At 44.0% G+C, this 143,312-nt stretch overlaps 4 protein-coding genes and 1 pseudogene across 5 annotated transcripts; 3 read left to right on the top strand and 2 right to left on the bottom strand.

The window, feature by feature from the left end:
* Positions 1-20,897: 20,897 nt before the first annotated feature.
* On the bottom strand, positions 20,898-24,850 carry AARD (alanine and arginine rich domain containing protein). Its single transcript, XM_035124420.3, has 2 exons — positions 23,203-24,850; positions 20,898-21,758 (listed from the first exon to the last, which is right to left on the bottom strand). Exons 1-2 carry the CDS (start codon positions 23,665-23,667, stop codon positions 21,618-21,620), a joined length of 606 nt encoding a protein of 201 aa, XP_034980311.2. The 5' UTR covers positions 23,668-24,850; the 3' UTR covers positions 20,898-21,617.
* Positions 24,851-29,870: 5,020 nt separating this feature from the next.
* Positions 29,871-51,878, top strand: RAD21 (RAD21 cohesin complex component). Its single transcript, XM_035125645.3, has 14 exons — positions 29,871-30,211; positions 35,426-35,593; positions 36,696-36,825; positions 38,062-38,161; positions 38,730-38,836; positions 40,880-41,083; positions 42,819-42,944; positions 43,598-43,720; positions 44,303-44,526; positions 45,186-45,330; positions 45,634-45,785; positions 46,997-47,146; positions 49,140-49,223; positions 50,115-51,878. Exons 2-14 carry the CDS (start codon positions 35,450-35,452, stop codon positions 50,304-50,306), a joined length of 1,881 nt encoding a protein of 626 aa, XP_034981536.1. The 5' UTR covers positions 29,871-30,211; positions 35,426-35,449; the 3' UTR covers positions 50,307-51,878.
* A 5,912-nt stretch (positions 51,879-57,790) lies between these two features.
* On the bottom strand, positions 57,791-62,539 carry UTP23 (UTP23 small subunit processome component). 2 transcript variants are annotated; one of them, XM_088675850.1, is made up of 4 exons: positions 62,430-62,539; positions 61,658-62,089; positions 59,357-59,531; positions 57,791-58,300 (listed from the first exon to the last, which is right to left on the bottom strand). In XM_088675850.1, the coding sequence occupies exons 2-4, from the start codon at positions 61,966-61,968 to the stop codon at positions 57,908-57,910; spliced, it is 879 nt and encodes a 292-aa protein (XP_088531976.1). In that variant the 5' UTR covers positions 61,969-62,089; positions 62,430-62,539; the 3' UTR covers positions 57,791-57,907. The 2 variants fall into 2 exon arrangements, with proteins under 2 accessions (XP_088531976.1, XP_034982242.2); XM_035126351.3 differs by lacking the exon at positions 62,430-62,539 and having other exon boundaries at positions 61,658-61,897.
* Positions 62,540-62,705: 166 nt separating this feature from the next.
* On the top strand, positions 62,706-132,340 carry EIF3H (eukaryotic translation initiation factor 3 subunit H). The gene is made up of 8 exons (XM_035125028.3): positions 62,706-62,837; positions 77,578-77,734; positions 116,492-116,659; positions 119,257-119,356; positions 123,343-123,492; positions 126,107-126,227; positions 128,231-128,363; positions 132,055-132,340. The coding sequence occupies exons 1-8, from the start codon at positions 62,715-62,717 to the stop codon at positions 132,150-132,152; spliced, it is 1,050 nt and encodes a 349-aa protein (XP_034980919.1). The 5' UTR covers positions 62,706-62,714; the 3' UTR covers positions 132,153-132,340.
* Positions 124,722-124,781, top strand: LOC148684897 (U6 spliceosomal RNA; annotated as a pseudogene).
* Positions 132,341-143,312: the final 10,972 nt, after the last annotated feature.

Genomic DNA, 143,312 nt, shown 5'->3' with positions numbered 1-143,312 from the left:
CAGGTGTCCTCCATCTTATATTTGTACATCTGGTTATTTCTGCCTAAGTGCAGAACCTGACATTTGTCGCTATTGAAATTCATTTTCTTAGCTTGGGCTCTGTTCTCCAATCTGTTCGGGTCATCTTGAAGCCCAATTCTGTCTTCTGAGAGCCAGTGCGGTGTAGTGGTTAAGAGCGGTAGACTCGTAATCTGGGGAACCGGGTTCGCGTCTCCACTCCTCCACATGCAGCTGCTAGGTGACCTTGGGCTAGTCACACTTCTCTGAAGTCTCTCAGCCTCACTCACCTCACAGAGTGTTTGTTGTGGGGGAGGAAGGGAGAGGAGGATGTTAGTTGCTTTGAGACTCCTTCTGGTAGTGATAAAGCGGGATATCGAATCTAAACTCCTCCTCCTCCTCTTCTTCTTCTTCTTCTTCTTCTTCTTCTTCTTCTTCTTCTTCTTCTTCTTCTTCTTCTTCGGCATTAGCTATCCCTCCCAGTTTGGTGTCACCTGCAATGCAGTAGTACAGTTGTAGTGGATCTAATATTCTCACTGGCGTCATCTCTTCTGACAGTAATGTGTATCACCATATTTTTCGCTCCATAAGATGCACCTGACCATAAGACCATAAGTTTTTTAGAGGAGGAAAGGGTGAAAGCCCCGTTTTTGGGGGGATCAGCTCACAATTGTGCAGCTTCTTTTGCAAATGGGATCCTTTTTGAGGATCAGCTCAAAGTTGTTGAGCTTACTTTGCAAAGGGGGAAAAACCCTGTTTTATGGGGTTCAACTCACAGTTCTGCAGCTTCTTTAGGAAAGGAAAGGGAGCCGTTTCTACAGTTTCCAGACAGATAATCTAATCAGCCCGTCACAGGTCACTGGGGAAACAAATAGTCTCCATCTGCAGAACATTCAACAATGGAGGCCTGGGTAAGGGCGTGGGGCCAGAAAGGGAGCCAGCGATCAACCACACACTCGCTCCATAAGCCAAACAGACATTTCCCCTTACTTTTTAGGAGGAAAAAAGAGTGTCTTATGGAACGAAAAATACGGTGATTTGTAAAAATGTGGTGCGCTAGCCCTGCTGTGTTTAGGGCGCCTCCTGCTTGTTCTGAATGGGGCGCTGGACTTCCATCTCAAAGTCCTGCATTGAATTCACCACTACAGCAATGACTCTCATGGCGGAACAAGGGGGGGAACCTGTGGCTCTCCAGCTGTTTCTAGATCTCTCATTCTCCAGACCAGTGACCGTGCTGGCTCAGACAGATGTTCACAGTCCAAAAACCATCCACAGGACTTCATCCCTGCTATAAAGCTGATATCTTCTAAAAGAGTGGGAAGCCGAATGAAAGATATAGTTCAGATATTTATTGGCATTAGTACATTGGCTTTTATTGTCAGGTCCAAGCAGACATCCTTCATCATAAAGACAGCATAATTGTCTTTGAATGTTATAAAAGGTGAAATTCAGTCTCCTGGAAATTAAAGAGACTGCTGCAAAGCCCCACTTTGAAAGAAGGCAGGGAGGGGGTGGGCTGGTTGATACAGATTATACAAAGCAGGGGCTTTAAATTTCTGCCTTTAAACCCGGAGTAAAGCTACTGGGAATTAGTCGGCAATGAGGACTGTAATAACCTGAAATTAGTTTAGATATCCTTCCAATCTCATTTTTCATGTTGTACGACTATTCATCATGAAATGTGTTTTCCTCCACTGGCAGTATTTCAGCAGCCTACTCTCTGAATGAAAGCAATAAAGGGACAATGAAGGCACTAAATGAAATATACATTATATCTTCCCAAAGAAGTGGCCCAGCAAAAGACAGAGAGCCGAGAGTTCATCTCTGCTTCTAATTATGCAGAGCTCTTAAGAGCAGAGTTGCAGACTCAGCAAAATTATGAGGGAGAGAGAACCATTTGCAGACTATAGGACATAGGTCACCAACACGGTGCCCACAGGTACCCACAGAGGCCTTTCCTGGTGTCCAGAGGGCCCCTTCCCCCATTAGGCTTAAAAGAAAAGAAGCGTTCTGTGGTCAACATCAGTAGAAACTAAAGAGGGAAGCACTTCTGGCTCAACACATTTTGGAATTCAAACAGCTCTCTACCCTGGCTTTTAAACAACATGGTTTCCTCCAGATACTGTTGGACTACAACTCCCATTATCCCTGACCATTGGCATGTTGGTTGGGGCTGATGGGAACTGGAATCCAAGAAGATCTGGAGAGCATCACATGGTCTACTCCTGCTATATAAAACATCTTGTTGTACTATTCAGACATCAGTTATTGTCTTTATCTATTCCGTGTCCTCACCAATCTCACCCCTTTGTGCCAGCTGAAGCAGGTCACTTCACCAGCCCTGCTTACAGGTGAGAAAACATCTATGTCTTGGTATCATGATAAACCATGGTTTATTGCGATGGGAATGAGCCTAGCTGCCTGGGCTCATGCGTGCCTTCCTTTGGCATAGTCACAAGGCAGAGTTTGGAATAATCACTCTATTAGATTAAGCACAGCTTGCCATGGTGTCTGAACCCAACAAACCAACTGGTTATCTTTAGATCCAAATCCTGAATTGTGATTAATCTTAAATATGGTTTGTTTGAAACCAGTAAACTTCAAGCCCTTATCTATGAAGACGGCCAGTGTCAACAAACCATTGTTAAGATTAAGCACAATTTAGTATATCGGTCTGACGCTAAACTGTTAGCTGAAATCAGAAAAGAAAGCTGCAGAAAAGGAAAGGGGCATTGACGTGCGGGTGGCTTCATTCCCATCATAACAAACCTTGTTTACAAAGCTATTGTACTACCAACCTTACTGTATGCTTGTGAAACATGGACCACTTATAAACGCCATCTCCAACGCCTCGAAAGATTTCATCAACAGTGTCTCCAAAAAATTTTACACATCACTTGGGAAGACAGGGAAACTAATACCAGTGTACTGGAAGAAGCAAAGATCACCAATGTTGAAGCAATGTTTCTTCGATGTCAGCTTCGTTGGACTGGTCATGTTGTGCAGATGTCTGATTATTGTCTTCCAAGCAGCTACTCTATTCCGAACTTAAAAATGGAAAGCTTAATGCTGGTGGTCAACAAAAGAGGTTTAAAGACTGTTTCAAGGCAAATCTAAAACGATGTAGTATAAACACTAACAATTGGGAAACACTTGCCTGCGAGCGCTCCAATTGGAGAACAGCCTTTACCAAAGGTGGCATGGGCTTTGAAGACACTTGAACTCAGGACGCAAGGGAGAAATGTGCTAAGAGGAAGGCACGCTTGGCAAATCCACACCGTGATCAACTCCCACCCGGAAACTAATGTCCCCACTGTGGAAGGACGTGTGAATCCAGAATTGGCCTCCACAATCACTTATGGACCCATTGTTAAAACTGTGTTTATGAAAGACAATCTTACTCGGATACGAGTGATCGCCAAAGACGAAGAAAGATAACAAACCATGGTTTATTGTGACGGCCAAATGCTTTCCCTACTTTCCTTGGGGAATGGGGGCAAACTGCATGTTATATTAAACAAGCCTTTTTAAATAGTGTGCTTCAGCTGGACACCTTGGCTTTGAAGGAAAAGAAACTGCAGGGCAGCAGTGTGGATGGGGGGGCGGGGCTGCATGCTAGTTAATCACTACACATCCCCCTGCTTTATGCCCCCAAAGGTACTATTTAGTTGGAAAGTGGTGTTTGAAATGCAAGCTGCTTCAAAGCAGTGGCATTTGGCCCAGGTGCAAAATTGTTAGGGGCGCAATATTTCAACAGTTGGTACTGCCTCAATACAGTTGCGTGGTTCCATCGCTGGGTTCCATTGACAACTGCTTCTCCATGTGAACTAGGAAGTGACCTCTCCAGACAACGGAACAGACTCTTCTTTTCTGATCCCTGCGGCTACTATCTCCTGGGTGATGCAGACACCACTAGGCAGTTGAATGTGCATATGTGCTCCATCTGTTTCCCTCCCTCCCCTCTCCATGTGGCCCCCAGGCACTGGCAACCCACGCCATGCCAATGTTTCAAGGTTTTCTTGCAGGAAAAGCAGAAAACAAACACTTTTAAAAATGGGGTGCGTGTGATGTGTTTCATGATTTAGCTCAGGTGGTACCATGTCTGCAAAAGCGGAGATGGGTGAAGTCTGTGCCAGCTGATTCACACACCTTGCTTTAGAAGTATATACACACTGCTTCAATATTGCTTAAGTGCTACTACATTTTAAACCTTGGAGTTCCATGGAAGCTACGGAAGCATGACGCAAGAAATGAAACAGCAAGGCTATGAATAATGGTGCCGTTTCCTATTGGACCTTCTGTCCCTGCACCTTTAGTTCCTCCTCCCCTGGTTTCCAGGGTACCCAGAATCATTTTGCAAAGCTCAGTTAGCCTTGACGAAAGCTTTATCCTTCACAGCTGACTTGAAAGTTAGACAGATGAAGCTGATTCTGACACACAACTAAAAGGTCCCCTGATCTGCCACATTTAACCGGAAATGTATGGAAGCATTCTATCTTTACACCTTTTACAGAGAGACTGTTGGGGAGGGTTTTGGCTGCACAACCACAGTACAGTACCAGATAAAGCTGTTTAGGAAGCAGAAGTGACCTTGCTTATGGATGTTTCAGTCTGAGACCGCATTTCATATTTAATTTCCCTACCTTCTGTTAGTAGAAGCAGATTAACAAAACAGACTGAATCCAGGAAGCAGAGGGCCTGGCAAACTTTACTGAGGTCACGTCCAGATGAGCTGTTTATTCAGCATTCGTCCTGATTGGTTTGCACAAAGTTTGCAAAGTTATATGACGTCCACCATTTACTGATCATTCATTCTGGTTTGTTTGCCCCTTGCAAAGCATATTGGCTGCATGACATCGCACCTAGGAATTGCTACCCCAAATTTTCCCGTTTGTTTTCCTTACCACCCAAAGTTAGGAGGGCTGGGGTAGGGAAAGCAGGTTTGTTGCACAAGAGTGCCCAGTTCACTTTGATTGTGGATTAAAGAGGTGTGGCTAAACCCAGGCTATGGGTTTGAATGTAGCAAACCATAAGCAGGTAACAAAGTCTTGGTTTGGACATAACACTAAGTCAAACCATGGCTTGTTTGCTGGCAATGCAGCAGCAGCAGCAGAACCAATGAAGGAGTGAGCTGCCCACAATTTCACCAGTGTTGACCAACACTATACACCTTCACATTAAACCATAGTTACTTTTAACTATGGTTTAATGTTGCATGCAAATCAGGCTTACCGTATGATAGGTCAGGTTAAGATTTTACATCACAGCATCATAATTCTTTGGTGAGCTATCTCTGTATTGTCTATTTTGGAAAGAAAGAGGCTATCGATTTGTAAAATATATTTTGGCAAATGTCATTATACAGTACAGAGCTTATGGTAGGAAGAGGGTGAAAAGTTCTTCATTTCTATTCCATATTGGCCTGAAAGCAATAAATAACGCTTTCTGCATGCCTTAATATTTGGAAGCTTTCCACGAAAATGCGATTGCTCTTAGGACTCTTTTTAAGAAATGAAGGTACATGGAAACCATTTGCAAATCCTGATTCGTTTTTATCAGCCAAAATGAAGCATACCCAAGCAGACAGAGAAGATAAATGCTGTTATTAGTTTGAATCTCTAGCAGAACACCCAAAAATGCTGACAAGCCACTAATCTCAATAAAATATATATAAGTTAATTATAAGTGAGGCATACGAGAGGCAGCAAGCAGATTGTGATCAACATGATTCAGTGAAGGAACACTTTGTTCTTTTCTGTTACAAAGACAAAGTTGTTCTCTCTTCCATTCTCTCTCACTTAATTATGGGCGCACAGGCCCAAAAAAGGTGGAACTCAGAAAGAAATGAACCATTTTTCAAAACTCCATGTGTTGACAGAGTGTACTTTATACATTTATACATTCATTACATTCATCATTGCAAGCTTCAGTTGGTAGATTAATGAACAAAAGTTTCGCAAACCCACTTTCTACCATGGCTAAAAACTGTGGTTTAGTGCTAAATGTGATATGGTATGAATGTGGTATTAACCATTGTTAGCTCCGAAACACTGGTGGAAGAGAGGAGGAGAGCAGGGGAGAAATGTGCAAGTTTTGTGTATGTGGTGGTCTCAATGACAACCTAACCATGTTTAGGAGATCAGACCACACAAACTATGGCTTAGCAATGGGCAGGTTGAAGAATTCTGCTGGGTGTCAAAGAATTCTGCTGCAAACAAACACGGAAAGGGAAATCTCAGACGTCTGTGTGTTTGTCAGGAATAGAAATCCATCAAAGCCAACGACATGGTTTATTAAATTGTTTCCTTTACATTGCCACGAATGCTTTCTGCAGGATGGAGCAGAGGAACACAAGTGCAGCCAACCGAGCAGGATTTAATCCTTCGTCCATCAGCTGATGGGTGGTGGGTTGAATCCTGATTTCTTAAAGGCTGAGCTGTGCAAAGGAGTTCCATGCAGGGACGTTCCCTCCTCTCCTTCCCATATACATCCCCTAAATCTGTTCTGGGTTCTCCTCCAACCCTCCAGAGAAGAATTAGGGAAGGTGCAGGCAGCGGTGGAGGAAGTGGGGTGGCGTGCCCAGGGGTGAGGTGAGCCACCCATAGGGGTTGGGGTCATACCTGCCAAGTCTCCCGCTGAAAAATGTGGGATCAGCAGCGGCGCGGCACCGGAAATTGCATAGAAGCAACTTCTGGGGCCACTCTTCCCATGTGTGGGCACCGGAAATCGAGCAGAGAGGCACCGGAGGTTGCTTCTACGCATGCCAGGCGGCCATCTTGGTGGTGGCCGCATGGCGGCGGCCATCTTGGTGACAGCCACCGCTGTGCGGCCATCACCAAGATGGCCGCCGGGGATGCGTAGAAGCGACTTCCGGTGCTGCTCTGCCCGATTTCCGGTGCCCACACATGGGAAAAGCGGCACCCAAAATGGAGGCTCCCTGGCAGGTAGGAAATCTCCCCGCCCCAGTCCATTCCACCACTAATGGACTTCCGGTCTGGTGCCATTGGAAGCCGGAGGGGAATTTTCGGGCTCCGAGGTTCCCGGCGCCTCAGAGGGGGGATAGAGCCGCTCGAGCGAAGCGGCCACCCTGAGAACCCCTGAATTTGGCTTTTCGGGGATGTGGGTACCCAGCTGAGCTCCTTTGAGCCCCGTTCGCCGCCCGACAACCCCCTTTTTGGGGGATGACGTGCGCAGGCAGAGCGGGACGGAGCCTTGGGTCTTTTCGCTACCTCTGAGGCGGTAAGCTCCGTGCCAGCGACAACGTGCGCTAGATACCTCCAAAGAAAGAAAATTGGACTTGTAAGTAAAGAAATTTCATAATTTGGAAGGAATTGGGACACAGGAGGGGAATTTAAAAGAAAACGGAGGTCGTTCCCCCCCTACCGAGATACCATCAAGCAATTGCAGAGCCTGCAGCCATAACGCTGGAACGGGACTCTGGACTTTGCTAAAAAGCAATTTGAACCCCTCCCCGGTGGTAGCGGAGCCAAGGGGAGGTGAGTGATTCTTAGTTTGGATTTCCGCAAATTTTGGATATAAATAAGAACAAGCTCTCCGGTAGCGGAGTGACAGAAGCCTGGATGTACCGGCCAGCCAAAGAAGGATTCTCTCCCGGGCACAACAGCCTATGCGCCATATTGTAATTTGAGAAGACAAAGGACGGAGATAGTCAAAATAAGCAGACATGTTGTGTGAGAAAGGGATGCAAAGTGTGTGGGAAAAAGTGCAAGAGGTGATGCGGGGAGTTAAAGAATATACGAGACTTACAAAGTTATGCATTGAAAACCTACGCCAACCCCTCTCCGCTGACAGCACTGAAACACAGACTGAAATTTTAGAAAACAAGAACTTCAATTTTTCAAGACAAGAAGATCGAGAGGAGTTACAGACTTCGAACGAAGTGCAGCCGGTGGGAGAGGCTGCACGGGACATGAGTTACAATAATAGAACTGTATCGGATAGAGACTCCCAGGAACTGCGTCTCCCAGTGAGAGAGGGAGAGCAGGTTCCTGGAAAAAATAATCAAGCTGTGCCAAAGACCGAAGAGGAGGCCTGGGTTCGAACCTCCTTAGTGAGAGAGGGGAGGCAAGAACCGGGTGAAGAACACGTTAACTGGGTGGCTAAGAAAAAGGAACAACTGGACTGGGGATGGCAGAGGGGTTGGTGGAGCAAAGAAGCTGGGCTGAAGTGGGTGAGAGATGGAGTGGGTTGAGAGGGATTGTAAACAAAGGGACAGATTAAATGGTTTGGATTTGGACTGAACACACGAGCTGATTGGGATATCCAGGGGAAAGTCATCCGGTGGAGGAGGGGGGACATTAGGTTTTTAAAATCGTAATTGGAGTGAAAGAATATTTGTTTTTATAAGTTAGAATAATTTTAGTGAAAATTAAGAGGCTAAAGGGTGTAATTAGAGGCTTAATTAAATCTGTTATGTGGTTTAAAGAATTGTATATGCTAGAATGTTAAATTGTATAAGTTAGAATATTTTTTTGACGAATAATTGGAGATGTTTGATTTTGTTTAATTAGAAAATTGCTAAATAGGGGTTAAAATTAGGCTCGGGAAGGGAGGAGCGGGGAAGTCAATGTTATGATAATGTTATGAAATAATAGATTGGTATGGTTTTTTTTTTGCTTTTTGTCAGTTTTTTCTTTATTTTTGATTTTTCTTTTTCTCTGTCTTTTTTTGGACTTTTTTCTTTCCTTGATGATTGGTTATATGGAGATAATGATATGAATGGAAATCTTAAGTTGAAAATGACAATAAATATAATTTTTTAAAAAAAAGGAACTCTGGGGGATTTCCGGGATTTTTCTCCATTCGGGAGAACAGCGGGAAACGGATTAAAATCCGGGGGTTTCCCGCGAAAAACGGGATACTTGGCAGCCAAGGTTGGGGTGCGCCACAGGGCCTCTGGAGTCTGCCTGTCTCCTCCCACTCAGTCACCCTACAGCTGGGGGGGGAGTTCGGGGCAGCACAGAGCCTGCGGGTGCCCAAGCCACTGCGTCACTCCTAGGAGAGATGCATGGCTTGGGCGCACTGCAGGCCCCACGGTGCCACCTGGCATTTTGTCACCCCCTCAGTGGTGACACCTGGGGTGACCCACACCACACCCATTGCACCCCCATTCTCCACCCTTGGGTGCAGGGTATGCATGGGAGTGGAAGAGAAGGATGTTCCATTGCAAAGTGTAAATCGGGCATCCCCAAACTGCGGCCCTCCAGATGTTTTGGCCTACAACTCCCATGATCCCTAGCTAACTGGACCAGTGGTCAGGGAAGATGGGAATTGTAGTCCAAAACATCTGGAGGGCCGAAGTTTGGGGATGCCTGGTGTAAATCCTTCTGCTCACAGAATGAGTGTATTTGATACCACCCTGAGTTCTTTTCCGACTGTCAGTTTGCATTTCTTAGTACCAAAATGTGCAGAGACCTTTCCTATTCTACTTAATTCAAGAGGGTTCAAGAAGCTTCTCTGCGTGAAAGAAACTTCATGATGTTCGGGTTATTCCTTCAGAGAAGCTGAGTACCAGCTGCTTTACACTGGTTCTGTTATCTCTTCTATCGAGGTCATGCTGACATTAATAGGAGGGCCAGAAGGAGCCTGGCCTTTACACTTTCTATCTCTTTTCTGTCTAGTGTGGTGTTCTGTATGCTTAGTGTTAAGGTTTAGTCTTATTACACATTATTTTAAGTTTTACTATAAGTGCTGCAACTGGATTTCTTATGGACAGTGCCAATTCTGAATGTATTGGATTTGTGACCATTCTGCTCATTTGCCTTCAGTACAGTGGGACCTCGGTTTATGAACACCTCGGTTTACGAATTTTCGGTTCACGAACGCCGCGGACCCATCTGGAATGGATTAATTCACTTTCCATTACTTTCTATGGGAAAGTTCACTTCAGTTTATGAACGCTTCAGTTTATGAACAGACTTCCGGAACCAATTACACCCATGCTTCGGGCTAAGTACGCTTCAGGTTGAGTACTCCACAGACCCGTCTGGAACGGATTAATCCACTTTCCATTACTTTCAATGGGAACGTTCGCTTCAGTTTATGAACGCTTCAGTTTAAGTACTCCGCAGACTGTCTGGAACAGATTAATCCACTTTCCATTATTTTCAATGGGAAAGTTCGCTTCAGTTTATGAACGCTTCAGTTTATGAACAGACTTCCGGAACCAATTGTGTTCATAAACCGAGGTACCGCTGTAGCAGTAAAGCTCTGCTGGATGAAATATTAATTGCCTCTGGTCTATTTTGGGGGGAATCCTGCAACGTGTTTAAGTTTTTACTCTGCTAACTATACATTGGAATCTACTCCGGATCAATATTGAGTAGATTTTAAATGACACCGACAGGCGGAAATAGCCCTCCTATCTGGACAGAGGAGCTTAAAAGAGGATGTGTGAACTACTCTTTCCCCACTGTCATACCAGAATCTTTTCAGCTTTGGGAGATTCCACAGTCAGCCAAAGATCTATTCCCAGAGCTGAGAAGGAGTGCTGCTGGTTCCTTTCATAGGATGTTCAATACATGAAATAACTGCAAAATCTCCCTTGCAAGCAATGCCTTTAATTCTGAGAGCTGAGCAAAAGGTGCTGTTATCTATGCAAACACATATGGCGAGGGGAATAATGGCACACATTCTTCTTTTTTCACAAATGAAAAACAATTCTGTATATCTCTAGAGAACCCCAAATGCTTTTTTTAAATAAATAAAAATCATTTCAATGATTACCTTCCAGCGAATCTTGCAAAAGAAAAAAAGAAAAAAAGGCCTCTTTCTGTAATATGACAGTGTGCCATATTTGGATAGAGGACAGGAACAGAAGTGAAGCAAATGTAGCAATTTGTATAACACATGTGCCTATTTAATTGAATTTCTTCAGAAAGATAAATATGGCAGGTTGCTAAATATGCAGCTGCGTAAAACATTCGGGCAAGTGCCCATCATACACCTCATAGGCTCTTCTCTCCTTCTCTCCTGAGAGCCAGTGTGTTGTAGTGGTTAAGAGCGGTAGACTTGTAATCTGGGGGACCGGGTTCGCGTCTCTGCTCCTCCACATGCAGCTGCTGGGTGACCTTGGGCTAGTCACACTTCTCTGAAGTCTCTCAGCCCCACTCACCTCACAGAGTGTTTGTTGTGGGGGAGGAAGTGAAAGGAGATTGTTAGCCGCTTTGAGACTCCTTCGGGTAGTGATAAAGCGGGATATCAAATCCAAACTCTTCTTCTTCTTCCTGTGACTGCTGTTTCACTTCCGGCTACCAGCTGCACATTCCAGGCAAGGCGTTTTCGACTATAACTCCCATTAGCCACAAGCGTGAAGCTGATGAGACTTGGGTTACAACTACTGTACACTAAAGCACTCTTATGCCACTCTAGCAGTCATGGCTTTCCTCAAAGAATCTAGGAAAACATCGTTCGTTAAGGGTGATGAGAATTGTGGCTCTTCAAGGGAATCTCCTAAGAACTCTCAATGAGAACAGTTTTTTCATTGAACTGCTGATAGACTAGTCGTCAGTCTGAACCAGACTCCAGGATTGGGGAATTGAGTAGTGAGAGATAAAGCGATCCCCACAACTTTTTTTGAATCAGCCCTTTTAGGTATGCAGGAAGAAACCTATCATCCTTTTTATCAAGTATATATATATGTATATGTGTGTGTGTGTGTGTGTGTGTGTGTGTGTGTGTGTGTGTGTGTGTGTGTATATATATATATATATATATATATATATATATATATATATATACCGGTATATATAAAATCATTTTTTACACCACTTAACACCACAGTTTTTAGGTGGCGAACAATAAGGTAGGATATTTATTATTATTATTATTATTATTATTATTATTATTATTATTATTACCCCACCCATCTGGCTGGGTTTCCCCAACCAATGCCAGTTAAGCGTGTCATTGTGTCATTGCAATTGGTTCAGGCTTCTTCTGAAAGCATGCAAACTGACAATCAACTGATCGTGGGCTGCAGTTGTCCAAATTGGTGCAGTTTAAGCTACTGTACTGCTGGTAGTCACCCTTACGTTGGGGGAATTGGAAAAGTAAAGCAGAGTTGGGAACCTTCCAAGGCCAAGAGACAGGGATGATGGGATTTGTAGTCCTGAAATGCCTCAGCTTCCTCATCCATGATATAGAGCAGGCACCCCCAAACCGTGGCCCTCCAGATGTTTTGGACTACAATTCTCATCATCCCTGACCACTGGTCCTGTTAGCTAGGGATCATGGGAGTTGTAGGCCAAAACATCTGGAGGGCCGCAGTTTGGGGATGCCTGATATAGAGAGTATAAGCTCTGCAATGTCCTGTAACATAAAACAAGAAAATTCTCAAGCAAAGACTTGATAAATTTCGGCTGGGAGTAAAAGTTTATGGCTGATCTCTAAACTTTTTTTTAATTATTATTTTTTAGGGGTGTATAATGGGAAAGCTGACACAATCTGAATTCCTGTACAGAGAGCCATATTGTCAAGCAAGATTTAGAAACAAACAATTAAATGTATTTTTATGGCTTTGTTTTTAATAGCGGCAGTATTTACAATCCTTCACCACCCGAACAACGAAGTAAACATAATCTAGCATCTACACATTTCGCTGATGAAGCAATACGAGAGGAGAGGGAAAACATTTTTAAAATAATGAGCCAGCCTTGTAAAAATTAATGTTTTTGTACCTTATCATCCAAATATACTAAATTAAAGATTTGATTAGCAGAAGTGAAGTGCCTATATCCTTACCTAATAAAGAAAGGCATACAGTGAAAATACCCTCAGGATCATCAAGTTTTGACATTCCTAATTAATAGCTTTGACTGTTTTGTTGTTGTTGTTGTTGTTTTGTTTACTTATTACATTCCTTAGGGCCTGGGCCTAGATATGCAGCCGCTGGAAGCAAAGGACAAGATGGTGGTTGCCTCCATTCCACATACAGTGGTCTACTGAACTGGAAGTTGAATCTTATCGCAACTCTGGTGTTGGACAATGAAAACAACGAAGGCAGTCCCTTCCTTCTTCCATCAATAATGGGCAAGAGGGACAATTGGGAGATTTGCTGGCCGTGAGTGTCAGCCCCTTAATGGGCACCGAGGAGCTGGAAGGTGATCATGAATAGTTGCCACGGCAATGTGGCCACACACAAGGAGAAGTGCCTGTCAGGGCCCTGGGTGGCCCCACATGAGGCCATGAGACCTGTAGGAGCATGCACAGTTTGCAGCACCTACTTTAAAAGGCAAGGAGTCAGCTTCGCCTGTTGAATAGCAGCCTGAAGGGGGAGAAAGAGTGACTCCACCTGCAGCTGATCAGCCGTCACAGAGGAGAAGGAACGGATGAGAAGCAGCTGGCTCTGGCCTTCTTAAACAGAGCTCTCAGCAGCAGTCAGATACTGGAAACAATGCCTGTGTTTCCTGGCCCCACCTTACTCTTTCCTGCTCTCCATCCAGATTCTCTGACCTCTGGGCTGTCTGACTTTGTATGTGGATTCTGCTCTCAGGCAAGAGTTCCTCAGAGACTCCTGGCCCCTACTTGCTCAGCAACAAAACTTGGATGGGGCAATGACCCGGTGGTTGGACTGGCGACTGGTGGCTGGTCTTGTGGCTCTGCCTTTGGTGGTGGTAGCAGAGTATGAGACAGAGGCGGAGAATTGCAATGCTGTCAGCCCCTTGATATCTGAGGCCTGAGGAGAAACAGGACTGATATAGGGGGGTAGCAAGATCCTGTCAAGGCACATAGTGTGGATCTCAGACAGCTAGCCTTTGCACCATACATCCTGTGCCCTCTGCCGCCTTCAGCAACCCAGTCAGAGTACCCTTTGGACTGCAGTTCTGCCTGTGCCTGAAGATAGTTGGCTCAGCTGACCCTACAGGTCAAGAAAGACACACCAGGGCCTTATGAAAACTTCTACATCCAAGTAGGTTTCTCTGACCATGCAAGTCACCTCACTGAGTAGCCACACAGACTCCTCTGCTGTATATCCATTAGTTGGAGCAATTAAAGCTGCAATCCTGCTCAGATGCAAGGCCCTCTGAATTCTTTTGAGACTTGCTCTTGAAAATGGACAGGTATAGCATTGAGCTGAAAGGGACCTGCTCTGGTTGTGTGCAACGTTGCCTTTGCCTCTTTCCCCCCTGCCTTTAAGGGGCTTCAGGCAACCCTCCTTCGCATTAAAGGCATGAGTGAGGGGACCCAAGGCTGAACAGGCTAGCCCCACCCCCTGATGGAAGCGTGTTTAAGGCGCTGGTGTCCATGCATCGAGCTCCTCCGTGCTGTGGAGGATTCTGATTGGCCCATGAGCCCTCCTTGCATGGTACATGATAAGGATTGCAGCTTAGTGGTAGAGCATCTGCTTTGCATGCAGAAGGTATTGGGTTCAATCCCTGGCATTTCCATGTAGATCTGGGAGAGTCCCTGGTCTGAATATCAGGAGAGCCACTAGCAGTCAGTGTGGACAGTACTGAGCAATCTGGATCCATGGTCCAGCTTTCCGTAAGGTAGATTCCTAAGCTCCTGTGCTAAGAGTTGCTAGAAGACTCCTAGTCCTCTCTCCCAGCTTCAATACCCTGAGTGGTTTAGCAGGCAATCACTCTTCCCAGGAGACACTAGGGACTGTAAATCTTGGAGGGGAATAGGGCTCTCCCAACAACTCTCTGCACCCATAACAAACTGCAGCTCCCATAATGATTTGGGGGAAGCTTTAAAAATATGGTGTGAATGTGGTGGTGGTTTGCTATTGGAGTGTCCGCACTTCATTCCGTTTCATTAGTTTCCCCAGTGTTGTTGCATTATGGCGTCTCTGACGGGGCCCTCTTGCGCTATAGTGCAATGAAAGCAGAAGGAAGGAAACAAGCGGGAACATTTGTGGGGCTGTGTTTAACCAGCTCAATATCATCATGAACACAAATCATCATGTCTAAATGATGATTCATCATGTAAAAATGTCAACAAGGGCCTTAGGAAGCAAGGCCATGAGAATGACACTTGTGAATAGTATTTATTTATTGCAGGAGTTTGAAAAAAAGTTACAGTGGTACCTCGGTTTACAAACACAATTGGTTCCGGAAGTCTGTACTTAACCTGAAGCAAACTTTCCCATTGAAAGTAATGGAAAGTGGATTAATCCATTCCAGACAGGTCCACGGAGTACTTAAACTGAAAGTGCTCAAACCGAGGCGTTCTTAAACCGAGGTATGACTGAATATATATTTCTGAATTAAGACAATATAATGGGAAATTATAGTTTGCTTCTTTGCAAAGTGGTATGTTGGGTTAATTGGCATTTGTGTGCGAGAGAGAAAGAGAATGTTAAAATCACATGGCTGAGCTGTGCTACTGTGTTCAAAATCAAGGTGTGTGTGTGGAGAATGTGTGTGTGTGCTTCTATAAGATTTAAATTCTGTTTCTGGGTGAAAAGCAATATATTAAGAAAGAGAAGCATTTCATCTAGCTAGTTGGCTGTCTCAGTTTTGAATTCCCTCCTGTAGTATTTATGCCGAACTTTACCGACATTGCAGTTCATTGATGCAAATAATTTCAGCGCGTTTTTAGCCAAATAAATCTCCAGTGAGGGATTGTTTTTAGTTAATAACCTCCACAGCAGCAGACAGAAATATTTCAGTGGTGCCATAAATTCTGGCTTGGTTTTTACAGCTCTGCTGAAGTAGAGAGATCGTTATAGCTTTCTGGTCCCTCTCCTGCCAATGCTGTCCTGCCAATCAAATTGATGGGCAGCATGCCTGCTGTTCAGAAGGATGAACCTTGGAAATGTTGGCTACTTCAGAAGATTCCGAGCTGGAGCCAACTAAGTCCTATGCAGAGCAGACCCACTGAAATCAATAAACCTAAGTTAGTTGTGCCTATTAATTTCAGTGGCTCTACTAGACTGCCCTTTCTTTTTCAATTTTCCCAAATCACCATCCTCACAACATTTTATTAATCCATTTCTTTATTTCATTTATTCCATTTATATGGGGAAAGTCTCCGAGGAACTCGAATGCAACACACATACCCCACCCAAATATTAACAATTATCCAGGCATTTGGGTGATGTTTTATACTGCAGGTATTAACCGTTGTTTTTTTATCCTGTTTTGAGTTGATGCATTAAGTGTTCTCTGTATAGGGTGGGATTATAATAGTTAGCTGCCTCAGGTTCCCTTTTGGGAGGGCATAATTTGGGGAGGGGGGAAAAAGATAGAGAGTAAATATGTTATGCTGGTGCGGTTCTGCATATAAGTCTGCACAAACTGTACCTGTTTTTGCAGACAAGCAAACAAAGAATGCCTGGGGGGTGAGCTTGCTGAGGGCCAACCCGGGACATTTTGGCCCCTGAGGTGAACCCCAAAATGGCACCTGCTGAGAGGGAAGAATTAGTAGTAATAATAGTACCGTGCCCAGTGCTTTTTTTCTGGGGAGACACAGGGGTATGCATACCCCTAAACATTTTGTGAATCTAATGGGAGAAGAAATATATATATATATATATATATATATATATATATATATATATATATATATATAGTTTAATCTGTAGCACAGTGAATCGTCAATTCCGTTGCTACCCACGATGGCGGCCTCATTTCCTGTCACGGTTTTCCTGAGTCTCAGGTGGAAGTGAGCGTTTAATGTGTGAAGCAGTGTGGAATGTAGATGTATGGTGTTTTGCTGATGAAAGTTTGGCCTCATTGAGGGGCAGTATTTCAATATGAGTAATGCATGTTCTTTGCACTTTTGTCCATTTGTTGTACACTGGTACCTCGGTTTACGGACACAATTGGTTCTGGGGAGCTGGTTGCTCCCCAAGCAGTCCATAAACGGAGTGTCTCTTCTGCGCGTACGCGAAGCGCCTATAGAGCGCTTCTGCGCATGCATGCGCTGTGCAGATCACTTCTGCGCATCTGCACGCCGCAGATCCCGGGTGTAAGCACTTCCGGGTCCGCGGCGTTCGCAAACCGATTGATTGCAAACTGCAGCGATCGTAAACTGAGGTACCACTGTATTTCTTTTTCCCGATTTGAACTATAAAATGGTGATTTTCTTGAGTCTAAATGAGAGTACTGCGAAACATTTTTATTTTTTTTATAGGAAAAAAGCACTGACCGCACCCATCTGACTGGGTGCCCCAGCCACTCTGGATGGCTTCCAACATATAAAAAAACATAATAAAATATTTTGTGAGTGACTATCTACATCAAGAACAAGGAGAGAATAAAGATCTACATTGGGATCTGCCACCTAAGGCATTTGCTTCACCTTGCCTCATGTGTGGGCCGCCCCTGGACTTCCTGCCACAGTTCTGCCCCTTGCATGCACATTTAAATGCACAGAAGGTGTTTTAACAATACAGTGCAGTCCTATACATGGGGTGCAGGTGGCGCTGTGGTACAAACCACAGAGCCTAGGGCTTGCCGATCAGAAGGTCGGCAGTTCGAGTCCCCGTGACGGGGTGAGCTCCCGTTGTTCAGTCCCAGCTCCTGCCCACCTAGCAGTTTGAAAGCATGGCAAAGTGCAAGTAGATAAATAGGTACCGCTCTGGCAGGAAGGTAAACGGCATTTCCGTGCGCTGTTCTGGTTCGGCAGAAGTGGCTTTGTCATGCTGGCCACATGACCCAAAAGCTGTCTGTGGACAAACGCCAGCTCCCTCGGCCAGTAAAGCGAGATGAGCACACAACCCGAGTCATCCACGACTGGACCTAATGGTCAGGGGTACCTTTACCTTTACCTTACATTAATATCAGTGTACTGGAAGAAGCAAAGGTCACCAGTGTTGAAGTGATGATTCTTCAACATCAACTTCGTTGGACTGGTCATGTTGTGCGGATGCCTGATGATCGTCTTCCAAAGCAACTACTCTATTCCGAACTTAAAAATGGAAAGCGTAATGCTGGTGGTCAACAAAAGAGGTTTAAAGACTGTCTCAATGCAAATCTTTAAAAATGTAGTATAAACACTGACAACTGGGAAACACTGGCCTGCGAGCGCTCCAATTGGAGAACAGCCTTTACCAAAGGTATAATGGGCTTTGAAGACACTCGAACTCAGGACGCAAGGGAGAAACGTGCTAAGAGGAAGGCATGCTTGGCAATTCCACACCGTGATCAACTCCCACCTGGAAACCGATGTCCCCACTGTGGAAGGACGTGTGGATCCAGAATTGGTCTCCACGGTCACTTACGGACTCATTGTTAAAACCGTGTTTATGGAAGACAATCTTACTCGGCTACGAGTGATCGCCAAAGAAGAAGGACTCTTGGTTTTCTTTCTTATTCTTTTTTAAAAAGAAATAACACCTGAAGTAGGGTGTCCCATTTCTGCCTAATGTGTCTATGCATGTTAATAAGCGGTATTCCAGTGACTGATGCTACAGCTATTATCCCCTCGGCTCAGTCAGCAGAGCTTGAGACTTTTAATCTCAGAGTCATGGGTTCAAGCCCCACTTTGGGTTAAAAGATTCCTTCATTTCAGACAATATGGCCCTCATGGTTCCTTCCAACTCTACAATTCCTATTGAAAGGTTTGGGGAACCAATACTGGCCCTCCTCAGAGTAGACCCATCAAAAGTAATGCTCACGACTAGCTTAGCTCCATTAATTTTTAGTGGGCCAACTCTGAGTAGGATGTAGTTGGATCTGACCCTTTGGATCGCCAGCACATTGCTGAGCTACAACTCCCATCATCCCTGACTATTCCATGCTTGCTGGGGCAGATGGGAGATGTAGTTCTGCAACATCTGGATGGAGAAAGTTTCGCTACACCTGCCCTGTGTGGAGCTGGTCCTTTCACTTGCTGGAAGCATCACACAGCTCAGAATACCTTAAATACTGGTATGCAAAGCAGCCTCGTCTCCTGTGAACTTTGCACATTGTACGAAATCTGGATATAATGGGCTAGCTAGTAAAGCTTATTTCTGGATTACTGGCTGCATTATTTATAAGCAGTATTATTTCAAGCTCCCAGCATGTATAAGTGTATGGGTAACTGCAAGGCTTGCTGGCCTCATAATCACGGCATTTTTGAGCTTGGTGGCAGCATTTTATTTTATTTTTTAAGTATCATTTATGTATAATCCCTGCGTAGGCGACTGTAAACTCGTTTTTGTCAAGATTTAACGCTGCTTTGTAATCTGCGGTGTTTAGGACCCTAACAGCTTGTTGTTGCAAATGTCGTCATTTGTCACCCTACCTTCTGCCACCAGCTGTAGGGCAAGAGAACTATTTTAATTAAAAAATTTGTCTGAGCACATATTTCACTGTTTATGCACGGCAAACAGCACCAATCGCCCTGTGGGTTTTGTGCGCTGCCGTCTCTGAACAGAAAAAGCATTTTCTTCAGGGGTTTGTGCCTTTAAGGTAAAGAGGGCACAGTCATTGTATATATCCACTTATTGTTTTTTTTATTTAAAAAAAAAGGGAAAGGAAGGAAGATATCTATTTTTACCTGCTGTTTTTCATATTTTCTTCATTAAGGGCTCCATCTGCATTAGCTTTTCAACGCACGCCAGTCGTGAATTGAGACATATGAATCAGCCTTTCATCTTACTGGTGGCGTTTGCAGGATGAGGCTGCCACCAGGTGTGAGGGTATCAAGGTACCCTCTAGCTCAGTGCCTGGGGAGTGGTGGAGCGACAGTGGTCACAGAGAGGAGAGAGAGGAGACTGAGGGGAGGAGGTGTTGGAAGCTGAAGAGGTAACAGGGTCTGGTGAGCAGGGAGAGTCTGTGGCAGAGAGAAGTTCAGAATCAGAATCAGGAGAGGCTGGTGAAGAAGCCAGGGTGTCTCCTCCTGCGACAATCTCCCCTTCCCCCTGTCTCCCAGAACCAGGAGAGGCATGAAAAGGGCAGAGGAGATATTGGCTGCAAGCAGGCACAGTTTCTGATTGCTTGGAAAATGCCCTGGAGAGGATGGGACTTAGATGGCTGTAAAGGAGGCGGGGACTTTCAATCTTGGCAACTGATTTTCATGGGGTTAGGACCACTGGGAATGAGCTGCTCTGCTCATCAGGCCTGACACTCAACCGGTTCTGTGGAGATCATAAACTGCGATAGCTTAGTTGGCAGAGCATAAGACTCTTCTTAATCTCAGGTTCATAGATTCGAGTCCCATACTGAGCAAAGGATTCCTGCATTGCAGGGGGTTGGACCTGATGACTCTTGGGGGTACCTTCCAACTCTCTGGTTTTGTGATTTAAACCACTCACATCAACCCCTGCAATTTTCTAACTGGGCCATAAGTGTTATACCAGCCACGCCCACCTAGCTCAGTACTGTAGACACAGACTGGCAGTCATTCTGCACGGATTCAGGCAGTCCTACCTAGAGACACCAGGGATTGAACCTGGGACCTTCTGCATGCAGGACAGGTGCTCCACCACTAAGCTACGGCCCTCGCCAGTTCGGCTGCTGTCAGATATCAGCTAATGGGGACAGTGATGTCAGGAGCAGGCTGTGGGGAGGCCAATGGGAGTAGGAGTTTTACACGGGCACACCACATGCATGTCCCCCTTTGCTCGTCAATCAGGACCCCACTTTCATGTGCGCTTTTGCCAGACATGGGGCCAAAGACACACATTTGTGTTTACTGAGAAGACATCTGAAGGCAGCCCTGTGTAGGGAAGTGTTTAATGTTTTATTGCGTTTTTAATATTTTTCTGGGAGCCACCCAAAGTGGGAATAGTGTACTGAAATTGAATTAAATTTGTTGAATTGTTTGAAAACTAATAAAAAAATATTGGGAGGGGGGAAAGCTTCGTTAGTTTCATAGTAGATTCCCCCCGGCTACATTTTGCCTTTTGGGGGGGGGGGGACTGAGACACTCAATCATAGTTGTGCCCTGCTTTCACAGTGAGATCACTCCAGATAACACTTTTTTTAAAAAAAAACCAGTTTGACTTGATTTGCTTGCATAAAGTTTGCAGGCATGTTGGACAATGTCAGCTATTTATTGAACATTTGCTTTCAGGGGGCTTAGACGGCACTGCATCAAGACAATGTGACCCAACACTTCCCTGTGTATTCCCCCCCCCCCATCACTTTCCTCATTGCAAGGGATTCAGTCTTTTGCAGGAGAAGTGGACTCGTTGCACAAGAGTGCTAAACCGTCTTGGATTGCACAACCTGAATTTGTCGGCATGTACCTGAATCCCACTAAAGTTACTAGTGGCAATCTGGAACTGCCCTGAATGTTTGGTCTGGAACAGACACCGTTCATTCACTCTTTCGTAATGGAGGATCCAGATAACTGCCAAACCACTGCATTTCAGAGGGGTGGGGTGTGTGGGTTGCCCTCCCATCTTTTCAGTGACCTGACTGGTGGTGATTGTTCTGAACTAAGCAGATTAAACAGGCAGCAATCATTTGAAAAGTAAAGCAGACATTCCATTCTTTGGAGGTGTCCCATTCTTTCCTCTACTCCAAAGGAGGCTCTGAATTCTAATATAATAACTAAGATTCCTTCTCCAGCCAAGTTAATGGAAATTCTCATTAATATTCAAGCCATACTCCCCGACCAATTCAGACCTAACTGTGCAACATAATCTTCCAATTTTTGCCAGGCTCGCCGGTGGGATTGTGTGTTGCGTCTTCTGGCTTTCTCCCTGAAACGCAGCTCCGTTATTCTGAGCTTGCAGCAAAGCTCGGGGCCTTTGATTCTAGAGCAGTTGGCATGTCAGCTTCGTTTCTCAACCTCTGTATTTCCATGCTTAAATCCAGCAAGGTTTTGGCAAGCTTGTGGTTCTGCGACTTCATCTCCAACTGCAAAGAACAAAAAGACGATAATTACTTTTTAGCAGGTGATCGCCACCCAGAAGGGCTTAATTAGTGCCAGCGCTTAGCCCTGGCATTGTGTCAGTGTCCAAATCCATTCCTGGACTTCGTGTAGACGGAGTAGGTTACAAAAAGGGGGGCTCCTGATCAGGGGCAGGGCGGATTTTCCTCATTACTGAGCAACAGAAGCCCCATGCTAACCTTTGCCAAACTGATGCCCTTCAAATATTTTGGACTACAACTCCCATCAGCGCCACCCAGCTGTTGTCTGCAGATGTTCGGATGATCATCTATCTGCATGGCTTCTACATATGGACAATGGCAAGTTCTGGCTGATTTTTTTAAAAAAAATTAAGCAGAGGTTGGGCAGCTATCTGTCATGGATGCTTCAGCTGAGATACCTGGGGGGCTGGACTAGATGACTCTCGGGGTCCCTTCCAACTCCACAATTCTAGGATTCTGTTCTATGATTGGTAACCTCACCGTTTTCGAGCTCCTGCTCACATGGAGAGAACGAGTGTCGGGAGCTGGAGCCAGGAGTAGGTCAGCAATAAAAACACCTGTGTCAGTGAAGTTAACTATTCGAAAAAAACTTGCAAGTAGGATTCAAACACGAGAGCATCCTCCCCTCCTGCCATTTCCAGCATTAATGTGAACATACACAGTGCCTGATCCTCATCAAGGCATGTCCCTCTACGGGTGAGATGCAGCTCTAATCCTTCTATGATCTGCAGACTTCGCTCCTCCTCTCCCTAAACTGGTTATCATTTATTGCCTTTCTATCCCTCCTTTCTCTCCAAAGAGCTCAAGGCGGCGTACAGTATATGGTTCTCCTCCTCTTCATTTAATCCCCACCACAACCCTGCGAGGTAGATTAGGCCATAGCTGCCAAGTTATCCCTTTTTTAAAGGGATTTTCCCTTATGCTGAATAGGCTTCCTCGCGAGAAAAGGGAAAACTTGGCAGCTATGTTAGGCTGAGAGGCAGCGACCAACCCCTGGCCACTCAGTGAGCTTCATGGCCAAGCGTGGATTTGAACCCTGGCCCCATGGGAGACGGAGCGAACTTGTTTTCTCCTGCTCCGAACTGATTGCTTCCGAGCCACACAGAAGGAGATTCCGACTGAACATCAGGAAGAACGTTCTGACAGTAAGAGTTGTTTGACTGCGGAACAGACTCCCACTAGAGGTGGTGGACTCTCCTTCCTTGGAGAGGTTGGGTGGCCATCTGCCAGATATGATCTAGTTGAGATTTCTGCATGGCAGGGGGCTTGGATTAGTTGGACGCCCCCCTTCCAAATCTCCAGTTCTATGCTTTTAGCAATTCTTGTTTTCATCTGTAAACCGCCTGGGGGTGGGGTAAGGCGGAGTATAAATAAGTATCTAATAACGTATCTCTAGAATAAGCCCCCCCCCCCGCCCCAAATCACTCACCAATTCCACACGGAGCCAGGCAATGGCGCCCTCGACGTGCGCCCTGCGCGCTTCCTCCCGGGCCACCTCGACCCCTCTGCCTTTGCAAGGCGCCGCGGGCCTGGACAGCATCAGCAGCTGCTGGGGCGCGGCGTCTCCCCCCGGTCCCCGGAAGGCGTGCAGCAGCCTCTGCTTGATGTCGTCCAGCAGCGAGCTGCAAAAAGCTTCCTCGCAGGGAGCCTGCTCGGCGCCCACCCTGATGGGCTCCATCAGGCGGGACCGGTCGTCGGGCAAGGATGCGGGGAATTGGAGAGATGGAGCGCAGATCTCTGCTCCAAACCTCACCACAACAACAAGCGCTCTCCTCTCCTCTTCCTCTCCTCCTCCCAGGCCAGGCCTTTTGTTTCCTAGCCCCTGGCTGGCCAGCGCGGCTCCTTTTCTGCAGGGAAAAAAAAACACATCTCCACCTCCCACCCCCGATGTCATTCCAAAGAAAGTGGGAGAGGAGAGGGAAGAGGAGAGGCGTTTCTCACGCTTGGGAACCGACCCCGCCTGGCCCGGTCTGGGTTCTGCTTGAAGGAGATGCGCAGCTTAGGAAAGGTAGTAGCCCCTGCATACCGGTAGAAATAATACCAGCTTCGAAACGGTTTTTAGTTTCATTATTAAATAATGCAATAACAACTGTTGCGGTGGTTGTTATATATTTATTAATAATCTGCTTTAGGAGACTTAAGGCAGCTTACAGATAAAAATTAAGAGCCGCTCAAAACTGAGAGGGAGAAAAGAAATCATTGAAAAACAATTGAACAGTAACAGAATTAAAACTATATAATCAAAATTACAATAAAAGGTATTAGTGATCGTGTTTTTGTTGCTGTAAAATAATAGCTTTTATTCATAGTTTTATTATTAAATAATGCAACTTATTAGAGTAAAAACCCATTCTACAAGCACTGCTTAAGTTTTCATTTCCCACCCACCCCCCTTCCCTCCTTGTCCCTTTTTCCCTTTATGCTGTAAACCTGCAGGTAGGAACTCCCTTTAATTGGATGTAAGCTGCTTCTGTGTGATAACCCCTTCAGAGAGAACCACAGGCTGCTGTTTGGTCGTGCGACTTGGTATACCACTCCTCAAAAGAGGGGGGGACTAGGGAGTGCAAATAATTGTGGGGCTTATGCAAATAGGTCCCCCATTAAGCAGAAATGGAGAACAGAGTAGGGTTCTCCCCTTATTTGCCATCATTTAAGGTAGGTAAACTGGGTCAGCCCCCCCCCTTTTCTCCCAAGCCTTGCAATCTTGCAAATTGCAAGGCTACAAAAGAGAGTAACTTGTTGCACATTTGTCCTTTCCATGTGGCACCCCACATAGTCAAATGCAATTATGATGCAAAACACTTAAGGACAGCATGAAACAGATGAAGAATTTAGCCTTTTTGTTGTGGAAATGAAGTTCCCAGACTATAAGCTGGAAGTAAGGAATGGCACAAGCAAGTTCCCAGGCTATAAAGGAGAGGAAAGGAATGGCACAAGCTACAAGAGCTCTTCTCAATTTCTTTAACAATGTCAGCAGATTTTTCACCACAAAAAAACAAAAACCCTCCTTGCAGTAAGAAGGTGGGTGGGAGGGAAGGGGTGCTACAATGTGGATGGATGGATTGTTTCTGCCAAATGGATCTTAGCAACAAGTCAAGGCCAAATACTGGTTTGGCCCTTCTGCAACAAACCTCAACTCCTTGTTGTTGAGGGAGCTACCTGCACATGAGGGAACCTTCAGAAGATACATGCAGTAATGGTTTTTATTTATTTTTGCAGAAGGTTCTGCTGAACACCACAGTCAAATGTACCTATAAAACAATTGCCAAAAGAAACAAAAATGAAAAGCGGTTGATGTTTTACATTCGGTGGTTTGCATAAATATTCATTATTTAAGCGGTGTTCAAAACACGTCTAAAGCACATGGCTTCCCCCCAAAATCATTCTAGGAACTGAAGTTCAGGACATACAGAGTTTTCATTCCCAGCATCTTTAACAAACTACAGTTCACAGGATTTTTTGGGGGGGAGGGGGTGTCATGTGTTTTATGTTTATGGTGCATGCACAGCCTTTGAGTCAGGGCTAGCGTAAGATATTTTGGTGCAAAGGATAAGATCATGCCTGAAAAAGCCAACTGGACTGGCAGCCGTTCTGAAAATGCTTTTTTTTATATAAAAAAGCGTTTTTTAAAATACATTGAATTTTCCATAAGGCTCACCATTGCCATCTAGTGTCATATTGTATATTGCACTTAAAACAGGCACCCCCAAACTTGGCCCTCTAGATGTAAAGCTATCAAGAAAGTTCCCTATTTTCTGGTAACTGTCATTTTTAAATTAGTCCTTGTTTTCTTCCTATTTGTTGCTCTTTAAAAACATTGTTCTTCATTTCCTTCCCCAATTAGAAATACATAGAAATATATTTCACTATAGTGTCTGCTGTTAGGTGCTAGCTGTTGATGGGCAACTTACTGTTGTTTTGGAGTAAAGTATCTACTTTTACATACCCTCCAACATTTCTCTGATGAAAATAGGGACATCCTATTCTACTACTACTACTACTACTACTACTACTATTACATCCCACCCATCTGACTGGGTTGCCCCAGCCACTCTGGGTGGCTTCTAACATATATAAAAACATAATAAAACATCATTAAAACAACTTCCCTATACAGGGCTGCCTTCAGATGCCTTCTAAAGGTTGTATAGTTAGTTATCCCCTTGGCTTGCGGGTCACATACGGTAACTCCATACCCTCCAACATTTCTCTGATGAAAATAGGGACGTCCTAAGGAAAAGCAGGACATTCTAGGATCAAATCAGAAACTGGGACAACTTCTGTAAATCTGGGACTGTCCCTGGAAAAAAGGAAAATTAGAGGGTCTGCCTTTACAGTACAGTATTTGTATATTATTTAAATATAAAATCCCGTGACCTCCAGATGGCACAAATGGCTCTCCCCCACACCTCTGTTTTATTCTCACAACAACTCTGTAAAGCAGGTCAGGATGAAAACTCTGGCAGGCCCAAGGCCACCCAGCAAGTTTCATGGTTGAGTGGGGATTTGAACCCTGCTCTCCCAGGGTCCAGCACTCTAACCACTACACCACACTTGCTCTCAATACTCTTGTGGTTCTTTATCTTTAAACCAACAGAGTGGTTTCCTTTGGCTAGAGACCATCTTAACTGTGGTCACTTAGCTGGCTGCTTGTCATTTTTCTACAGCGGATTTCACAGTCTATCACACTATCTTTAAATTCAGTCAAAGCTTCAAATTCCACACAAAGTCCCCAAGGTCTTTTGTAGCCCTGATTAATCTTATCTGCAGCAACTTGGAACACCCACAGCAAGGTCTCTTCAACAGTTACTGAAAGGCTCTATATCTGATGCAACCTCTGACTCAGACGGAACAACGAAAGAATGTTTGTCAGAAAATGCCAAAATCCTGTAAGTCTTTCAGCAAACTAGAACTGTTTGTGTCCATCAGATCATTGGGGTCCCAAGCATTTTCAATAAAATATCCTGATCAATTTCCTACAATCCCCTTTTCTCTTTCTGTTGCTCACCCTACAGAATGTGCAAATGCAACTGATGTGCAGCTTTCAAGCGTAAGTATCAGGTTTAGGGGTCCCAAGAGGCATTTGGGAAACATGAAGCAAGGAGGAAGAGTTTAGCTCTTTCCCGCTGCCATGATGTGCCAGTGTGGTGTAACAACCATTGCAGCCTTTCTCAGCCTTGAGTCCCTAAATGTTGTTGCACTACAACTCCCATCCTCCTTAGCCAGCATGGCCAGTGGTCAGGAATGATGGGAGTTGGAGTTCAGTAATATCTGGGGACCCAAGGTTGAGAAAAGCTGGTGATGGTCGGCTGTGGGGCTGGGAGACCCAGGTTCAAATCCCTGCTCAGCCATAAAACTTGCTGGGTGACCTCGGTCCAGTTACAGTCCCCCAGCCTAAGCTATCTCACAGAGGTTTCTGCACACATAGCATCCTCCATCCAGGCAAGAAAGATGCATAATTAATTCAAGAGGAGGATTGTGGCCCGGGGTGGGTCCTGGGGGCCAGATAAAGAGACCTGGAAGGCCACATAGCACCCTGGCTGCCATGTTTTGGTCCAGAGTTCTACAGACAGATGGGAGTGGAGTCCCTGAATCAGTAGACATGGGCTTATTTCAGATTAATGTTCACTGCAGGAATTACTCTGACATATTTCCAACCAAAGACTGTTGCATGCATTACCAGCCTGAAATGCAGGTAAATTCAGGTCAATGTTGGTTGTTGGGGAAAATGCATACAAATGCAGCATTTCATAAGAACCGAAAGGCTGGATGCAGGAGAGATACAGATTGTGGTTGCCAAGGTTTGTAGCCCCGTTTCCCAAACCAGCAGTGGAAGCGCAATGGATACAGAGTAAACAGGAGTGTGTACTCAGCCATATACCCCACGATGCATTACCTAATTAACTGAGGAGGAAGACCTATTTAATCAATGGGACCCCACTTCTGATAATATACTGTATAGGACTGGAGTGTAAGACAGAATGTTTGTGGCACATGCTTAATAGCATTTCCCCATTTATTAGGGTAGACAGAATAATGGAGCTCTCAACTCCAAGTCCATCCATTTTAGGGATTTGTGGTCCCTAAGCAATTCATAATGTAAGGCAACCAGACTGGGTAGCCTAATGGTATTTATAGCTGGTGGTATACCTAAGGCTAGACCTGTTTGAGGGCAGAGTTTGGGATGGGACACAGCCTTCAGCAGCCTGAAAATAATGAGCTTTCATATTTTCAAAAGGGAACTTTTAGATCTTAACACTGTGAAAATAGCTTCAAAATATATGGACAATGCATTGAGCAATCTCAAGTCAGATGGGGTAGAGCAAGTTCTCTAACGATCCTGGGTTCTCCATAACTAATGGAAACAGAATACACAATGCAGAATAAGCAAACATATCAAATAAACTCATTTTACATGACTGTTCTGTTTCAGATGTTTTATTCGAGGCAGGTGGGGGGCCTAGGCAAAATGCATGCCTACTCTCTATGGAAGAATGCTCCATATTCACTGCAGAATTGCTTTGTGACCTGCTTGTAGTGGACTGCTTGGATAATCTCGGTGAATATGGTGTACTTTGTTTCTTATTATCTAGCGACCTTGATATGTTTTGTTTCTCTTTGTTTGTTCTCATAATATGCTATTTGGTTCCTGTGAGTTTGTCTTTTGGTTGCTTATACTGGGAACTCCTTTTGCTGCGTATTTTGAAAGGACAGCATCTTCCACTGCATCTGAGGGCAAGAGACTAGCAAGATGCAGTGCCACACACAGATCTGTTCTTTGACTTCTATCTGCTTCACTCTGCGTAAAGGAAAAGCCAGCCCTGGCACTGGGTCATCAAATTGTCCAGATCTCCATCTTTCCATTTTCCTATAGATTGCTCAAACATAAAACCACAGGTAGTGGCTTTAAACAGCAAAAATCCTTCTGGCACCATTGTCACATTTATTTCTTAATTTATTTATTGACAGCTTTGTTTGACATTAGTGTGTCGTTTTTTTATTAAAGGTAGCTGAGCAGCAGCAATTTCAGCAGGTGTGCTGCAGGAGGCCAAGTCCTCTTTGTCACCTGTCGACTCCTTGTAAAGCTGCCACTGGGTTTTACTTATCACAGAAGCCCATTTCAACATACTGTATTTGAGGAGTGCCCCTCAAGCTGCAGGTAAGGCATGGACAGGAGTTAACACGTGAGCCAGTCGCTTTTTGTAGGGCAGCAGAAAGACAAGCAAATGAGGCAGCCTACTGGAGAACACAGGAACTGACGGCTCAGCGTGGAAAGTGAATGTTGGTCACCAGGATGAAAGGCAGACTAAAAAGAAAGCAGAATTATGACCTGCTGTTGTTCAGGCCCTGGAAGGCTGCATATGCCTGTAAGTCACACAGAAGGAAGAATTCCCCTAGGTATCGCTGCAGCACCGTAGCTGGAAAAGGCTTTGCATTTTCCTTTGCAACTTTTACACCCCAAGTCAACAGTGTGATGTAGCAGCAGCAGCAGCAGCAGCAAAAAAAAAAAAAAGGCTAATGCTGTTTTGGTAAGAGCTGTAAAGACAGTGGAATGGACTCCCTAGGGAGGTTGTGGACTCCTCCTTTGGTGGTTTTTAAGCAGAGGTTGGATGGCCATCTGTCATGGATGCTCATCTGAGTTTCCTGCATTGCAGGGGGTTGGACTAGATGACCCTCGGGATCCCTTCTAATTCTACAATTCCCTAATTTCCGTCATTACTTAATAAAGATGTGCTTGGAGACTTTCTGAGTAAAATACCAAACAGGACTCCTGCGCATCTCAAAAAACTTGCACATGCTCAACACACACATATCAAATCCTCCAATATGCAATAATGTTTTGCAAAGTGCATTTCTCTTTCTTTCTTTCTTTTTCGGGGAACAGTAACCAACCCATGAAATACCATATACTGTAGCCTACTAGAAACTCACACAAACTAGAGCTCCTCCTCCCAGGTGAACATGTGCGCATGCGCCACACTCAAGCCGCTCGCATTCCCCACTTCCCTCACACGCTGGCCTCTACGACGGCCCCGCCCCACTATCGGTCTCTCTACAAGCTTCCGCACCTCATTGGTCAACGTCAACCCTGCGACTGGCGACTGCGCAAGCCTTGGCCTGTTAGCGCCGCGAGGCTCGTGCGCGCAGGCGCACTGGGGCCCGCTCTCACTCCCCCGCCCTCCAATCTCTCTCCTCTCTCTCCCCTCCCTCCATTTTTTTTAACGGTAAACATCCTGCCGATTTTTAAACGCCTGGTTTGGGCGGCAGGAAGGGGAGCGGCCGCCATCTTGTTTGTTTGAGTGTCTCGCGGAGGGGGGGTGAGGGGGAGACGCGAGGAAAGGGGCAGCGGCGGCGGCGGCGGCGGCGGCGGGTGGCCACCCTCACCCCAGCGCTCATCCGTGGGGCCCGCTGCCCTCGGCGGCCGCGCAGGAATCGAGGTAAGGGGCTGGAGGCGGGCGGGAAGGGCCGCCAACCCTGCTGGGAACGGGGAAGAGGCCTAGGCTCGGGCCCAGGTAGGTGCCCGTGTGAGGAGAAACCGCTGCCGCTGAGGGAACCGCCTGGCTTAGCCGGGAAAGAGCCGCTGAAGGCCGAGAGGAGGGAGGAAGGCGGCCTTGGCTGCCTTTCGCCCTCCGCCTGACGGGGGAACAAACCCGCCTTCGCCTCCGACGTCGCCGCAGCGTGTTCGGAGAGGCTCGGCAGGGAAGGAGGAGGAAGCCTTTCCCCGCCTCTGAGTCTCTCTCGTCCCTGGCTCGGCGCGCGCCTCGTTTCCCCGCTTCCTCGAAGGCGGCGGGCGCCGTTGATTCGAAGAAGCAGCCCCTTGCGCGGCGCAAACGGTTGCAAAAGGAGGTCTCGATCCGCAGAAAATTGGGCTGTGTTTTGGTTTTCCCCCCCCTATGGTCTACTTAAAAGAAAAAGGAAAAAAAGACCACGATCCAGTCGCCCCCCCCCCCAAAAAATGAAGATAGGACAAAACTCGCAACTTATGGACGGATTGCTTGCAGATTTTGCCTGGACAAGTGTAAAGATATTTTGAACGCGTTTATTAAATATATATACAGTACATATCTATATAACTATATCTATCCATATCTATCAATCTTTATATCTCATCTTATAAATAGCCATACTGTATATGTATTTAGGTAATAACTAAGTAACAGTTGCTTAGACTGGCATATATGCAATTGTTGCTTGCATACGTAGTGATACAATATATCCTCTCCCCTTCATGCGTTTTTGTTTGTTTGCTTTATTTTGTTCATTTAAGTGAAAAATCGAAATGCTGCAATCCAGTCCACGGTAAAAGCGAGCTCCATGCAACTCAGTTGAATACGTCTGAGTAAATAGGTATAGGGCTGTGCTGAAAACTTTTTGTTCATAATGGCATTAACTGGTGTATGTTTTTAATTCCCCTCCTGCGCTTTGCCCAGCATTGTAATATTATGATTCCTTTCATTGTAAAAAAAGGGGGGGGGAGATGGCCTCATGTAGTACAGGTCCACAGGTTGAATTTACTGTTGGTGCTTAAGGGGGTGAGATATTAATTGATGCCTAGGAAAAGAAGGACTGTGACAGCTGGAGGTTCTGCTATCAGGCGGCTCAGCTTCCTAAAATGTTTGGATTGTGGGAGCGATTGGGAGACAGACCAAGGCCATGAGAGTCTCATGCATGTTTCCAGGGTTGAGTGATTTCCCCGGCTGGTATCTCATGGCAAGGCACAGTCATCTGTGAAACTTGTAATTTCAGGATGAGGAGGATTCTTGCATATGTGAATTTGCATAAGTTAGAATGTCCAGGCAGTGTGGTGCATTGGCAAGTGTGTTAGATTGTGACCTGAGAGACCAGGGTTTGGATCCCCACTTGGCCATGAAGCTTGCTGGGTGATCTTGGGCCAGTCACCATCTCTTAGCCTAACCTACCTCACAGGGTTGCTGTGGGGAGGAGAACCAACAGTGTAAGAAACTGAGATATGAAAGCTAGGAGCTAAATCGCACCTTAAACCTAGGTTACGGGCACAACAACAGAATGTCTAGGTACGCTTTTTTTCTAACAAGAATACAAAGCTGAAAATGAATGAACTGCAGCTAAAATATTCTGTTCATTTTTCACATGGTCTAGTCCAGGGGTTCCCAACAAAATTTTCTCGAGGACCCCTCATCGAGCCGCTATTGTGACAAGGACCCCCATTAATTCCTAATCCTAAATCTAATTCCTAATTCCTAATCTAATTTTTCCAGTAAGCTTAACACTGATCTTGGAAGGGTTAGGTTCAAGGGACGCCGACGATTTAGGTTCAATGGACACTGACAAGATCGGTTCGAGAGTCACTGACTTACTTGCTTGAACATCAAATGCATTATCTTCCTCTTCATCTGTAGGCCTTTGTCGTTTTAACGAAAGACTTTTTAACCAACAGTCCATTTTTAACTACGCGAACTGTAGCTTCCGCGAAAAACAACGCTTTGTTTACAAACACTACTGTTTTGCAAAGAGGCAGCGCGTGCCAGGGAGGAGGGAGGGGAATGGAGAAGACAGGGTACCTGCACAGTAGCGCACAAATGAAGCCGACATGCGCAAAGCATCTTGGGGAGGTGAGCGTTAGTAGAATGTTCGTGCTGCCTCTTTGCAAAACAGTAGTGTTTGTAAAGCGCCGCCTAACGGCATACAGCAGAACTACTGCCTCTATCTAATTCTAGTTTTGAGCTAGACTCTGCTCATGCAGGAAGCGGCCAAAACAAAAAATCTGTTATCATACAAAATATATTTAATATATTTTTTATTCTAATAGCATCTTGCGGACCCCTCTGGCATAGCTCGCGGACCCCTGGGGGTCCCCGGACCACCTGTTGGGAACCACTGGTCTAGTCCTTTCTTTGCTCACCTGCTAATATTCTTAAGAGGGTCTCTTTTCCAATCTTCAGAGAGTAGGTGGAAGTGGGGAGGCAGAAAAACTTCCTCCTTTCCTTCCACTCTGCAGTTTTAATCTGAAATCTTAATGCCCTCCCAGCTCAGAAACTGCTCACACTAATGAAATTCGCTTTTTGCAAAATACTCCTGGAACAATGGGTGTTTCAAACACTGAGAACCATGTAACCACCTTGAGCTTCTTGCAAGATTAAGGTGGTATATAAATTAAACAAACTAACACACAAACATTTCCTAATAAATGAGCAGTGTTGACAAACATTCTTGGTCACTGGAGAGAACTTTCATCTGGAAGGACAAGTAATGTCAAAGGTCATTTAAGTCACATTCCTGTGGTGCCAGAATTTCAGCCTTGTATTATGTCTGTTGGATGCTTTGTTATTAGGATTACAGCAGGCACGATAGTTTTCATCCCACTATTGCAGTGCCAGAGATCCTCTTCCCATCTTGAAGACATGAAAGTAGGAGTTTATGGATAGCATTCACTGAAGCAGCAAAGCATGCTCAGCTGTGGATTTAGTAATCTTTTTCTGAAAAGTACCTAACATGATAGTAATTCTTATTGGGTCACAGAGGTGCAATAACTGTAAATCAGTGGCTAGCAGCTATTATTTGAATGGAGTTCTTAATTGCATGAAGTTTTTCCTAAGGGGAACATTTGATTTTTCTCAGCCAGAGGATATGTACTAGAGCAGGGGTCCCCAATCTTACCTGGCTTCGGGCCGGATGCCTGCCGCGCCGATCGCACGGAGGGCGAGGGAGCGCGTGCGCACTCCCGACCTGGAATGCGCTGGAAATAGCTTGTGTGCATGTGCAGAAGCCTCCTCCCACCCAGAAGTACACCGGAAATGATGCTTACGTGTGCGCACAAGCTATTTCCGTCGCTTTTCCGGGTCGGAAGTGGGCAGCCGCGCCGGTAAGAGCGGGCGATGGGGTTGCCGGGGGCCGCATAAAAGATCCTCGCAGGCCGTATGTGGCCCTCGGGCCATAGTTTGGGGTCCCCTGTACTAGAGAGAAGATTGTGGTTGCTTTACTCCTAGTTGTTTTATTGCTGTCTTGCACAATGCTGGCTTATGTCATTTGAACCCAAACTTTTGGTTTAGCTCTCTAGTCAAACACAAGTTATAATAAAGTTTGAGAGTTCACAGGATGCAGTTGGTTGCAGAGAGCTAAACCATGAGCCTAGATTGAAATGACACACTAAACCAAACCATGGCTTCGTTCAGTGTAGTAGCAAAATGATAAGGAAAAACCAAAATGACTCCGATCTCTCTTGGAGTTTGTTTGTTTGTTTGTATGTTCATGATTTGGCTTAGTGTGATGTGTGAATGAGGCATAATAATTTCAGTATTCCTAAAGAGTAGTGTTTGTGTGTAGTTCATATAAACATATTTTTGTTTTCTGGGTATAAAGTCTCTTGTGTTCCATTCTCACTTCAGTCAGCGTGTGGAGGGAGACAGAATCACACCCACCGATTTCCATCTATGTTTAGTAGATTAGGATGGGCTTCATATATAGGCACAGCTGTACATGCAGTTGGAAACTACTAGTTTTCCTGATCCCAAGTACAAACCGTACATAAAACATGTTCTCACCATGTGCTCAATATAGCAAATTGAGAGCAGAGTCAGCTGATGAAGTGAGGGAGGATCAGTAGCTAAAATCTCACTCCCACACTTTGGTAGAATGTGTACAGAATATGAGAAGAGGGCTACAGTTATTGAAGGGAACGTTTATACCTGGTTGTTGAAAATTCTCTCTGCTGCTCCCAGTTGCTGGAAGGGAACAAGTCTGGTGTTGATATTGTTGCTATTGCTGACACTGTCACAGTAATGGGAGTTTGTCTATAATATGCAGTTAAGAGAAGTGGAGCTAGCAAGTGAAATCATAGCAATATTGGTATTTGGGGGGCTAGCAGATGCAGTTGCAGACTAGTTGCTGTAAATTGTTTGACTTCATGAAATGTGCATTGTATTTCAAGGCTTGCAGTTAAGTACATAGTTTGCAGAAGACTTTTGCAAAAGGGAGAATAATATGGACACATACTGAAGCTTGCAAGTGTATTTCTTCATACTGGGTTAGGGAAACAGTTCTGGAGGTTTAAACTAATTAAGATTCTTGCTGTACTTGTTGCCTGCTGGTTGTTGTGCTACTGGAATGAAAGTAATATAATAATTGAAGCAGAAAAAGCTCAATTCTGCTTTTTGTCTCTACAACTGAGACGTTCCACACATCTGGTATTTTAGCATCGTGCCTTGAAGTATATTTGTGGGGCATCACATGGCTTGTTTCATGAGGAAACAAGCTTAAGGAACTACTTGATGTGATGCAACCTGCTACCTGACAATCCTGTGCACAGTAATGCTCCAAACTCCTGATTGGTGTATGGCAGTGTTGGCCAAACTTGGGTCTCCAGCTGTTTGAGGACTATAATTCCCATCATCCCTGACCACTGGTCCTGTTAGCTAGGGATGATGGGAGTTGTAGTCCAAAAACAGCTGGAGACCAAAGTTTGGCCAACAGTGGTGTATGGTGTTTCTAGATGGCATGTTCCCAGGTGTCATGTCTGATAACCCTACTGTACAAAGTGGCCCTTATATAGGTAAATCCATGGCTTCTTTTTCTGCTAAACAGAAAACATCTATACCTCTACAAAATAACTTGCAAGAATTAATCTGTTTCCTTTTTGTTGCATAATAATTTAGTTTACTTGTATTTCTTTACAGGTTGTGGCATAGACAGTTGGCACAATGTTCTACGCTCACTTTGTTCTGAGCAAGCGAGGGCCGCTAGCCAAAATCTGGCTGGCGGCCCATTGGGATAAGAAGCTAACCAAAGCCCATGTGTTTGAATGCAATTTGGAGAGCAGTGTGGAAAGCATCATCTCGCCTAAGGTATTACAAAAGTAATAGCATTTGTTTAGAGATAATAGGATTCTGTGTTTTTCATGTGCTATCAGAAGTGTTGATATAAAAATATGCATTCATTCAGTTGCTGCTTCATTGAACTTGGCATTAACTGCTTTGCTATATCAGACCAACATACGCTTAGTCCAGTGTCGTGTTTCCACTTGTAACCAGGCAGGTGCTTCTGGGCACTCAGTTTAGGGCATGAATGACATGTGTCATTCTCTTTTCATTTGCCCACAGCATCTGGCATTCAGAGGTATATTTGCTTCAACAAAGAGATATCATTTATCTATCATGACTAGGAATTGTTGTAGACTTCCTATATGCAGAATGAGAAACTGATCCTACATGCAGGATGAAGTTTAGTTCATACCTGCTTTTTGAATCTCATCTGTGCTTGTGTTGTTTACTTTACTGTTGGTGTTCTGTGTTCACAACCCACATTGCTTTAATTAACTCCCTATTGTCTTCAATAAAATATACCAGGTACTATATTATCCAGGTAAGATGGCATCATGTAAAATGACCTAGAACAATGGAAACTAAAACTGGCTATTTTAGTTAATTATTCTCATAATTCATTGTTCAAGTACTGATCCTCTTCTGGATGCTTCTGCAATAAGTTTTTTGTCAGTCTTTCTGAAATATATATTTTTCATGATTGCTAAAAATAGTAATAGAACATCTTTGATATTAAAGCCACATAAATTTACAAGCCCAAGCTTGTGGATATCAGTTTAAGTAATTTGTGGTACATCAATAGTTGAATTGGTGAATGGGTAGAATTCATGCTCAGCCAGATTACAGAAAGTAATCCCTACCTGCATGCTGGAAAATGATCATTAGTCATCATTGACGCAGAGTGTGTGACTATTTGCATGTACAAACAAACAAAAATATTGGTGAAACAGTGGTTTTAGCGATCCAGGAAGGATAGTCTTAGAAAGTACTTCTCAAAGTTATAAATATTTTTGACAGTGAAAAGAAGTTCCAACTTGTTTGCTTGAGGAATTATCTTTCGCCAAAAAAAATGTTTCTCCATCAGATATGATTGACTGCTGCATACTAACTATAAGTAAATTTTCAGGTGAAGATGGCTCTTCGGACTTCAGGACATCTTTTACTGGGAGTTGTTAGAATTTATCACAGGAAAGCTAAATATCTCCTTGCAGATTGTAATGAGGCATTCATTAAGATCAAGATGGCTTTCCGTCCAGGTATTTGCTGCATAATTGCTATTCACTAAGTTACTGCTCTTACATAAAGAGCAAATTGCTCTGGAATTTAGTACAGTGGTACTAGGCATGAGCATATACAGTACAGTGGTACCTCGGTTTACAAACACAATTGGTTCCGGAAGTCTGTACTTAACCTGAAGCAAACTTTCCCACTGAAAGTAATGGAAAGTGGATTAATCTGTTCCAGACGGTCCGTGGAGTACTTAAACTGAAGCGTACTTAACCTGAAGCGAACTTTCCCATTGAAAGTAATGGAAAGTGGATTAATCCGTTCCAGACGGGTCCGCGGAGTACTTAAACTGAAAATACTCAAACCGAGGCGTACTTAAACCGACGTATGACTGTACAGGCAATGACCGATTTTATGTGTGTTTCATATGTGCGCGGCTGTGCATTGTGGCGACTTTGAAGTGGCCAAAAAAGGGGATGGATCGGGCTTATGTGTGCTCTGCTGTCATGCATGATGACCCGGAATGAAACCCCCATGCAAATTGGGGGTTGCCTGTATTATATCAACATTTACTTGTTTTACACATTTTTCATTCTCTTTTCATAGCATGTTTAAATTTCCCTTCCTGTGCATGCTTAAGTAGGTGTAAGGCCTATTGAATATTGGAATATTTTATAAGTAGGAATGTTTCCTAAGTTATTACCCACTGAAATTCTCCAGAGGCATATTTGTTTAGGGGCGCTTTTTGTAGCTACAAATACATTGCCACACAAATAACTCAGTGGGCTCATGGAGTTACAGGAAGAAGAAAAATAAGAAGAGTTTAGATTTGATATCCCGCTTTATCACTACCCTAAGGAATCTCAAAGCGGATAACAATCTCTTTTCCCTTCCTCCCCCGCAACAAACACTCTGTGAGGTGAGTGGGGCTGAGAGACTTCAGAGAAGTGTGACTAGCCCAGGGTCACCCAGCAGCTGCATGTGGAGGAGTAGGGACGCAAACCTGGTTCACCAGATTACAAATCTACCACTCTTAACCACTATACCACACTGGCTTCATGTGGAACCTTTAAAGACCCAATAGTCTGTGAGCACATGATGCCTCACCGTAACAGAAAATGCTACTTAAAGAATAGGTTTTATTTCAGTGGATGGAATAGTTCATTGGCTAAAAAGACTCCTGCCGCAATAAGTGCCATGTGCCAAGATGGTTGTTTCTTGTTTAAAAGTATCACCTTACGAATTTTATAGCACTTGTTTTTCAGGTGTGGTTGATTTGCCGGAGGAAAATAGAGAAGCTGCATATAATGCTATCACCTTACCTGAAGAATTCCATGATTTTGACCAACCCTTGCCAGATTTAGAGTAAGCTGCTTTGTCTTCTGCTGTTTCTAGAACTGCTATCCTGGAGAATGTATGGTTGTTGACATTTTCTCATATTCCTCTAATTGTGTTATGTGTAAGCACTTGAACCCTGTAAGACACACAGATGCCTCAGCTAAGACTGCTTTGGGGAAGGCTGACCACATGCCAAATTCTGAATGATTGTACTACAGTGCATGTGGTTTATTTGTCTTTAAATTGTATAGTTGGATAGCTACCACTTTTCTAAACCTGCTGTAATGATAGAAACTATTGAATGGATAGTGCTTTTTGTACCCAGGCTACTTTCAGAATGTATCCTTGTAGCATTCTTGTATATTCCTTACTTTATGGAGCCAATATTTTAACTAAATTCTTTCAAACATTTAAATAATTGTGTCTAAGGATACTTGTAACTACTTTTACAAACGTAAGTTGATCAGAAAAGTAAGTCTCTGTAGTATTAGTTTGATAAACCTGATCTTCTGTGATTAAGCTTTATTAGTTATTATTTGTGTTTTGAGATGGTTTCCAACTAAAGATATTTCTCATTTTTTTTGTTCTTTCAAAGTGATATTGATGTGGCTCAGCAATTCAGTTTAAATCAAAGCAGAGTGGAAGAAATTACAATGAGAGAAGAAGTGGGAAACATCAGTATCCTTCAGGATAATGACTTCGGTAAAGTATAACTTCTGTTCTTAAATGTATTTGTGGCAACTGCACTACAGTTTTACGTAAAGTTACCACAGAAGCAGTTAGTATAGTGTTGTGGTAGTTTGCTTGGCTCTGTCTTTCCTTAGTTAGAAAAAAGAAAGAAAACTTATTGACTATTTTAGAACAGTAGAGAAAGCTGACCAGGATTAGGACTCTTTGGAGTAAGTAGACAAAAGTCACCCAGAACAAAATGGCACCAAGAATGCAATGATCTGTCCAACAAACACGAATCCAGACTGATTGTGATCATGGTAACTTAAGAAAGACTTTTTAAAGCACATTTTGCAATGGCTTTAGCAACAAGCTGGAATATGATAATTAAGCCTCTGGAAACAAAAATGATTCAGTTTGGAATACACCTTGATGACATGGCTACCTGTGCCTCAGAGGTGCTTCACATTGGCTTGCAAAAAACTGAAGAACTAGTGTTTCTCAGAAAAGAGAACAAGATTATAAAAGAAAATCTTGAAGAAATGGAAAACAGAAGTAAGCTGGAAATAACCGCTTTTGCTTGATTCTGGAGTGAGCAGAGGATCATTCCCCTTCCATGGCTACTTTTATTGCTGTTTGGTTGATTTCCATCATTTCTGATTTTGAAAGCTTGGCCATGAACGTTGAGTCTCTCAGCACTTACTGCCAAACCGAAAGGTGCTGCTCCTTCCAGGGAGCACCCCCAGGGATTTAGCAAAAAGGAAGAATTAACATCAAAGCTTAGAAAAATTTAAAACCTGACAGATGACCATCCAATCTCTGCTTAAAAACCTCCAAGGAAGGAGAGTCCACAACCTCCTGAAGAGGGAGTCCATGCACTGTCAAATGACACTTACTTTCTGAAAGTTCTTCCTGATGTTTAGGAGTGTCAGCGCAAGGTGCCTGCATTATGCTGATGATACTCGGCTTTGTTTCTCTATAACATCTGAATCAGGAAAGGCCCTGCAGTCCCTCAGCCACCTGGACACAGTGCTGAAATGGATGAGGAAAAACAAGCTAAGCTTGAATCCTGGTGATATGGAGGCACTGAGCCTCCAGTGACAGCTGGTTCCAGGAGCACCCCCAAACTGCTAACCTTCTCTTCAGTGGCTAGAAGAAGTGCCTTTTACCAGCTGCAAGTGATTTGACGGTTACTGCCATTGCTGGACCACGAAAGCCTTGCCACAGTAGTTAATGTCTTCTTATGTTGGTTACTTCAAGACTGGATTATTGCAATGTACTCTATGTGGGGCTTCCATCCCACTTGATCCAGAAGCTGCAGTTGGTGCAGAATGCTGCAGCACAATTGTTGACAGGAATGAGGCCTTGTCAGCATATAACACCTGTGCTGAAGGAACTGCACTGCTGGGTCCAGTTTATCTATGAGATTGCCTTTCGCCACATGTGCCCACTTGACTGCTTCGATCAGTGGAATCGTCACTACTAAAAGTGCCACATAATACCCATTCCACATTTGTAAGAATGCAGCCATTTACTGTGGCAGGAACTATACTTTGAAACTCCCTGCCTGTTGAGATCAAGCAGGATGTCTGCTTAAAGCATTGTTGGTTAGACAAGTTCACCAAGATGTTTAGAAAGTTGAGGTGGTTTTTATCAGTTTCAGTATTTTAACTTGTATATATGTATGGCTTTTTGTAAACTGCTTTTAGGGTTTTTCCTACAATCAAGTGGTATATAAATTTTATAAAATAAAACCACTAGCTTAAAAGTAGTATCCTTAAATGCAAAAGCCATGGGAGGCATTTTTAAAACTAAAAGAATTACCGTCTGTGTTAAGGATATGAGTCTGCAAACAGTAATGTTGCAAAAAAATCATAAATATTAAAAGCTAATTTCTGTTGCCATAAAGAATCCACTGACCAATTTTGACACCGTATTAAGAGTATGCCATTCAGTAGCAGTAGGATTAAAATTAGAAGTAGAGGATTTCATAAATTGTAGCGTAATAATATTGTATTACCAGTTGAGGTTCTTTTTCAATGTCACTTGCATTTATGATGACTGCTCTTATAACAGGTGATTTTGGAATGGATGATCGTGAAATGATGAGAGAAGATAGTGCATTTGCAGATGACATGTTGGATAGTACTAGTGCTTCCAACCTTCTGCTGGAGCCTGAGCAGAGCACCAGTCACCTTAATGAGAAATCTAATCACTTGGAATATGAAGATCAGTACAAAGATGACAATTTTGGAGAGGGAAATGATGGTGGCATCCTGGGTATGTTGGTAATTCATATTTCACCCTACATAATTTAAGGGGTCCAACCTTGTGTGGATTTTGTTTTAAAGAGAATATAGTGTATAAATCTTAAAGCCTGTTTGAACGTCTTGCCAGCATCACTTACTTATCTAGTCCCTGAGGTTCTGATTCACTGTTTTAAAAACATAAAACTCGTGTTTATGAGAAAGGACCCTACTTATAGTTGAAGAAATACTACTGTAGAAGACAGGCTAGCTACTGAGTGGGGTTATTGGACAGTGGCACCAGTAACTAATAGGAGCATGTTTTCTGGGTTGTATGGTAAGGTTACCAGATTTTTTTCAAAGAATCTGGGGACACGGGTTTTTTTGGGGGGGGGAGTTATTTTTTTTAAAAAATTAAGAAAGTTATCTTTTCTGTGATCTCCTCTGTTGCACGGCCTTCCTCTGGGCCCCAGCCTGATCTCTTGGAGCGCTATCCGCCATGGAGTAGGCTTGGGTCGGGCTTGGGCTCAGCCATGTGTCTTTGCCCTCCCGGTGCTCTCCTACCTCTCTTCCTCAGCGGTGGCAGCGGCAGCAGTGCGGCAAGGTTGGGGTTCCCCTCTTTTTTCTCCTTCCTCTTTCTCTTCCTTCTCTTTCTCCTTTCCTCCTTCTCCCTGCATTGGCTCCAGGGTTTTTACTAGCCCTGGAGCGCCGCTGGACAGTCGGCCAGGTGGCTGGGCACTCTTGCTGCCGGCTAGATTTTGATCATGGGGCTGTGTGTCAGCGGTTCCCCCAGTTGATGTGCCGGGCGTCCCGGGTTCCCCCTCAGCAGCAGCAGCGGTAGCTGCAGTCTCAGCCACCTGGAGCCAGCCAGGTAGTGCAGTTGGTTCTGGCTGGCTTCAGGAGCTGCTCGCTGCCATGGCACCCGTCATTTTGCCTCACCAGAAGTCCCCATATGTGTCTTGTGCCGTTGAACCAATCATGCAACATTAATTCCCTACTAATAAATCTACAGCACTTAAAATATAAATCCGGGGACTGTCCTGGGAAACGGGGACATCTGGTAACCATATTGTATGGGGATCAACTGTCCTCATGTATCCTTCTATGTATTCTGTCTGTCTTAAAATGCAGGGACATCTTCCCCCTTGCATACAAGCCATTCTTTCCTAGGCAATATTAAAAATGGATGGCTGTGGTGAACAGAGGATTTGGTTTAAAATCCTGAAGATAAAGGATTTGGGCTATGTGTGTCATCTTGGAATGGAATTCTACAGGTGGATTCTTCATTCCTTGCAAGCTGCTCTTGTATCATAGGCTAGCTCATGGTATTTGCTGCCTTTAAAAAAGTGTCTTTGCCATCCCACCCCCCACCCCCCGTATTATGATTTTTAAAAAGTTTTTCATAATACAGTTAGATATAGAAAACTACTGTAAATTTAAAAAGACAAACAGCTGCCAAAGGGAAAAGGAAAGAAAGAGAAGGAAGGAAGGAAGGAAGGAAGGAAGGAAGGAAGGAAGGAAGGAAGGAAGGAAGGAAGGAAGGGGAAAAACAAGAATGTCTGATTTTTCCTCCTGCCAGTTACATTTATAAAGTTGTTTAGGTCCAAGTGTCATTCATTTCCTTTTTCCACGAAAAGCCCAAATTTTATTACTGATAACAGCTGTGTTTTTTCTTTAATGTCAACTTTACCGTAGTAATTCCCACCACTATGCCACATTTTGGTACATGGCATGCGCCTTCAATCTTAACTCTTGTGTTGCCCTTTCAGATGACAAACTTCTCAGCAACAATGAGGGAGGCATATTTGATGACCCACCTGCTCTTTCAGAAAGTGGAGTAATGATGCCTGAGCAACCTCCGCATGATGATATAGATGATGATGATAATGTCTCAAGTGAGTGTTTAAATTAATGTTTTAAACAGAAAAAAATGCCGTGAATGATGGGCAGCGCTTCATAGACCTTTTGTTGAACTCATGTAGTCTGTATATCTTGTATGCTAATAAGCATCTTGACAGTAACTGAGAAAGTACTTTTTGCTAATGAGGCTGGAAACTAAAAGGAAGGCATATTTTAAGGGAAGGAATAATATTTCCTCTCCTCTCTCCCCTCACCCCCAGCAAACTATGTCTGGTATTTCAAACCACTTGCTGGGGAACAATAATGCAAGATGTCTATGGTCTATTGCCTTGTGTTCTACTTACAGGCTTCCAAGCCTTTGGCCTGATCCAGCATGCCTTATATTTCTTCTTGTTTAGTATTGCACTAAGGAAATAAAGGGCAAGGGTGACGGTTTGAGTTCACAAAAGCTGCAAGTCAACTCTGTTGCTTGGCTTACTTGCCTTCCTGAATTTTAGGCCTCCTTCACCCACCCACCCCCGCCAATTATCCTATTCTAAGCACACTGTCTGAGTGTGGGAATGTGTTGAGTGGTGTGTAATTATAAATGGATTAGCAGTGTGTGAAAATTGGAAATGGGCTGAATTGTGTAAACTTCCATGCTTTTAACCATTTATTAGGAAACTCAGTTTATATCTTTGATTCGCAGTGGGTGGACCTGATAGTCCAGACTCAGTTGATCCGGTTGAACCATTGCCAACGATGACTGATCAGACAACACTGGTTCCAAATGAAGAAGAAGCTTTTGCTTTAGAGCCTATTGATATAACTGGTAAATACTGGATTCTTATTTTCACTTTTGTACTAGAAAAGTCTTGACTGAAGAATTTCCATGTTAGCCTTTTGTGTCAAAAACAGGAGCCTTGTGGCATTTTAAAAAAACTAATTTATTTTGATATAAACATGGTGGAAGCCTGGTTAACTTTACTGAGTGAAAAAGAGTATTTTTATTTATTATTTTTAATTTCAAGTAACAAAACATACCATACAGAAAGAGTGCTTTAAACCAACCTGTGTGCCCTGTGTATGTACATACATACAATTCACACATGCAAACAACCAATAGCAGCAGCTTGTGCTTGTTGACCTTGATAAAATATGTCCTTTTTAGTCAGTGGTCACAATTATGCTGTTACTCAGTCCCTGGTGCATATGGTATTAACTGCGAGTGATACCTTAATACGATTTAGCGCTGACAAGTCTTAAGAGAAATCTTTTTATAAAAAAATGTTTTCTACCTGAGCAGCACAGTACTTGTAAAGAATTCTAAAGTTGTTAATGGTGTGACCTGATTCTAAATATGACTATTTTTGCTGATTGAGAAGTGTTAACACATTACTTTTTTCTTGACCAGTTAAAGAAACAAAGGCAAAAAGGAAGAGAAAACTGATTGTGGACAGCGTAAAAGAACTGGACAGCAAAACTATAAGAGCCCAACTCAGTGACTACTCTGATATTGTCACTACACTGGATTTGGCACCTCCTACTAAGAAGTTAATGATGTGGAAAGAGACTGGGGGTGTTGAAAAACTTTTCTCTCTCCCTGCTCAGCCTCTGTGGAATAACAGACTGTTGAAGGTAAACCAAACTTAGGGAAATTTATTTTAAAATAACAGGTAAAGGTAAAGGGACTCCTGACATTTAAGTTCAGTCACAAATGACTCTGGGGTTGCGGTGCTCATATCGCTTTACAGGCTGAGGGAGCCAGCGTTTGTCCACTTCCACAGACAGTTTTTCTGGGTCATGTGGCCACCATGACTAAGCCGCTTCTGGCGAAGCCAGAGCAGCGCACAGAAACGCCGTTTACCTTCCTGCCGGAGCGATACCTATTTATCTACTTGCACTGGTGTGCTTTCAAACTGCTAGGTTGGCAGGAGCTGGGACCGAACAACGGGAGCTCACCCCGTCGCAGGGATTCGAACCTCCGACCTTCTGATTGGCAAGCCCAAGAGGCACAGTGATTTAAACCACAGCACCACCCACGTCCCTAAAAATAACAGTTATCCTAAGCTAAATACACCATAGCATATCACAGATTGCAAATGGCAAGTTCATAAGAATTGTATATGTGCGTGCTTGCCATTTTGCTTAAAATCATTTTCATAAAATTTGGTATCTTTCTGGTCTTGGTCTTAATACTAAATCACTTAATACTAAATCAGTGGTTTGGCTGCAAAAGCAATTCAAAGTGCTGCTGTTCCACATGTAAGACTTACCTTGCTTTGTTTTGCTTGTAGCTTTTCACTCGCTGTCTTACACCTCTTGTACCAGAAGATCTTAGAAAGAGGAGGAAAGGTGGGGAAGCTGATAACTTGGATGAGTTCCTGAAAGACTTTGAGAATCCAGAAGTGCCCAGAGAGGAACCACAGCGCAGTGTTATTGGTTTGTGCTTCTTTAATGGCATCTTTCCTAACCTGTAGAGACTTTTTAACTACATCTAAAAACTTACATAATCTTAGTGCTCAATGCTTGTAGCTGCTTTAGTGTACTGGGATCATCTAAGTTTAGAGCAAAGCAATGTTCTAGTCATAAAAAGGAAAATGTTGAGTTTTAGTATCTCCCCCCCCCCAATAGAGTACATTAATTTGCAACACTCTCATGCTTAAAAAGCAAAATAGAAAGGGCTACAAACTCCTAAATGACTTTTGAGTAAGGTTGTCATTTATGATTACTTCTATGCAATAGATGAACCCATCTTGGAAGAGCCAAGTCGTCTTCAGGAGTCCATCGTGGAAGGCAGCAGGACCAACTTGGATGAATCGGTCATGCCGCCACCGCCACCTCAGACAGGTGTAAAGCGAAAGGTTGCACAAGTGGAACCAGAGCCTGTGCTACCCGTGAGTGACAATGTCCTATTCTGCTTGCTGTTGACTCCCCAATGTTGTGCATAATTGCGAGTCTCTCTGTTCACTTTTAGGTTTTACTAGAACATAGGGAAGAAAATGACCTGTAAGCTGTGCAAGGCTCGATGTGTTGAGGGCATTCAGAAGCAGCACTATGACTCATATGTGGAATATTAATATAGGAAATGAGTGTAAATTCAAAGTCTATGCTATGCTTGGCAGTATTTCAAACTATCCTCACTGAATAATGCAGCAACTTGGGAGTAGCACTATCCTAATTCCTGGGTTTTATCACAGGCCTCTGGAGCCGTTTTTGAAGATGAGCAGTGGGGAGGGCTACAGGAGAGAAGAGAGGAGGAAGGTAGTTGTGTTGTAGAAGCAGAAGCCCACTGCATTAGTGGAACAATAGTGTGGGATACTCCCCTCTCATAACTTGTTCTGCATTTGTAAGAACATTTATTGTGGCAGCATCTACTTTGGAACTTGCTCCCTATTTAGATCAAGCAGGTGCCTTCACTGCCCTCTTTTTGGCACTTGCTGAAAATATTTATGTTCTAGATGTGTAGTAAGTTGGTTGTATCTTAGTATTTTAATCTTAGTATTTTAACTTGTATATGTTTTAAAATATGGTCGTAAATTTGTCTTGATTTTCTTGTTTTACAGTCTTGTAAACCACTCTGAGGTGTGTTTTTTTTTAAAAAAAAAAAAGCCCCCCAATCCAGCGGTGTATAAATTTTATGAAATAATAAATAAAATGGCTAGCTTAAAAGTAGTAACCTTAAATGTAAAAGGCATGGGAGCATTACTAAACTTAAAAGAATTACCTCCTTTGTTAAGGACATGAGTCCATAAGCTGTAATGTTGCAAGAAATACATAAATATTAAAAGTTTACTCCTTTTGCTGTAAAGAAGGAAGCTTTCTCCACTGACTGATTTCAACACCATATTAAGAGTATTTATGTCATTCAGTAGCAATTGGGAGTATTTCGTATGAAATAAGTAAATAAATGATAACAAATTTGGCTATTGAGGAAAGATGTGAGTGAGAGTCATTGAAGAGACTTTAACAGAATGTGGATACATTTATGCTTAATGCAGTAAGACTATACAAAGCTTTTGAAAGTTTTAAATTATAATAATATGTACTCAATAGTTAAACAGTTATCTAGTTTCAGTTGTTATAACTTGAATGCTTCTCTCCTTAGTCTCAACCATTGCAACCGATAGAAATGCCCCCAGTGGAACTGCCTCCAGAAGAGCCTCAAAACATCTGCCAGCTAATTCCAGAGCTAGAGCTCTTGCCTGAAAAGGAAAAAGAAAAGGAAAAGGAAAAGGAGGAGGAGGAAGAGGAAGAGGTAGGTACTGAGTTGTTATAACAGGGGTGCAACACTGTAGTTTCTATTGGCCGAGTTAATTCAATGGCATTTAGAATTTGAACACATTTGTATGCTTGGATTTTTCCTACCTTGCCCTTGAAAAGGATTACATTTACTACTTTATATATCTTCATTGCAGAATTAAGCAGGCAGAAACAGGATTGTGCATATTTCTTTACCTGTATCTCTTATTACTTGTTGCTTCTACAGATATAGAAAAATGCTGAAGCTTTACAATCATGTGTTTGGTTGCATTTGTATGCATGAGTTGATGATCTCTGAGCTGGGTTTGAGTAACTTGTTTCTTGTTCTAAATGGTATATTTGAACCCATTTAAATCCCTTGTCAACCACTAATTTTGCTGGAAGGCCAGGATCTTCCTTGTGTCTCTTCTATCTCTCCCCTCTCCCCCTCATGTAAATTTGCATCTAGTGATACGTTTGAGGAACATGAAAGAGGAAGAGTTATAGAATCATAGAATTGTACTTGAAAGGGACCCCGAGAGTCATCTATTCCAACCTCCTGTAATGTTTCTCATACTTCTGGGCTTGCAGTTGCCAGGCCAATTAATAAGTTAACTGGCCTGGGCAGTTATTTAAACAATTTGTTCTATAGGAAGCTTGTGAAAATAATAATAATTTATTATTTAAACCCTAGCCACTCTGGGCGGCTTCCAACAAAAGATTAAAAATGCATTAAAACATCAATCATTAAAAACTTCCCTAAACAGGGCTAAACAGTAGTAGTCTGCAGTCCCACAATCACTGAGAATAAGTTCTATTGAGCTCAGTGGATTTACTTCTCAGTAGAGTAGATTGTGCTGCTAATAGAACACTTGAAAAACTCATCAAGTAGACACACCAAGGAAATTTCTTGTTTAAAAAGAATAGAGAAGTAGAAATTAGAAACTATGTAAATAGTTTTACATAGAAAAGTTGAAAGAGTAAGCATGACCACTATTCAGAAACATTACAAACCCTATCATTTTTTTTTCTGTAAAAGTTAAATTCCTTTGAGCAGTTCTTTATTTAATTTTAGCAGTGGTACAAACAAATTATTAACAAACCATTCTGAAACAGAAGGTACAAAAAAACTGGTATATGAACATTTTGCAGTTTTGAATGAATTCAAATAAGTTTCTTAATCATTTTCTTTAACAATATTTATATGATAGCATGATAAAAATACTTTGAAATCTTAGGATGTATAGTTGTGTGTACTTCATCATTGCCTAAAATAAAAAGAACTGTGAAGCTCTTGTAATGATTTTCAGAGAGATTTTCAAATGTGCTTCAATGAAACTAGTTATGGAGACAGATCTTTTGTACATGGCCTTAGTATGAGATTCCTGTAAAGATGAACTAGATGCCAGAATTGCTTTTAGCATATGTATTGCATAGAACTAGATATATTCCAATTACATCTTACAACAGTGTTGCCACAGATTGAAGGAACACAGATTGAAGAAAGATATTCCACGGTGCTTAGATAACTGATGAGTAAAGACTGCTCAGGATTAGGAATGTTGCCCCTTAGCTTTTAAAGCAGGCATAGGCAAACTCGGCCCTCCAGATGTTTTGAGACTACAATTCCCATCATCCCTGACCACTGGTTCTGTTAGCGAGGGATGATGGGAGTTGTAGTCCCAAAACATCTGGAGGTCCGAATTTGCCTATGCCTGTTTTAAACGGAGGAGGGCACTTACTTGTATGCAATGCAATTCATTTGTAGATGGGTGCAGCATCATATAAGTTGCTCATTGTACTCTTGTTTATCATGAATCTACAGGCAATGAATTTTATTCTGCTGTTGTACGGTTCATGCATGTAACCATAATCCATTATGGTTTCTTCATGTGCCTTTTCTTTTGTGCCCTGAGCTTTAAAGTGAAGTCAATCTGGCCTTTTAGAATAGCAGAAAAGCATCATTTTAATGAAATAGCTAGCCCTATCTAAAATGTGATTGGTTGCAGGAGGAAGATGGTACAGGTGGTGACCAGGATCAAGAGGAAAGACGATGGAACAAAAGAACTCAACAAATGCTTCATGGTCTTCAGGTAAGAAATGGTTTCAGTAGTAAATGAAGAGTTCTTCTGAGCATGGCTTTTTATGCAGACAGTACATACCTGAGTCTCCCCACACAGGCCAGCCAGGAAGCCGACGTGTAGGTCATAAATGCAACAAGCCCTTCCCATAGTTGCTGTCTAATAGCTGGTGTTGTAGGAAACTTAGTATGCAGTGGGGATCCTGTGACTTACAGATTTTAGGATCTAGCAATTCAAACTCTATGCTCTTTTCTAAAACCAAAAGTTTCCCAAACAAGCAGGGGATTGTTCCACTCCACATGACTCTACATAATTTGAAGCTCATGCTAATTATGCTAAAATATCTATGTTACTATGCACTCATGTACATGGTGGAAGGAGCACTTCCACATTCAGATACTTGAAAGTTTCTGTTTTACTATTAAATATGTATTTTATAATCTCCCTCTTGGCTGCTTATGTTTTTACTTGATCAGGTTTTGGTTCTGTACTTATTGGGTGGGGTCCACACATCTTGACTGGCTATAATAGTCAGAGATTGCCTCTCTGCATCAGTCTTCATCTGAGGTAGAGGGGTGGGATCTTGGCTGTTACATTTGCCCAGTGTTGACTGCTGTGGCATGTCTTCACGATCATCCCTTCCTTCAAGCTGGAGGTGTTGGTGGTATTGCATTTGCTAAATTGAAAGAGGCTCAGAAAGCAGCAAAATTTCTACTTTTGCTTTCTAAGATTAAGTACATGGTTAGGAAGAGTATCTAGCATTTTCAGGCTTCAGAGAATGACACATAGTCTTAGAAGAATAAGATATGTGCTTCCCAATGATGTTCTAGTAGGTTCAATTGTGGTCCAGTAGTAAATGTTTAGATTAAGCTCAGAAGTAATTATAACATTTTCTTTTTTCAGAGAGCTCTTGCCAAGACTGGAGCAGAATCCATCAGTTTGCTTGAGCTGTGTAGGAATACAAACCGCAAACAAGCAGCAGCAAAATTCTACAGTTTCTTGGTACTAAAAAAGCAGCAAGCTATTGAGCTGACACAGGAAGAACCTTATAGTGACATCATTGCTACTCCTGGTCCCAGATTCCATATTATTTGAATGTTTGTTTGGCTTGCTGTATAGTTAGCATCATTAGTACTTACACATTGCCCAATGTGTAGGGCCTACAAAAGAAGAAACCTAGAGTCCATTGTCCTGTACAGTCATTGACTTGTGTTTTGTGTTTTTTTCTATTACATTTTACCACTTTTGCATTTCTAGTAACTTCTGCACTGGGTGACTTGAGTTCCAGTTGCAGAGATGAGAGAAAGTGACTCAAGGACCTAATAAAGAGTGTTTCTAAAACAAATCAAAACAGATGTGTGCAATATTGGTGCATGTAACTATGACTAATACATTGTTTTACAATTATCTGCTTAGTAAGCTAGAATGCTACTCCAGAAGACCCAAAAATGGCCAACCCTATTGTCTCATTACAGGTTTTTGCCAAACATGCTTAAAATGTGCTCTCTTTTCCTCATGGTAGTGAATTCTTCCTGCCCCACATTTCTGTCAGTGTTTTATCATCTTCCTACTTCTGATGCTGTTCTTGGAGCTGCCAATATGAATGTTAGTGCCTGGCAGGAGTATTTGCTGTGCCATGGTATCTTTAGAATAGAGTTTAAGCAGCTCTGGGGCTAAATGTAAATGGGTATCCTTGGAAAATATTATTTAAGTACAAGAGACAATACATTTCTGGTATTGGATTTTACATTCCATCTCAGTGGTCCATTTCTGAAAGCAAGGGTGGGGTAGTTCTGCTATAAAGCACCAACTGCAATAAAGGGTTTTTTTTTTACTTGTTGATTTGAAAATTATTGAGAATTTTAAAGGCTTTTGAGAAATGCCATAATTCTGAATTACAGGCAATTTTATTTAGGTATGCTGGTAGGTAGAAGGGTCTCGGTTTGAGCATGCTACTTTTTTCCCTTTTTCATTTTCTTTTCTTTTTACAAATGTGGCACACCACTGACCCTGAAACGACAGCAAGCTACATATGTATATTTTAGAGGCAGGAGAACCTTGCATTTATTGAACATAATCTTGTTGTGTAATAAGTATTAATAGATCTCCAGTGACCTTTACAGTTTTTGTAACAGTGTATTTCACAATAATGCACACTCCTGAAATACTGAGCGGATTTACAAATAACCTCTGATTTGATTTTACTACTAATTATCAGGACCAGGCCATACCAGAAATCATGTGACTATGTTGATGGATACATCAACATTCTTTTTTTAAGGTGGGGCAAAATTACTAAAGTTTCTGACTTTAAATGTTGGCACTTTTGTGAAATGATTCTCTTCTGGAACTAAGATTTCAGTGTATACCCAAGTGTAAAATTATGTGAATGTTTAAAAATTTGCAACATGTTTTCATAATCCTTGAGAAAGTTAACTATATAAAATAGTTACTGCAGCTTTATTTTTGACATGATGTGCCTGTACAACCATGATTTCCCCCCTTTGTACAAAGAGACATTGTAGATAACTTGAATGTTTAATTATAGAGGTCATTAGTTTCTTGTTAAACTTTGTTAGTCTGTTTTTGTTGCTTTTCAAGGTTAATATTCTTGAAAATAGTTGCTGTTATGTATAACTTTTCTAATAAAAGTTGTGTTATAAGCTATTGCATACTGATGCCCTTTCTCTCTGTGGATTGTATTTCTGGCTTCAGAGATGTCTTCCAATCTGCATGCCAAAGCAGCCCTCCAGATCCCTGATTTCCCCATCCTGTTGCAGCCTTCTGCGAGCTATTCCACACTGCTGAAGGTTGAATGGATCATCAGGGTCAGCTTTTTTTGGGGGGGGTGTAGGAGTTTGAAGCTAGGGTGGTCCCAACCCAATGTGTCTATTGTGTGCTGTACCCCTATTCCGGGTTCCAGCCAGCCATGCTCATTTTCAATATACTTTCTCCCCCCCCCCCCTAGTTTTCTGTTTGTCTCCCCACCCCAAAATCAGTCAGCAATCTGAGTTGAGTGAGTCATCGTCCTAAATAAGTTTCATTTCTTTTTTGCGCTCATCTCCCCCCTTCACTAGTTTATTTGTACTTTTGCAACCTTGGGATTTCACCATTCCTGCTGATACCTCCCTGTTGCGTGTGATGTTGTGATGACATTTTGGCTGCGTAAGATCAGAGCTCTGCTGCATCAGACCAACACACTCCCCCATGACCATCCAGGTGTCTCTGTGAAGCCCGCAGACAGTGAATGCATAAGAAAACTTTGGGTGTGATACTGGCGCAGTGGTTCCTCCCCAGGTGCACACCTCCCAGATCTGCTTTGGAGGGTCCCCCCAAACCTTGAGCTGATTTTGAGGGCACACAAAGGTCCTGAGGACAGGAGAGGAAGAGGATGTTCTGCATGCACAAAAAGCCCCTTGTGCCATCCGAGTTGCCCCATTGCTTCTGAACCAATGTGCCGCCACATAGGTTGCAGGGGAGCATCACCAGGAAGGGGCCATAGCCAAACATCCAAACCCAACAAACAAATTCGGATGTGAGCATAATACAGAAAATTCCACAAAAATAGAAAATTTAACTAATTATATGAGAGCTGTATATCAAATGGAAAGAAGAAGAGTTTGAACTTGATATCCTGCCTTTCACTCCCTTTAAGGAGTCTCAAAGCAGCTAACAATCTCATTTCCCTTCCTCCCCCACAACAAACACTCTGTGAGGTGAGTGGGGCTGAGAGACTTCAAAGAAGTGTGACTAGCCCAAGGTCACCCAACAGCTGCATGTGGAGGAGCGGAGACGCGAACCCGGTTCACCAGTTTACGAGTCCACTGCTCTTAACCACTACATCACACTGGATGCTAATATTCATGCTGGATATTAATGAATGCTAATATAAGTAAGTCATTTTAAATATTATAAATCAACATGAGTATAGGCATTCTGTGGTCTGTAATAAGCATGTGTACCAGAACATGGAACATTCTGAATGAATTAATGAATGAAATCTTTATTGCAAAAAGCTAGCCGTCACAATTGGTCACAATGCGTAAAATACAAATAATTAAAACTGAACAGCAAAGCAAACATACAAAAATGGAAAAACCACACCTGCATAAGTTAAGCACACCACTTATCACACTCCCCCTTATGATGCTGGTCTTGGTGCCTAGCTCTCAACTGACTTGCAGCCAATGCAAATTTTGCAACGTGTGCAGTAATCAATACGTTATTGCTGCTGAGATTCCAAAAGTCGATGCAACTCTTTTGCACAAGTCTGTTTCTAGGCTGCTGCATCTCGTTTTTCTAAATGTCAACCAAACGGTGGAAGGGATTTTGTTAAGAAATAAGTGCTCTGCATCCTTTGTAGAACCTGCCCCCCTTAAAAGAAAACCTTAGGTGCTACTCTAAAAGCTATTTAAGAAGGCAGATTATGTTGTCTCGATGGCTTACGGAGCTTGAAACGAGTTGAGGAAATCTTGGGACCTGTGAGCACTAAATTACAGCATCTGCCAGGAGCAATCCTCTGCTTGCAGAGGCAGCTTGTTCTTTCTGAGCCGAGCTGCAGCGTGATGGTTTAAGGATGCTGCTTTCAGCTGCGGCCCACTGTTATATGCAACTAGATAGAGCGCCCAGGTAGCCTTTTGCAGAAGTACTGGAAAGGACACAGAAAATTTGAAAACGTGCAGCATTTGCTTTTTAAAGGGATCAAGACCTGCTGAAGCTTAAAGCTGCCTTACTTCACTTTGAATAAACACCTGACGCAAAGCAGGAAATGGTGCTCATCGGAGCAGGTTGCAGCAATTCTATTCGGGTTTTGTCCATTTGCTGTTTAGGAAACTGTCAGTAAACATTTGTACTTGGTTTGTGTGAAGGTATGTGCACCCGCTGTGTGCAGTTTTCCCCTTTGCCAAAAGCTTTCCATTTTGGCAGCATTGTGTGTTGTGTGTTGGGATCCGTCTGTCTCAAGAGACAATGAAGTGTGCCTCTGGGGCTGAAGATAAACGGCTGCATTAGCCAGCAACGAAGTGACCTCCCCCAGACACAAGCCTGGATTCCATCCTGCTCCAGTGGGCCTCCCTGGAAGATTTTCATAGAGCAAAAGGGCTATAGTGGATGGGTAGGGGGAATAAACAAGAATCAGGTGTCCCATCTTGTGTGAGCAGAGGTGCTGTCCATAGTAGACAACTCCTAGGGTTTGTGGCGTCTTTGAGCCCCCCCAGCCCCATTGATGGCCATTGCCATTCAAATGGTGTTTGTGCACCGCGTCATGTGATCAGTTATTCAGGGCAGTGCTTACCTAGGCCCCCCAATATTTTATTCAAGTTGGCACCCCTGCCAGTAGCTACATACAAAGAAAATACAAATAAATTTGTCTGCTCCCAAGTCTAACTGCATTCAAAGGGGATTACTCCTAGGTACATAGGGATATGATTGCAGCCTTAGAATTAAATTAATCCTTATCAGTTTTCCATAGAGCTCTTTCTTGGCCCAGGTTGCTTAGTGCTTGTTAAGATGCAGAAAAATAAACTAGAAAAGAACATATTTCCAAGCTGTTATTTTGGTCCAAAGGAATGGCATATTGATCTGACCACTTGATTTAAGAATATACGAGCTGACTGCAGCTACAACTGCCAAGGGCTGGCGGTTGAAACAATGAGAAATGTTGATGCTTCTACAGTGTAAGAAATGGAAGGCATCAACTTTAGTCCTTTGTATTCTGTTCAAAAAGCAGAACCCCTTTACATTAAGCCTTGTGACAATAGCTTCTCCAAGATCACAGCTGGCTTCTGTGACCTAACTGTGCAAAAGCAGGATGTGGATAAAGAACAGGTGCGAGGGCACAGTGCGGCAAATAACGGATGTGGCGTTTCACCTTTTTGACGTTGCACAGGCGCAGCAACTTGGGTTCATACAGTTGCTTTGGACAGTGTTTTGCAAGAGTTAAGGTGCAGGTGGCGATGAGGGCTTGCTTCAAACTGTAGCACGATTACAAGGCGCTCACAGCCAGAGCTCTGAGCTACAGTAGAAATTGGAGTTCTTGGTAAAGTCCAGAAATAAACAGTAAATAGCAAGAACTCAGGCCAGAAGAAAAATGGATTTCAAATATATCTTCACAAGGTTTTATTTGTGTGATGAAGAGTTGAAATAGGAATCAATCCCAGTATAGTAGGCAAATAAAAATAAATTCCAGTAAAAATCAGGACAAGGCCCTGTTTCGACAATTCTTCGTCAGCAAAGATTCACAGGTCAGAGTGTACCAAGTATGTTTGTCTGTTGCTAGCCCACAGGCTCTTTGAACCATAGTGAGGTGATCCATTTCACAAAGGGGTGATTCTATGCAGCGAGCATGGCGCCACCTCAGTTTTTGCATCCCGTTCATTTTGTGTCATGTTGCCTTAAGGCAGAATTCTTTATAGCAGAGCCCATTTATATAGTCAGCTGCCAGGTATCAATTGCACAGCTACAAAAAATAGAGAAATAACTTGGGTATTATCATTATTTATTAAGTTTGTATAGTGGTACCTCGGTTTAAGAACGATTTGGTTTATAAACTCCGCAAATCAGAAATAGTGTCTTGGTTTGAGAACTTTACCTTGGTCTAATAACAGAATCTGAACGGTGAAAGGGCACCGACAGCAGGAGGCCTCATTAGGGAAAGCGTGCCTCGGTTTAAGAGCGGTTTTGGTTTAAGAATGGACTTCTGGAATGGGTTAAATTCGTAAACCAAGGTACCACTGTACTGTCCTTCATCCAATGGTCCCAGGGAGGTTCACAACAGAACTAGTTTCAAGTGTGAACTTATATCAGCAGGGCCAAGAATGTTTTCTCCCCCCACAAGTGTAATGTTACAAGCAAGGATTGCCTCCACCCATACCAACTGGAGCAAGTATTGCGATCCATTTTGAAGACTGCTTGGGCTACACTTGCCAACAGAAGTATGGAAGGTGGTTATGAAAGATAGGACCCTTTGTGCTTAAAATCTGGAAGAGCCTTCCTTCTGGCTAGATATACCAGGTCTCATTGCCGATCACTTAACTACAGGAAGCATAGGCAGTTTTTAAGCAAATAAGACTGCAATTCTGCAATCTATTTAACAGGGCACAAGCCCATTTTAACTCAATAGGACTTGCTTTTAAATATGTGTAATAGTGTGCTCTAGTTGCCGACCATGATTTAGGATGGCTACTACCTTTTAACTGAAGCGGTCCTGATCCATAATCCGCTCCCCACTCCAACCCAAAATCTACCTGCTCCAAACTTCCTTCTTTCAGCATTTACTGCACCCTTGTAATCATTTCAGCATTTGCCTTTTTCAACCTTCTGCAGTAATTAATACCATGGATCATGTCCTGACTGCGGACAACCCATTAATCACTTCCCTCCACCTTTTCTTTTTTGGCTGAGAGTTCAAGTGATATGTATAGAATTTTCCAAAGATTATCGTATGGCTCCAGGATTTGTCATTCCACACTACAAATAGGTCTTTGGGGAAAATTGCTCAGTCCCCACTGGGCTGGAACCTGACTGAACTGGAGCCAGCTAAAAGGGAGAGATAAAGGATTTCCAGCAAAAGGTTTTATCCATTTCAGATCTTGCAATTAAACAAACTGGATATGGAATGGGATTACATTTAACTCCTTGGGGTTACATTTGATAATGCACTGAAAATTAATCCTCAGTGACAGAAATAAATGGAATGCTTCAAAGGGCTTCTACTTTAAACGAAGACATTATGGAAGTAGCTATTACTCAATATAATGAAAATATAAAAAGGTAAAGGGACCCTGACCATTAGGTCCAGTCGTTACCGAATCTGGGGTTGATCTCGCATTATTGGCCGAGAGAGCCGGCGTATAGCTTCCAGGTCATGTGGCCAGCATGACGAAGCCGCTTCTGACAAACCAGAGCAGCACATGGAAATGCCATTTAACTTCCTGCTGTAGCGGTTCCTATTTATCTACTTGCATTTTGACGTGCTTTCGAACTGCTAGGTTGGCAGGAGCTGGGACCGAGCAACGGGAGCTCACCCCATTGCAGGGATTCGAACCGCTGACCTTCTGATCAGCAAGCCCTAGGCTCAGTGGTTTAACCCACAGCGCCACCTGGGTCCCCAATGAAAATATAGAGTTAAATGTAAAGAGAGTTAAATGTAGGTTTTAATCTCCTACCCACTTTTGAAAACACACTTGAATCTGGTTTTGTACTAGAACATTCTTGAATTCACAAACAACTAACTGTAGTTAGCTTCCATGTATCTGGGACAGTGTGAGCAGGACTTCAAGAAAGAAAGCAGGATTGATTTGTGAAATGCTTCCTTTCAAAGCAGGTGATGAGTTCTGCCCCTTTGATTGCTCTACTAAGAGGTAACTAGTATGTTTCATGTGCTCCCCTGCATGACACAAACAGGCTGTGCTTAGGGCATGATTATCAGTTTGCAATCCACCCCAGTTAAGGATATCAATAACCAGATAAGCTAGCTATACGGTCTGTTCTTGTGCAGTTTTAAGACCCAATTTAACAATTTAAAATGATATCAAAAGTGTGTGTGTGTTTCACTTTGACGTAGCACCCAAATACTCCAAGACCTTTAAAACAAGACCTTTAATAAAATAATAATTAAATGCAAGGATTATCACACTCCTTTAGTCTTTACCAAAAGTTCATGGAACAGACGAGCCCACCAGTTTTCTGGGATGATTTCATGCTTCCACATTCTGTGACCCTGATGGCACAGTCTCTCCTCCTGCTTCCAGTTTCCTTTTCTTGCGTTTCCTATTCCCCTTTTTCTTAGCTGCTGAAGGCTGCAAGGTCTCCTGTGCCTTTTTCTTTTTCTTCAGGCAGCTGAGAGGATTAGGGCCACTGGCCCTTTTCCGTTTCCTTTTTCTCGGCTCCGAGGTCTTTGCCAGACCCTGCTCCTCTTTGAGAAGTTCAATGCTTAGTTTTTGGTGCTCTGGAATCAGCCGGTTTGTCTGTGCTGCTTGTGCCGAAGCCAAAGATTTCATGGAAGGTTTGTCAAGAACCATTGTGTTCTGAATTATGAAGAGAAGGGGAACTCCAGCCTTTTTCTTTACTTTTGTTGCCAGATCTTGGTCCTATCAAATGGGGGTGGGGGGGGACACAAACAATAAGTCTAGATCAGGAATCACAAGACAGAGAAACCAGTAGGAGAACACTTCAATCTCCCAGGACATTCTATACAAGATTTCAAAGTAGCTGTCATATTACAAAAGAATTTCAGAAATAGACTGGAAAGAGAAGTTGCTATGGGGTTGTGACACTCATCTCGCTTTCAGGCCAAGGGAGCTGGTGTTTGTCCACAGACAGCTTTCCAAGTCATGTGGCCAGCATGACTAAACTGCTTCTCGCGCAACAGAACACCGGGACGGAAACCAGAGTGCATGGAAACACCGTTTACTTTCCCGCCACAGCAGTACCTATTTATCTACTCGCACTGGTATGCTTTCTAACTGCTAGGTTGGCAGGAGCTGGAACAGAGCAATAGGAGCTCACCCCGTCGCGGGGATTCGAACTGCCGACCTTCTGATCAGCAAGCCCAAGAGGCTCAGTGGTTTAGACCACAGCGCCACCTGTGTCCCTGCTACTTATTCTGTAAGCAGAGCTGGGCATAGATACTTCTTCGTTCTTGTTCTATGCAGACTTGCCTTTCTCAGATACACTCTCAGCCGAGAACTTTAGCTGATGCTTAGATGTGCCCTGCCTCCTGATCTAGCAACTAAGACATTAATTACAGTGTGCAAACAAGCTGCCAAGTATCTTCATTCCTTTCTTTGTGAAATAAAACTGTTACATACAAATCCCCTCCCTCTGCAACTCTAATCCTATGCTGGGCTGCTTGCTGCAGGAGAGCTTGCCATCCAAGGCATATGCAAGCCCTCTCAAGCTCAACAAGGCTCATTTCCAAGTAAACTTGTTTTAAAACAAGGCTCTAGGCAGTTTCGAACGCTCTCTTGTACCGCTGGAAATGTGTAGGTGCCGTTCAAATTTGCATAAGCTGAAGTTTTCCCACCGCAGCCCCAAAGGAGAAAGCGTGAATGTAATTCTCAAAACTCATTAACAACTGGCCAGATTCCAAAATATGAAGGAAATGAGGCATTTTGTGCACATGAGCTTAAGTGAAAGAACATTACCTGCGTAGCAATGAAGTAATGGTGCGGATTCCCACCCTCGATCATGGACAAGAGGCAGGCTGAGCCGCTCACTGGATTTTTGAAGTGAGAACAATTGCGAACTTGAAATCTCTGCGCAATTAGTTTTGCCCCATAGAGCTCCTTCCCTAAGGATTCCAACTCTTTCAGGACACATCTAGAAGAAGAAAAGATAACAGCAGAGATTCTTGTTCAACGAAGACATTTTAAATTCTGAACTAATGTCCCTATTATGTCTTGTATCCAGTTTACCCCATATGCAAAGATTGGGGGAACCCCAGAACAGACGTGATGGCATGTGGGGGGGGGCAATTCCCACCGCCAAGCAGAAATTCTCACGCTGGCAGGATGCTTGCTAAGCGCTGCCTTAAGAGGCAAGCATGAATATGGAGTTTGCAAAGCCAGGAACTGCAGGCCTTCATCAAAGGAGCCAAAGATATTAATATACATGGTCTACTATAGGCCCCATTTTACCCTCACACCATCCTGTGAAGTCAAGTAAGTTAAAGGAATGAGAGGGATCCGAAGTCAACCAAGGAGGTTTGCAGCTCAGTTGGGGATTTAAACAGCTCTTAATGCGGCGACTCTTCCTGCTGGCTGCCTGGCCTCCTGAAATAAAGGCCCCGCCAACTGAGCACAAAGGAGAGACATAGGGACTCTCTATAGAGTGACATGGCTTTACAGAGGACAGTCCTCTAGTAGTTGAAGGGGCTTTCAGGCGCAAGTGTGGTTTAATACTAAAGAACAACGAGGAGGAGGAGGAATCCTGAAGTTTTCTGTCTGTCTGTAGCAGCACCTGTACAGTAGACTTGGCAGCCACAGGCCACCTCGTCATAGTCTTTCCCCCTTCAGCGATATTTACTGTATTTTCTATTTAAAAGACACCAGCTGTTTATGAATTTTGCATCTACCTACAAAGTTGCCTAGTCTGGTTTTCTATGGTAAGATGCATTTGAATTCCAATTACTTCTACATTTGCATGTATGCATATGAGTTTGCATCTCCAAATGGCAGTCCTTTCACACCCACACACACACCCCAGTGTTGCCCTAAATGCCTCATTGACCCATCCTGCTCACGCTGGTAGCTCCTCCGCCTTTATGAGGACCAAGCAGCCAACTATCTCCCACCGCATTGTCCACTGAATAACTGACACCCACCCAAAGTAGGATACATGGGAGGCTGCTTTGTACATAGCCCATCTAGCTCAGCACTGCTACACCCGACTTTCTCAAGCTTGGGACCCAAGGTACGGTTGGTCCTTATTTATTTGGGGCGTTCTAAGGTCATCCACTCTGCGCATTCGCTTATACACTAATAAATTCCAAAATACAGTCAAGGAAGAGAGAACAGAACTTGGCCGGCAGCCACCCTCTGCTTCTCTTCCCACCTGTTTCACAATGGGAGTCTTGCTTTATGGCAGGCATGTCCAACTCTCAAGAGACTGCGATCTACTCCCACTATAAAAAAAACCTGGCAGTGATCTACCCTTTGGATTGACCAAAGTTGTTGAGCTTTTTGGGGGGAGCCTTCATCAAAGTTGTTGAGCTAAAGCTTTCCTGGCAGATGTACACTCCAGAGAGCAGTGGCCATGGTTCAACCATCCGGCAGCCCCACCCCTAAATGTGCAGCCCCTGGTTTTCCTGGATAACCTGCATTGCAGGGGGTTGGTCTAGATCAGGCACCCCCAAACTGCGACCCTCCAGATGTTTTGGCCTACAACTCCCATGATCCCTAGCTAACAGGACCAGTGGTCGGGGAAGATGGGAATTGTAGTCCAAAACATCTGGAGGGCCAAAGTTTGGGGATGCCTGGTCTAGATCAGTGGTTCCTAACATTTTTTTTTTTGGCCATGCCCCACCTAAGCATCTCTAAAGTCCTGATGCCCTCCCACCCGTGACATATAATTTGTATTACTCAAAAAGTGAACTCCTATTCACGTGGAGGAAGCCTAAAACTTGGTCTAACTCATTCTCGAATTCCCCCCCCCTTTAGAAATCAAATTGCCCCACGTTGGGGAACCACGGGTTTAGATGACACTTGGGGACCCAGTGCCATGATTCTATGACTACAACTCCCATCATCTCAACCTGGAGGAATTCCGGCTGGTCTAACCCAGTAAGCTCTCCGGGATTTCGGGCTGGGGGTGCTGCCCCCCCCCTGGGGATCGAGCCCGGTCTCCCCTTCTGCTTGCAAGGCAGGCGCCCTACGCGCTGAGCTGCGGCTTCCCCCGTTGCGTAACGCGCCTCCCCGTCCCACTCGACACGACGGCCCGCCTCTCACCGCGTCGTGCAGAGCTGCGTGGCCCCGGCCAGGTATCCGGGCAGCTGCTCTCGGATCTGGATCTTGTTGCGCAGCGCGGCCTGGCAGAAGGTGCCGTCCAGGAGCACCTGGAAGGGTTCGCGGAAGCCGAAGTTGTGCTTGTAGAAGCCCACGTTCTTCTTGGCGTGCTTCTGCCGCTTGATCTTCATAGCGGCGGCCGGAGGAAGACCATGGAGACGCAATACTAGACGGGCCCCACTACTTCTTCCGCCGGAAGTCCATGCCGGATTTTTTTTTAAAGAAAGCAATAATCGTAACGAAAGTTGACACATGCGCAGTGTAGCAGCCGTCGGGGAAAACACGTGTCTAGGAATGTGTAACGTGTCCAGGAGCGATCACGCTCTGACTCTTCTCCCCAGATGCTTTCTTTTTGTTAAGTTGCTGACGTTATTGCTGCGAGCGAGAAAGCAGGATGAAAATGCGGTTATAATAGAACCCACAGGGGACCCCTGAGGGTCCAACCCCCCCTGCAGTGCAGGAAGAATACACGGATAAAGCAGATCAGGGCTAGATGTAGTGGTTGAGAGGGTCGGGCTGGGTCTCTGGGGGAGGCCGCTTGGCCATGAAGCTCTCGCTTGGGCGCCGGACGATGCCTCTCTCAGCTTAGCCTACCCCACAGGGTTGTTGTTGGGGGGATTAAATGAGATAGGGGAAGAGAACCACGTGCGCCACCTCGAGCTCATCGGAGGAAGAAGGAATAAATGCAGTCCATAAACTATTACAGTATACCCACCACTCCATAGATTTACTAGGCGGATTATATTTCCTGGTGGGTTAATGGCAGGTATCCAGGATCGAGCTCCCGTCGGGCGAAACTATCGGCGCAGAGGAAAAGCAAAATACAAATACTAGGAACTATATGAAAGCGGAACCATGTTTTGGGGCGGGGGTTGTGCTTTGGAAGTCCTCCGGTTTCCGCCCGGAAGGTGTCCTGAAATGGACCCGCTTCCGGTTTCCCTCGCCCTCTTCCTCTTCCGGCCGGTGTGCGTTCTGCCTCTCTCGTTTTCTTCTTCCAGAGATGGCGTCGCGAAAGGAGACACCCGCCCCCGGCGCCGTCGCTTCTGCCTCGGCTGCCGTCAAAGCCAAGGCGAAGTCGGCTCCCGGAGACTCCGCGGTGAAGCAAGTGCAGATCGACGGCGTGGTGAGCGAGGGAAGGGGAGCGAGGGAAGGGGAGCCGGGAGAGGCTCCGTCCTGAGCCGCCGTGCGCGCTGCCGCATGTTCTTCACAGGGTTCGGAAGGAACCCCGAGGGTCATCTAGCCCATCCCAGAATGGGTTACAAGTGTCAGTGATAACGACAGTCCCAACCCCCGGGTTTATAATCTGAAATATATGACACAAAAGGAAAAGAGATGGGGGGGGGAGAGAGACTGGGGGATACAAGCTCTGGCACAGACCCTGATTTCAGAATTATTGCAAATACGAGATGGAATGGAAAGAGTTCAGAGGAGCCAAGAATTGCTAGACTCCAAGCGGGAATTGACGAAGACTCCCTGTACTCCTCTCTTCCCCTGTAACTTGGTGATAATAGCCTTCATTTCCATGGTTTTGCGGCAGAAGAGGGTGATTCTCTTTCCCTGTGACCAGCACGGAAACCAAAAAGTGCTATCCTCTTATAAGGCAGATTATTCATTTTACTGAAATCATATTGACCGGGCTGATGTCTGATAGGTTGAACAAAACTGTGAAGATGCAGTCTAGGTATTATTAAAAATGCATTCTCAGTTCAGTTAGAGCAGTGGTCCAACGTGCAGCCCTTGGGCTGCATGCGGACCTGAGGCCTTTTTGGGTGGTCCTCTGCAACATTTTGCGCCCCCTCCTCCCCCTTCCCCCAGCACAGCCTTCCCAAAGCTGGGTATGGAGGTGCTGGGCTCTGGGAAGGAGGTGTGAGGGCTCTGACAGGATCCTGGAGTCTTCCCACCTCCTTCCCAAAACCTAGTTAGGGCTTTCTCTGCTTGGGAAGGAGGGGGGGAGAGCTCTAGGACCCTGACAGAGCCTCATGCCTCTTTCCTAAATCCCAGCTTCTCACTTACCTGACTTTGGGAAGGCGTTGTGGGGGTTGGGGTGTGTCATTTTTTGGCCTCCTCCCCTCCACGACAAAGCCTGTGTGGCCTGTGGGTTCCATGTTGAAGTACTCTTGCGGCCTACATGGTATGTAAAGTTGGAAACTGCCTTTAGTCCAACTTGCTCAGTTTTGTTCACACTGTCTGGCAGTCACTCTCCAGTGTTTCAGGCAGGAGCGTCTTCCAGCCCTGGAGATGCCAGATTGAACCTGGGACCTGCTGCACACAAAGCAGATGATCCCATCTCTATCTCTATATATCACAGATTCCTTAGAATTGTGATAGACAGCATTATGCATATAGCTGCCAATTTGATTATCAGATGCATTGTTTCAGGTACAGTACTGCAAATGCTGTAAGCTGCAAGTTCATGTGGGCATTTTGTGTAAGTAACCGTATGTACTTTATGTTATATCTCAATGAGTGCTCAAACAGCACAGAAATGCCACCCAAATGTTACAAAGATACAGCTATGTTCTACAGTATTTAGCATGAAGTCTTTCCCTATATTGCTTTCTGTATTCTCTGGTTACAGGTAGGTAGCCGTGTTGGTCTGAGTCGAAGCAAAATAAAAAAATTCCTTCAGTAGCACCTTAAAGACCAACTAAGTTTATATTTTGGTATGAGCTTTCGTGTGCATGCACACTTCTTCAGATACACGGTGTATCTGAAGAAGTGTGCATGCACACGAAAGCTCATACCAAAATATAAACTTAGTTGGTCTTTAAGGTGCTACTGAAGGAATTTTTTTATTTTGTATTCTCTGGGAATAGTATAGCAAAAACTCATTTCATCACAATGAGCTTGTGGAACTTTTAGAGTTGGTAAGTGCTGCAGTTTCCACAAATGTAATTACGTTTTAACACCTTTCAATGCAATCCTGTATAAGCTTATCAGGAAGTATGCTCCATTGAACTCTATGGAGCTTTCTTTTGTGTAGATATGTACAGTTTTCCCTCAGAAGTCGAACGAATCCATTTGGAAGCCAAAGCGTGGCTTCTGATTGGTTTCTGATTGCGATTCACGCCGGAAACAATAGTGGAAGCCGCGCCAGATGCTCAGCTTCCAAAAAAAGTTTGAAAACCGGAACACTCACTTCCAGTTTTCAAACGTTCTGGAGCCAGAACATTCGTCTCCCAAGGCGTTTGGAAGCCAAGGTACGACTGTATAGGATTGAACTATTAGTTGATCGGCTCTTAGTTATATTGCTCTTGGTATTTTGCAGTGGCCCCACCACAAATACAGACATTAGGATCAGGTACCAAATTTAGTTTTTTATTAAGACTACAAAGATGGGTGCGTGTGTGGGCTTGGTGACTTCAGAATCCACAATGTGAATGGAGCATTGGGCAGGATTGCCAGTGGCCCCGGGGCATTTTTCAGTTACCAGCATTGCTCTTGGTCTTCCTGTGTCTAACAGAGGAGGAATTAATTGTGCAGACAAAAATAAGCACACAATTTTGAATGTGCATAAGTATATCAGTCTCAGTCAGCCTTGGGTGTAAAAATGAGCTCAGAGCAACTTACAAGAATAGATTGTTCTAATGTGTTGCTAGCAAGTTAGTAAGCCCATGCTTAATTATCCAGATATCAGTAAAGTTTGGGCTGCAGTGCTGTGCCCATTTACCTGAGAAGGTCATATTGATCTTTATGGGATTGCTTCTGAGGAGACATAGGATTGTGCTGTGAAATGTTCACTGCTATTATAGTGGGGCAGGTTCCCTATCATCAGATGGGAAGATGCACTGACCTGTCGTAGCTGCTTCTAGGTGGCTCTTTCTAAGTTTGAATCTTTGGTGGTCAATCCTTTTGGCAAGGAGATCACACATCATCCAAAGTTTAATTTATTCTTATTTATTTTTACATTTATATCCCACCTTTCCCTCAAAGGAGCAGTACACAGTTCTCTCCACACCTCATTTTACCCACAAACCAACAACCCTGTGAGGTAGATTAGGCTGAGACATTGTGACTTGCCCAAGAACACCCGGGGAGCTTCATGGATGAATGGAAATTTGAACCCTGGTCTCCCAAGGTCTAACATTCTAACCAACACTGTTGTTGGGATGCACTGTAGGACACATGCAGACCTTGGGACATCCTGCTACCGTCTAGGAATTTCACAGGCTCTCTTGCCTTTTGCCACTATTGGCCTTCCCAATCATTAAAAGACAAACAGTTGTGCAGGCTGTAGTTTCTTCCTGGGTTTAGCGACATACTTGGAGGTCAGTATGGCCAATCCTTGCTTCTCAAAAGCTGCTTTTTTCTGTATAGGTGTTCAGATGTCGAATTGTTTGATTTTTCATATCCTCCTGGGCTCTACCAATAGTTTTTCCTCAGTGTTAGTAGATAGTGCCAGCATTGTACTTGCTTCTCTTTCAGTTTCCTGAGCCTGAGATGAGAGTGAGGGCAGCCATTCTCAAGCTTTATTCATTTATTTCAGTTTAGACAAATAAGAAAGCAGATTCAGTGTAGCAGTTAGAGAGTAACTGTGGACCAGAGAGGCCTAAATTAGAATTCCTGTAGCCCTAAAGCCCACTAGGTGAACCTGAACCGGTCACTATCTCATAGCCTCACCTACCTCACAGCGTTGTGAAGATAAAGTGGGCTGGGGGAAAGATGGTGTATTCCACCCCTTAGTTGCTTGGAGGAAGAGTAAGATAAAAATGTTTGAGAGTCCCAAATACTGCTAGCACTGCCTTTTGCCTTGGGGAGGTTATCTAGGACACTTTGAGACATCTTACTCTTCTTTTTCATAGACTTTTTTAGGGGAGGGGGCAGGAATGGAATTTTGTTTCTCGGCTTCGTTTCTCAGTCTGTGCTCATTTAGCTAACCCCGTTGAATGCACACCTTTTGCTCTGATTGGTTTTGTTTGAGGAAGGGTTGCAATGCTTCAAAAGCACAGCCTTCTGCAAACCACAGGGCCTGGTGAGATTTCTACCATAAGAACATCCTTTTTAACTCTGCTGACTGCTCTTGCCACTTCACTTTATTCTGTTGTTGCTGTTTTGTTCCTCTTCTTCTTCTTCTTCTTCTTCTTCTTCTTCTTCTTCTTCTTCTTCTTCTTCTTCTTCTAAACATAATAAAACATAATAAAACAAAAAACCCAGAATGTCAGGAAATACAATAGGTAAACAAAAATGGTGAAGGGTAAATAGCCAAACAACTGAACAAAATGCAAGATACAGTGAAATCCCCATAAACCTTCTCTCCCTCTGGGATCAAATGGCAGAGAAACAATCTGGGGGGGGGGATACAGGTCAGAGCTGTCCTGAAGTGCTCCTAACCTTTTGACGCAAGCACATTGGAGGATATTTGTTGTGCTTGGGATAGACAGTATCCAGGATATTTCAGGCAAGGCAATCAAACTACTGAAGAAATCCGCCAGGCTAGGTTGGTTTGTCTCCATTTCAATCTGGAGGTTAAAGTCTCCGCATCCTTATTGCTGTATGCCAAAGAGCACAGCGCCTCCTCAAAGGATGATGCCATTGGTAAACATGCAGCAACAAAAAAGCTTGAAAGAGCAACATCTGGTACCATTTGGCATGATTAAGCTAGCGCCCCATTGAAGAGTGCGCTAGCATCAGGCCTACGTGTCGTACTTCAAGGTTCATGGATGGAATTCTGCCTGACAATAGCTCTTCCTGTTTGGAGGGGAAATTGGCAACTGGCCATCTTGTCTGTGCCGCTGTGGTTTTAACAGTTGGGCTTCTCATTACTTTTCTCATTGGATGGGTCCCTTGTGTTGTGATTATATATGCATAGCTGAAAAGGCTGATGGAGTTTGGTCTCTTGGTGCCAGTTTGTCGGGCTGTTACTTACAAATGTAGTGAACAATGTGTGTTTCCACTTACATCCGCAAAGCACTGTGGGGTATGCTGGTGATGCACTTCTCTTAAAAGGCACTCTTCTTAGCAGCTAATCCTCTCATTGCCACCAGCATATACCTGTATGTTCTGCTTTTCTCCAGGAGGGGTGGGGGAAAGCACTGCTGAGCTAAAGCAACCTTGTGCAAAGCTCACAGGAAGCTGATCCCAATTAAGTCTAAGGCTGGAGCCATCTTAAGGCCAGAGTCTTCTCCTGCTTAGTGCTTGTTTCATGACAAATCAGCCTTGACCCAGCTATGAGATGGCATTCAGTGGTGAGAGTGTTGCAGGGTCTGCAAGGATTGAAGGAAGAGCATAGGAGATGTGGAGGGAGGGAATTGGGAAGTACCATATAGTACCATACCACAACTGAATTGGGAAGTACCATATAGTTCCTGCAACTATAGGCCACTATGGAAAGGGTAGCATGCTTTCACTTTCACACCTCTGCCCCCTCCCCCTTTCAAGAGCAGCTTGATATTGGGTAGGGGTGCCATTTTGGGCTTCTTTTTATGTCTACAAATGCTTTTCTTTTAGTGGCCGGTGGTCTGCAGTTCTAAAAGTATGTTATGGTGAAAGCAGTGCAATTAGGAGTTGTCATTGAGTGGTTTGTTGTATGTTTTTAATGGACTGTGTTTTATGTATTCTTGTTTACTTGCTTTTATTATAAACCATCCTATGCAAGGGGCAGTATTTATATCATCTAAATATCATCTAAATAAAGGTAAAGGTAAAGCGGCCCCTGACCATCAGGGGTTGCCCGACTCTGGGGTTGCGGCGCTCATCTCGCTCTATAGGCCGAGGGAGCCGGCGTTTGTCCGCAGGCAGCTTCCGGGTCATGTGGCCAGCATGACAAAGCTGCTTCTGGCGAACCAGAGCAGTGCACGGAAACACCGTTTACCTTCCCGCCGGAGCGGTACCTATTTATCTACTTGCACTTTGATGTGCTTTCGAACTGCTAGGTTGGCAGGAGCTGGGACTGAGCAACGGGAGCTCACCCCGTTGCAGGGATTCGAACTGCCGACCTTCTGATCAGCAAGCCCTAGACTCTGTGGTTTAACCCACAGCGCCACCTGGGTCCCACTTAAGGGTCATCTAAATAAACTGTGCCAAAATACAAGTTACTCTAGAGTTGGCTTTTTTGACTAGTCGAAACTTCCTTTAGTCATTTGACCCATCAACGACGGTTAAAAGTCAAGCATTTGGGTTGAATGTGGTGTTTGTTCTTGGGGTAGACCCATTGAAATTAATGGATGAGAGAGTAAAAGCTTGGATACAACCCTTAATTAGAACACTAACAAGGAACAGAAAGAATGGGGCGAAACTGCCATCTACCAGAGGTTTCATAGTGTGATGTCAGGTCACATGGAGGTGTCTCCTCTCCACAACTAACATTCTGAGGAAGTTTTAGTTACAGGTAGGTAGCTGTGTTGGTATGAGTCGAAACAAAATTAAAATATTCCTTCAGTAGCATCTTGAAGACCAACTAAGTTTTTATTTTGGTGTGAGCTAAGAAGTGTGCATGCACACGAAAGCTCATACCAAAATAAAAACTTAGTTGGTCTTTAAGATGCTACTGAAGGAATATTTTAATTTTATTCTGAGGAGGGTCAGGGATGGAGAACCTGGAGTCTAGCAACATCTGGATCATTGATCATACTGAGCGGATAGGAGTTGGATTCGGACAAAATTTGGAGGGCCAGATGATTCCTATCTCTTGACTAGGTAGAATTGTAGCTTCATTGGGAAATTGGGGGAACGGACCCCAGCTTCTAAAATGCAGGTACTGTATGAGCAAATGATCCAGACTCCAGAGGCACACAATAGCTCTTACCATTTACCCAGGCCAGCTTTTTTTTTTTAACTTTATGGAATATTTGAAGCTGTCAATTGCCTGAGGAAGTTCCTTTGCTGTGTGCAGAATCTTCTGTAGCACCAGCCACTTGTTTCATGTACGACAACATCAAACTGTCTAATATGGATAGGGATTTCTGTTGTCTAGATGTAATGTAATGCCAATGGCATCTCTTTCCTGTATCCAGACCCATTTCTGGTCTCATGTTAAAGCCTCTTTGTGATGTTGGGCTGGAGTGTGGATAGGGTTTTTCCTCAAAAGGTGGGCAGAGGAGCCAGTTGGCTGAACACAGAGTAGCTCATTTCACACATGGATTGGTTTAGACCAGGTTATAGGGGTTTTTATTTTCAGCAGTTTTCACAAGTGATGAAAACAAGCAGCAGTTCAGCTTTCCTCATTCTGTAAATAGAAAATTACATGCATTTGATTTGACGTAAAAATTATTCCCTTCTACTATTCATTTAGTGTCTCTTGGGGACGTGCCTTGATGTGCAGTGTCTCAAAAAGCAATATTCAAGCTTGTAAAAATCCTGTGAAGAATTCTTGAACAATAGTTGAAAAGGTAAAACAACCCAGGCTTTTCTGGGAGTAGGGGACACAGATCCACTTCTTTATTTTCTGTTCTTATTTTGCAGGCCATCCTTCTTACTAAGATGGCCAGAACATTAGGCTAGATGGATATTTTATTTACTATATCTTCATTTATGTGACATCTAGTTCATTAGCATTAGTGGACTTTGTACTTGTGGGGGTTTCCCTGAAATTCTTTAAAATTCAATTTTACAGTTCAGTTCCATATTTCTACTTAGAAGTAAGCACCATTGAAGTCAGTGGGACTCACTCCAGATGCCCCCTTCACAAGTTTCTTTTGCAGAGACCACAGTTTGCCATTGCATTTGAGCAGGAAAATTATGGTTTGCATGATCCCTCCAAGCCATGGTTTGATCATGATTTGCATTCCTGATTTGGAGGGTTTGCAAAAAAACCAAATTGAAGCATGAGAGGAAGGGGGTGGAAGTAGCATGTGAACACAAGGCTTATTCATGTTATATTAGACCAGTGTTTCCCAACCTTGGGTCTCCAGCTGTTTTTGGACTACAACTCCCATCATCCCTAGCTAGCAAGACCAGTGGCCAGGGACGATGGGAATTGTAGTCTGAAAACAGCTGGAGACCAAAGGTTGGGAAACACTGTATTAGACCATGAACTTCAGAGGACTTGGTGCGTCTAATCATAATGCTTTTACAGCTCTTTCAGAATTCAGGCTGAAACCCTGTTTAAGATAGACTGGCATAGCCAATGGCTAACTTGTATTTTCTCTCTGGGTTTGTTTGTTTTTTAAATTGCCATGTTGCGGATGAGATCCTTAGATTTGCTAAGGCATGCTTAAATTTAGGCTAACCAAAATAGATCATTCAGACATCAGTTGCAGCACTTGCTTTCTGCCTTCCCCTCCAACCATTTCTGATGGCCAGATTATATGTAGAATGCTTCCCTTCCCCCTCCCTGCAGGCTCTTTCCTCTAAATTCAAAATGACAGTAGAAATTCAGCTCAAATCCATGTGAAAAATGGCTTGTTGAATGATGATGAGGTTAACTGCTGCTGCACTTGGCTGTCATCTCAAAATATTCACACATGCGACTGCTGGGAGCTGAAGCCTGAAGAGTAGTGCTTTTATGCACAGATGGCAGTAGTAAGCAGCTCATGAGTACAGCAAAAAATAATAATAACTGAAGGCTGGTATTTCAGTAGGATAGCAGAACGCATCTCAGTGTACAGCTGTCAGCTGAAATCCTGATTCTTAGTTACTCAACAGAAGACTGTTGAAGACGGAATAGCAATTCTAAAGTTTCCAAAAAGCAAATTATGTGGTATGTTTAAGATTCCATGTATGCTATGGAATAGTGGGGTGTTGGCATCTCACAGTATGAGACAGAGATGTCACCTTGTCCCTAGCTTAATTTTGATGTGTCTCGAGTGCATCAGGAAACAGAGGCTTGGTTGCCTGATGATATAACCTGAGTAGGAAAGAACTTTCCACTTTCTGCCCTTGGATGATGTAGCATAGCAGATCAGGGTGTGGACTAGGAAGGTTCCAATTCATGCCTTGGCTAAACTGCGAATCCACTAGGTGACCTACTCTCATATGTAATAAATATGTGGGTGATGAGAATGGGCTGCCAGGTGGGACTAGGACTGGAGTGACAATATATTAGGTATTGGTTTTTAGAGGTAAGGGTGGAACCCAACGTAGCGCAAGCAGACCGCTGCTCATGTAACAGGACTTCACCTTTCTCCTCCTCCCTGCAGCTTTCCTGCCCCACAATGTGCCTGCAAACTATTCTCTGGAGGGTCACAGGGGAAGGAGAGGAATGTGAAGTCGTGTTCTGTGAGCGGAGGCTCGTTCCAGGTGTTGGCAACAACTGGAGTACAGTGGTACCTCTGGTTACAAACTTAATTCGTTCCGGAGGTCTGTTCTTAACCTGAAACCGTTCTTAACCTGAGGTACCATTTTAGCTAATGGGGCCTCCTGCTGCTGCTACACCGCCAGCGTGCGATTTCTGTTCTCATCCTGAGGTAAAGTTCTTAAACTGAGGTACTACTTCTGGGTTAGTGGAGTCTGTAACCCGAGGTGTTTGTAACCCGAGGTGTTTGTAACCCGAGGTACCACTGTATCTGCAGTGGCTAAAAAAAATAATTTCAGGAAAGCAGTATATTACTGTGTTTTAAATTTTTTTTTAAAAAAGTTGGCCATCCAGTGCTGAAGGAGGACACAGGTTCAACCTTGGAAGCTGGTGGGAAAGTCATGATCCAAACAGGAAAATAAGATGCAACATGATAAATAATTATTTTTGCGAGGCTCAACCTTCCCTAGCCCTTTAACATTGGCTGTCCTTTATTAAAAAAAACACTTACTGGGTTTCCCATTTGACTCTGTCCCTCCTTTTTGTTTTCCTTAGCTGTATACTAAGAGTTGGTTTTACTATATGCTCATTTCTTTATAGTATTTCTAAAATTTAGAGTCTAAATCTTGGAGAATAAAATAGGACACCCTCCCCCCCCAAGTTTAAGGAGCCTCATATTTTCATGTTTGAGAATATGTTTTCAGAGAGACTGTACTTTTTCATCTGTTTTGGAAAGCCAGTATGGTGTAGTGGATAATGCAGGGTGAAGAACCTCCAGATGTTGGACTCCAATTCCCCTCAACCCTGATTATTGGTTATGCTGTCAGAGGTTGATGAGAGTTGGAGTCAAGCAACATCTGGAGGACCATAGAGTCTCCACCCCTTGGATAGAGTACTGGACTGGGACCAAGGAAAACAGGTGCAATCCCTGTTCTGCCACGAGCACAATTCAAAGTGTTGGTGCTGACCTTTAAAGCCCTAAACGGCCTCAGTCCAGTATATCTGAAGGAGCGTCTCCACCCATATCGTTCTGCCCGGACACTGAGGTCCAGCGCCGAGGGCCTTCTGCAGGGGTCAGCAAACTTTTTCAGCAGGGGGCCAGTCCACTGTCCCTCAGACCTTGTGGGGGGCAGGACTATATTTTGGGGGGAAAATGAACAAATTCCTATGCCCCACAAATAACCCAGAGATGCATTTTAAAGAAAAGGACACATTCTACTCATGTAAAAACATGCTGATTCCCGGAACGTCCGCGGGCCGGATTTAGAAGGCAATTGGGCCGCATCCGGCCCCCGGGCCTTAGTTTGGGAACCCCTGTGGCGGTTCCCTCAGTGTGAGAAGCCAAGTTACAGGGAACCAGGCAGAGGGCCTTCTCGGTAGTGGCACCCACCCTTGGAACACCCTCCCACCAGATGTCAAAGAGAAAAACAACTACCAGACTTTTAGAAGACATCTGAAGGCAGCCCTGTTTAGGGAAGCTTTTAATGTTTAATAGATTATTGCATTTTAATGTTCTGTTGGAAGCCGCCCAGAGTGGCTGGGGAAACTCAGCCAGATGGGCGGGGTATAAATTATTATTATTATTATTATGCCACGAGGCTCATTCTGGCTTTTTAGATACCGTCCCCTGAAATATTCAGTGATAACACGTGGTGGGATATTCTGGAGTGGATGGAAGGCTTATCTCCCAGCTGAATTGACATCACATGTTTGTCAAAAGGATAAAATATGGTGGGTTGAAGGGGGAGAACCATGTCTGTCAATGTGAGTTCCTTGGAAGAAAGGCGGAATTTAAAAAGTGATACATTGATTAAAGAAAGCCATCATAAGTTGTTTTTTTTAAACAATGCAAACTCTGAACCGGTTTTGTTTAAGGTTGAAAGGGGAGAAAGAACTACCAACAGCTCGGCTAGGAAATTCTTGATTTTATTACTGTACCTTGTTGGTTGCAGTGTAACGGTATTGAGCGCCCACATTCTCTGGAGCTTGGAGAATTGGAATCTCAGGGCACCAGTTTCAGAAATGTTTCTACAGTGGAATTGTTCGGCAGTTTCCATGGCAATAAACTTGCCTCGTGGAACGGGTACAATGGCACTCCACATTTAGATCAGCCGCTTTCGGCACTGCTTTTCAAAACCTTAAACTTCATTTTGGTCAAACCACCCTAAAGATTGTGTGTCACAGTGCAGACTGACTCATGGTCTCACAGGCCATGGCAGTGCCCCCCTGTTAAGGACACGGATGCCCTTAAAGAAAAAAAGAATGCTCCAGGCCTTCCGTCTACGTACCTGGTTTCTTTGACAGATCAATAAGCCTTCAGTGCTGCTTACACAAGATTAATAGCACATGTTGTAAAGGTACAGAGCTCAATAGCTTTATTTCCTGCAGACCTAGGCACTTACAAAGGGAGCGTAAAAGTGATTGATAGCGATGCAGCTTGGAGAATGTAAAAATGTCTTGCCGCTGTCATGTTGCGATGTTAGATAGCTTGCAAGTGGGGACTTGCAAAAAAGTTCTGGGCAGGGGCAAGGCAAAGAGGAGATGATTCCCCCCCCCCTTTTAGCTATTCCTCCCACCACCACCCATGTGCGCTTCATGCCTCTGTGGGGACCACCGCTGCAGCTCATCGGCTGGCGCTGTGATGCATACGGCTCAAGCCAGAGGCCATCTCTCCAGGTTCGGCTGCGTGGAGCAGCCTTGGCTGTCTCACTGCACAAGCCGGGAAGCATCATCCTTGAACCACAGGGCTGCGGTGGGGTCCCTAGGCATGGAGCCAGGTCTGGGACAGCTACACTGCTGCTTGAGCATAAGAAGATCCCTGTCGGATCAGCCCAATGACCCACCTAATTCAGCATCCTGCTCTCAACAGTGGCCAACCAAACGCCTGTGGGAATCCCACAAGCAGGACCTGAGCCCCACATCACTCTCCCCTCCTGGGGGGGGGGGGTTCCAGCCATTGGTATTCGGACTGCCTCTAAAAGTGGAGGTCAAACTAGTGGAGCTACCGTGTTTCTCCCAAAATAAGACAGGTCTAAAAGATAAGACATGGCACGACTTTTTAAAGGCAAAAAAATATAAGACATCCCCCCAAAATAAGACGTGTTGGGGTACCGGTACCCTACCGTGCTGGAGCAGGTCTGGATGGCATTTCCGTAAGGAACAGGAAAAGGGAGATGCCTTTCCTGTCAGGAAGCGGATGCGCAACGTGCGCCACATGGAGCGCAGACGGACTGGGAGCCGGGAGAAGCTGCAGCACGCGCCGCGCAGAGCCTCGACCCAACAGGACCCTGCACGATCCGCAGCTCGCGCCGCGCCAAGCCCTGACCCAGCGGGACCGGCAAGGGCAGCAGCGCGCGCTTTGCCGAGCCCTGACCCAGCGGGAGCCGGCAAAGGCAGCAGCGCGCGCGCCCTGCGGACCCCTGAACTGCCGAGCCCTGCCGACTGAACTGAGCGGGAGCCGGCAAAAGCAGTAGCGCACGCGCCCTGCCAAGCCCCGACAGAGCGGGAGCCGGCAAAGCCAGCGGCGCGCGCGCCCTGCGGACCCCTGAACTGCCGAGCCCTGCCGACTGAACTGAGCGGGAGCCGGCAAAAGCAGTAGCGCACGCGCCCTGCCAAGCCCCGACAGAGCGGGAGCCGGCAAAGCCAGCGGCGCGCTGTGCCGAGCCCCAACAGAGCTTAATAAAAAAATAAAAAATAAGACATCCCCTGAAAATAAGCCGTGGTGTGTTTTTTTGCAAGAAAAATAAATATAAGACGTGTCTTATTTTAGGAGAAACACGGTAGTAGCCATTGTTAGCCTTACGTTCCAGGGATTTATTTAATCCTCTTTTCAAGCCATCCAAGTTGGTGGTCAGCACTGCCTCTTGTGGGAGCGAATTCCTTGTTGAACTATGCACCGTGTGGAGAAGTGCTTTCTTTTGCCCTAAATCTTCCAACATTCATGAGTTACAGCAATAGGAGAGAGGGAGAAAAACTCTCCATTTCTTCATGACATGCATACTGTTAACTTCCAGGATCATGTTGCCTCCTGATTTGATTTGATTCATGTTCACATTTATGCCAGGGTTGCTGATCCTGTCAGATGATGTTGGACCCCTATGTTCCATCAGTCTCAGCGAGCATAACCGGTGGTGATGATGGACATTGTAGTCAACAACATAGGGCCGCAGGGTCCCCACTGCTGCTTTATGCAGACATCTACTTGGGTGGGGGGAGGTTATTGCCTTTGTTTGTTACAATGGTATGCATTTTTGTGGTTTTTATCTTGTAAATCGCCCTGCGATGCTTGGATGAAGGACATTGTAGAAAGTCCATAAATAAATAATAAATAAATAATCCGGGTGAAAATGGTGGGTTGGAGCCTCCTGCTGCCATCCTTCTCACTAGGCAAGTTCACTATTCCCAGTTATGTCATGAAACAGGACCAATTTGTGTTGCCCCTATTGTTTTTCGGGGGGGGGGGGTTGATGGCTGTGCCAAATTAATTCCAAGCGTAAGGCTCCAGTTTAAGTCGAAAGTTGTAATTTAGCCTATTTAAAATGCATGCAACCAGCGCAGGGGCTGGGGCGATTAATAGGAAATTGTATGAACCTCGTAGGAGAGTTCTAGGGATCCGAGATTGGGAGAACACTCTGGCAGGCATCCATCACCTCTGACTCTCAGGCTACAGGGACAGTGTTCTTCACATTGAGCTGAACTCTGTTTCCAGTACAGTCATACCTCTGTTTAAGTACTTTCAGTTTAAGTACTCCGCGGACCCGTCTGGAACGGATTAATCCACTTCCCACTTCCCATTACTTTCAATGGGAAAGTTCGTTTCAGGTTAAGTACGCTTCAGGTTAAGTACAGACATCCAGAGCCAATTGTGTACTTAAAACCGAGGTACCACTGTATTCGCTAGCTGTGTGAGCAGTGTTAGAAACTCAGATGCATAAACTAGGCGCCAAATGGCTTGTTAAACCAAGATTGCAGTTGCCAAAACAGAATGCCTAGTTGCCATTTTGGGGCCAGATGGCTTGAAAGTCGTATTTTTCAATATGACTTTTTGGTTCCTGAAATTCATTCTGATTGTACCGATAAAATATAATGGATAGAATTCTACAGGATTTGTTGCTAGTGTGTGAAAACAGTCAGGATCCAAGGATCAGCAGGCATGTGCCTCCAGGTGGTGGAGACTTCAGGTGCCATCCTGGTGCCTGGGCATCTTCACTTGGTTGCAAGCACAAAATGCTTAACGTTGAGACTACTTCAGTGATTGGTGGTCATTACTGTGAAAGTGACATCGTTTCCATGGGAATGCACAAGCTCATCCTCTGACAGGGTTGCATACCAATTGCCTGTTTCAATTAACGGTATTTGAGCAGAAGGTTAATCCTCATCAAAAAAAATACTTAATGAAACCTACTCTTCCGCTTGGCAATTAGTTCAGCTTGAGCAGAATATGCGATTCTTGAGTTGGTTTTCCAGAAAAGAAAATCTGCTCTCGTTATGATTACCTTTGCTGGAATCCTCGACCCTCATGAGGACTGATCTCCACATAGTTGACATGTTATATTTCTGTGTTGCTTTTCCATTAAAGCAATTCCATTTCCTAACCCTATAGTTAAGGTAAAATTTTAATTCTTGGGAAACTATCTGCTAGTTGAACTGAATGATCTGTTCTAAACGAGGCTCGTTGAATCTGTATTTTCAGGTAGTGCTGAAGATAATCAAGCATTACCAGGAAGAAGGCCAGGGCAATGAAGTGGTCCAGGGTGTGCTGCTCGGGCTAGTGGTGGAAGACAGGCTCGAAATCACCAACTGCTTTCCATTCCCCCAGCATACAGAGGATGATGCCGACTTTGATGAAGGTAACAATTCACAATAATCATGTTTAAAGTCTTGTTCTGGGGCTGTCACACCTGCTGAAAACACTGTAAATTGGAGGCTATATGGGAGAAGGAACCTACCACTCAATATGTTCTATTACGGTAGGTAGGATCTCATTGGGGAAATAAGTGTCTGTAGTGCAGGGGTAGCCAATGTGGTGGCCGCCAAAGTAGAGCTGGGACTCCAACTCCCAACCTGCACAGCCAGTGGTCTGGAATGATGGGAGCTGTAGTCCCGAAGCATCGGGAGAACACCCCATTGGCTGCCCCTGCTCTGTTTGAGAGGTATATGTAATGTAAGGCAGGGACAGGTAGTAAAACACACCAAGGTCCTCTGGTGTATCGCTGGCTCATTCTGTTGTGCTGCCTGCTGGTTATTGGGCCACTTGAAAAGCATGTTGGATTGGGTGAAGCTTGGTCCAGAAGGAATTCTTTTGTTTTTAAGCAGGGTTGTGGGGCAGGAAGAGGGAGCAAGCATCAAAGAAATGGCAACAACAAGAAGGCAATCTCCAGCTCTTCTGGTAATGCACTGTTTATTTAGCCCAATGCTTTGGGGAGAAGCCTCCTTCATCAGAAGCTGTATGAACAGTTCAGTCGTTTCTTCTTCATTAAAATTGGTATATTACTCTTTATCTGTAGATTTCAGGGCGGTTCACAACATAAAACAACAACAACATAAAATTACTATATATATATATGAACAAAAACAAACCGATAACACGCACACACACCACATTTAAAAGGGCATCCAGTTTCTATCAGCCAAAGCCCTGGATGAAGAGGAACATTTTTGCCTGGCTCCTAAAGGTGTATACCAGACATCCCCAAACTGCGGCCCTCCAGATGTTTTGGACTACAGTTCCCATCTTCCCCAACCACTGGTCCTGTTAGCTAGGGATCATGGGAGTTGTAGGCCAAGACATCTGGAGGGCCGCAGTTTGGGGATGCCTGGTGTATAATAAAGGCACCAGTCGAACCTCCCTGGGGAGAGCATTCTACAAATGGGGAGCCACTGCAGAAAAGGCCTGCTCTGATGTTGCTCCTGGGGAAGGCACATGAAGAAGCCTCAGAGGATGATCTCTGTTTCTTAGCCCCAACAATGTCTGGATCCGTATGGTAGTATTGCCATGAGATCAGAGTTATCTGTGGAAACACAACAAGAATAATTGTTCATTGTTGGATGAACAAATCCTACATCTGGAGCCTTCCAGATGTTGGATACCCTAGGTCAGGGGTGGCCAACTCCCAAGAAACTGCGATCTGCTCACAGAGTTAAAAACTGGCCGTGATCTACCCCCTTTTGGGGGGTAAGTTGTTAAGCTTTTTTAGGGAGGAGGAAGGCCCGTTTTTTTGGGTTCAGGTCATAGTTAAGTTTTTTTTAAGAGAGGAGGAAAGCACCTTTTTAGGGGTTCAGCAGGGGAATGTTGTTAAGCTCTACCTGTTGGGCATGCCTGCCCTAGGGGGACAAGTGTTGGGCAGAACCAGAAGTGTTCGACTTCAGTTTCTATCATAACCACCTCAGTTTAGAATTGCTCTTCATGAATTCACAAGATGGTCTTAGGTAAGTCTCAACCTTAGTTGCTGCCCCAACCTATGGGGCTAATACTGTTCTACTTTACTTAACTGCTATAAGGGCAATTGAAATAATGAAGGTATGGTGCTTTGTGTTGTAAATGCTGTTATTCCTTATACATTTTGTACATTTTGAGCTTTGAAGTGCCAAACGATAAATATAGGTGGCATTTGCAAAGAAAATTCATATTGCTGTTCTAAAGATCTGGTTAACTTTGCTTATACCTGTTGATTTAAAACAAGCTAGCATTTTTTAATCTTGTTCCTAAATGGACCCTTGTTCTTCTTTGCTGAAAATTATTGTTACTCCAACACAACCAGTTTCTCTACTGTGTTGATTCTTGTATCTAAATTTATCTCCTGGGCTCTGATAAATTCTTAACTCAAGGTTTTCTAGCATAAGCTGAGAAAATCACATACATAAAAACTGTAAAAATTAGGGGTGGGCAGCTTGTTTGACACTGAGAAATACATTCCAAATGTGCCATTGCCTATTAAAATATGCCTCTGCAGTCAAGAGGATTTGTGACTTCTTTAAAAAAATGAAAGCTGCATGCTTTCAGATTCTGCCTTGGCCTTGAAGGCCCTAGAAAAGTAGCAGCAGGGTAACCAAACCCATTTCAGCTGGGTAGGCATGCCCTGCAGTACTGTAATTCCTGCACAGTCTTAGCCCTGGGTCCCTAACGTGCAGCTTTATGTAAAATCTAAGAGTTTCCTATTCAGATTTCAAATCTGTGCATACACTTTGGATTGCTCTTTCTTCCTATTGGCAAATGGATAAGATAGATGATGACGATCCCTAAAATCGCTAGGGACGAAAATTGCAAGTCAAGCGGCCTGCCCCCTGGCTTGCAGGCTCAAGGTAGAAATGGGGCATGTTTGGGAGGAAAGCAGAGCAAAATGAAGCGGCCAGATGTGTTTCAGGGAGGCACTTCAGTGTAATAATATTCAGTGTTAAGGTGGAGGAGCATTTGTAATGTAGGAAGGACCTTGATAGGGAGAAGGGATTTGGGAGAGAGGAGTACAGAGGGCAATCTTAGGTGTAAGCAGAAGGTTGTACCTGCCTAGAGCAAATATTGTGAGGAGCAGCAAATATTGTGAGGATGGGGAAGGGAGGGTAGATTGGAATAATTGAGAAGTTTGAAAGGAAGGACTAAGGCTGGTAGCTAGTGCACATGCTCCATTAGTGTAAAGATTTCTGCATACTCAACTCCACTTTTCTACACGCATGCGCTGTGCCTTCCCCAAATCTGCTCTGAAGGGCTTGGAGAAATCTGGGAGGACAGATTTTGGAGGCTTGTGGGAAGAGGAAAGAGAGGGGGGAAAGTTCCATTGCACAGCCAAAACTCCTTGTGCTGATGGAATGATTTCTCTGAATAGCACCCAAGGAGCTTAACCTTCTTGAACTCTCTGCCTATTAATACTAGACAGTCGCCTTGGTTGTACTGTTTACAAGGCCTGCTAAAAACTTCTCTCTTTAGTCAAGCCTACCTGCCACGTGTATATAACTGTTGGTTTTATCTTTATTTTGTTTTGTCTACTTGTTTCCAAAGCCCATTGATTTTCCTGGCACTCTCTTAGGAGTGTTATGTATCATTTTTGTAAACTACTTGAGTTTTGTTTTACTAAGCAGAATCTGAATCTTGGTAGATAGTGTATTTATTTATATGTTGAGAAGAGAGGAAGACAGCGAAGAGAACTTGTAGCACCTGGCAATATCTGTGTGCATGCTCACAACTCGGAGAAGACAAACTCCCTTGACAATGGGGCAGAGGGGATATCTGCATGTGAGGCAGAAAATAGAAATGCTGTGAGGCAGAAAGCGTTAGCAAACCTCCAGCTGTACACTGGGGGTGGCAAATCCGTGTTCTGTCCTCCCAATTGATGTTGCTATATTCCAACTCCCATCAGCACTGGCCAGCATGCTCAGTGATGATGGAGCCACAACATTTGTTGACTCCGGGCTCTCGGTTCCTGCTGTATGCACATATCACTTTCGATCCTGGCCCTTACGAAAGTAGCCTGAGCAACTTCAGAACGCTTGGAAAAGTCAAAGCAAACATTCCATACATTTATAGTAAAAATTGTTCACATGGCAAAAGTCTGCATGTTCACATTGAGCCACTGTTTCTTTTTAATTATGGTTTGATGTGAGTGTGCAAACCGTCCTGTTTCAGTCTTCACAATGCAATCTGGATTGTTAAGGTTGCATCAGACATGTAAGTGGAACATGTTTCTCGGCCGTGGCTCCACTTCTTGAATCCAGAAATGTCTGTAGGCATGCTCTGCTGGTTTTTAAATTCTCCCCATATCCCGAGGGCTGCTAACTTGCCTGATGGGAAGGGGGCGGAGATGAATGCGAAGGATGCTGAAGTCCTCAGGAGCACAAATGTTTATGAGGTGCTAACTTTGTAATGCAGTTCTGTGTCTGTGCTGTTCACACTGCCTTTTAGAGCTCTTGAGCGGCCAATCTTTTATATAAACCAAGATTAGTCTTTGCAAGAAAAGCCCTTCTATTCCATTTGATGGTGATCTTAGGAACTGTACCTTCAAAACTATCATCTCTGAGAAATGAATCATCTACTCAGATGAATCATCTCCTCCGACGCTGCTCTCCCAAGACCCCAAACCCACATTGGCCTGATTATTAAGTGAACACTTGTATCTCCAAAACTGTAGAAAACTCCCACAAGGAACTAGATTTAAAGCTTTTGTAACTGTAAAACAGGGGTAGCAGCCAGTGTGCTGCACCCGGATTTGGTTGGGCTGCAAGTCCGCCACCCCCGACCCTTGGCCAATTCCGGCAGGAGCCGAACAGCAGCTTACGGAGAGGAATAGCCCATGTTGTCTGTTCCTGTGTTAAAAGCACACTGCACTCAATGCGGTAAAGGCCACCCCTCAATGGTGTGGTGTTGTCCTATTTATCCTGCAGTCTTAAATTAACACTGTGCTGGCAATTGTGGCTTGCACCTGTAAATGGCTGCTCTCAGATTGGAAAGGTTAAATCTAGTAGTCCATAGGGAAGGAGGTGGTTTCTCAGGTACTTGGGGCCTGTGTCTTAGTGATGCCTGTCCATTCTTGGTGTGGCTCTCTGGTTTGGGAGAGAACCTGCTGCACATGCATGGCATATACAAGGCACCCCCAAACTTCAGCCCTCCAGATGTTTTGGACTACAATTCCCATAATCCCTGACCACTGGTCCTGTTAGCTAGGGATCATGGGAGTTGTAGGCCAAAACATCTGGAGGGCTGCAGTTTGGGTATGCCTGGCATATACAGTGGTACCTCGAGTTACAGACGCTTCAGGTTACAGAAGCTTCAGGTTACAGACTCCGCTAACCCCAAAATAGTACCTCGGGTTAAGAACTTTGCTTCAGGATGAGAACAGAAATCGCTCGGTGGCGGCGGGAGGCCCTATTAGCTAAAGTGGTACTTCAGGTTAAGAGCGGTTTCAGGTTAAGAACGGACCTCCAGAACGAATTACTGTAAGTTCTTAACCCGAGGTACCACCGTACTAGGCTACCCCATGGGGGCTTTCATTGTGGCTTTCCAAAGAACCCAATGCCGAGCAGGTATTCTGAAGCTTTTCATCTGCTGATTGTGACCCCTTTGGGGGCTAAGGAGTCACTTCTCATTGTGAACTTGCCAAAGAGAGCGGGAAAGAGATTTATCTGCTCTGTGAATTTCCTCAGACAGAGCAGACGATAAATCTAGAATAAACAATATAATTCTTCATTTAAACTTTTTATCCTTTATGTCGTTATCGGAAAGGCTTTTCTGTGGGGCTTTAAAAGCATATTACTTTGAATTATTTTCTCACATCCCTCCATTGGGATTTTTTTTCACCCAAGACGAAGGCTCATCTGCTACAATTCCTTTTACTGGACAAGCTACAAAATAAATCTATTTCGGGCAATTAAGCAAGGCTGTTATAAGAACTGAAAGGAAAATTGAGACAAGGTGGGTTGTTTTTTTTAAAATGGGCTTTTTATTAAAAGCCCCATTAGGGGGCACTGTTACCCAGCTAAAAACCGGTCACGTCTCATTTGTGTGTGCTGGCTGCGTTAGGAGTGAGGCTCGCAAGCGGGTGCCGGCGGAGGGGGGGCGGGAAAAGGAGAGCTATTTTCATTTGCTAAGGTTCGACTACTGTTTTATACAACCAAGTTCTGTAAGCATGATACACAGCGCATTGATTTAAATACCTGTCCAATAAATTTGCTGGCTGTCATTTCAGGCAAACTCTGCTAGCTTAAAAAGCACAGGTGCTTAGGTAATCTCTTGCAAACCAAGACATTTATCTCAGAACTCTGTGTGGAATCCAACACAGTTCTTCCACTCTGCTCTAATAAACCCCTTTAGGGACAGACCATGGGTCCGTCAGACGCCAGCTGTTCCTCCGCAGTGAATAACCCCTGAAATTTCCATCTTGCTTCAATCTCAAGATATTACCTTAGCATTACCTTACCTTACAGTTGTACTGTATCATCACAAGCTGAATGAAACCTAGTGGTGGGGAAGGGCTGTAGGGCCGGTGGCACAATGGGTTAGTGCACTTGGCTGCTAAGCAGAAGGTTAGTGGCTCAAGCCCACCCAGGGATGGTTGTGGGCAGGATTCCTGCACTTCAGGAGGTTGGACTAGATGACCCTTGGGATCCCTTCCAACGCCTACGATTCTGTCAGAGGATGGTAGAAACACAGGACTCGGCTTTTTACTGCATGAAATCATTGGCAGTGTTCAAAATTAGCCAGGTGCCAGGCACATTTTGCCACCGGCATGGGTCCAATGGCGACCCTGTGGAGATTTCTGGGTGTCAGATTTGTGACTGACATCCCCATCTGCCTGGCCCCTCCAGCTTTCTTAAGCAGGTAAGTAGAAGGGCTTATTTATTGCATTTATATCTCACCTTTTTCTCCTGTGAGTACATGGTTCACCCCACTCCTCAGTTAATCCCCACAATGACCCTGTGAGGTAGGTTAAGAGGCTCTGAGTGTCCCAGGGTCACCCATTGAACTTCCTGAGTGGGGATTTGAACCCTGATCTCCCAGGTCCTAGTCGGACAGAACTACATCACACTGGCTTCCTGGAGTTCTTCTTCTATGGGACAGGTCTATGAATTAAGTAGGTACCAGTAAATGAATATGGGTAAAGAAAAATGTCACTTAGAGAAGGATCTGAAATATTTTCCTTGAAGCTTGATTTATTCTGGATTGTTTTATTTGATGTTTCAATGTGTTGTAAACAACTTTTGAGATTTTTTTCTTTAAAATATAAAGTGGTACAGAAACGAAATGAATAATAATAAAAAATAAATCTCATTGGAGGAAAAAAGGCGCCTAGACATCCCGTTTTGGTGACCATAACCTAGGTTAAAGGTGCCATTTGGTGATTAGCTTAAATATCTGAGTTTCTAACCCTGAGCATTGGTCCTTCTAGCTCAGAACTGTCTACAGTCTGTACTGACTGGGAGCAGCTCTTGAGGTTTTCAGGCAAGAGGCTCTTTCAGCCTTACCTGGAGGGGGGCCTTTTTTCATGCACTCTTCCACTGACCCGTGACCATTTCAAACTTGGTGTTGCAAGGTACACATTAACTGCAACTGAGAGCAGCAGCCCAACCTCCTCTTAGTAGCATTTGATTTTAAAAAGCGTGAAGTCATCGCACTCAGCTTTCCCTGCCCCTTAGTGGCTGCTGCTTGTGGAGGCTTGGAAATTTTGAGCCTGGTGATATCACGACAGGCATTGGCTTTCATAGGCATTGGTAGGGAAGAGCCAATATCCTTTATAACATCTCATTTGGACCTTAAGGGATGTCCGTATTATTATTATTATTATTATTATTATTATTATTATTATTATTATTATTTTTCCTTTGATAAGTAGCCTATTTCAGATGATGCATTATAATGCTACTTTTGCATTTCATCTGTAACTGGCTGCGTGGCATTCATAAGAACGTAAGAATAATAGAATCTTAGAATTATAGCATTGGAAGGGACGCTGAGGATCATCTAGTCCTGCCCCCCTGCAAAGCAGGAATATGCAGCTATCCCATATGGGGATTGAACCTGCAACCTTGGCGTGATCAGCACCACACTCTAACCCAGGCATCCTCAACCTCAGCCCTCCAGATATTTTTGGCCTACAGCTCCCACAATCCCTAGCTAGCAGGACCAGTGGTCAGAGATGATGGGAATTGTAGTCTCAAAACATCTGGAGGGCCAAGGTTGGGGATGCCTGCTCTAACCAGCTGAGCTATCCAGGCTGGTAAGAGCCCTGCTGCATTAGGTCAGTGACCCCTGTAGTCCAGCCAGGTGCCCATAGGAAGTCCGCAAGCAACCCAAGTGCACACATATTGCCTGTGGTTCCCAGCAGCTGGTGTTCAAAGGCATACTGCCTCCAAAAGTGGTCAAATCCTACTCGCATTATAGAAAAATAGAGGAACAGCCCCTTTTCAGATTACCTGGTGATTCTCTTTCTGGATGTTAACTAGACATGTGTTAGGTTTTACTGCAGAATCCTAGCATCAGAATAACATTAACGTCATCCTTTAATGTTTAATCTCCACTGTTCTTCCTTAGGTTCCATAAACCTCTCGCTAGTATTTTTAGACGGTGCGTGGAACTTGCCTGAGCGAGCATCAGATTTTCTTTTCTCAGCCCGTCCTCATTTTACAAATTTTCAGTCTGTATCGTGCAGGAATATGTGATGGGTGCTTAAAGCTAATAAGCATCGCCATAAGGATGTGAGCAGGAATATTGCTAAGACGTTTAAAATGAAGAATAAAAAGCATGTAGCCATTTTCACATGATGCGGAAGAAATGCTGGTTGGCAGATGGCATATGATTTTGTAACACAGAGACCAGCGAATGCCAACCTGGTGCCCTTCAGATGTTGTTGGATTGCGATTCCCGTCATCCTCAACTAATTGCTGTGCTGTCTGGGGCTAATACAGAATGTGGGGCCACAGCCCTAGTGTGCAGCTAGGCTGGCGGATCCTTGTAGTTGCCTGTATTTTGAATGGGAGCTCCTGATCCACAGGCTATATCTTTCGAGATGTAAGATAAGCAATTTGACGCAGCAAAGGCAATTCACGGGGGGGGGGGCACCGCCATCTCCAGTTGAGTCCTCCTTTGTGCAAGAGGGAGAGATGATGGAAGAATGACGCAAAATGGCTAGGTTGGGAGCCTGTTTTGAAAGGGGTACACCGTCCGTAGCACGTTGTAAAATTTGTTTTAGGCATAAATGACCATGCCCTTGCCTTGTCTGTTTAAAGGAGAGAGCTGAAAATGGTCACCCCTCCGGAAAAATTATCTACTCACTCTGCCTCGCAGAGTGTTGGTATCTTTCATTTGATTCCATTGCAGTATATGCATGTTCTCATCAAATTAACAGCCTGCAGCTCTTGCCTCTGTAGCATGCTTGTCTCAACTAAGTTAAATTCCTTCCCATTAGTCATAATTATATGACATACAAGCCTGCGGTGTACTCTATGAATTTTTGTTTGCATTTTATAGCTTACAAGACAAACAGCTGTTTAAGAACCCTTTTTTTTAATTAAAAAAAGTTTTTTCTGTGGTCTAAAACGCTAACACAAAACTTCATCACCTTTCTGTGGCTGTGCTTCTATGGGGAAAAAACTCCAATGCTCTATTAATCTACTAAATTATTTTTTAAACCCCACGTTTTTCCTAAATTGATAGAATGAATCTCTGGAGAAAAAGCATAGGAAATGGTGCAGGTGTGTAACTAGAGATAATCAATATATATGTAATATTAATATTTTTCGGTCCTGTGTGGGGATCTGCTGCTATTTTCAAAATATTTTGAAAATGTTAACTTATTATGGCTTATTGGCTTATGGTTGAACGTTCCTGGTAAGAAATGTGTTGAATGTTCCATTTGTAGGTTATTCTGATAAGTTGTGGAAAGACCTTGGCACCGTTTAACTGTTATATATATATATATATATATATATATATATATATATATATATATATATATATCCCTTTTAGTCTCCAGCAGCTGAGATAACTTAAAGTTGAAATATGAGGGTTGAAACTAAAATATGACGTATCAAGAGTAATATTAATGGCTTTGCTCTTGCATCCGTTCATACTTGAGCTGTGAATATGTTAAAAGGAAAGGATTGTACATTTTTATATGGTTGTATTTATTTAAAAGTTAGGAACATTAAAATATCACTTTCATAGTAAAACAAAGTGTAAGTGTATTCTGATATTTAATACATGGCTGCATAAGGTAAGGCTTTTTTTTATTTAAAAAATGTACTTGGTTTTTCAAACTTAAAATATTTTACAGGGTTGAGATTTATGAAGTGTCCAGCTGTTAGGTTGATCTAAAATACTTTCAGATTTGGCATTGCTAACATTCAGTTCAAATGCCAAAGCTGAAGTTCAAAAATTCTTGTCCCCCCCCCCCCCCCGAAACCATAAGGTGTGGCTGTTAGGATTTAATGATAACCTTTCTAGAGCAAATTTGAGATCAAACAGGGTGCATACAAGTGAATTTCAGAATTGTCAGTTGAAGGACATATAATTTCAGTTTATACTAGTTTAATATGAAACAATACATTCTGTAAAGATCAGCTGGATTTTGCTTAATCAAGCTGTTGTCTTAGTTTTCTCCCCCTTTTTGTTGCTGAAAAAGCTCCCCTCCCCAGCAGTTGCTTTTAATTAAAATATAAATATATATTTTACTTACCTTTATATATTTGGGATGTCTGGCAGTTTTATATATGAAGAAATTAAAGCTCACTTACGAACATGCTTTCCCTTATTCCTTCATGCACCACACTTTGCAGGCTGTCTCTTAAAATACGATTTTTTTCCAGGTTTTTATGAATCTATTTGTTTTGTGGTTTATGCCCCCCCCAACTCTAGCTTCATCACTTTTGTCCCGTCCCCGTCCCCCTCTTTTGCAGCTTTGGAATTCACTTCCACTTGAGATTTAATTACTCAAATGAATTAACCGGGAACTTCCATTATGTCAATATCGGAGACCCTGACTAAAGAAGAAACATGTGAATTAAATTCAGGGAAAAAAGCCAAAGTTCTTCAAGCACACTTTTTTTTTAAAATGCCTATGTCCATTGCCACATCCATCTTCAAGGCTACTTCTGAAGAGACCAGGGTTCTTGCAGACTTTAATAACGACAAGACCTTTGTTATGAGAAGCAATAAGAATGCTTCAATGAGTGTTGAAACTTTTGTAGCAAGTGGAGCATAAAGAACTTGGTCTCTGCGAAAGTAAAGTAAAATAAAAGCTGAGGATATATTAGGAGTAAATATTTATGGCATGGTTTAGCGATTAGAGGTAGAAGGAAATGTGATTATTCCACTTAGAAAGGGGGAAAACAGTGGGATAGAGAGAAAAATAATTAATTAAAGTGCAAATATCCTTTGGGAAACGTTAGCTTTGCCTCAAAAGACCAGATTTAGCGCAACTGGCTTTTTTGAACATTTTCTTTGGAGGGGAGGGACAAGGGAATTCAGTGCTCTTTATCTTTTTTAATAAAATAAAATGGCCAAAGGTAATTTTCTTTCCTGCCAAACCAGATTATACCTTCATTTTAGTATATCCAAGGAGCTTTAATATTGCAGAATATTAGCCTTCGTTCAGCTACAGTTCTGTGCAGCAGATTGAGATTGGGACTTGTCTAGAAAATCTTCCCTCGGCTAGACTTGCTTAATTTGATACGATACAGAGACCTCATGCCTTTTAATAGTTGTGAAGAATGAGAAGCCTCTGCACAAAACATTGTACTGCTCCATCTAACACTCACTGTGATAAGTCAGTCATTACTATTTAAAGTGAAAGCAAACAAATAGATATATCTGCTGTAAGTGAATGGCACAGTAGTTGAGGGTATTCTGAAAATGCACACAATCAGATTGTGGAGAACAGGTAAATGCCAGTATTTAATCTGGTTAATAGGATGTTGGAGGCGAATCAAACACCAGCAAATGCTATCTGCCTGGATCATGCAAAATTGTTAGCACAACCGTTAACCTGGCAACTTGCCGATAAAGGTTCAGATGTCCACTAATAGTTTTCAGCACATAATTTTGGATGTTATCAAATTAAATTAAACAAGTCACTCACTTTGCCCAGACACAGTAACATGTGCACATGTTGTAATTATATTATTATAGATAAATATGAAAATAGGCTGTGATCCAGTACTTGGGGAATGGTGGTAGGAAGACATAACTCTTGAGTACCAGACTCAAATTTCTGGTTACAACTACCTAATGCAGGCTGGCTTTTGTTAGCTAAAGACAGGGAATTCCCATTCCCCCCCCCCCCCCGGTAGTGTGTGTCACCACCATCCTTTGTTTCTATACATTTACCATACTTTCCAACTTCTAGGGCTGTAGTACTAACCCCAATTGCCTGCAAGTAAGCTTCATAGGAGGGACGCGGGTGGCTCTGTGGTTCTGATCAGAAGGTCAGCGTTTTGAATCCCTGCGGCGGGGTGAGCTCCCATTGCTCTGTCCCAGCTCCTGCCAACCTAGCAGTTCAAAAGCACACCAGTGCAAGTAGATAAATAGGTACCACCCTGGCAGGAAGGTAAACGGCGTTTTTGTGCACTGCTCTGGTTCGCCAGAAGCGGCTTAGTCATGCTGGCCACATGACCCGGAAGCTGTACGCTGGCTCCCTCGGTCAGTAAAGGGAGATGAGCGCCGCAACCCCAGAGTCGTCCGCGACTGGACCTAACGGTCAGGGGTCCCTTTACCTTTAAGCTTCATAGGACATTTAGGAGTAAACAGGATTGTGCTGTAAACCTTTGTAAATACCATAGGGTATAATTTGCTTTGGCTAAGTCAAGGGGAAATGGCAATTGACACCTTTTCCCATTTTTGACTACTGTGCATCCTAGGGAGTGAAGTTTAGAGATACCGTAATAGAAATAAAAGGTTAATGATGAAGGCTTGTTTGACAACATCACAGTTTTGAAGCTTTAGTTGCTACATCTCTTGTACTCAAATAAAAAATACTGTACTACGTGTTGACCATACCACCAGTGATACTACACCCCAAAGTTAGGAGAGCCTCATCACATGCCTCTGATGCCATGTAAAAACCTGCACATAGAATCATAGGACTGGAAGGGGACCACAAGGATCATCGAATCCACCCCCCTGCAATGCAGGAATCTTTTGCCCAATATGGGACTTGAACCCATGACCCTGAGGTTAAGAGTCTCATACTCTACCGGCTGAGAAAGTGGAGGCTCTTGAGTTGCACATAGGAATCCTTGAGTATAGGATATTTAGCCCCGGAAGCACAAGTTCAATCCTTAGTTTCCAAAACTGAATTCAGGACACTTCCTTTTCAGTTTCCTATCCTGCAAGGCTTTGCTGTTTAGGGTAACTTCACCTTCTCTTTAGTAGGTGCACTTTAGTAGGTGGGTTAAGAAAAAGAAAGCCCCTGGGTCACATTAAAAAGTGAAAGAATTGAAAAATCTGTTTCGGAGTTATATTAAAGGAATGTTTAGTTTAATTCCTTAAACTGCAATAGTACTTGGAACATGACCCAATCTTTGATGTGCAGCTTGAAAATAGTATTTTGACAGAAGTATCAAAAGTGATATATTCAATCCCGCCCACCCACTCTGGTTTTGGGAATTGATAGTAAAACTTCAGAGTCTATAGAGAAGTTTGAGATTTTAGTAAGGTTTTTGTCGTTTTCAAAAGCCTGCCGCGTACAGACGCTTGCATCCCTACGAGAAAGAAAAAGGAAACCCAGTGCTGTTTGCGACTTTCATCCAAAGTCCTCAGCGTTTAGTTGTAGGATGGATTTAACATTTGTTAGTGTTTATGGCCGTTCAAGCTGAGACTATTACGTTGTGGAACCCAAACTCACCACAAAGGGTCTGGGTCTCCTGACTCTGGTGCCAGCTGTTCCTGACACCGCGATTATTATTATTTTACAGCAGAAGGTGTCAAAGTATGGAACGCAGTTGTGTAAACGTGCCTGGGATGTCTAAAACAAGCACTTTGGTGAATTTGTGAATGCTTTGCAATTCTTAGAACAGCTGTCCTGTTTTCTTAAAACAAAATAAAAAGCCCGTCTGTGAATAAACTGATTGTAAAGAAAATTGCGTTGATACGGGAGAGGGCAGTGTGTTGCCTCTGAGATGCTTATGTGTAGCTTGAAAAGATGCCTGTTGCTCTCAAAAGGCTTCTCTCCCGGAATGTTAGGCTCAGTGTGACCAGTTTAGTTCGCTGTGCTGTGAAGAGTGTTAAAACTACCCTAAACACTTCATCGTTTGTGGAGAATGAGATATTCAGCACAAGTTCCCTATCAGAAAAATGGGCATAATAGTGTCTGGAATTAGGGGCTATTGTGTAGAAAGTGCCTTGGACCAAGTCAATGTTATAAATTAGGAAGGACCGATTTTTAGGGTTAAAGCACAGCAATAAGAACACAATAAAAATAGCCACCTAAAGGCATGTCTTCTCTAAACTGATTTATTGCCAATTTTGTAGAGTCAAATCATCTGTATGTTAGCAAGTGTCTTGTGGGTCTGGCCAGCGATATGCCTGGCAGAAGTACAGTAGTTTCTCATTCAAGGCAGCTGGGTGTCTTAGCCGCACTAGGAAGCTATACTGTACGGAAGTTTAGCATCAGATCAGTGTGTTGTTTACCTTGCCAACATTGTCTTAACTCAAATATGGAAATAAGGTCTGTAATCTTTTTTTATGCCTTATTTCTGAATTTAGCACAAACTGTAGGTGAAATTGCATATCTTATTACAGTAACCAGAATAGCCTGGAGTTCTTTATCTTAAGGAGCTGGATTTTTTATTTTATTTTAAAAAGAACCCTACACTACTGATTGAGTATCATGCATGAAAACTAATATTAAAGTTACAGGTAGGTAGCCGTGTTGGTCTGAGTCGAAGCAAAATAGAAAAAAATTCCTTCAGTAGCACCTTAAAGACCAACTAAGTTTTTATTTTGGTATGAGCTTTCGTGTGCATGCACACTTCTTCAGATGCATGCACACAAAAGCTCATACCAAAATAAAAACTTAGTTGGTCTTTAAGGTGCTACTGAAGGATTTTTTTTCTATAATATTAAAGTGTTTCCGGACACACAGTGTCGTGCAATATTGTTTCCAGTAGGTGGTGAAGTGAGAGATGCTGAAATAGAACGGAACAATTGTTGGGAGCCAAGTAAGGAATCTGGTGTAAGTAATCTGTTTGGACACTGGGTGCCACTCCTGAAACGCTTGGAGCCAGTTTAAAGAGCACCTTTATATATAAAAGGTATATAAAAGATTTTTTTATATAAAAAAACCCCAAACAGTTGTAACAAGAAACAGCCTTGAAAATGGAAGTCTTGTTATTTAGGAGGCTTTGAAAATGGTTCATCCTTAGGAGTAGCGCGTTGCGTGGCTGGGTGGGGTGGGGTGGGCGGTTAAAACACAACAGCACAAAATCCCAGAAGGGATAAATTGAATCGGTCAACCTGGCACTGCTTGGCAGTCTTTTCTTTGGCTTTTCACTTTGTCTCTGCACTTTATCTTACTGCATATATATTGCCAGCACTGTGTGTGGAGCCGTTCACACTTATAAAGAGCCCCCCCCTCTTTTGTTGTTTCAAAGCAGCAGTGTTTGGGGAATTAGGAAGCTCTGCTAAGATGGTGAAGAAGGTAAGTTCTGCATGGGCAGGAAAAAACCACCTTCAGTGGAATAGCTTACAGGAGGGGGTGTTGGCAGTTATGGTAGTGCCCCCAAAGCCTTGGATCCCAGTAGCCTCTCACCAGAAATACTGCATCCAGGTTTGCTTGCGCAGAACAGAAATAAATGATTAAGGCATTTTAGCTGACCCTCCCTAGGTTTCTGCTTGCTGCAGAACTTTTTCCCTCGTTGGAAGAAGCATCAAGGGGCCATTTCGATATGCTCTGATCGTAAGGAGCTTGCACAGTCAGCAGTAACAGGATCGCAATGCTACTTTCCTCCAAAGCTCCTCGCTTTCATCACTGCAAATTATAGAGCCCAGAACCTGGACTATGTGTGCTACTGGGCTTTAGACATGCTGATCTCATGCCAATCCACATGGCTTAATATGGGCTGGTGTTATTTTTTTGCTGATATTTTGAGTTAATTTTATTGTATACTATTATATTCTAATAGATTATTGAATGCTACTTTATTTGATGTAAGTTGTTCCATTTTAAAGTTATGTTTTATTATGACTTTCTGTGTGGGATCAGTTCATTATAAGGTGTGTGTTCTTTGTTGTATATTTTGTTGGTGTAAATGGCATTGTGTATAGAGTCATACCTTGGAGGCCGAATGCCTTTGGCACTTTTATGGACTTCTGGAGCAGATTCCGTTCGGCTTCCAAGGTATGACTGTAGTAATATATAAAAGGCAGTATACAAATTAAAAGTGAAATCTAATTAAATGAAATTTTCATCAAAACTAGGGATTTTTGTAATGTTGAAACACTTTTTGTGTCTGCAAGCTGTCCAGGTAACTTTTTTTGTCATTTAGATGAACCGTGTGTGCCGTTTCTAACAGGCAGCAACAACAGGCAAGGTCTTTCAGTGTTTATTTCTCAAATGCAGTGTTATAAACTGGGATAGAAAAGCTAGGAGCCAAATGGCTTCTGGGACATGGGTTGTGGGCACCAAAGCAGAATGTGTAGTCCCCACTTGGGGGGCGGGGGGGGGGGGGTGTAGTTGGCAACACTTATTATTATTTTATTTTGATAAGCATGAATTAATATGCAATTCACATAAGTGACACATTGTTAATATCTCATTTTTAGCAGAAATTGATAATACATGTTTAATTTGGTTGTTTACAAGAAAAATATTGGTACCATGGTTCAGTTTTCAAAACACTACTCTTTATTGTTAAACTTCTTAACATATTGTCTATCTTTAACATACACTTTGGGGTTTCAAAGCACATACATTTCAGTTATCCTTGAGTGTCAGCCAGATGCAAAGAATGGCACCCAGATTTTTGGAGGTGCTTGCAAACGGAGAATCTTTAGGTGCAAAATGTGCCTGGCGCCCTGCTAATTTCGAGCCCAGCTTAAATGGCAAACCCAATGAAATGACAGATTTGAAAATAACAGGCCACCTTTATCTGGAATTTATGGAACATTTCCTGCAACAAAGTTAGCATTTTTATGTGGGTTGGTGGGGTGGGGGAGAAAAACACATCAACCCACACAGAACTCTGGCAGATTTGAGTCATCTGGAACCTCCCAAGAACCTTGTTTAGCCTTGTGTTAATAGTGAATAAAGCAAATTCACAGTGGTTTCTGTGGTTTTGCCAGCAGTGGCAAAAGGTCTGAACTTCTAAAATAGATTCCCCCCCCTTAAGTTTTTCCTGGACAAAGCTGATTTATCAGAGAGCTCCAGAAAACACATGTAGGATTATAACTGGAGGAATTAATACCAGAAACCTCCTTCTGCTGACACCAGGCAATCTATTAAACAGAGCAATTGGAGTAATGAGTACCATGTATGATAAGCCCGAGCCACCTGGGTTTTATTAGGCTGCCTTCTACTTTGATCACAATATTATTTCAAGACTTGTCTGTGTTAAACGGCTACAATTCCTTTTGTGATTTAGACCTCAGGTTGATATAACTCAACTGAGGCTTGTGAAAGGGAAGGTGTCACGCTAAGCCCAGTGTACATTCTGAGGAGGTGCAAGTTCAGACACGGGCGCTGACCCCAGAACAAAGGGGAAACTTGTTAGCACATGAAAACTTTTGCAGCGCCTTTGGCTGTGGAGTTGAGGTTGGAAAGGTGTGGCATTTCTAGGCCAAAGCTCCACTCTCAGTAAAGGCTGCTTGTGTGTGGCACACATCCCTTTGCTAGGTCGAGGGTCCGCTTCTTGCAAGCCCAAGCTGTTTGTCTTCTGGACCCATTGCTGCTTTGATTTAGAATGACTTTTATTGCACAGAAGCCAATTCTAGGGAATGGGTGGCATCTAATCAGAATAATAATTTTTTAATAATAAATTTTTATTTATACCCTGCCCTTCCCAGTTTAAAAACCGGGCTCAGGGCTGCTAACAGCAAATATAAAACATTGATTAAAATGCGACTTTAAAACAGCAAAAATACAACATAAATGCAGCATCAATGTCAATAAAATTCAAAAATTCAGGGGTCTTTTTTTTGGGGGGGGGGGAACCCCCAATCAGTAAACATCAAATGATCACCAGGGGTAACTGGCCAAGTTGATCCCACTAGGGCCAGCAAGGAGACCAGGGAAGAATTTAAATGTGGGGTTCCAGAAGGATTTATTCATAGAAAAGGGAATGAAAAGGGGAATAGAGGATCAGGCTAATTCAAATTGAAGGAAAGGTGGAATAGCTCTGTCTTACAGGCCCAGAAGAATCCCAGAAGCTACATGATTGTGTGTGTGTGTGTGTGTGTGTGTGTGTGTGTCCAAAGGGGTATTTAATACGATAGGACCTCATAGGATTACTCATTAGAACACCCCTCTAGGCCTATAGTCACGCATAGGAACGTAGGGAATTGCCTTTCATTGAAAAGATGATAGGTCAATCTAGCTCGGTATTATTAACACTGACTGGCAGCAGCTGTCCAACATTTCAGACTGGGATCTCTCCCAGCCTTAGCTGGAGGTACCAGGGATTGAATCTGGGACCCTCTGCATACAAAGCAGATTCCTTACCACTTAGCTATGGTCTTTCCCCAACACATGGTAAGTGAAACAAGGCAGCACTTCCTAGTTCCATGCTGCTCCCAATAGCTGCGCATTGGGCAGAACATGAGAAGCTGGAGATACATGGATATTGGAGGCAAAGCTGTTGGGTGCAGTCCTCCTTGCACTTCCACATGACTAGCAGGGGGAAAAGAGATTATGCAAAATAAGTACGGATGTGCAGATTTCTCTTGGTACAGGATTGTGATGCCCTTAGAGCATTCTGTTAAGAAATTCTATTTAGAAATTATTTATGTTGATTTTTTTGACATGAGACAAAATGTGGCTGGTTTTACAATGTTTTTAAAAAATGCAGGGGGGGGGGGGAAAGTAATTTCCTAATTCTGTGAAAAAGATTTGTCCATCATATGTGTTTGGCCATTCCATTTTTGTTGACCTGTGTTCCTGATAATGGCTCTGCTCTCTTCAGTGGGGGTGACGGAATGTGGGGGGGGGCACTTGCAGTTAAGATATTGGAACAGTTCAATCTGAATATCAACTACCTCTCTAAAATCCCCAAGTCTTTAAAAAAATGTGTTGCCTTCAGTATACATGCCAGCCTTTCCCTTTGGGTTTATCCTTATAGGAGGAGATGAGCGGAAGAGAGAATCTGCAAATAATAGACGGAGCCTGCCAAAATCCGGTGTTGACCTTCAGCTTGCTAAACTGTAGGAGTTGGAGAGGAGGGAAATGAACGGAACTTTCCCTCTAGATCCTGCAGACTTGACAAGACTGATAATTGGTGTTAATCGTTCCATTTGGCCCTTGCTGCATCGTCCCAGGAGAATGTTCTCCTTGTTTCTTAATAAGCAATGATGCAGATCAGGCCGCCAAGCCATATCAGGTTGCATATTCAAGCGGCTCTAATTTTGCACACACTTTCAGTGTGAGGCTGCCCTGCCCTACTCTCATTATCTCCTCATCCACTTTCTTTCTGAATAAGGATGCAAGATGTGTTTTAAATGCAACTGCTTCTTAAAGGAAGGATTTCTTAAAGGAGATACAAAGCTCACCTTTCATTAATGGAGCCTTAACCCTGGAATAAGTAGTTCAGGCATTGGGTCAGGAAGGAAGAACTGCAAGCCAAAAGGTGAACTGATCCTTAGATGGCTAAAAGGTCCTGCCCCTTTTCAGGGAGATAACCAAGGAATACAAAAGTACATACATTGTCCTCCCCAAACCTCATTGCTTACATCTGTTTTGCTTATAGCAGTTACTCATAAAAGTTCTGTGAGTGTGTTCCTAGTTTTCAATAATGTGATGTAGAGCACATGTCCTCCAAAGTGGTGTTGGACTACAACTCCCATTATCTCTGACCATTGGCCATTGTGGTGGGGGCTGATGGAAGCTGGAGCCCAGCAAAATCTGCAGGACACCATGTTGGCAACCACTGATGTATAACAGTGCAGTGTACAAGCTATGATTTAAAAAAATCATAAAAAGTAGAGCAATCCATTATGCAATTGTGCTGGGCTTTTGAGGCCCTTGGAAATGTGCTGCAACTTTGGAGGCAAATTCCCACCTCCCTCAAAGCACAGGGGGGGGGAGGGAAGGCAGGGGGTTGTTCCTGACCCCACAGCCCATTTTAGATGTGTGAGGTCGAGAAGAAGGCCCCTATGCTTGCAGTAGGGACAAGGTCTTGGTAATTATCTATTTTCAGTTGTCCGTCAAGGCCAGCCAGAATTTGTTGACCCTTATTTTCACGCTAATGGACAAATCCTCTTATGCGAGGATTTCCATTTCGAAAGTGGCACCCAGGTCCTTTTTGGGCTGTGTTTGATTTGCATTCATTTTTCATTATTAAAATGGTACTGATGCATCTCATTTTGAGTGCTCAGTTAATTTGTCACAGAAGATAACTGACTCGGCTAGCCATAAAATTTGTTTTATTGCCGATACATTTAAGCACTTCTGATTAACTTTTATTGGGGTCATTTTATTAAATTTAATGCCTCCAAATACCATTCTGAATAGAGAATTAGCTGTTTTTGATTTCCACAAGCATATTAAATGCCTATCTAGGGGGATGATCCTGGTGATCTGTGTGTTTGAAATCGCATGTAGGAGTTGCAAAAGGGGGAGACTGTAGTTTGCTACTTAAATACCGTGTTTCCCCTTTTTTAATACGTAGTCAGAAAGTAAGCCATAGCAGGCTTTTAAAGCATTTGTGCAATATTAAACACCCCCCGAAAATAAGCCATATCTCCACGCAGCAGCGCCGCTCGCCTTGAGGCAGCGGGACCCAGCAGCAGCGCTGTCCTGTTGCTGCTGTTGCTGTTGCCGCTGCTCGCCCCTGGGGGCTGCATGGCCCAAGGCTGAGCAGCGGCGGAAGGCCCGCGGACGCTTCTGCATGGCTGGAGTGACGGGCGGCAGCGGGAGCGCTGCTGGCCCCTTCCGCGCCGCCGGGACAACAGGCGGCGGCGGGAGCGCTGCTGGCGCGTCGTGGGCTGCATGGCCCAAGGCAGAGCGGTGGCGGGAGCGCTGCTGGCCCCTTTCGCGCCACCGGGGCAACAGGCGGCGGCGGGAGCGCTGCTGGCCCCTTTCGCGCGACCGGGACAACAGGCGGCGGCGGGAGCGCTGCTGGCGCGTCGTGGGCTGCATGGCCCAAGGCAGAGCGGTGGCGGGAGCGCTGCTGGCCCCTTCCGCGCCACCGGGGCAACAGGCGGCGGGAGCGCTGCTGGCCCCTTCCGCGCCGCCGGAGCGTCATGGGCTGCATGGCCCAAGGCAGAGCGGTGGCGGGAGCGCTGCTGGCCCCTTTCGCGCGACCGGGGCAACAGGCGGCGGCGGGAGCGCTGCTGGCCCCTTCTGCGCCGCCGGAGCGCCCGGCGAGGAGGCCTGCCTCCCCAGCGCCCGGAACCGGCGGCTGCAGAGCGGAGCGCTCTGACGCGCCGAGAGCTCGGAGCGCCTAGCAGCGCCTTGCGGAGCGCTGAGCCAGCGGCCTGGCCTCTGCCTGCCTGCCACCCCACCGCCCAGAACCGGCAAGGAGGAGGAGAAAGGGCGCCTGGGAAGGAGTCGGGAGGGCCCTTGCTGCATGAGCCATGGGCACGCGGCTCCTTCCAAGCGCAGTGAATGCCGCGCCTCGCTTTGAGCAAGAGGCATGAAAGGGACGTGGTGACGAGGGTGATGGCTGTGCGGGTGGCGCCCGCGTCACGTCTCCCGGCGGCCGTGGGGGCTCTCGGTGCTGCCTTGCCCGGGCCCTGCATTCCCCGGAGGCAGGTGGGTGGAAGGCGCGCGGGTGGCCTGTCTAAGGCCGGGCGGGATCCCTCAGCCCTGCTCATCCTCATGCGTTTATTTCGTGAAACACCCCCCCCCAAATAAAGCAGCAGGAACCTTGGAGTGGTTGGCAGGGGGGGGATGGGAGAAAGATTTAAAAAACCAAGACAAAGGCATCACTGGGCGGAGCACCGAGCTAGCGGCCTGGCCTCTTCCTGGCCATGCCGAGGAGGCCTGCCGCCCCGCTGCCCGGAACATAGGTACCATAAAAACATAATAAAAATAAGGCATCCCCTGAAAATAAGACACCATGTGGTTTTTTGAGGAAAAAAAGTTATAAGACGGTGTCTTAAAAAAGGGGAAACACGGTAAAAGTACTGTGTTGAAAGGAAACTTGGGTAAAGGGATAATGAGGACCTTTTGGACTGTGTGATGGGATATACTCGTAAAAATAGAAAATTGAGACATTATTACTGCAAATTGCAGCCAGTGGTGGCTGGGGTTATGTGCTGGTGGAAGCACATCAGATAAGCTCAAATTCTGCCCAAAGAGAGAAGTGTAGCAGCATTGATAACCTATTTAGCTTAGAAGACAATGATGCACTTAAGAAATCAGGAAACGCTTCTTAACTTAGAACATTAGAAGAATTTGCTGGATTACGCCAGTGGCCCATCTAGTCCACCATCCTGTTCTTACATTGGTTATCCAGTTGCCAATGAGAAACCTTGCGAGCAAGAGCGCTCTCTGCACCTGAGATTCTCAGTAGCATGTATTCAGAGCCATTCAACCTACAACAGTGGTGGCAGAACTTAGTCATTGATAGCCTAACTCAGGGTGGCCCAATGTTTCATACCAAGAGAGCCGCAAGAGCACTTCAACTGGAACCTGGAAGCTGCACACTTTCTTGTCTTGCAGGGCAGCAGGGAGGCCAGAATTTGATGGGGGCCCCCAGCCCACACACTGCCTTCCCAAAGCCAGCTAAGTGAGGCTCCGGGCTTTCTATGAAACCCTGGCAGGGTCCTAAAGCCCTCCCGCCACCTTCCCAAAGCCCAACGCCTTGCTTACCCAACTTTGGGAAAGCAGCATGAAAGATGAGGGGGCATAAATTGCAGTTGCCAAAGGCCGCTACAAAAGGCCCCAAGGGCCACATGTTGGACCACCACTGATACCATTATCCTCCATGAATTTGTCTGAACCTCTTTGCCTGACTATTTAAGAGGGTTATTTATCATTGGTTTTGCTGTATTAATCCTGGGTTTCGTTTTGTAAAAACAAACAAATACTGTTTGTATCTGAAGAAGTGTGCATGCACATGAAAGCTCATACCAATGGCAAACTTAGGTGCTACCGGAAATGGTTTTTGTTTCAAATACTGTACAGTGGTGCCTCGGCTTACAGACGCTTCAGGTTACAGACACTTCAGGTTACAGACGCCGCTAACCCAGAAATAGTACCTCTGGTTTAGAACTTTGCTTCAGGATGAGAACAGAAATCAGGTGGCGGCTGTGTGGCGGTAGCTAAAGTGGTATCTCAGGTTAAGAACAGTTTCAGGTTAAGAATGGACCTCCAGAATGCATCAAGTTCTTAAGCCGAGTTTCTCAAAGCAAGGGCACTGAATCTCATGAGTTTCTTAAAGCAAGGGCACTGAATCTCAGTGGGAAAGGAGGGCTTGCACAGTTGTGCCCCAGTTTAAGGTAAGATTGGTTTCCCCCTGTATATTATCCTGGATCTTCCTTTTTCCTATCATTCTATGCACCCACCCACCCACCCGCTCTGTTCCACACTTTGGAGCTGTCTGGCCCCAAAATGGCAGCTAGGCATTCCGTTTTGGTGTCTGTGACCCTGATTTAAGGAGCCATTTGGTGCCTAGCCTTATATATAGGAGTTTCTAACACCGTTCACATGTGTGTAGAGAGAAGCGATGCAGCTTAGGCATGCCTAGCTGGAACATTCCCGCTCTTTCTTCTAAGGCAAATGTGTAGATTGGTAAAGGTAAAGGGACCCCTGACCATTAGGTCCAGTCGTGACTGACTCTGGGGTTGCGGCGCTCATCTCGCGTTATTGGCCAAGGGAGCCGGTGTACAGCTTCCAGGTCATGTGGCCACCATGACAAAGCCGCTTATGGCGAACCAGAGCAGCACACGGAAACGGCGTTTACCTTCCCGCTGTAGCGGTACCTATTTATCTACTTGCACTTTTGACGTGCTTTCGAACTAGGTTGGCAGGAGCTGGGACCGAGCAACGGGAGCTCACCCCCGTCATGAGGATTCAAACCACCGACCTTCTGATCGGCAAGCCCTAGGCTTTGTGGTTTAACCCACAGCGCCACCCACGTCCCTTAATGTGTAGATACCCCTTCCCAATACCCTTCCACAGTTTTCAGTCCCCCACCTCCTCCTGAAAATCGGTAAGTTTGCAAATGAGTTGGGGAACGGAGAGGAGGCATTTTGCAACCCCTCTCCCACCTCATTTCCCATGGAATGCCTTGTTGGATGCTCAGTCTCTGGTCCTCATGTTGGGTGTTGTGAGAAATAAACCTCTAGGAACATTGGCAAGGCTTCTTTTCACCTGAGTCCGTAAGCACATTCCCACTGCTTCTGGAACACTGTTTACATGGCATGATCCATTGCTTCTGCCTTGCTGTAGGAAATGATGATGATTTTTAGGGCTGTTCTCAAACAGACATATAGTGGTACCTTGGTTTTCAAACATCTCCGTTGACAAACATTTCGGTTTTCGAACGCCATAAACCCGGAAGTAAATGCTTAGGTTTTCGAACACACCTCGGAAGTCGAACACGCCACACAGCTTCCCCCAAGTGCAAGATCCTGAGCCCTACCTGTCGGCTATTGAGTTTTCGGTTTTGAAACGTTTCAGAACTCGAGTGGTCTTCCGGAACAGATTACGTTTGAAAACCGAGGTACCACTGTATGTGGTCTTGCACTTGGGAGACCCCTGCTATTCTCCTACACCCCCTACCTCACAAAAAGTTTCTTCTGAAAACTCAGGCACCTTCTAGAACATTATTTTACTCCTCACAAATAACCATAGACAGCTTGTCCAACTCCCCACGGCTTCCTCAGACATAAGCCTCCTTTGGATCCCAGCCACATGCCTGATGTAAAATGAAATATGATTATATTTACCTCCAATGTATTATGCCTCCAAAATTCGGAAGTAATTCTAAACTTTTGGGCACTCAGGGAATGGGCGTTGAATTGGGATAAGTAATGAGCAGCGGAGGAAGATGTATAGTGGCTGCCTTGGAAAGCACACAAGGAGCAAAACGGGATACCTGAAGCCCTGCCATGCTCGTTCTGGTTTGAGCCTTCACCAGTTGTTGCCTTGCTAGGAAATCAAGGTGCAGAAAGCTCTGCAAGATACCATATGTTGCTTTTTATTGCAAACCTCGATTTTCTCGGGGTAGCAGCTATTGTTAAGTTTTGTGCATTTAAAGAAGTGCTCTCTCTCTCTCTCTCTCTCTCTCACACACACACTCACACTCACACGCACACTCACACACACACACACACACACACACACACACACCACGAAGTTCAGAACACTTGTTGGTAGCTCAGAAAGTTTGGAATTATAATTTTGAAGGTCAAACTTTACCCTGCTCCTGTTTTGAGAAGGCAGATGAGCTCAAGAGCAGAAAATTCAAAACACTGTTCTCTCCTCATAGAAGGCTTTCAACTAAAAAGAGAAATCTTTTAAAAGGGGGGGTGTATGCACTTTGTACTGGACTAGAGATGAACTTTTCTTTAGTCCCAAATAATTCAATATGCATAGATTTTAATGACTGCATTTTTATGCTCCTGTCTAGGAATTTATTAACTTAGAATAACTCTTTCTGCACACTTGCTAATGTCAATTAGCATTCCTGCTTCACCCATAACGATTCCTTGACATGAATAATTGAAATATCTCCCCTCCCCTTGTGGGGATATAGGGTTCTTCATGCTAATGTTTCAGTAGTTTGGGGGCAGCCTGCAGCAATAATTTAGGAATGTTCGTCAGCATTAGGATCTAGTAAATCTTTTTATTTTAGGGTGGGTTAGAAGGAATTGTTGTTTGAGGGTGTTCATGTCTGTGGGAATGAGGCCTGAGTTTGAGGTGATGGCCCCACAATTTGGATTCTATCCCCAGGTGGTTAGCGTGCGGCTTTTGTAGGAATGTGCGCAGAAGCTCAGCTGTGTGGTTGATACAGGAGACCTACAGGTGGAAACGAAGGTAACTAGTAATAAATCAGGAGAACCAGATGGCATTGATCCAAGTTAACAAGGAACAAAAGAAATAAAAGCAGCTGAATGGCTAACAATGTGTAATTTATTACTGAGAGCGCCACTGTGCCAGAGCCTTGAAAAATGGTAGCTTGTATTGTAATCTCTTGAGAAGAAATGTGCTGCTAAGAAAAACAGGCTGGTAGCCCTTAATTTGACTTGAGGGAAAACACAGATAATTTTACAAAACCGAAATATGTTCCCTATATATGCGAGAGAGAAAAATATTTTTAAAAGACCCCAATTGAGGTTTTAAGAGATTTGCAAACTACAGGGCATTTTGGAACGAGACCGGATCCAACGAAACAGGTTTACAGTTTGGTTGGATTACTAGCAAGTGGATTAGGGAACCAGTGAGGGTAGTTTCTTGCAATGTAGAATTTATGTCTTTCTTGGTGTAGTGCTAAAGAAGCAGAATGAATCGGTAACGTTAAAAAGCAAAGCAAATCTTTGAAATGGGTCTTGTAAAGCCAATATACCCATCGCCCCTCTAGGAACAATACAAACCAAGAAACGGCACTTGTACAGTGTTCTTCATGTCTTGCCAAAAGGAATTTAGCCCCCATGCACCTTTCCTCTTGGTTACCGATATTCATGGCGTTTCTAAACTACCAACATTCCACTTACCCAGGCAGTCCTAGGGATTGCTAACTGGGGACTCCCAGCACTTTTGCTAAACGACTAATCCGATAATTATCTGGGAGGAAAGCCAAAACAAAGGTTATATATAATTAATTATTTTTATTATTAAACTTATCACCCACCATTCACCAGCATGTCCCAAGGTGGGTTACAACAGTTTACAATTCGATATTAAAAACACTTAAAACAAATTATCACGGGGGGTGGGGTGGGTGGGGGTGAAGAATTTCAAAAGGGAGAATGAGATCCAATGTAGCATGAGTGGGCATTTGTGCAAGGGTGCACATATAATGCTTTATAATTTCATTTGTGCCTTTAGGTGGAATGAGTCACATGTGCATTGTCAAGTAAACTGTAGCATCACAGATCACTGTGGGACTGTTTGCATGCTTCCCAGCACGCAGTGGGGTGGTGGGCTTGTGACTTTTCCACCCACACATGTATATAGTTACGGCTGAGCTGAGCAGTGTTCACACTGCTCAGCCCCTTTGAATCTGCTGTTTCAAAAGGTTGGTTGGAATCATGCACATCAGTCGGCCAGGTCAAACGTGGTGTGTGTTTGTGTGGAGGCAGCATGCGATCCTAAGGAGCAAGGGAGACTTGACAGAGCCATTTAGGAACAGAAACCTAGTGGTAAAGCTTTGTACTTAACATTTTAGAACAGATTACTCGAAGGACCACTTGTCTCAATATGCACCTACTCAAGCATTAAGATGCTGAGCTTGTATTCCAAAGAGAGGGCCTTCTCTTTGGTGGCCCCCCAACTTGCAGAAGACTGTCCCCAGAAAGGTTTGCCTGGAGACTTTGTCTTGCAGCACTCGGAGAAGACCACCCCTCCCATACTAGTGTGTTTTTTTTTAGATACAGTCTCAGTCCTGTTCCTTTTGCCAACTTGTTGCCCTTTATTTTGAGTACGTTTTGTTTGTATTCTGCATTTTCATTGTAAATGAATTTAATCACAGTCCCCCTGGGAGCATGTTTGCAAGGTGGCATGATAATACCTGGTGCCAATGTGTGTGCATGGGAGCTCCCTCTGCTTCCATCTGCTATTTTGCATTGGCGGTAAAACTGATGCTTCCCGGTGTGCCGCTGTTAGCAGTTGTCGCTGCCAAAGAGATACAAATACAGATGCTAAGTGGGCAGAGGAGGTGGGTAGAGGAGCTGCATTGCCAGATCGGCATTTCAAAGCTAAGGAAGGCTGTACCACTCGGCTCATTGGACCTGCGGTGTTTAATGGACGGGTGTATCAGTCATGTTGAGTAACAGTGCAGACCTTTTTAAAACGCATACACGCTTTCTGAAATAAGAACTGCTCGCAGGAAAATTAGGGGCAGGCCCCACAGCAAAGTGTAGCAGTTCCTAGGTTAAGCCTGTAACCCTATGCACATTTACCTGGGAGTAAGGCCCCTTGAACTCAGTGGGGCTTGCTTCTGAGTTTTACTTCATTTATGAATCGCTTCCCATGAGGCATCCTGACGCAATTTGCACTACAATGAAAACACACAACCGCTTGAAACAATTTCATCTCTACGCAGTTCTTAAAAAATAATAATGTATAAATACAGTTTAATACTATAGCACAATTCAACTCCAGAACAGCAGGGCTAGGGATCCTGTGACCTCTCTAGCCACCGCTCCCATCATCCCCAATGGTTGGCTGGGCTGGCTGAGGTTGATGGGAGTTATAGTCCAACAACATCTGGAAGACCAAAGGCCCCCCAGCCTTGCAGTGCAGATAACAACTGGGATAAATATCTCACATTTAGTGATTACACAATTGGTTATAAACACTGATTTCAACAGTCGTGAAACGATAAACTCACAGCTGCAACAACTCCACTAACATTTATTTTTGGCTTTCAATAGGCTAATTTACTAATTTTCCAATTAGCCTGTATTCTTACAAGGCTACTCTCCTCCCGCCCCCGTACTCAATACTGTCCAAGTGGCTGAGCATGTGAGAAGATGGAATATTTTATATCCTATATATGTTTTTGAACTTCCTATTGATTTCCGCTCCATCAGAGAAGTGATCTTTCACAGCTGTTTGAAAATGCAAGTCTTTCTCTGCAAATCTTCCTCTGCAAATATTTGCTTGCTTTTTACAATATATACCGAATTTTTCTGTGTATTGGATGCCCCCATGTATACGACGCCCCCTATTTTGGGGGACTCCAAATTAAGATATAAAAGCTACAGGGCCTTTTTTTCAGTTGCAAGATTCACAGCAGTTTGTTGCTTGTAACCGCTTTCTTCAGTTTATGGCAAGGAATATTAAAAATTCAGCAATGCATTGTTAATACTTAAGCATTCTCTCAAAAGACCTTATAAAACTCCCTTGAGGAATAGCTTGGCTTATTTTGTATTGGCTTGGCAATGCTGTCAAGTTCAGAACATTAGGTGGTGGGTGGTTTGTTTTCGGGTTCCCTTCGTTTAGTTTATGAAAGTTGGTGCCTTGGACCTAACAATCTAAATTTAAAAATGTGGCTCTTAACTATATTCAGAAGAGCATATTAAGAAACATTGGTTAAATTGCTCGTCGATGTTACACAAAGCACCTTCCTCCTCTTTTAGTTTGAATGTCTAAAAAACAAAAACCTAAGATGATTTCATCTGAAGGGGAAAATGGTTGCCTGTTTCAATGATGGGAGGGCACTTTAAATCTGGGGTCGTCTTTTTGTTCTTGTTCTTCAGAATTGTGAACAAATCTTACAGCTGTAGAGCATTGAAATTAAACATAGTAGCAGCTGGGAACCCCGAGCTTATGACATATTTTGCCAGATGTTCGTTTTTCTTTAGGTAGCATCCTAGTGTTAAATTGTGTGTACATGTGTGTGTGAGGGGTAATGGCTGTTGTTTCTTAAACCCATAGAAAATGCTGTTCACAGGCATGGCAGTGCGAGGAATTTGGTTGTACCCTGCTAAAAGCAAAAACTCCCTACTGTGCTAAAATTAGGTGCTGCTCGTAAAGAACACTGAAAATAAAATTAGATGTTAAGTTATAAAACTTCTTTTGCTCTTGAGCAGTGATAATATTATGAATACCAGTTGCTCTTTTTTTTGAAGTCTTTACTTAGATGTCTCCAATCTCCTCCTTGTGATGTTGCAAAAGCTGCACAGTTTAAACCCTGCTTTGCAAATATAGATCCTGTAAAATTTCTCTCTCTCTTTGTGTACTGTCATGGTCGAATTAAACGTGATCCCTTTCTTTTTCAGCAGTTTCCCAGCCGCTTGAAACCTCCCTTGCAGTATTTTTTGAGACTTCCAGAACGGAAATCATTTTCCCTCCCCCCCCCACCTGTTTTTACAGCTCAAAAGGGCTCAGGTCTGGCTTGCCATGGGGCTGGGGGGTTCTGGAAAGTAGGGGAAAAAACCTTAATCAATATCTTGAACTGTAATGCCAGTTTTCTAACAGACTTGCTTGCTTTGTTTTATACCAAGGATGGGGAGCCCTTTCAGCGCTGTGGACCAGATCCTTATTTAGTTGGCAGGCAAGCATGACCCTGTGCAAGCATGACCTGGAAATCTGTGAAGCACATTTGGGAAAGGGCTTTAGCTCAGTGGTAGAATATGTGCTTTGAATACACAGGATTCTGCATTATACTGACTCAGACCATTGGTCCATCTAGCTCAGTATTGTCTACACTGACTGGCAGCAGCTCTCCAAGGTGGGATGTTCCTAGTCCTAACTGAAGATTCCAGAGGTTAAGCCAGGGGCTTCCTGCATGCAAAGCAGATGCTGACCCACAGAACTATGGCACAGATCCAAGTTAATCCCTGCCATCTCCAGGAAAGAACCTCTTTGGAGACACTGCAGAATGCTACCAGTCAGGCTAGACAACACTAGGCTTGATGGACTAGTGACCTGACTAAGTATAAGGCAGCTTTCACTATTCTTGTGACTTTGTACTTCTAAAATGTGACTTTGTACTTCGTTCTTCCCAATTGCTGTATTGGTAAAGATGACACCATTTTGGTGGTGAGCCATCTCCTAAGCATGAACAACGAGTTTCCTTCCTGTCATGCTTCACCATCTGTTGAATAAAATAGCATTTGAACAAAAGCTATATTTGTATTAGACTAGTGCAGTTCAATCTTTTTCTGTGAACAGCCATTACTTTACACAGAATTTTAAGTGTCTGCATTTCCTGCTATTGTAATGGCACATTTATAAATTCTAGATGCTTTCTGACAAATCATCTCTGAGACTGCCTATATGCAGACACAGAAATGAGTTATCCCATAGATCAAGCTAAGCCTTTCAATTCATTATTGAGACACTTAATCCTAGGTTTATCTCCTTAGTCAGCTGAAGTCACATATGTGACTTATTAGTGTCAGTTTCTACATTTAACGGATGAGCAAGGTCACCTTCTTTCCTGTGTTTGGCAATCAGCAATTAACCCTGGAAGTTTTTAGGAACCATAGTTTCCCAGTTTAGGTTTAACCATAAACTATGGTTATGTTTCTTTTTAAAAAAACAAGCCAGGATCTTAAGCCATGATGCAAAGTTGACTTGTTAACCACATAACCACAGTTTCCTGGTTTGTCTATACAGTAAACTATGGTTAGCAGAAACTTCTTGGATTGCTTTCTGTCTAGCAAGTAGAGAGGCAGGGAGAGACATCACAAGGCCAGCATGGACACAAGTCTTGTGTATTTCTCATCTTAAGCTGACATAGCATGTTGGAATGGTCCCCCCAAAAAACCTTTAAATCCCACCCTCCTCCAAGGAGGGCAACATATTTTGAATAAGGTTTATCCCCTGCTATTTTCACAGTAACCCTTAAACACGACTAAGGAGAGCCTCATGATTGAACAGCCATTTGAACCCAGTTCTCCCAAGGTCCAGTGCTGCAGGCTATGTACATTACACTGTAATGATTTTTGTGTGGGTAATGCATGATATTGTGTAACAGTGATGATCTGGTTTTTACCTTGAGAGAAGGCATGGTGTTCTTGTAGATCTGTTACTGAATGAGGCCTCAAGCTATCAACCTGTACTGTTGATAGCCTCCTTAAGTTATCCATTCTTAGATCACTGTAGTTAGCTAGTTGAGTCTGTAATCCCATGCATGTGTTTCATGCAAATCAATCTTTTTCATATTGGTCAGTAGATGTATAATTTGATAGAATTTGAATTAGTGGTGTGTTTTACACTATAGATTCACCTCTGCTAGAGATACCGAGAAATTTTCTTTTTCTTCTTTGTCTCTTTTATGAGGCTTCAACGAGGACCAAATAGAATTGCAGGTTGACATTTAGCTTGTTAGAGATGGTGTGGCGATCTCTTTGCCAGCTATTATAAAACCTGGCATTTGGAGTCAAAATTCCAGCCTGTCTCTTTGGACCATGGAATGTACCTGAGTCTACACTACAACTTGGTGTGGCATTGCCTTTGATCTCATGGTCCAGGTGACTGCTATGTCTGGACATGCACCGGCTCTCTTTAATTTTGCTCTGAACACCTATGCTTGAACAGGAAAAAGATAAAATATTGCTATTTCGCACCCTTGCAACTTTTGTGTTGACATCTGCGCTGGTCATCTTATTTTTAACTGTTCAGTGTGTTTTACTAAAGCACTGATTTACTAATTTTATCTGTTTGGTTTTTTTATAGAAAAGCAGAAACAAAGGCTTAAGCATGCAATTTTGTCAATATTTGGCGAATTAGATCAAGGCAGATAAATCTTGCCATGGGTGGACATGCATTGAAATTGTATGTTTTTGCTGGATAGAAGTCTTGATGGCTTTTGGAATCTATCCAGTGGAATATGTGCAATCAGCACTTCAGGTACTCAGTTGCCATTCCTTAACCACTATTGAACTACAGCTTAGAATCTGGCAGACAATTTCTGTATACTCTTAGGACAGTATACTATTTAACTCCCCGTCCTTAAAAAGAATAAGCGGTCTTTTACACATTTTGGATTTTTATTTCTCGTAAGAGAGTAACAGAAATGAAAGTAACCGTCTTAATAGATCTTAGCATGGTTATTCCCAACCTTGTGGAAATTTTGCATGCCTTGCCATGATACCGAATCCCCCCCCCCCGGTTTGTTTGCTTGTTTTTGGTAAAAAGGTGATAGTCTGTAATCTGGAAATAAATCTACATCCCCCCTGGAGCTGGGAACCGAATTGGCAAGCCAATCCTAGCTTTCTTTTAAAACTAAAATAAAGGAAATATTTTTCATTTGAATAAAATCTTGCTCAGTTCCTCTACCTCTGTTTGCTTCCTCGTTGGGGGTTCTGTGTAATTAACTACTTTAAAAAGTTCTTTTAAGGGCATGATGAAATGTCTAGCCAAAGTGGGGCAACCTCCATTTTCAGTTGGAGAGTTAACTACGGTACAGTATGTGTTTTACACTGTCCCATTGATATCAATAGGCCTCCAAGTACTTAACTTGAGTTGGATTGCAGTTTAGCACATTACTTAATTTATGACACAGAAGAGATATTCTTTTGAGAAAATTGCCATACGGGTAATCGCAGATTAACAACAGCAAATTCATCTTTTATCACCAAATGTACACTCGGGAGGCTGCAACCAATCTCAGCTCACTGACAACTGTATAATACGTAGGTTTACCCATACTGTTGACACATTCACCCTTTTATATTACAAAATATATTACGGGCCTGGCTTGATATTTGTTTCCTCATTGCTTTATGACCACCTTCGTTTTCAGAAAAGCTCAAAGCAAAGAATAATAAGCACCAAAGTCGTGGCACCCTCTTCTAGTTAACATTTGCATGGCGTCTTCCGTCCTGGCATTCAAGAAACTTTTAAAACTTACCCTTTTTACAGAGAGTTGAGGGCTGCAGTTCTTTGACTCCTTGGGACAGCATTCCAGAGGCCATAGGATGCATCCGTTCTCCCCCTCTGACGTCACATACGCTGATGGCCTAAAATAAAAAGCCAAGGAAACCAGCTCTGTAAAACTTGCTGGTTTGCTTGCTTAGACACACTCCCTCCCATAGGTGACTGTGTACAAGTCTGGTGCCACACACAGGTCTAGACAGACGGATTATTACTAGCAAAGTCTAGAAATAGGATATTCCCGCATCTTTCACCTAAAAGGAGGCAAATGAAACACACACTGAAATCAATTGTACCTGATCCGTCAGACTTCCAGTTATCTTGAAGCCTCTTATAAGGCCTTTCCTTCGACTCTTGATCCCATATGGCCCTGATTCATTACTTTCTGATTAACCTTCTGAATACACCCATCCTAATCCTAAATGCATTTATTTGGAAGTAAATCCTATTCATTTTTACTGAAACATGTTTCTAGGAATCTACTTGGGACTGAATGCATCTGTAGAGAAGCTACATCTGTGCATTTTAGTTCTCTGGAGTAGTCTGAACATAACTGGGACTAGAATTTAGGGGCTGGATGGAAGCTAGTAGGTTGAGTGTGTACATCTTCTCATGTGATTTCTCCTTCCCATCTTCCAGTGTTATATGTGACTATTTAAACCTAGCCTGGCTATGATCTTATACACTGATTGAGAACAGGGCCGTCTTAAGCGCCCCTGGCGCCGTGGAGCAACGGATCCCTCCGGCGCCCCCCCACCCCGTTTCCCGGCGCAGCTGCCACAGGCGCAGCTGCGCGTCTAATCGGCGGACCGGCCGGCCAGTGGGCGGGCGCAGCTCGTGTCGCCCTCCTGGCGGGCCGGCGCCGTGGCGCCCTGCACCACTGGGGGTCTACCTAGAGTCGGCCCTGATTGAGAACTTTATTCTTAATCCAGGTAAATTTTAAGCCATTGTTTAGAAAATTGAGAATGAGCTTAGTTCCCCCCCCCCCGGCATGCACGTTTCCCCATTTTAGGTAAACCACAGTTTAGCATGTTGTTTGAGCTCAAGTTGGTGGGATGGGGGTGGCGCTGTGGGTTAAACCACAGAGCCTGGGGCTTGCCAATCAGAAGGTCGGCGGTTCAAATCCCCGCAACGGGGTGAGCTCCCGTTGCTTGGTTCCAGCTCCTGCCAACCTAGCAGTTCGAAAGCACATCAAGTGCAAGTAGATAAATAGGTACCACTCCAGAGGGAAGGTAAACAGCTCTGGTTCACCAGATGTGGCTTAGTCATGCTGGCCACATGACTTGGAAGCTGTACGCCGGCTCCCTTGGCCAATAATGCGAGATGAGCGCTGCAACCCCAGAGTCGGTCCCGACTGGACCTAATGGTCAGGGGTCCCTTTACCTTTACCTTGAGCTCCAGTTGTGGTGAATATTAGCCATAGTAAGTGGAAACGAGCAGTTTTATAAACTGGCATTAAGTTAGTTTAACACTAGTTATGATGAACCACAGTTTATCTGGGCTCAGGCTATGGTTCTGATTAACCAGAACTGTCCAAACTCTTCTCTGAGGCAACAACAAAGAAAAAGGAAGGGGGAATCTGCAAGCCTGGGAGCTGGCAAGACTTGTTTACTAAATTTAATGTTTCATCCCAACCAACATTTGGAAACAGTGGGAAATATTTGCACGCTAGTTTCGGAATTAAAGGGCTAACAATTGAAAACACACAGTCCCCCGCCATTCTTTTCTAAGTGCCTTTACTTAAAAAAGTAAATTTGAAATGAAAGCAGAATCAAGGATGAGTAAGCTCTGTTTTCCGCTTGTTGCATATTTTCAATTTTTAAAACATTTTCTCAATTACAGGTCTACATTTAACATAGGTTAATATTTTACATATTTAACAAAGGGGGAAAAATGGTACTGATCTAGCGCGCACATACTCTGCCTTCATTTTCCTCTGTAAATAGTTTTAAAATGTAATTTAGCCTTTTGGAAATGTGTGTGTGTATGTGTGAATATTATATGAAAGCATATTAATTGTCTCCATTCTCCAACTGGATCCTGCTTGTGTGAGGAAGAAGCTGAAGGCCTTTACCACACGTTTTAGTTTCTGTTGTTAACTTAATTATTTGAACTGCAAAGTAAATTCCAGTTTGAGGGAAGACTTGGCCACTGAGAGAACTGATTTTATTGTCACCCCCCTGAAGCAATGAAATTAGCACCATTTCTTCACAGACATGTTGTTGCACTTAAAACTTGATTTCTTCTTTCCAAGTTCCTTGTAGCGGTTAGGCCTCCTAAGTTTTGTAGAACAGGTTTGTGTAGACTTCAGGCTTGTGGGAGCTATTTTGAAGTGTGATCCCCCCCCCCCCGGCGCGGAATCCCATGATCTTCCAACCAGAGTCAGGTGCAAAAGACATAGGTCACACCAACAGCATATTCAATGGACATTTAATTTTAAAGCACATAACTTTACCTCTCACAAAGCTACAGTTCATCGGAATTTTGGGGGGGTGGGTGGAGATCATGTACTTTAAACGTATTGTGTGGATCTACCCTAACCCTAACACACACACACCCGATTCTGATCCGATCTGAACTCACTGTCCTTTCTTTCAAAAGTATGCACCTGGTTGGTTTTCTTCATGCCGGCAGGCTAACCGAGGTGGAAAAGGTCGTCTCATTGCCATCCTTAGTGGGGTGTTGGAAGAAGCCCCTTGCTGATATACTACAGCTCAACCAGATGTCTACCACAGACCTACCACCCACCCATCCCTGTTGTAGAGGGCTTGGTTTCCTTATTTATTTTCATTATTTGATTTCATTATTTATTTTCTGTTGTAAACACAGCTAAGGGTCAGCTTGGGAATCTACCAGTGAGAAAAGCACCACCAAATGTTTCTAAGCATGTAAACGGTCTCAGATTGTATGCCCGTACAGTCATACCTCGGTTTAAGTACGCTTCAGTTTGAGTACTTTCAGTTTAAGTACACCGCGGACCCGTCTGGAACGGATTAATCCACTTTCCATTACTTTCAGTGGGAAAGTTCGCTTCAGGTTAAGTACGCTTCAGGTTAAGTACAGACTTCCGGAACCAATTACACTCATACCTCGGGTTAAGTACGCTTCAGGTTGAGTACTCTGCGGACCCGTCTGGAACGGATTAATCCACTTTCCATTACTTTCAATAGGAAAGTTTGCTTCAGGTTAAGTACAGACTTCCAGAACCAATTACACTCATACTTCGGGTTAAGTACGCTTCAGGTTAAGTACAGACTTCCGGAACCAATTGTGTACTTAAACCGAGGTACCACTGTACTCCCAATTCTCATCAGACCCAGCCAGCACACCCAATGTGGTAGTCCCCCCCCCCCCACTTGCTCTGACTCTATACTTTAATAAAGATTTCTGTGTCCAGTACTAATTTGCACGAGGGCCCTCTGTCCCCTGTCCTGCACTTTCAACACACGGCCAGTAGTGTCACTGCTTTCCCAGCGTCTTCCACAAGTTCCACCCACCTGGCCATGAGAACGTTGGTTTTCTGTTGATGTGACTGCCCGCCCATTCCTATGCTTCTACAGTGGAACTTTGGTTCTCAAACGGCTTAGTTGATGAACAAACCAGCTCCCGAACACCAAAAACCTGGAAGTAATTGTTATGGTTTTCGAATGTTTTTTCTGAAGCCGAACGTCCGATGCAGCTGCCGCTTGAGTGCAGGAAGCTCCTGCAGCCAGTTGGAAGCCGCGCCTTGGTTCACGGACGTTTCGGGAGTCGAACGGACCTCCGGATCGGATTAAGTTCAAGAACCAAAGTACCACTGTACCCGGGTTAGATTTGATTAGCACAAACGTAGGCACCCTGCATATATACTTTACAGGTACATTTTAAACAAGTATCCACCGTGAATAAAACAAAATTGGCTTTATAGGGTTTCTTTGAGGGGAGGGAAAGACTTATCTCTGGGCAGTAGGAAACAGAGCTTACGGCGGAATTGAAATGGGAATCCTGACCAGGGTTTGGACTAGAATTGGATGGAGCACAAGGGCTGGAATGAGAATAGAAGCAGAGAGGGGAAGCTGCTGGACTTGAAAGAGAGTTGGGTTGGGCGGGCAGATATAACAGGCAAGGACACCAAGCTACACAAGCAGGTCTAAAGTCAGGATGTTGCTGTGGTGAAAACACAGGCCTGACCTGGGAGCATATATAATAACTAGGTCAGATCAGGAGGCAGCAGTGGACTGTCTAGGATGCTGGCAGGAACTAAGCATAGAGCTGGGAGAAAACTAAAGCAGCGAGAGGGACTAAAAAGCTGCCAAAAATTGCAGTGGTTAAAAACAGCAGCAGCCATGTAGGAAAAGGCAATATCCTATATTTCTGACATGTTCGGGAATGCATACTTGAGGGAAGCTGTCATTTTTAACAGATGGGGAAGGCCGTTTGATTGGCCCTCTCTCACAATAGGAACTTGTTTAAAGCAGAGATGGAGAATCTTTGGTTTTCTAATGCTGTTGGGCTAAAACTCCCATCAGCTTCAGCCGGCGAGCCCAGTAGTCAGGGACTGTGGGAGCTGTAGTCCAACGATGTCGGGAGGCGCCACAGGTTCTCCAGCTCCGATTTAAAGCATTTTTAACCTGCTTTTTGGATGGAAAAGGTTCACAGAGCAGCTTAATGTGACATAAATAACAAGTGAGGCGAGACATTCCCTGCCTTCGGGCTTATAATCTAAGAGATGTGGCGCAAAAGAAAAAAAGGATGAGAGGGAAAGAGGAAAGCAGAACAGTCTGGCAGGGTTTTTGGTAATGACCTCCTTAAATGGAAGCCATCCTGGTCTAAAGAGTGCTTGTGTCACAGTCGAGCAAGCCTCCCTGTGCTGCTGCCAGATGAAACGGTTTCTGCTAGGTGGCAGTTGAAGGAGCCTGATGAGGGGTTTGGACCTTCAGGGTTTGGTCCTTCAGCAGAGCCTAGGGAGTGGGCCTGCTTCCCATCGCTGCTGCACCAGGTGAAATGCCTGCTTCATACCACTCACCCATCATCGCCCTGACAGACAGCAGCTCACAAGGCTCTTAGCAAAGGCCTGTCCCTCCACTTTCTTCTTGAACCTTTTAACAGGCTAGGGCAATGACCGGAGATGATAGACAGGGACAGAAGCTGAGATCTCCTGAGAGCAAAACCTGTCCTCTGCCACAGTTCATCCCTCAATATTGAGAGCAACCCCCCCCCCACTTCTTTTGCTAGATCTCTCATGTCAAGGCAGCAGACCTGCCCAAGCCAATTTCGAAAAAAAGAGACATGTTTGTCTTAAAAACTCCAGGAATGAATAGAACGACTCTCTTCCTTGCTTCTCAATTGTGCAGCCTCAAGATGCTCCTGGTTCGAGTTCCTGCCCATTCTACCACCAGTAGCAAGTCGCCTTTATTCGGCGCATTGCTCAGAAACGTTGGGTAATGTAAATCTGAGCCTCTCCTTTAAAGTGCTTGGTTCTTTCTCTCTCTCCCCCTCCAGTTCAGTATCAGATGGAGATGATGAGGAGCCTCCGCCACGTCAACATTGACCATCTTCACGTCGGCTGGTACCAGTCCACCTACTATGGTTCCTTTGTCACCCGTGCCCTCCTGGACTCCCAGTTCAGCTACCAGCACGCCATTGAGGAATCTGTCGTTCTCATTTACGGTCAGTGTGCCGCTTCCTGTATTATTTTACACGCGCGCACCAATATTATTACGGCTATTTTTTGCCTTCCCCCACCTCCTCGCCTGCAAGAGCGGCCCTGGCAGGCTTTCTCCAAGTAAATACCAACCCTGTGTCTGCAGCAGCCTCAGCAGCAGCGAAGTCTAGACAGGGTTTCCTTCTCACTGTTTATTTTTCTTGCTATCAGAGCCCTGATGTGTACGTTTTGGAATGCTGGGGTAGCTGCTTCATTTTTATCCCTCCGCCTCTCCCCTCCGTCGTGGAAGCGGCTGGTGGAACTCGACCAGATGTCTTAACAAACCCTGCTTGCTAGAGCGTCTGGCTCTGTACGTGACTGACCAATCATCCTGCAGCTTTGCCAAGTATCCCCCCCTTTCTTCCCCTCCTTTTTATGCATCTGACAGAAGCGTACAAAACCTGGCCTGTTCCGTAGCACAAAGATTTTTTTCTTTTCTGCCGGACTTTTTTTTTTTTTAATGGCGTTTCCTCAAGCTCTCCAGACCAGATGTTCTGCGCTGTATCAGAACCGTAGGCAATTTAACAGCTTTATAGCCTTCCCCTCCCCAAACACTCACAGTTTTGCCATATCTGGCAGGCTCGCATATAGTTTCCAGCTGAGAAGCGAATGTAACGTCCTGAGTATCTGTCAGAAAAAATACTAATGAATACGATCAATCTTATGAGCTGCCCCAAAATTGTTTCAGTATGTTAACAATTGGATTACAGTAAAGAACAAGTTGTTAAAGTATACTTATACTGGCTGGAAACTTTGCATCATCAGATCTTGATTAATTTTCCACTTGTTTCAGTCTATTTTGGTTTTCGTTTTATCACTGATTGCTAAAAGTTTTACTATGTTCCGTTTCAGACAACACAAATGTTAACTTTTTTTCAAAAACAGAAAAAAAAGTGAGTTTACTATTTGGCAAGCCTACCTCAGCTGCTATCTTGCTACAGATGTTAAGCTCCTTGTCCAGAGATTAAATAGTTTTTTTTTAATTCATACAGTTTTTCCACTCTTAGCGATAGCATGTCAGCATGAAAACTATGTACACATTTTAAAAAAAATGAATGCAACTGGAAACAGTTACCTAAATAAATATTTTCCTAATAGAATACCAGGAGCTTGCCAGACCAGGTGCAAGTCTGAGGCCAGGACCCAGGAGGTCTATTCCATTGTCACTGTAAAGTAAGTCTAGTTTTTACAGAGGCAGTAAACTGGTATCTGGCTTGTACCACTTCAAACTGCAGTAGGGGACTCTCACGGTTAAGAGTTCCTCCCAGCTCGCATGTAGGAAACTAGATGTCAGGGATAAATGTTCTGGCCCAGGTTTCTCCCTGACAGTGCTAAGTTTCTACATGCATGGACTAGTTTATAACAGAAGAGCATTTGGTCACGTAGCACACTTAACACACACCTTGTCTGAATTAGCCCAGGTTAAGACACAGCTTTATCACTTGGTAGGCCATACATTCAGTAATCTTGGGCTGAATATCATGTAGGGGCCATTCCAAGGAGGACATCTCTTATGCAGAGAAAGAGCATAAATTGTGGGGGGAAATCATAAATATTGATGGATTGATACGGTGCTCTTGGCATTAGTTATTTTTTTTAAAAAACCTCAAAAACTGTTGTGGCATTTTAGTAGCAGAATGTGAGGCATACAGAAGAGGCAGAAGTTATGCAAACCACAGAAGTCTTTGCTTTCTGGCCACTGGAGAAGAAAAGATCCTATTCTGCTACCACCAAGAAACCATAAGAAGCTGCCTTACACAGTGACTGGCTATTTGTGCATCTAGCCCAGTCTAATCAACCTCTCTCCATACACATCTGTCTTTCCCATCCTCTGCTATCTGTTCTTTTTAGCTAGAGATAACTTGGGCCAAACCTGGGCCCATCTGGGTGCAAAACAGATGCATTGCCACCAAGCATTGCCCATGCAGTTGACAGGCCTGTCTTTGCAATTGTAAAGATTGGAATCTCCGCAGTATAGTCTCTGTGCACCTCGTAACAGCATTGCAGCGTAGTCTTAGCTACAGCTGCATGGAGGTGCAGAACGTGGTACTGGGTGCAGAACTTGGCATTCTGAAGGCAGGACAAAGACCAGTAACAGATTTCTCCTGTCCAGCCACCATGAGAGGTTAAGGCTTAGAGCTGATCTCTCCCCCCCCCCCCCCTGGGCACCAATTCCACTATTAAGATTCTTCCCTGAAGGAAGTCAGTCTACAGGAAATCTTCTTTTTCATCATCCTCTTAATCTGGATTTTTATTTCATTTTATTTCACTGCTTACCTTATTAAAAAGTTGCGGATTTTGCAACTGTTCATTTGGGGGAATCTGTTTCCACTGTTAAAATGTTTTTATTGATAGGTCTGGTGCTTTGAGTCTTTGGAAAAGACTTTGCATGGTATGTTTGTATGCAGTTTGCATTACTATGTTCCTCAAAGTTGACTTTTTTTTAAATCCTCTTTAGCAAAACTTTAGAAACTTGTCTAAAAATGAAATGAAACCTGCCCAGCCAAAAGTGCTGTTGATGAATATTCGGTATCTTTTGTGCTTTCCTCTTGTTCTTTCTCAGATCCTATAAAAACTGGCCACGGATACCTTTCCTTAAAAGCCTACAGGCTGACACCTAAATTGATGGAGGTTTGCAAAGAGAAAGATTTCTCTCCAGAAGCGTAAGTGTGAGGGGATGTTTTGGAATGTGGGTGGCAGAAAAGGGGAGCAAAGAGATGAAATCCCTCGCAGCAAAGCCCTATAGCAGCCTTGGATGATGCATGTAATCTCTCAGTAGCTGCAAATAGTCGAGGCCTCCACAGGTGAATAGGGTTAAAGAAAGCAGCATTTACTTCACCGCAGAGAGATGTGCTGCACTCTGTCATCCCAAACAGAAGATGAGTGTTAAAGGCAAATGAAATTGAGCAGGGAAGAGAGGAAATGAAATGCTCAGGGTTCTGAATCTGAGTGCTGAGTTATGAAATCTTTGTGACAGCAGTGTCTTCTCTTGTAACTATTCCAACTTGTAAGATCGTGAACTGGTCTACATAGGTCGTTCTCCAGACAATTTGTCTTGAGTGTTCTCTCTGTATCTCCAGTTCTGGAAATACTGAGTACAGTATATGCTCCCATTATCTCATATACTGATACCTTCTTTATCCAGTCATTAGGATGAGATGCCAGTTTTCCATTTTGGACCAGAACGGTTCAATGACTACAAATAGCCCAAACCATGTATCTTTTAAATAGCAATAATTTACCAACGATTTCCAGATGTGGAGCCTCATTTGCCCTACTAAACACAAAGCATTTTAGTGGTGTGATTAGGACCTAATGACGAGTAAAGGTAAAGGGACCCCTGACCATTAGGTCCAGTCATGACCGACTCTGGGGTTGTGGCGCTCATCTCGCGTTATTGGCTGAGGGAACCGGCGTACAGCTTCCAGGTCATGTGGCCAGCATGACAAAGCCGCTTCTGGCGAACCAGAGCACGCCATTTACCTTCCCGCTGTAGTGGTACCTATTTATCTACTTGCACTTTGGCATGCTTTCAAACTGCTAGGTTGGCAGGAGCAGGGGCCAAGCAACGGGAGCTCACCCCGTCACGAGGATTCGAACCGCCAACCTTCTGATCGGCAAGCCCTAGGCTCTGTGGTTTAACCAACAGCGCCACCCACGTCCCTCTGAGGATTAGGACTAGGGAATCAGGCTCATTTTAGAGCCCCAGTTCAGTAAATCTGTTTGATTAGAAATGGGTTCTTCTATTGCATTTTCTGTATGTGCGGTTGGTGCCTGTGTGAGAGAGTGATTATTAGATACTTTTGGATTATTAATAAATCTGAATTTAATACTAGCCCAGTGCCAGTAATGAATGCGGAGCTTTTTCTGAATGGCTCGAACCCCAAAGAATCGCCCCACCTCGTAGTCCTTCAGCCATCTCTGCAGAAAGCCAAGGGTGGTGTGTTTTTGATGGTTGCCTTTTGTCATTCAAGTAGAAGAAGGGGCCTATAACATGGGTGTTGGGGGTCTATAACATGGGTGCAGAATCAGTGACCTCCAGATGTTGGGTTCCATCTCCCATCTGGAGGATCTTGAACCTCAAGACGAAGCGGGAGAAGGTTTAAGTTGAGACAGTGCCAGATCTCAACCACTTGAAAGCAAGAGCCACTGTGGTGCAGCGGTGTTGGATCAGGACCAGACGTCAAATCCTCACTCAGCTATGAGGCTCACTGGGTGACCTTAGGCTAGTCACTCTCTCACACCCTGGCCTATTACGCAGTGTTGTTGTGAGGTAAAAATGGAGAGGGGGAGAACAGTGGGCATGGCCTCCTTGGGGGAAAGGTGGGATATAAATGCAATAAATAAATAAAAATAATATAATATAAATGTAAAAATATATTAGACAGAAAGGGTAAAAGATTGCCTTGTTCTCAGGAGAGAGATTTTATTCTATGTCAGCATCCAAACTGCTGTCCTCCATGCTGCATGTCAACTCATTCTGAGAACTTGAAACAGATTTACTCACTTTAAAGAAAAACGTTGAAAAATAAACTATTAGAATATATTTGTAAATATGCTTTCCAAAACATTTTCTCGTTGAGAGACGGTGTTTTAATGGGCATTACAGAACATATTCTTCTTATGATATTGCTTTCTATTATGTGTTAGATTAAGAAGAAAGCTGCATTTTCTTCGTTGTTTTTAAGTTGTTCAAAACATCCAAAGGGATCTCTTTTTTTCTCTAAAAGGAAACCCAATTACTATTCTGCCACATCTCCCCCCCCCCCAAATCTTCAAATACACACTGATGGTTTTTGCAGTCTCTAAAAGGATGGAACCAACACTTCCTTCTCCAATTTGTGAAACAAATATTTACACAGCACTCTGCCCACCTCCAAACCCAACAGATTGTCCTTTTCTTTCCTAGTCTCAGGAACTGTTTGAGTTTTAAAAAAAAAATAGAAAAATTGGGAAGATAATATAAGCAAAATGGCAAAGAATGGGGAAAATAATCATTTTACTCTTTACCTTAAAATTTTGCAAAAGAAATCACCACTGTCCCTGAAAACATTTTCAGATATTGGCTAATCTTATTTTAGTTCATTCCGTTTGTGAGCCACTTCCTGTGAAGCATCCCGAGCAATTTAACAATAAGAACGTATGTAAAACCCATTCTTATATGAAAACAAAAATACAGGTACAGGCTAGGATAAAAATATCCACTTTGAAGGTCTTATGTAAAAAGAAAGGTGTTCAATGGGCTGCAAAAAGACAGCAGAGATTTGTAATTGGGTAGACTTCCGAGTAGATTCCACCACCCATAGGTGCCAACTCCCTGGGGCCTTGGATACACGAGCACACACAAAATTCCCCCTGAAGGGGCTGGGCATCCACAAATTTGAGTGCCAGAGCCATGCACTCTGCATGGCATCCACGGACCTGGGCACCCACGGTCACAGGGCCAAGCTGGCACTCCTTCCACCACCTGTTCCTTGGCCATAATACCTTGACCACAGTAGTCAAGATTGTCAGTGCATTGCACTCTAGGTGGGGGTCCCTTTGTGGTTGGTCCAGAAACTGCGGCTATTGCAGAAAGCTGCAGCTCAATTAATGACAGGGTTAGATCCTGGCAGCACCTCACACACTCTGAGATATGCACTGGAAGTTAATTTGCTTCCAGACCAAGTTCATAAATTGCCATGTAAAGCCAGATTTGGATCGGTTTACCTGAAGGATTGCTTTGCCCCGTGTGTGTCCTGCTCGATCACTTTGATCTTTTACAAGTGCCACATAATGTTCGTTCACTAACTACAAGCTGTTGGTCTTTTGGTGAGGCTTTAGAACTCTTCACCTATTGATATTAGACAGGCACCCTTGCTATATAATTTTTTAGGCACCTGCTAGAAACTTTTTCCAATCTAGCACCTTTATCCAGATTTTATTATAGTGTCTTGACTTTAAGCGTATAAAACTTCAACATCAGGTTGTTGTGCAACTTAACAAATACAATAAGTGAAAATGAACAAAAGCGAGAGCAGACCTGTCCAGATAAAATCTGAATTCAAATTGGAGTTCTAAATAGCCTGGAGAAAGTAGTGTTTTCTTCTTGAACCATAAAAGGCAACAAACTTGAAAATCAGGCAAACCTCTCTGGGAAAGTGTTCCAAAGCTGCGGTGCCACCACTGAGAAGGTCCTGTTGCAGAGGATTTGGGGGCATGTGCTCTTTAGTTTGTACAGAATACTGACCAGGCCTGCTATGGCCCTAGAACACTCTCAATACACTCAGGCAACTGCATACAGTTGGAAACGATCAGTATTGGGACAGAGCCATTTATTCCACCATTACTGATTTCCTCATTAAGGGACCTCTAGTGAGCTTAAAAGGTACTCTTGCTTTGAAAGCTACTGCTGTACTGTACAGTATTTAGACTCCAAGCCAATTTGCTTCTCTCTGTTTCCCGCAAGTATTTCACAAGCTCCCAGAAAATTTTTAAAAAGGGTTTTCCACACTCTTTCCCAAGTTTGCTATAAAAGTTTGACAGTTTGCTGAATTGGAAGGGTAAAAAGAAAAAAGCTGGGACTCTCCCTAATCACCTGCGGAGTATTTTTCCTCGGTCCAGGTGCACACGCATGCCAAGTTTGTTACAGGGACCTCTCTCTCTGCAGGTTGAAAAAAGCAAGCATCGCCTTTGAAAACATGTTTGAAGAGGTGCCAATCATTATCAAGAATTCCTACCTCATCAATGTTCTTCTTTGGGAGCTGGAAAAGAAGTCAGGAGTGGCAGATAGACACGAGCTGCTCAGTCTCGCAAGCAAGTAAGTGCTCCTTTGAAAGGAAAATGCAGTGTGCCATTTCCAACCCTCTTTGCTCTTTTTGTTGAACAGCATCTTGTATACTTCAGCATCAATGTGCCTCGTCACTTAACCAGGAGGTGTGGGAAGGAGAGGTTGGGGAAAAGTGGGGAAGGAAAGCCTAAGCCGTTAACTTTTTTGTGTGCAGTCGTACCTTGGAAGTCGAACGGAATCCGTTCTGGAAGTCCATTTGACTTCCAAAACATTTGGAAGCTGCGCCAGACGCTCTGGTTCCAAAGAACATTTGCAAACCAGAACAATCGCTTCCAGGTTTGTGGCGTTTGAGAACCAAAGCGTTTGAGTGCCAAGGCGTTCGGCTCCTAAGGTACAACTGTATATTTATTGTTTTGGAAGAAAAGTACAAAACAAAGACTGTACAGTTGTAATTTGAGGAAGCAAATGAGAAACCAAAATCCCCATCCCAACACACAGACACACCCTGACCAGCTTACATACTTAATATTATTTAATAGTTTGTTAGGCATCACACTTCATAATTCCTGGTGCAGAATAGCCTTGTTTGTAGTTTTGTGGCACAGGGATCATAGCAAAACCACCCACCCCTGTCCCTAAGCACTCTCTCCCCCCTCCTAGAATTCTCCCATGTATCTCTTTCCTTCTCAACATATCTCTCCCTTCAGGCTGATATTAATTATTTCAGTGTCTCTATCCCACCCACTCCAGTAACACAGGCTGACCAAAATGCTTTTATTTATCCCTGGCATCTGTGGGGAGCTGCTCCTTAGTTTTCTATGCCCCGCTAGTTGAGTTAGTGGTATGCATTACTGTATATTGATGCATAGCCAGGGTTGAGTTGTGCAACCCCTTCCTTCCTTCAGAGGAGGAGAAGAAAGTTTCCCTTTATGCTAGAAAAAGCTTCCTAATTCAGGAGGACCTTTCAATGAGCCCCCTTGGTTTTTTGTGTTTTTATTAGGAATGGGATTCAGGAATCTTTTACAGTGAGGCCATTACAAAACTGGGTGGCGTGCACAAGGCTTAGCTTGACATACATGCGCACCCAGTAATGCTTAAGTACGGTAATAAGATGTCCTCTTCCTCTTGCCCCCCCCCCAAATCTACTCTGGAGCAGAATGGGGGGTGGGCATGGCAGGTGCAAGAGGAAGGAAAAGTTGTTCTATTCTACTTGTGGACAGGTGCTTGTTGTCATTGCGCCTCTGCCTTAGTTGAGTCAGGTTAAAATTGGAACGATATATACTAAAATTGGAACAATACAGAGAAGATTAGCATGGCCCTGCCCACAAGCCTACCTTCTTTTCTTTTTTAAAAAGACAGTTTGGGATGGGGAAGAGGTACAATAAGAAAAGAACACAAAATGTGGGATACTGCTGCAGTACATATTCTTGAGTCCTGGGAATGTTTTGCTGTTTGTTTGAGGCCCTCTCTTAGGGAGATGAACTGTTACTAGAAAATCAATTGTTGGCTTAAGCAAGCAATGTCACAGATTCTCAGGTGGTTGAGCAGGAAATTGGTTTTTAAAGGGAAATATCCTGTGAATAGGAGACAATGTGGAGCAGCCTTAGCTTCTTTCTCGAGGCATACCTGGTTCTGTTTTGAATCCCAGTTAATTTAGTTTAATTTTAGCTTTGCACCCTCCTTTTACTAAGTGGCTAGAGCCCCCTTATTGGATCACAGTATTCATGAAATATGATTTAATTAAATCCCTTACAGTCAAAGAATAAAAAGCCTGAAATAAATAAACCCGTGTGCAGTGGGAGGGGGAAGAGAATAGTTAGAAAACCAAGCATTTAAAATACGGTACAGCAGCAACAAAAAACCATACTTTCTCAGCATGGGACAGTTGATCTTATAAGGCTGCTGTGAAGTTGTCTTATACCAAACCAGAGCATTAGCCCTCCTAGCTCAATATTGTCTACACTGACTGGTAGCAGCTCTCCAAGATTTCTGATGGGATCTCTCTGTCCTACCTGAAGATGCCAGGGATTGAATCTGTGACCTCCTGCATACAAAGCAGGAGCTTTATCATTTAGCTGTGGCCTTGAAGTAACAACTGACCACTTAGGGCAGTGTTGGCCAAACTTCGGTCTCCAGCTGTTTTTGGACTACAAGTCCCATCATCCCTAGCTAACAGGACCAGTGGTCAGGGATGATGGGAATTGTAGTCCCAAAACAGCTGGAGACCCAAGTTTGGCCAACACTGACTTAGGGTTTCTGATGACCTCTGGGCCTGACAGAGGTGGCGTACGGTGTTATGCGTCAAGCCCAGTTGATCGTACTCAACTATTTCTTATTCAGAGCATGAGCTAAATCAGGTATAGGCAACCTTGGTTCTCCAGATGTTTTGGAACTACAACTCCCATGATCCCTAGCTAACAGGGCCAGTGGTCAGGAATCATGGGAGTTGTAGTTTGAAAACATCTGGAGAACTAAGGTTGCCCATGCCTGAGCTAAATTAACAGAGCTGTTCTCCTAAATGATCTTTAAGTGGGCTGTGAATTCACAGAGAAGCATCAATTAATATTCCTGCAGAAGCAAAATATTGTGTCCAGTCATCACTGCTGCAAACCTTCACCATGCCATCTTTCTTTGTGCATTTCAGTAATCACCTTGGAAAGAGCCTGCAGCTGTTGATGGACAGAGTGGATGAGATGAGCCAGGATATTGTCAAATACAACACCTATCTAAGGAACACCAGCAAGCAGCAGCAGCAGAAACACCAGGTTGGTTTGGGGGGGTGGGGCTGAATCACATCTGTTTGGGGTGAAACGACACAATATGTGGCTTCTGTAATAGATGCAAATTGAAGGATCTTTGTATTGCATCTCTTAAATACACAAGCCTGTTCGGAAATCTAATCTCTGTATCCTAGACACTCATTACATGCAGAGCATGGGCTGAGCTATGGCTCCTTCCAGCTCATTCGCTTGCCAATATAAATCTGCAGGGGCAAATTTATGAGAAGGTTTTGGAGATGGAAAAACTGATTTGAAGGAGGGGTGGTGGTAGAAATCCAGGACTGTTACCCCACCAGTTCTTGCTTAACTTATAATTGCTGTAAATGTGGCTCATTGCACCATGTTCAAGCCTGTTCATTTATTGAGATATACCGTAGAACAGTTCTGTGCAAGAGCAAGCAATTTTGGTACATAATGCACCTACTCAGTGCAAAGTATAAAAAATAAATGTATCTGATATCCATCTTCTTTTTCCTCCTCTCCTCTCCCCTATTTTTTCTGCTTTCGTGCTGAGATACAGATCTTTAAGCTCTTATTTGCTAACATTTTCTAAATCTGGGTGTATTTTGGTTCTGCTATCAAGCAATAAAATGTCACACACATTTCTTTGCTCAACAGTCAGAAGCTTTAAGAAACCCAGCTCTAAAATATAAATAAATAAAAATGCCATTTGAGTAGCAAAAACCAGCAAATTATGAATGCTTCACAAATCATTTAGAGGTTTTTGTACCTTTTGCTCTCTTAGGTAACACCATTGTTCCTTTAAAGATTAGAGACGACTGAGAATAAATGTTTTGCTAACTGCCTTGTCTCCCTTGCTGCCAGTTGCTCCATTTTTGCATCTAAATAAGCAGGTTAAGGTGTATTGAAAATGCTGCTCTGGAAGTGCTACTAGATTCATGCTTTACATAACTAAAGCCAGCACAGTTGTTCAGTCCCTCTCAAACATACGGCAAATTGTGCCACTTTCCCCTCCTTCCTCCAACCTTATTGAGTTGTTACATGCGCTCTGAGATGCAAAGGATTTTGCAGAGTTTTATGTGTGACTTCTTGGCTCTATTCCCACCCAATATCCACCCCCTCCGCTGCTAATCGTAATGTTCCGCCTCTTGATCCCATGGTAAAAGTTACCGACTTGCAAAATTGGCAGTAGAAAACCCAGTTTTTTAAAAAAAATTGATGGACTTAAGATTTTCGCATAAATGTCTACTTCTTGGACCCATTCTGAGTTCTGCTTTTGAACTTCTCAGAATCCAGAGAGTTGGGCACAAGTTTGGGTGGCTTCTGAGTCTCAGTACAGTAGTACCTTGGTTTACGAATTTAATCTTTTCCAGAAGTCCATTCTTAAACCAAAGCATTCTTAAACCAAGGAGTACTTTCCCATAGCAGCGGGGGACTCAATTTACAAATGGAACACACTCAACAGGAAGCAGAACATGTTCTGCTTCCAAGGCAAAGTTCACAAACCAAAGCACCTACTTCTGGGTTTGCAGCGTTCTTAATCCAAGTTGTTCATAAACCAAGGTACCACTGTAGTATTTTTTTGTAGCATACACAGTGAAGCCTGTTCTGCTTCAGAAGCTTCAGGGGCCAGGCCAAATGGTGATTAGCCCCCCAGTCCAGCAGCATCTCCAGTGGTGCAAATTTAGGCAATGGCCTCCCATCCCACAAACCCAATCCAATTTCTTTTATAGACCACATTGCTGATTTAGGTGGGGTAGATGGATCACCCAGTGAGAGGGGTGTGTGAAACTGCCATGTTCCTTAGCCTGGGGGGGAACAAGATGGGAACCACTTCATTTTAAAGCTCAACAACAATTAACAGCATTTTTGTGCCAGCAAAATGGAACGTTTTGAAGCCAGCTTAAGCTGCGTGAAGTAAGCTCAGTATATGGAAAGGCAGCTCCCCTGCATTCTTCAGAGAAATCCTAGGGGTTCCCTTTGGATGAGAGAGTCTTACCACCATGTTTCCTCTTTTCCTTTTCCAGTACCAGCAGAGACGTCAGCAAGAGAACTTGCAGCGTCAAAGTAGGGGAGAGCCACCCCTTCCGGAGGAGGACATGAACAAATTGTTCAAGCCGCCACAGCCACCTCCCAGGATGGACTCGCTGTTGATTGCAGGTAACACTTACAGCCTTCTTCTTTCTTTGTGACTCTTCAATGGCCCTGTGTACTACGCTTCTTTGAGTAATGTTTTCATGAGAATCAGCAAAATGCTGCAAAGTAGGTGAAGCATTGGGCAATGAGTCCTGGTTTTATATCCAAATGGGAACCATAATAGCCAGTGTGTGTCTGTCTGTCTGTGTGTTTGTGTCTAGTGTGTGTCTGTGTGCCTTTCCTTTTCATTATATCCCCGCCTTTCTTCCATGGAGCTCCAGGCATCATGCTCCCCATCTAGCAAGGGGGCTTTATCCTGTGCCTTCATACCATGTCCTGGAACTACACAACTGAGCTTTAATGTCAGGCTGGTGATCCCAGCGAGATTTTCAGATGTAGTTCTCCCCCATGCCGACCTTCTTTCCAGAAGGATGCAAAGTTGTTTTAATAGTACAGTAGTTCCTTGGGCTGCCCTTCCTCGTTTAGCTGAGCCTGTAGTGTTTGGGATTAAAAGCATCTTCACATTGTTCCCTGTTCATCCAAGGTGGCCGAAGTGAGATGAAACAGGTAAGTGCATGGTTTTTCTCTCTTCGATATTTTGCCTTTGGAAAAAAGAGGCACGTAAATCCCAGCTCAAGGCAGATGGGTAGACTGCACACTGTGAAATGGAGGGGGTGAACAGGCAAGGCGAGAGAACCATTTTTCGTACTGCAGAAACATGGACCTTTTTCTGTTAATTGCATCAGCAGTTTGAAAGCTACCCACCAAGCACCCAGATTTTTTATCCACATTGGTAGTTCAGTCAGTAGAGCACGAGACTCTTAAATCTCAGGGGTTGTTTGTGAGTTTGAGCCCCCCCCCCCATTGGGCAAATGTTTTCTGCATTGCAGGGGGTTGGACTTTCACATTTCCTTCCAACTCTACATTTCTATGATACTATGTTTTCAGTTCTATCCCCTATCCCAGGTTGGTTCAAGGGCAAGGGCTAATGACGGCACATTGATAACAAAATTTGGAGTGAAATTTGATGTTCACCAAAAAAATGCTGCAGCTCCCCCTTTTCACAAATAGCACACAGGGAACAATTTTATAGTGGAACCATGTAGTGCAAAAAGCACACCCCAGCTCTTACTTTTAAAAAATTACACTTGTTTATGTCTGTTTTCTGGTAGGTTATACCTCGACCATCTTCTAGAGTTAAGGCAAGGAGCAGCCAATTGACACTCCAGCAGCCTTCGGCCAAAATGCTTTTCTTTTTAGCAGAGTCAGGAAAAGAGATGAAAACGTTCACTATTTTACTGCACGCGGAATTAAGTTGGGGATCAAAGCTGAGACTCGGGTGGTTTTGTCTCTGAGGCGTTTAGAAACTTTTTAAAGTAGAGCATTAAATTGGAAGTGTGTTAGTCTGCTAAGCAGTTCTAATTTTGATAATCCGGCTTTCTCTTTCTCTCTTGTGCTCTTCCTGACTAGCTAGAGAAATGAACTGCAGAGGCAGAGTGTGTACAAAATAATAATAAAATGGGGTGGTGGAGACACTTTTTTTTTATTTGTACAGCACTTCAGACAAAGCCTTCACAGCCTGCTGGCTCGAGAAATTACTAATAATGTGAGGGAGCTAACAAAAACATGACCCACAAAATGTCAGGTGGATGAGGCAAGCATAGTTTCCAGGCCCACAGTCGAAGAGAGACAGTCTGAATTATTCTCTTCATAGCCTTCCCAGAAATCCCTGTAGCGTATCAAATACTGTGGGATCCTGCATAGTCCTGGGAGCATGTTACATACAGTATTGCTGCCTCGATAGGATTTCTAACAAACACAACCTTGCATTTTTAACAGCAAACCTCCAATTCATGTTGAGCAATTAACAAAACAAATGTGAGCCACATAGGCCAGCAGAAAGCATCACATGTCACACAACCACCCACACCAGGGGCCCTTTTTCAGCCCAAGGGAGAGGTTACCTCATGGCTAGCCTTCCACAAGTTGCTTGGCAGTGGTGGGTGGGTCCACACACACTCATTCAAGGCACACAATTATACACACATAACTCTCACATGCATGCATTGCCACACACAGCACACACACTCATAGCAGCGGTTTGACTTATAGCTAGAAGAAGGGGATGCTCTTCAAAGAGATTAAGGGGCACAGGAGGGGAAAAGCTACAGCCTTTTCTCCCCAAACTGCAATCTCCACAAAGGTTTCCTTCTATCCCATGCATGCAGAAGCTGGGTTTGGAAAGAGATTCCTATGGGAGTCCTCAAGCCAAAGGCTCAACACGGAAGTTCTGCAGGCCACATCCAGCCCTCAGGCCACCCCAGACCCACGACCGTAACTAGTCCTTTTAAAAAGAGAAAAATAAGTTGCAGAATGCACACATTTCTTGGTGCGAAAATGGGATTCCATCAACTTTATGCCGATGTAAATGCGCACGGGCTTGTGTTTTAAGTGTCATTTTTACATTTGAATTATCCCCTCCAGAGCAGGGAAAGTGATGCACGGGTCTTACTGATACTTGCAGCAGACCTGTGAGTTAGGGGCTTATTTTACAGGTGGGAAACCTGAGGTTTATCAAGCAAGTCTGTGGCTAGCCAATTTGGCCTCAAGAAATCTACACTAAATCCAGTAGACTTGCTATGTAGTTGTCACTTCTCTTGCCTCTCTCCTCCTTTGGTCTAGCCCAGGCATCCCCAAACTGCGGCCCTCCAGATGTTTTGGCCTACAACTCCCATGATCCCTAGCTAACAGGACCAGTGGTCAGGGATGATGGGAATTGTAGTCCAAATATCTGGAGGGCCGAAGTTTGGGGATGCCTGGTCTAGCCAGTACTTGTCAAGTAGAGGCATCCTCTATATCCTCTCCTTTTCCTCACCCTCCCATCCATCCCTGTTGGTAGAGCAGAAGTAGGGTAGGTTTTTCCTTTCCAAATTTGGTCCTGCCTGTGTTCCCTCTAACCAAAGAATCTCAACCGGAAGGAAGGAAGGAAGGAAGGAAGGAAGGAAGGAAGGAAGGAAGGAAGGAAGGAAGGAAGGAAGGAAGGAAGGAAGGAAGGACAGTGCAATGATTTAGACTTGTGCAACAGATCTTGCCCCTCACCGCCCCATGCCCCGCTAAATCTTTTCTAAGGTTCCCTCAACCCTTTGGGGGAGAGCACAGGGTGCACACGGGAGGAGAGGGGGTGAGATTTTTCCATTGTGCAAGTGTCAATCCTTGAGTTGGATACCACCCCATTTTCTCCCCCCCCCCCCCCCCGGCTAGACGTGGGGTGGGGTGGGGTGAGGAGGGCAAAGCTAGCTCCTAGGTAATTCCGGTATTGCAAAATCTGCAGATTTTGCAGAGAATCCAGATTGCAACCTCTTTTTATTTCACCCTCCCAAACTCAGTGGTGCTCCTGTCTATATGCTGGCATTCTGTTTCTTGGTGTGTTGCAAAATGTTTGTGGAGATGGGGAGGCCGAATGTTTGGAAGAGGATGGATAAAATTTTGGGGCTGTCCCAGCCTCTTAACTTCTGTCTCCCATCCCACTCTTTGTCTGCAAACGTGTTTCTCGAGTTCTGTTTCTTGGTCATGCTATAAAGTGTGAGAGAATGTTTGTGGGATGGGATGGAATATTAGGACATTCTCTAGGGCCATGAATTCACAGATTTTAAAATGTTTCTTTCTTTCACTCTTTCTTTCTCTTCCCCACCTCCCACTTTCTGTTCATTTGCAGGTCAAATTAATACTTATAGCCAGAACATCAAGGAGTTCACTGCACAGAACCTGGGCAAACTCTTCATGGCTCAGGCACTTCAAGAGCACAACAACTAGGGAGGAAGATGAAGTGTTTAACAGTCTCTTGCCCAAGGAGGAGATGCTCTGAATCTCAGCTCGTTTTTGCTTAAGACATTTTCCATTTCTCGTTGCAAAATGAACCGTGAACTAGACTCCCTCGTGTGTTTTGAATGGAGTTATCCCTCTTCTGAAATAAATAAATAAACGACCAATTTTAAACTTTTTAGCATGTGCTCTTACTGACTGTTGGGCGGCTATCTCCAGGATTCTTACATGCCATGTACTATAACTCGCACGTGAGTGTTTGATCTAACAGATCACTTAAACTTGCCGTTGCAGTAGGGAAAAAAATCCTTCCTCTGCACAATGACAAAAGGTGACTGGGCAGAAGAAATACCCTTTCTCAACAGAGTTAGCCAAGGCTACTTTGAACTGGATTTCCCATTTTGCATTTTTTTTAAAAAAAAGTTAAGAAAACTGCTAGAAAACGACTGAAACCCAAAGTTCAGGGGCCAGATTGGATGTGATTCTGGGAGCGATCTGTGAACTGGATCTCCTGTGAGGTTTTTTGTTTTAGTTTTGTGTTTTTAATAGCCAGTGCATTTTCTTTCCTGGGGGTATGCAGGGGTATGCATATCCCTAAACATTTTGTGAATCTTTGTACTTTTGTCCATTTACTGTATTTATTTTCCCCGATTTGAACTACAACATGGTGATTTTCTTGAGTCAAAATGAGAGTACCCCTAAACATTTTTTTAAAGAAAAAAAAAACACTGCCTGCAGCCACGAGTGAGGCTCCAGTTCAGATTAGGACCACACAGCATTGAAGGAGGGGAGTTTTCTCTTTGCCCCTGTGAAATAAAATATACAGATATCAGTTTGTTATATGAAAGTTTTCTTCCGTGGGAGAAATAGCAGTCAGGAAAATGGTGCTGGAACAAAATGCTAATGACACAGCTCCAATCTAAATTTGTCGTCTTGCCCTGCGGCACTGCCCAGCTACATTTACTGTTTGCAAAAAAATCATGGAATAGCAGATCATATGGTCCAAAATGTGGGACTCACAACAGGCGCTTCTGGTAGATACAGTGACTCACACTGTCGGTTGTTTCGTAGCTGTTGCCATGACCATGTTTTTAAAATGTGAATAGACTAAATGTCATAAGTGGCTTTTAACACTGGAGAATTCTCACTTAAGCAAACACCTTGAAGCCTGTGTATTCAAAAGGAGGGGGGGGGAGAGAATTGGGGAGAAGCAGAATTACTTGTTGTATTTCAGTGTTAATTCATTATCGGGTTATTTTGGATGGGGATATAATTATTTTGCATTGGGGAAATTAAGGGTGCTTTTGCTCTCAGCCAAAAATGTCAAAAGGGGATTAATTAAAATTAACTCTGAAAGGGGACAAGCACACGGAATAAAGGGAAGCAGGGAGTGGTTTGAGAGAGATAAAGCTGTGAGAATGTTAAATCCAGTTGTCAGAATGGAAACTTTCTCTCTCTAAACCCCCCCCCCCCCGCCCTCAGCAACTCCCAAGCATTTAACTTTATAGAGATTTTTCACATTATGTAAATGTATATGCAAATTGTTTGCAAACCTCGGGCGCTTGGCAAAGTGTCAAAGCGGGCCGTGGTATTTCAGAGTTCAGAGTGCTCTTGCATGGACTGTTTCTACAGTCTTGCTTATCTAAACTGTTCAATCTGATTAAATATCCTGTTACGCTGCGCAGTGCCCCGCTCTTGAGTGCCGCCATTCTACAGAAATCACGTCCAGGAACCTTGAGCTAAATTCTTATATATATTTGGCAAGGAATTAAAGCTTTTTTATAATAGAAAACCAAGGCTTCGTAGACAAGAGGGGATAGTCTTCAGGGTTTCTGAAAATAGTATAGGAGGCCACATCGACATTTGAACCAAACAGCTCTTGCACACCAAAGGCCGTGCGCTGCTCCAGGAGGCTACAGTTATATAAGAAGCACCTTCCACTTCCTGATCTATAAGGTTGGGTCTGTAGACTCAGTCCATGGGAGATTGCGAAGGCCGGATTGTGTGTGTGTGTGTGTGTGTCTGTGTCTTGCACCTGTTTGCTTCTGCAGCTGCGCTAAATCAGGAGTTATTTGGTCTGTATGCAGCTATGCAACTGTTGGGTGGCAGCAGAGTTTTCCAAGATGCTGCTTTCATTTGTTCAAAGCCAGTATTCTTTTGCTAATGACTTTGCTTCTGGGAGATCATTGTATCCAAAGTACACAATGCCTGCCTAAGTGTTCTCCAGCATTGCAAGACCACTGGATGGCCTGGCCCAGTTGGTTCGGTGTGATAGGCCCAGACACACCAACCCAGGAGAGTCTTCCAAAAAACAACCCCCAACCCCCGTAAAGTCCTAGTTTGCTTTTCAGCCCGAGAGAACTTAAATTAATTCTTGTCAGCTTTATTGATGCACTGAAGATGAAATCCCATCCATCGACTCCTGGAAATACTGGGTACTTTGGTATAATGTTCACAGGGTATTACTTATATTAATGGGGGAAACATTCATTTGAAAGCCTAATGCATCATGTGAATGGATTTGCAAACTAAGGGACCTGGGAAAAGGAGCTCACTTGAAGGGAAACGAGTCAAAGTCTAAATTCTTTTGGCAAGAATTTGCTTTCAAGGTCGTGAAACGGGAACGGTGGGCCTTTTCCACTTTGTTTTTAATAGACAAGTGTATGTTTAATCCTTGTTTGTTTTACTTGACACACTGATGTGTCTTTAATACTGCTGTAAAGAAGAAATTTGATCATTTTTTCCACATTTAAAGCCCTCTTGTAACTACTTAGGCCAGCACCGAAGAATTTACTTCATTGTTAATAATCTTAAACCAAAACATGTTAACACCCAGCTCTTTCCCCTTACCTTGAGTGCTAGTAACGCAGGCAGTTAGCGAAGAAAACCCCACCCTCGTCTCAGAACCATAACTCCTAATGGAAAGTACAGGAGTGGAATGCAATTAAATGATGGAGCTGTCTTCCATCTTTGATTGTATTTCACTATTTCCTGCACATTCTTAAGTTGTCCCTACAGCAACTGTTTGGATAGCTGGATGTAAACGCAGACTCCTAGGAACCCTGCAGATCCCATTTTTCCTGCTCATTCATGATGCTGTCAGGGTCCTCATATATGATCCCACCTTTTTGGGGTGGTCATACTGCTTCTCTTCCAATCAGTGCGCATCCTGTAAGTTGAAGTCCTGCTGAAGTCCTGTAACTTTTCAGACTACAAATGTTCTGGATTTTGGTCCTGATTTGGTTGCAATAAAGCCTCTCCAGACATCAACGATTTGGCGGTGGTGGTAGTAGTAGTAGTTGTAATAATAATAATAATAATAATAATAATAATAATAATAATAATAATTTATTTCTTGTATCTCACCCATCTCACTGGGTTGCCCCAGCCACTCTAGGTGGTTTCCATCTGGTACGCAGACTGAGACCCTACCTGCCTGCAGACTGTCTAGAAAGAGTGGTGCATGCTCTAGTTATCTCCCGCTTGGACTACTGCAATGCGCTCTATGTGGGGCTACCTTTGAAGGTGACTCGGAAACTACAACTAATCCAGAATGCGGCAGCTAGACTGGTGACTGGGAGCGGCCGCCAAGACCACATAACACCGGTCTTGAAAGATCTACATTGGCTCCCATTACATTTCCGAGCACAATTCAAAGTGTTGGTGCTGACCGTTAAAGCCCTAAATGGCCTCAGCCCAGTATACCTGAGGGAGCGTCTCCACCCCCATCGTTCTACCCGGACACTGAGGTCCAGCGCCGAGGGCCTTCTGGTGTTTCCCTCGTTGCGAGAAGCCAAGTTGCAGGGAACTAGGCAGAGGGCCTTCTTGGTGGTGGCGCCTGCCCTGTGGAACGCCCTCCCAACAGATGTCAAAGAGGAAAACAACTACCAGACTTTTAGAAGACATCTGAAGGCAGCCCTGTTCAGGGAGGCTTTTAATGTTTAATAGATTATTGTGTTTTATTTTTCTGTTGGAAGCCGCCCAGAGTGGCTGGGGAAACCCAGCCAGATGGGCGGGGTATAAAATAATAAATATATTATTATTATTATTATTATTATTATTATTATTATTATTATTATATAAAGTAACACAACAGAGCACCAGGCATCAAAAGTTTCCTGATACAGGGCTGCCTTCAAATGTCTATGGAAGGTCATACAGTTGGTTGGGCACCACTACCGAGAAGGCCCTCTGCCTGGTTCCCTGGTAAGTTCAGTTCGTGCTGTGAGGGAATCGCCAGAAGGCCCTTGGAGCTGGACCTCAGTGGGGCTGAACGATGGGGGTGGAGATGCTCCTTCAGGTATACTGAGGCCTTTAGGGCTTTAAAGGTCGGCACCAACACTTTGAATTGTGCTCAATGTGGGAGCCAATGTAGTTCTTTCAGGACTGGTGTTATACAGTCCTGGTGGCCACTCCCAGTCACCAGTCTAGCTGCCGCACTTTTTAACAATTTCTCTTCCTGGGCTAATTTTTTTTAGCCAAGGTTACTACTGCTTTTCCATCTGCAGAGAGACCCCTTTCCTTCTTAACTCTGGATGAGGAAAGAAAGTTTTCCCTCAAGGCATGTGCAGTCAACAACAAAATGCTGAATACTGCTGGATTTTCAAAAGCTAATAGCACTACAGAAAAGTAGAGGAGGCGGGTGGCTGACTTGCCAGCCATTTCAAATGGGAAATTAGAAACTGGTGGTGCCCAGCTATCCCTCAGGAATGCGCCTACACATTTCTGGCTGACCTGATAGCAGCTTGTTTCATTAGCTGGTGCAAGCATTGTGAAGCCAGGCTAGAGTCACGAGGGGGTCGGTCACCCTAGGAAGAATGGTGAAAAATATTTATTAGCAAGGAACCTTGAAGAATTCTCTCAAAGGAGACGCGTAAAAGTCACGAATTGCCAGATCATGGAGGCTGAAGGCCCATTACACATGAAATAAGCAACTCTGCCTTTAATGAGGTTGTAACCTTGGATTTATTAGACTCATTTCACACAGAGGACTTTAGGTGCACAAGTCCCATTAGCACTAATAGGACGTGCACAATTAAAGCCCCACACGCAGGGAGAGAGATGAGAATTTATCCCTCAGGACTTGGAAGTAGCTGAACCTCAAAAGGCTCAAATGTCCAGCTCAGCTGAATGCCCCCAGCAATTGCCGGACGGAAAGATCTTATGGGAATCGTTTGCTTTCCTCTTGGTCCTAACGTGTATGGTGCAGATCCTGTGGCACAACCTTGTTCGATCTCATGCTCCAAGTTGTTTTGGATGCCCCCCCCTCAAATTTCCTGTATTGGCTGGGGTCTGATGAAAGTTGTAGCCCCAAACACCTGGAACTTTGCAAAACAACTTTGCAAAGGCTGAGCTAGCGTTTCCCAGGAGAGCTGACACCACTGTTCCTTCCAAGGAGGAATCATGGTTTGAACCTCCACTTCACCAGGGGGCGCTAACCTGTGGCCCTCCAGATGTTGTTGGACTCCCAGCTCCCCTTAGCAAGGTCAGTGTTCTGCTCTGTGATCGGACTAGCGATCGCCTAACAACTCTTAGCACCCTTAATGAACTACAGCTCCCAGAATTCTCTGGGTGCGCGCGCTCCTTGACTGTTTAAAGTGGTATCACAGCTTTAAATGTATAGCTCCAATGTGGTCAAAGTCACTTGCTGGAGAGCCTTCTATGTTACATGAGAAAGCTGGACTAACTAGTGTGTTTCATGCCAGAAGTGGCTAGGAAGGTGGAGCAGAGCTGCTACAGCAGCTTCCCAGGAAGTGGGTCACTGTTGCTTACTAAGAAGGGGAGACATGAGGCAATGGGGAAGGCAGATTGGCTCTGCTAATCCATTTGCACCCCTCTCTATAAGCAACAGCGCCCCACCTGGCAGGAGGCTAGTGTAGCAGATGCACTCTTACCTGGCAAGACCCTTCTATTACCTACTTAAAATGCCATAACTTTCAGAGTTAAAACTTTCCTACCTTTCCTACCTTCATCCTTGCACAGCAGCTACCCTGTCGCAGCCGCAAGGGGACAGGCAGTGATAAAACATTAATATAACTTTAGATATTACATTATGGTCTCTGAAGAATAGTAACTCTTCAGATAGAGAGATGACCAAGGAGAAAAACGAGGTCTCCGCTGTACAAAAATCCACTGTTTCAGCAATATTAGAAATATAATTCTTATGAAACAGGAAGCCATGGGTGCTTAAAATGTTTAAATATATATGTATGTATTTAGAAATTCTAATTTCACAGTTGAAGGAGAATTTTCATCTTATGTTCTCCACCTTTTGCATTTGTTTTAAAACAAGTATGGGGAACCTATCGTCTTCCCAAAGCTGTTGGGACTCCATCTCCCACCATCCCTGACTATGGGCTGTGCTGGTTGAGGCTGATGGGAGCTGGAGTCCAAGAGCACCTGGAGGCCTCTGATACCCCATTCCTGTTTTAAAATAAAAAAGAGGGAAGCAGTGGAATACCTCACCATGATCAACTCCCCCCCCCCCCCGGAGTTCGCTCTTACACGACTACGATTTCCAGAGGTCTCTGGGCTAAAGGGGTGCCTGGTAAACTGGTGTGAAGCCTGCAGTGCAGATATAGCATTTGAACTGCAGTGAATCCTGCAATCTAGGAATTAATGGGATGAATACAGACAAAGCTTCGGCCTCCACAACAGAGTGGGATTTCCCCTTTCTTAGCACAGTTTAGGGTGGCCCAGGGTATCTAACTAATGCATCTCATCAGGGCAAGATTTATGTGTACACAGATGAACTTTCCTCCCCCAGCCCCAAGTGTCTCCTAGATCTGCTCTAGGGGTTCCTCAGGAATGGATTTTGTGAGATTGCAAGGTGTGCACATGGAGGGGAGGGAGGAGGTTCCACTGCAGAAGCATAAATCGCTGCAACGACAGGATATGTTAGTGCCTATGTGATGTAGTGCCTAGAGCAGGAGTGTCCAAGCTTTTTTCAAAGAGGGCCAGATTTGATGAAGTGAACATGCCTGAGGGCCGACCAAAGTGGTCGAGCTTTCTTTAGGATTGAAGTTGTTGAGCTTTTTTTTTTTTAGTATTTTACCCCAGGAATTAAACTGCTACAGGGGCCAAATTAGGCCCCCAAAACGAACTTTGGACATGCCTGGCCTAGAGTGTTGGACTGAAACCTGAGAGGCCAGGATTCTAGTTTCCCCCTCACCTATCAATCCAGCCACTGTCTCTCAACCTATCCTACCTCACAGGGTTGTTGTGAGATTAAAACAGAAAGGACCATGTATACCACCTTGAGTTCCTTGGAGGAAAGGTGGGATATAAATGTAATAAATATTAAATACGGTAAATAAAATTAGATACTGCTCTGTAGGTCATATTTTACAGAGCTACAATATTGTCTTTGGTGGGCTGTCAGAGGACAGTGAAGAGCCACAACCATATTTCTGAGGTTCATGGTCAGCACGAGGACTAGTAACTTAGCCATTTTATAAAAGAAACCTCAGATCCGAAAGCAATGCCATATTCTTTCTGCGCAGAGCTGCCAATATTGAAGAACACTAAATGCCACATTTCATTTCCATTGCCCAGAAGCAGAGAATGTGAGCATCTGTGTGTCACTTCAAAAGCCATTGATCTGTAGACTAAATGATCTCTATTGCTTAGTACACATTGGCTGGTGAGCAAATGCTACATGCTGGGAGGAATTAGGAAGTGCGAGTTTTCATAACTCCTATAATTTGTAAAGACCAAAGTGGGGGGGGGGACCCTGGTGGAATTAATCTATTTCTTATGCTCATTCCAGCTGTGTTTAATTTACCCTTGGCTATTCCTCTCCTCTGATCAAGGAATGCTGTGCCTTACATTAATTCCCCCCCCACCCCATAATACTCACACTGAGCTTAGGTTTTTTTTATAAAAAATAATTGTTTAAATATGCAATGTTCCAGAGCTGGAGTAACTACGACAGCATGACAGCTATATTCTCCCATCCTCTTTGTTGTCTTAGGGGCCCAGTTGGTACATATTATAACCTCTCTAGGGAAGAAATGGATCTTATTTTGTTTCATTCAGGGAAGGGGCATAGCTCAGTGGTAGAACATCTGCTTTGCATGCAGAAGGTTCCAGGTTCAATCACTGGCATCTCTAGGTAGGGCTGGAAGAGACTCCCAGCCTAAAACCCTGGAGAGCCATTGTGTCAACAATGCAGAGCTTGATGAGCCAGTGAATTGACTCAGTGGAAGGCAGCTTCCTATGATCTGATTGTGTGCAAAAGACAGGCTGGGTGGCGCAATGCGGCAGGGTGCCGGGCCCCCAGGGGGCACCGCGATGCAGCGCCCGCCCGCCAGCCGCGCTGGGAAACGGGCGCTGGAGGGATCTTCGCACCACGGCGCCAGATATGCTTAAGACGGCCCTGGCAAAAGAGGACTGGTGGGCACTTGATGTGTCGAGAATCAGCTGATGACACATGCTTGGTGGCTTTTGATGACCAGGAGATATATCATTTTATTCATATGCCGCATTTCCATTGTCTAAACCACGCTCAAGGTGGCTTGCAGCATGAAACACTCCTGGTGGTAAGAGTGATTTGGCGATGGCTTTGGAAGGGATACTTAGGTGCTCAAATGCTCCATCAAAGAAGAGAGGCAGGATATTAAAAATATGTTAAGGATCCAGGGGGTTGAAGGGGCTCGGCATACAGCCTACTTCCTCCCTCCTCCAAACCCATAACAATACTTTAGAAAAAACCCACACCATCTCAATAGCAAAAGTGATAAAAGTTGCAGAAGCTTCAGTTTAAAGAAAGAACACCCTTAGGTGTGAGAGTGAGGAGGAGCCTTGAAATTTTAACCATTAATGTCTGGAGAGCAGGCTGAGTGGCACATAGCTCACCTGGTCACAGTCTTCTCCACCCAGGTGAGCCTATCTCATGCAGAATAAGGTCATCACTGGTCACTATCTATGATGGCTATGTTCTGCCTCCACTGTCAGAGGGAGTGTGACTCTGAATGCCAGCTGTTGGGATTCACAGGTGTGTGTGTGTGTCCCATCGGCATCTGGTTGGCCACCTTGAGAACATGATGGGCTGATCTTAGGGTCTTACATTTCCGCAATTATGACTAAATTTACATCTAAAGCAGCATGTGCACATTTCATGCAAATCTGCCCCTCTTCTGATCTCCTTCTGGTGCACGGAAATTATTAGTTGCTTGCAGTGCTATTTTTTCTAGAAAAAGAGATGCTGGAGCTCACCACGAACTTCCCCTCTTCTCTTTTAGAATGGCAATGGTGCCCACCTAAGAGGTACTGCAGCTGAGCTCCAGCGAGCTCCAGCTGAAAGAAAGACCTGGTTGCTTGGTTGTCCACAAACTTATTTATTTATTAGTCATTTGTGCCCTTCAAAGGAGTGGGGGGGGGGGAAATCTCTTTTGTCATGTCAGCTTGTCTCTGGAGTACACTCTTCGTTGAGAGAGATGTGTGATTCTTTATTGCCTTTCTTTTATGTGCCTGGACCCTTGAAGTGTCCAATGCAATTGTGTGCTGCCATTGTTCTGTTATTTTATTACGATGCTGTTCCTTGTTTTGCCACAATGTTTATGATCTGTTGCTGTCATTGTGGGCTTTACCAAGAGCATGGCTTGAAGAGCACCATTTAAACATCCTAAGTAAAGGAATAAAAGACACGGCGCTTTGTGAGAGCGAATGGACCGGCTTTTGCGGAGCCTTTGCCTTGTTCACCTGGAAGTGATTTCTTCCTTGCAGTTGGTGACCAGCCAAGAAGGTCCTACTGTACTTACAAAACCACACTAGCACCCAGTGTGAAGTGTTGGAAGCCTTCAGCAGAGGCAGCCTTTCATTATCAGATTTTAAGTTGCTTTGTGCAATATCCTTCTGCTTGCTTTAAAAAAACAACAACAGCCCTGTCCCAACATTTCCACTTCCAAATTGGTGCTTTCTCTTTGAATTGACAAACAAGAAGAAACCATGGCTGCGTTGCCTCCCAGATGCCCATCAACACCACGGTGCTCGTGGTACGCCAAGCACAGGATTCCAGTCTCCCTTGGCCACAGGTATGTTTCACCACCGTCTGGGCGGCTGCTTCTATTTATTCCACGGCGTTCTAAAAATTGTGCCTTCCAGGTTGGAAGCCAAAACCACTGCCAGAGTCCTTTCTTTATTAAAAGTAACAACTCGGAGGTATTGAAAAATCACAAGCCTTTTGGAAACATACTGAATCCTTTATGGGAGGGGAAATAATCGAATAGACAAGCTGTTGTTAATTTAGGGCCTTAATTTTCAGACACACTTCTTGAGTCAAGAGTACTTCCTGCTCTAGAATTCCTGCAGGGATACAGGTGGTCCCCGTTCGCCATCTCTGTCTACTGTACATTTAAAAAAACCCGTTTCTGACTACACTTAAAACAGTTCTGAAATCTCAAGTTTATGTCTAGACTATTTTAATCAGCTAAATGTCATAATAAGCCATACGCGACTCTTGATGGCTTACATATACCAGCCCTGCTCGTAAAGCGTAAGAGGTGTTTTTAAAAAGGAGCCTGTGTTTGTTTTGCCATGGAAATGGTGCTTTTAGCCTATCGTATCGAGTGCGCTGGCAGGATTGGAAAGGTTCTTACGTAACGCCTGGATCAAAGCCCTGCTTGGGAGGCTGGAGATGAATCGACCTGCCCCACTCTTTCGGCATTCAGGCAAATTCCACACAATTTATGCCACTATCCATGTATAACAGGGGTGGGGAACCTCTGGAGGGGGTCTGTGCGTGTGTGTGAATGGAGCCCTACAGTCCTGTCTATCTGGCCCTCAAGATGCTCACCAGACAGTGCTCTCTCCCAGGCCAAATTTATTCTCTCCAGGCCACACTCCTTACTTTCCTGCTTCATGCCCTCCTTCACTGAGAAGGGATCATTAAACAGTGATAACGCTTCATCTCACCCTGTCTACCTGTCATCTGTAGAATGAACGATTATTGAGTTAGTGTGTAGGGTGGTGAATGTAATTATGTTTAGCCTACATTTTAGGGTCTTTTTATGTCAGCATTGTTTTATAGGCTGCAATTATTTATAATAGTTTTAAAGATGATTTGTTAATTGTATTGCATAACGCTGTAACGATTATGTTCTGTTATACTGCTGCTGTTTATTGTTTGTAAGCTGCTTTGGGAGTCATTGA

Source organism: Zootoca vivipara, chromosome 8 (assembly GCF_965207765.1).
Source record: "Zootoca vivipara chromosome 8, rZooViv2.hap1.1, whole genome shotgun sequence".
NCBI classification, from domain to species: Eukaryota; Metazoa; Chordata; class Lepidosauria; order Squamata; family Lacertidae; genus Zootoca; species Zootoca vivipara.
The sequence above is the reverse complement of the archived record's forward strand: the minus strand, read 5'-3'. Positions and strand labels throughout refer to the sequence as shown.

Bases quoted from the DNA above. Each gene is read 5' to 3' on its own strand.
- AARD (XM_035124420.3), bottom strand. From the start codon at position 23,667: ATGACATCGGGGGTGGGAGGTGGAGATGTGTTTTTTTTTCCCTGCAGA. The intron at 21,759-23,202 runs GTGAGTGATTTG...TGTTCTTTGCAG, and splicing joins CCTGGCTCCGTGTGGAATTG to TTGGAGATGAAGTCGCAGAA.
- RAD21 (XM_035125645.3), top strand. From the start codon at position 35,450: ATGTTCTACGCTCACTTTGTTCTGAGCAAGCGAGGGCCGCTAGCCAAA. The intron at 41,084-42,818 runs GTATGTTGGTAA...TTGCCCTTTCAG, and splicing joins AAATGATGGTGGCATCCTGG to ATGACAAACTTCTCAGCAAC. The intron at 42,945-43,597 runs GTGAGTGTTTAA...TTTGATTCGCAG, and splicing joins TGATGATGATAATGTCTCAA to TGGGTGGACCTGATAGTCCA.
- UTP23 (XM_088675850.1), bottom strand. From the start codon at position 61,968: ATGTGTCAACTTTCGTTACGATTATTGCTTTCTTTAAAAAAAAATCCG. The intron at 59,532-61,657 runs GTGAGAGGCGGG...TTCTTCTTCTAG, and splicing joins ACGCAGCTCTGCACGACGCG to ATGTGTCCTGAAAGAGTTGG. The intron at 58,301-59,356 runs GTAATGTTCTTT...CCCATTTGATAG, and splicing joins ATTACTTCATTGCTACGCAG to GACCAAGATCTGGCAACAAA.
- EIF3H (XM_035125028.3), top strand. From the start codon at position 62,715: ATGGCGTCGCGAAAGGAGACACCCGCCCCCGGCGCCGTCGCTTCTGCC. The intron at 116,660-119,256 runs GTCAGTGTGCCG...GTTCTTTCTCAG, and splicing joins ATCTGTCGTTCTCATTTACG to ATCCTATAAAAACTGGCCAC. The intron at 123,493-126,106 runs GTAAGTGCTCCT...TGTGCATTTCAG, and splicing joins CTGCTCAGTCTCGCAAGCAA to TAATCACCTTGGAAAGAGCC.